This window comes from Ostrea edulis, chromosome 2 (assembly GCF_947568905.1).
Source record: "Ostrea edulis chromosome 2, xbOstEdul1.1, whole genome shotgun sequence".
Taxonomy (NCBI): Eukaryota; Metazoa; Mollusca; class Bivalvia; order Ostreida; family Ostreidae; genus Ostrea; species Ostrea edulis.
Genome location: NC_079165.1, coordinates 65,360,217 through 65,489,408, shown reverse-complemented (window position 1 = coordinate 65,489,408; position 129,192 = coordinate 65,360,217). Strand labels below are relative to the sequence as shown.

The following is a 129,192-nucleotide window of genomic DNA, read 5'->3' as shown; positions in this document are numbered from 1 at the left end:
TTTTTTCACCGACATGTAAACCAAAAACTATATCATTATGTAATTCAAATCTAAACATTGTTTTAGTAATATGTTATTAAGTTGCCATTGATATATATATATATACACACACACACACACACCAATTTATTCAAGAATCATTGTGACTTGCCTGAAAATTATATTTTGTAAAGCTATTTGTAGTATTTATATAGATTTTTCCCAAGCGTTTCATTTGAACCCATCATTAGTAAATGTCACTCGTTTGAGTTAATCTATTAAGCTGAATTATTTGTCTTACAGTAATCAGATTGTATAAATGGGGAAACATAAGAGAGGGAGACAGAAGTACCATAATGCAGCAGTTAAACCCAAAAATGACGAGAAACCGGAGAGCGAGGACACCGGTCTGGAGGTAGGAGAACGATATTTAAACATTGCATCAGACTTGTTTATGATTACTGACATACCAGGGGTGAAATGATACAGCACTTTTACAATTTGATATGAATTGTGATACATTAGTCTCAATTTGATTTTCTATTTGAATTCATGATGTATATTATGTAGAAATTTATCAGTAAAGTTCCAATATTTTAATGCTCTCAATTTGTTTAAGTTTTACAATTTAAGCATTAACACAGAAAAAGATAATGTGTGATCAGATTTGTTATTTTAAAGAAAGATTAAAGAAAACAAAAGCATTTCCGTACAGGAGGTCTTCGTGTTGAGGGGTCATTTTTCAACAATACCCTGCAATTTGTTGACTGTTCCATGTCCATTTGGTAACGTTGATTGAACAATTTGTTGACTGTTCCATGTCCATTTGGTAACATTGATTATTGACTGTTCCATGTCCATTTGGTAACGTTGATTGAACCGACCAATCAGAGAGACTCTACTGAAAGGAAAGCTGCATTATATTTTTTTCAACCAATTCGAAATTGATATGGAATATATCGCAGATCGAAATGAAGACCTTGAATTATGATTCAACTGTATTGTGATTGAAACTCAAAACTTAAAAGAATATTATCATGGTGTAAAAAGGGATTAATGAAACCCAAAACTAAAAGGACAGGTATTGAACACAGATTGTTTATATTTGTTTTGTATTGAAGTTTCAACACATTAAAGGGGCATGGACACAAGTTTTTGATTGATTAAAATTGACAGTGTTTTGTTATAGAAATGAAGATCTTCTTTATATATAAGTGAATTCAAAATATTTTCACCCAGGATACACTTTGTATTTACATAAAACCTGGATTCCAAAATCTTGTTTTGTAGACTTGGTTTTAGTCCAGAGTGTAACAAATACGCATGCACTTCGTAGGGCTGTAAACACACGCTTTTCATTAGGTAGGAAATTATACAAATGTGTGTGGAGGTAAGGATGCCAAGATTTCTAAAAAGTAGGTCAAAAGCATTCAACAAGTTCATAATAAATCAGTTTTAATAGGAAACTGGTACAACAAAAAATGAACTTAAATTTTTTGTTGTAAAAGCTTTTATCACCGAAGCTATCAACCTTGGCATCATGTTGATAATGAAGTCATGTGACATTGTAAACATAAACAGGGCACGTGCATTGTTTTGAAAATGAAAAGTTTAGATGTCTCAAATACATCTTTGCATCAGGTTTTGAAATATAGGTTTGTTGCTATGTTTTACACGTATCAAATACTATCATATTATTGATTAAATATTTAAGTATTTTTTTAAAACCCAAATTCTGTCCATGCCCCTTTAGGTTAACTTACCCTGTAAGTCTAATATTCAACCTAATGTTATCATTTGATGCATTATGATATAAAATGTCTATTCAAGGCCTGGATCGAATTACAGAACACTTGTACTGAGGCTAATGTTACTGCAGATTCACCTTTGTTTTACAACCCTATGATCCATATTAGCAAGAAAGTGTATTTTAATAAATATTTATTTGACAATAATATCAGACACATTAATGATATTATTGAGGAGGACGGTACCTTTTTTAGTTATGAAACTTTTATTGCTACTTATCCAAATGTAAAAATTAACTTCTTGGAATATGCATGCTATAAAAACTTGGATTAAGCAGTGAGGTACAGACACTAACTTTAAAAGATTACCAAATCCTTTTATTAGAAAAAACATCTACAATGTACTGAAGTGTAAAAAGCCAAAGTTTTTTTTATGAATTTTTAAACAAAAACTCTTCAGCGACTGCAGGTACAATAAGATGGAGTCAGCTTTTGGATATTGATAACAGAGAATGGAAAATTTTCAATATACTACCTTTTAAAATAACTAAAAACTGCAAACTCCAATGGTTTCAATACAGAATAAATAACAGAATTTTAGCAACAAATTCGTTTTTATTCAAAATGAAAAAAGTAAACTATAAAATGTGTACGTTTTGTCACAGAGAGGAAGAGACAATAGAACATATACTTTGGGAATGTGATTGTGTTCAAGCATTCCTAGATGAGTTTCAACTTAACATAGAAGATAAAACAAACTTTCATATAGTTTTTACCAAAACATATTTTTTTTTTAGGTACATGTACTTCTGGTAAAAAGTTTTGTATGCAAAATACTCTTATCCTTTGGTTGAAATACTATTTTTATACAGCAAAATGTACTGAGAAATCATTGAACATTCGTTTTGCAATATCCTACTTAAAACTCTTTTATGAAACATAAAAATTCCTATTTTACAAAAATGGTGATGCGAAAAATTTGATACCCAGTGGAACAGATGGAACCTGATCTTTCCTTAACTCTCTCTCTCTTCCCCCCCCCCCCCCTCTCTCTCTCTGTGTCTCTCTCACATATAAAAAACTTGTCTGTATTCCTACATGATCCTTGGTATGCATATATTGAACATGTATTATGATATATACAGATTGTGTACAAAAAAAAAAAAAAATGTCTACTCTGTAATATTTATCCAAAGAGAATGATTAGATCTGGTATGAGACAGGCTGCACAAGTATTGTGAAACTTGTCTAGTCCAGACATACTTAGTAACAGAAAAGGTCTTGGTGATATACAACTGAGAAATAGAGTAGCCTTTCACAATATAAATCAGATTTTGGTGCCAAATGATGAATGCAGTTTACACAACATTTCATATGAACACAACATTTGGGTTAGATGTAAGATACTCATTTTATTACAGCCTAGAAAGTGGTCATAGATGTTTAAGAAATTTTTCAAAATGATTTGAAGGATGTATTTTGTGTTTAGAGCATGGAAACATCTTCCAACGCAGGCACAGCTGTGACGAGTAACGTATTTAAAAACCTGAAGATAAAGAATGAGGATTTGGTGCAGAAACTCCCAAATGACTGGGACACAAAGAGTGCCATTACAAGCACTTCACTCAAGGGGCTGCATCTGAAGAAGAAGGACAGAAAGAAACTCAGACATGAACTGTTAGTGCAAAGTAAGTGAGAGTCCAATGTCAAAATAAGTCTGAATGTTTGAAGATAAAGAGATTTACTTTTCTGTGTTGGTTATGTGCTGTTATCATTTTCGTATTTGTTATTTGCCCTCCTCCAATCATGGTGCTCTTTTTCTAACATTTTTGAATTGTGGACTTTTTATCAAAATATTATAGAATGATAGAAAACATTCAGAAAAATTGCCGTGGAGTTATTGTAAATCATAAAAAAAATAAGATATTTGTATAGTAGTGTATTTTTTCTGGATCTGTGTAAAGATGGTAGCAATACAAATGAAATTTCAAATTCTGGGCCAAGGTTCTGTGCATTTAAATCTTTAGTAAATTTGTTGGAAAATATAAATGAATTACATACTTGTTAGAATCTTCAACTGCTGTTGCCTTCAAGTACAGGTGGGAAGTGAGAAGGTAAGAGTTACTAGAGCAGGGGTACACTACCCTACAGGTGGTGGAACTTGGAGTCCACCCTAGGTTCCGGAGTGAAAATGGCCTCCTTGATACCCCTCTCTGAATTTTGGCAGGAGTAATCTAATCTCAGAAGAGGGCTTACCTAAGTACATGTACCAAATGGATTCCATGTACTATCAATTAAGTCACCATGAATATTGAAACAATGTGGGGAGTCCTTTACTAGATTCAACACAATGCAGTGTACCTTGTTTGTAAACTTTATTTAGGGACATTTTCAATTTCAAATTTTGAACTTTTTTTGGAGATGTTCATTTGAAAAGGTGTATCCAGTATGTGAAATTAACGGTGGACCGATACACAATGTCTGTAGAAAATTTTATCAGAACGTTGATATATATTGATCAGAACGTTGATAGACTGACTTGTCTATAGGAAACCTGACCAAATCATACAAAGTAAAATATATATTATGTTGATTTGTTTCTGCCCACCCTTTTTTGTAATAAAATGTTTCACAATCTAAGGATAAATCATTATACCCCCCGAACGAAGTTCTGGGGGGGGGGGGGGGGGGTATATAGGAATCACTCTGTCTGTCTGTCTGTCCGTCTGTGCAGATTCGTGTCCGGGCCATAACTTCTTTGTTCTTTGATTTAGGCATACCATATTTGACACACAGGTAGATCACCATGAGACGATGTGTCGAGTACCTTCATGACCTCTATATGACCTTGACCCTTGACCTCAAGGTCAAAATTAAAGGTTTTTTACAATGGATTCATGTCCAGGCCATAACTTCTTTGTTCTTTGACATAGGCATACCATATTTGACACATGAGTGTATCACCATGAGACGATGTGTCATGTACTTTCATCACCTCCATATGACCTTGACATCAAGGTTAAAATTAAAGGTTTTTACAATGGATTCGTGTCAGGGCCATGACTTCTTTGTTCTTTGACATAGGCATATCATATTTGACACATAAGTGTATCACCATGAAACAATGTGTCGAATACCTTCATGACCTCTATATGATCTTGAAGTTTGACCTCAAGGTCAGAATTGATTATAGGGTTTTGACATAGTCATACCATAAGACATGGGTGTATCACCATGAGACTATGTGTCATGTACATTCATGACCTCTTTATGACCTTGACCTTTTATCTCAAGGTCAAAATTATAGGTTTATGCCATGGATTTGTGTTCGGACTATATCTTCCATTTTCTTCTACAAAGGCATACCATATTTTTACACTCAGGTAAAAGGTAATTTATACCTATTAACAACACCCTTTGGGAGATTGGGGTAAGCGGGGGTATTCTTAGTGAGCATTGCTCACAGTATATCTTGTTCAAATAAGAGTATTCCATTTTTAAAAAGAGGGGGGTGGGGATGGAACAGAATCAAGTCGATATGCACTTACGCTTTCATCTTCGTATGCCCTTAGTCAGTCTCGCCGATCCAAACCTCATTGTTGTGTTTAGTATCGAGTTGAAAAAATAAATCTTAAGTTTCGTTATGAGTAGCGATCACAATAAATCTTAAGTTTCGTTACGAGTAGCGATCACACTTAATCGCTGCTAATCACAGTTTTTGTAATTGTTAAGGAACTGTGTGGTCATTTCTATATGGATATGTTTATGCTCTCTGTAAGGTTGGTTGATTGTATATTGTTTAACGTCCCGCTTGAGAATCTTTCACTCATGGAGACTTCACCATTGAAGGTGAAGAGGTGCAAAATTAAGGCCTATGCTATCATCAGTGTTTATAGCCTTTAAGCAGGGAAGGATTTTTATCGTGCCACACCTACTGTGACATGTACACCTGGGGCCTTTTGTGGTGTCATCCGAAGGACATTCCATTTAGTCGCCTCTTACAACAAGCAAGGGGTACTGAAGACCTATTCTAACCCGGATCCGAATGAGACCTCTTCTGTAAGGAAATGGGGTACCCATCAAGCGCAAACTTCCCGAAGCTTTAACTGTTCTTTTAGAATGCTGAAAACAGCTGACGAATCAGTGTTCATAATATTTGCAAGGTTTTCCACGGTATATTTTTCATCTTCAGCAATTAGTTTTCATGTGCTAATTTTAGTGTTTTTATTTGGGTCTTTTGGAATTTGGTGTGGTCTGTAGGAAATAAAATGATTGTGGACCAAATGTCTACAGGATTGAAAAGTTAGTTTCGCACACTGTGTATTGTGATGAATACACAATTGTTGTCTACATCATACATTGATCCATCAATAAATATTGACTACTATTCACTTGGTATTTTTTAAAAAAGATAAGTTTGGAAAATTACGTTAAATTTTATGTATACAGAAAAAATAAGAACAAAGTTGGGGGGGGGGGGGGGGGGGGGGGTTACTTTTGTTTGATTCCCCATATCCAGCTGACTGACAACACTTGTACACTTGCAGCCATAGAAAATCCCAACAATCCAAAATTTGAAACTAAAGTATCTATGATAATCATATATGTATTTCAGTAGGTTATCGCTTGTTTCATACACTATCACAGTTCTCCTAAATGATCATTATCACATGTATTGAACATTTCTCAAATTAATGATCAATAAAGAAATGGTACATCTTTCAACAGATTTCTTATTCAAAATTTTTCTGCAGCTACTGAATGAATTTCTTTTTCAAACGATGTCAGGATTTGGCCTAATATGATGTCCAGAGAATGCTTTTGGTTATAAAAAAGTTGTTTTTGATTCATTTAACATGTAGATGATTTCTCTCTTTGTGACAGAGTTAGATGCTGTGGAAGCTGCCAAAATTGCTGCTAAAGAGAAGAAGAGGAAAGAAAAGACCCCGGTGGTGGGGGACATTGGACTGCTGGGGGAGGCACTGCCCACCCTGGACATGCTCCTCAAAAGTGATGAACAGAAGAAAAGGTAATGAAACACCTCATTATTCAACTGACCTTTTGGGCAACAAACTACTGTGAGTGTAAACAGATCTGTACATACTAAGTTACCATTCACAAACTTAGGGTAACTTATGAAATTGCTGAAGCTGCCTGACATGGAAAAGGGAGTCTATTTTCAATAAATGAAATCCACTGTACATGTAAATTTTATTTTTGATTCAAGAAGACACAAAATTTTTTCAATTGTAAACACAATAAATTGGAATTGATATAAATCATTAACCTTTCAGAGAAGGTAATAAAGAAAAACCCCGCAGTATTCCAAAAGAGAGACAGCGACGGCAACAGATGTGAGTAAATGTATTAGATAAAGATGTGGGAAGGGAGACAATTCTTACAAACAATGGGAGATTTACTGGACTATTTCTTTAATGATTAATTAACCTTTTATTAACATGTTTTATGATCTCCAATATTTGCCTACATCAGAGATATGAAAGAATGTGTAGTGTTGTTAGGATGAATGGTCTGTGGTAGGTTGGTGCAGCTGTAGTCAAAGTCTTTCAGAGGAAATTGATTTTAATGTGATATATCAAGTTAATGGCCAGTGCATAGCCATTTTCAGACTTATCTTAAATACAGTTATGCTTCTGATTAGTTGGGAATTTTTTTTTATCATTTCATCTTTTAACAAGAGAGGAGACTTGTAAATTTGGTAAACTAGTAGTGGACCAACAATAGGCCAAGACATACTATTGAACAACTGTATGCAAATTTTTAGGATGCTTGCATATTATATGGACAAACTGTAATAATTGATAATTTTTTCTTACGTAAAAGTCACTATAAGAGATCTTTGGATATATGTTCGTATAGATAGGTCCACTCAAGGCATCATAATTCATACATATTTGCACATGCATAATATTTTACTCTTTGAATTTCTTTTCTTGATCAGAAGATTTTAAAATAATGTTTCTATATATTCCTATCATCCAATCTAAAAGTAACAACCTCCACTGTCCCATGCTGTCCATCAGGGGTCAGAGTTTGAATTTGAATTTTCAGTTTATGAAGAAACTTTTTATGTGGAATTTGACTTTTCTGGTCCAGTGATATAAAGTTACCCATTTTAGCTCACCTGAGCTGAAAGCTCAAGTGAGCTATTCTGAGTACATTTTAGGTGTCTGTCCTTCCGTCTGTTCTTAAACATTTTTGACTTCTTCAGAACCATGGAGCCATTTTCAACTTTATTTGCCATAAAACATCCCTGGGTTTAGGGTATTTAAAATTGTTCAAATGAATGGTCAAACACTTTTCAAAAGGGGGTGATTAAGACAGTTAAAATAATGGTGTTGTCTTTTGAAAACCTTCTGCTCAAGAACTGGCACTGGACCAGAAAAGACAAGACTTGTGTTAAAGCTCCCTTAATGAGTGGAGATTAAAAATAGTTCAAAACATGGCACCCTGTTGTATGGTGGGGCCACAAAAGGGATCAAAATTTATGTGGGATGTATAGGAAATATCTTTAAAATCATCTTCTGAAGAACAGCAGGGCCATGATTATTCATATTGATATACAAACATCCTCAGGTAGTGTAGAAATCATGGCTGGGGAAGGGGGACACATTAGGGGAACAACATTTCTATATGGGAATTTACAGGGGAAAAAGGAAAAATCTTGTTCTTTAGAGCAACAGTGCCATTATTAGTCATAAGAATATCTAAGTTCAAATTATGTCATCAATAAGGGAACAAACATTTACTTGATGATACTGGTATATGGTGAAAAATCAAGCAGGGCCATGATTAGTCATCATCATCAGGTTGTATAGATTCAAAACATGACCCTGGAGGATAGGATGGGGCCACACTAGAGGATCAAATTTCGTACATGGTAATATATGTATGAGGAAATAAAAAAAAAATCTTTATCTGATGACCAACAGGGCCATGATTAGTCATATCAATATGCAAACATCCTCAGGTACTGCAGATTAAAGTTTCTTCAAATCATGATTTGGGGGGGGGGGGGGGGGTTGATGTTAGGATGGTGCATCAGTAGAAGATTTTAAATTTAAAATGTATAATCTTTGAATTTTTCTTTTAGCAAAACGCACTGGCCATTATTAGTCATATTAATATGCAAGCAAAGATCATGGTTTCAAGTTTTGGTTGAGTAATATATATTTAGAACAGAGAGACTCGAGTCATATTTTTAACAATCTGAGAAAAAATCAGTACAACTTATGAGAGGATCAATGTCAAAATCCAGATTAAAAAAAATCTCTGAAAAACGGTAACCGACTTATACCTGCTTCAACTTATATTCGAATACATATGGTAGCTCAAAGGGTACTTTCCTTATGTGTATCTGAATCCAAAATTTAGGTCCTTGGACAATATACCAATGACTAGGGGGAAAAAATTCTTGGCTTGGCCCGGTTTTTTTTTTTTTTTTTTTTTTTTTTTTTTTACATAGAAACATCACATACCTAAAGGTTGATTTTCCTCCTAAATTGCTCTTTGTGCTTGCTCACCAATTGCTCTGTGTTTGTTAACAAATGCGAATTGGATTGAATATACACGTACATGTTATGTATTGTACTGTAAATACATTTATAGAGTATGATTAGTTAGGCTTGGTGACACCTTTAAATTGTTCTTGATTAGGAATGAAATAGAATGGATTGGCCATGTAAAGTGTTATGCAGAAAGAGACTTCTTTATTTTCTTTTTACAAGGTTAAAAGACATGGAGGCATTCCGCCAGGTGTACACCCATCCATCTTATTTGGAGAATCCAAGGGAGACAATTCACCAACATTTGCAAAACAAACTGCAACAGGAAAATGATATAGAGTAATAGCATACACAGGTTTCAGATGAGGAAGTGAAAGTTATGCGTGGGCAGAAATTCTATGCAGGGACATTGGAATCTGATTTATCTTGTTGATTTCTTTCGGACTTTTTTGATAATCAACAAACACTTGTATACATTCTTCAACTGTATTTGTAAGCTTGCTATGTCAATGTCACTATTAGAACTTATAAAGTAAATTCATTTGAAGTTTAGTACATGTAGCATATATCATAAAAATCTTTTAACAGTTGTAGTACATCTATCTCTTAAAGCTCATCACCATTATAAGTTATTACTACAATTTTGTTTCATATATAAGTTGTATAAAAGTATACACTTTCTGAAGTAGTAAAAGTGATCATGTTAAATTTATTGTTGTGTGAAATATTCAACACTTACTTCAAGGAGGATTGTTTTTTATATGACTGAATCATTAAAGATTTTTTACTGTGTAAAGTTCTATTTAGGTCATCTGAGTCTCTCAAGTGATTTGTTTTTAGCTCACCTTAGCTATAAGCTCAAGTGAGCTTTTCTGATAATCTGTTGTCTGTACGTAATCTGTTCGTATATAAACTTTACACATTTTCGACTCCTCTAGAACCATCAATTTTAACCAAACTTTGTACAGAGAATCCTTGGGTAAGGGGGATTTAAAATTGTTTAAATGAAGGGCCATGCCATCTTGCAAAGGGGAGATGATAAAAAAAGTGAGGTCATTTAAAAATCTTCTCTTGAACCACTGGATTAGAAAAGATGAAACTTAATGCAGTACCTTCCTGACGTAGTATGGATTATATATTGTTCAAATCAAATGCTCCAAGGGATAGGATGGGACCACAAAAGGATATCAAAGTTTTACATATGACTATATAAGATAAGATTTTAGAAATGCTTCCTCAAGAACAGTATGGACATGGTTAATCATTGATATGCAAACATCTTCAAGTAATGCAAATATAAATTTCTTCAAATCATGGCTCTAGAAGGTTAGGGGGGGGGGGGGGGGTGCATAATGTGAAATCAAAAGTTTTACATTGGAATATATGAGAGAAGAAACCTGCTTTTCACAGCAGTTCCATGACTGGTCATATTATGTAAGCATCCTCTGGTTGTAAATTAAAGTTTTACATGGTATTAAAATGAAAAAATCTTTAAAAAGCAAAACCATGATTTGTCATTAATATGCAAGCATCCTCAGGTAGTTCAGATTCAAGTTCATTCAAATTGTGGGGGGGGGGGGGGGGGGGTGACACTTGGGGCCCCACAAGGGGAACAAAGTTATGTATATGAAAAAAATCTTATTCCCATGAGCTCCAGGAAAGGGCTATTTGAATCATGTTACAAAATTGAATTTTGAATTTATTATTTAAATTTCGAGAGCCCTCTCCTTTCTTCTGAACACATAGCAAACAAACTGACTGCATAGCATGAGCCCCTGTAAACAGTATTCATTGATTGTATTGGAATCATCCTGTCTGTCTGGTTCACCAGATGTCCTCTCATCCTACATACTGTACTTTGTCTCTGGGTCATGGAGAGATGGCACAAATGTTGATTATGGTAAGATAATGTGTATCATGGTCATTTGTTCAACATCAAGGCCATTAGTAAAAAGATTAGACAATAAATTTTTCCAGGTCATTTTGTAATGGAGAAACATTAGAAGCTTATGATACTTTAACACAAATATGAACTGTGTGTCAAAATGCTAAAGCAAGGTGAGGGTCACTAATAAATTTCTTTTAGAATTTGATAGCAAGGCAACAAATGTTGGTGATAATTTTGTAATGGAGAGATATTTCAAGTTCATGATTTGCACAGAGATTGCTAAAAGCTTAGGCAGTATGTATTAATTGGTCCTGAACCAAGGATGTTTTAGCATGGTGGATGGCCCTAACATAAAAAAAAATGGAAATATCTGTTTGGGGCACACTCTATAATCATGGTTATTAGGATTTCTTATAACCCAACAGTGTGCCATGATCCTGAACCAAGTCATTAACCAAGATAAAGGGTAATAACCCATTTCTGTGTGTCAAAACTTTAAAGTGGAGGGATATTATGGGTTAATAGTAGGCACGAATATTGATTATGACCATAGGTACAGTATTTTATGACCAATGTCAAGTAGCCAAAGTCTAGGTAAACATATTACAAATATTTGTTTCTATTTAATGGAAAGACATTTAAAGCTCATATCTGACAGAGAGTTTGCATGTCATGACCCTGAACTATATGGTGTGGCCAAAATCAAGATTTAAAATCGTTGATAAAAAGTTTGAAATACTTGTCCAGGATATATTATTTTAATTGAGAAACATTTGAAAAAGTGAACATTAATATCACTTTTAATAAAAAAACAAAAAAACCCAGCAAATAAAACAAGAGATGTTTCTAAACCACATATGCCCCCCATGGTGCAAAATTGAAAAGGGTTATACACACATCATTTAATTGATAGTAGTATCATCAATTCAAAATATTGAGCAGACAATATCTTTCTATGTCAAGAGTGGATTGACCTTGTGACCTAAAAATCAATAGGGGTCATCTACTACTTATGCTGTACCAGTGTACCAAGTTTGGTGTCAATCAAGCAAATAATTCTTAAAATTTAGGAGACAATATATTGCTATGTCCAGTTCAATTATTGATCTTTCACCTCAAAATCAATATGGGTCATCTTCTCCTGAAGATGTACCAGTGTACTATGTTTGATGTCTGTCAAGCAAAAGGGTTATCAAGATATTGAGTGGACAGTATATTACTATGTCCAGTTTGACCCTTGACCTAAAAATCAATAGGAGTCATCTTCTCTTGAATATACACCAGTGTACTAAGTTTGATGTCTGTCAAGCAAAAGGGTTATCAAGATATTGAGTGGACAGTATATTAATATGTCCAGTTTGACCTTTGACCTCAAAATCAATAGGAGTCATCTTCTCCTGAATATACACCAGTGTACTAAATTTGATGTCTGTCAAGCAAAGGGTTCTCAATATATTGAACGGACAGTATATTCCAATGTCCAGGTTAACCCTTGACCTTTAAACATGTTACCTCAAAATCAATAGGGATTATCTTCTCCTGAAGATGTACCAGTGTACCAAATTTAATGTCTGTCAAGCAAAGGGTTCTCAAGATATTGAACGGACATTATATTCCTATGTCCAGTTTGACCTTTGACCATGTGACCTCAAAATCAATAGGGGTCATCTTCTCATGAAGACGTATCAGTGTACCAAGTTTGATGTCTGTCAAGCAAAGGGTTCTCAAGATATTAAGCAGACAGTATATTCCTATGTCTAGTTTCACCTTTGACCATATGACCTCAAAATCAATAGGGGTCATCTACTCCTTAGGATGTACCAGTGTGCCAAGTTTGATGTCTGTCAAGCAAAGAGTTCTCAAGATATTGAGCGGACATTATATTCCTATGTCCAGAGTAGCTTGACCTTTGACCTGAAAAACAACAAGGGTCCTCTTCTACTCATGACCAACCCACATATGAAATATCATTATCATCAAGTGAATGGTTCTCAAGATATTGAGCGGACAACATGTGGTCTACCGACCGACCGACAGGTGCAAACCAATATGCCCTCTTCTTTGAAGGGGGGCATAAAAATGGTATGAAGCTGTTAAGTACCGAGTTTGAAAGCATCTTTCATTGCATGTTCTGAAACAGGTACGGGTTTTGATTGTGTGAGTCCCACAGACCTTATCATGGTGTGAATACTCTCTTTAACTTTTTTATCTAACAAAATGCATATTTATTGCCATATTTATCTCAAGATGTTGCTTGCTAATATTGTCTCGCGTTCTTTGTTCAAAATAATGATCTAGTTGTTGTTTGTTCACTTGATATTACCATTATATATACAGTGAATAATGCAAACAAAGATTCACGTGTGATTTGAGTTCTGAAATGGGAATGTGACGGGGTTTCTGTCGAATTAAAACATCTTTTTAGGCTTTTATATAGAAGAAAGTCTACTTGTAGTGAAAAGGTTACCTGTAGGTGTCCAATAAGTTGACAATTGCTGTCCATTATTTTAAAGAATGGACAGATACTGTCCGTTCTTAAAAATAATGGACAGTAATTGTCAACTTATTGGACACCTACAGGTAAACCCAATAACTTATTAGACATCTACAGGTAGGCTAAAAATAAGAGAAAGACAATACATTTGTCAAAGAGATACAAATTTAATTTTAAATTCCCTACAAGTAAGAATCAACACAGATATCGGAAAAATCACTGAAACACTTAAAAATGATATTTCCCTTTAGTAGAATTCTCTGCTTCAACTCGTAAGATTCACAATTTTTTAATTCGATTGGCCATTACTATATCGCATCAAAATTTAAATTTGAAAGACATATTTCCATACCGTATTTGAATTTCGCTGGATTCTGAGGCACATTTCGAAACTTCTTCACGACGCTTTTTTTATGTTTTCTTTATTAGCATATCCTAATTCTGAATTATTATTTTCGCTTTCATCAATAATTTCACTTCACGAGATAGGTGTATTGGGTTCTTTTGGCTGGCGTTAATTATTTCCTCATCCAAATATTCGAACTTTTTCACCCTCCATATCCAGAATATTTGCAATACTTTCACTAAAATCTTTAAATTTTGACTGTGCAATGAAAATGCTCTCCCCATCAGAGGAAGACATGTTGATATGGCTCAGAATTATAGAGTGAGTGAATATAAAACCTGCAGTAGAAGACTACTCACCTAACACTGTCGAATAAGTGAACAAAAGAAACAGATTTCTACGCAAGGCTGGTTATATTGTCAGATTATTTAAAATAGCTTTATTCATAATTATCATTCTCAATGGGTTTACCTGAGACTGTCCATTCTTAGAACAAAGGATGTAATGTTTTAAGTAGGATATAAGCCTCAAACTGTCCATTCCGTGAGAGAAAGAACTAATCTCGACCCTACGGGCCTCAATCAGTTCTTTCTCACACAGAATGGACATTTTTTGGCTTATATCCTTTACTTAAACAACAAAGTCCAGTATTGGGTTCTTGTGTCATGGTGTGTTACATTTTCCTTTGATCTTCGCCATACTTTAATCAAACTTATAGGTTGATCACCTCCAATTTATTGCGAAATATAAGATTCTGAAACATACCAAATGTAATTACAATCATACATTAAAGTGCTTCTTATTTACACAAATCACTTCTTTAAAATAGACAGTACTGTGATATCATAAAAGGTTAAAACACTGATACTATAATTATGATATTTCTATGATGACTATCAGACAGTGCTGAATCACAGGGGCCTCTTGTCCGCTCTGTTCTATATCACACATATGATAGATACATTGATCGCACATGCGTGATGGAGAACAGTGCAGATAAGAGGCCCCTATCGCTGAATCATAAAATATTTATACCTGTCTGCCTGTACTAAATAAAAACATCACATCCTTTAAAGAATCAAATAGGTCATTTATTACATACACAATAAATGACAGTAAATGGAACACAAACTAGGATTCAAATATAAGTAAAAGTTACATACAAGTAAAATGTACAGACAATGTATAATGACAAATTGCCACATCTCAAAATTAGCACCTGAGAACAAAAAATATGTCATCTGACATATTATGACTAGTGACAAATTATGGCATACAAAAAATAGACCCAAACATATGTACAACTTGGAAAAAGTCAGAAAAGGGGGCGTTAAAAGGCCCATATGTACAGTTCGGGGAAAAAAGGAAAAGGGGGCGTTAAAAGGCCCCCGGTATGAAGGAGGTGGGGAGGTTGGTGGTAGACTCAAAATTCCCCTTTGTTTACGAAGTATCAAATACAGAATGCGCACGCGCAGTCTGCAAGTATGCAAATAGGGATGCTGTAAATACCACATAAAAGTTTGAGCCGTGTGCATAAACACAAGGCAACAGATATAAATGATTTATTGACATAAATCATTTTTATACCTGTCTGCCTGTACTAAATAAAAACATCACACCCTTTAGAATAAAATAGGTCATTTATTACATACACAATAAATGACAGTAAAGGGAACTCAAACTAGGATTCAGATATAAGTAAAAGTTACATACAAGTAAAATGTACAGACAATGTATAATGACAAATTGCCACATCTCAAAATTAGCACCTGAGAATAAAAAATGTGTCATCTGACATATTATGACTAGTGACAAATTATGGCATATTTGGCATATAAAAAATAGACCCAAATATATGTACAACTTGGAAAAAGTCAGAAAAAGGGGCGTTAAAAGGCCATGTTAACAAGCCAGACAATAGTTGTAGAAAAGGAATACATGAGACAGAGATATACAAATAGGGCTTGCTTGTTAACGCCCCCATCATCAACACAAACAGAACTCATCAATACAAACAGAACAAAGCTAAACAAGTACATGTGTTCATAAGGAAATTAAGCTAAAAGGCCATCAAACCCTGACTGATGGCAAGTATGTCCTTAACTTATATGCAGAGGTATCGAACCTGATTGGTGACAAGTACATGAAGCATAGTCATCAGCCCCTGACTGATGGCATATGTCATAAGTACATAAACTGTAATGTATTGGTCATCAGCCCCTGACTGATGCCAAGTAGTTTAGTAGAGAAATGGGATACTCAGAGTTCTAAGATGGGAATACGAATTTACTTCTTAAAAGCATTGGATTTCCATCTCCCCATGTACTGTATTTGGAGTTCCGAAAAACCTCGGGCAGCCGCAGTAGTGGCAGCACCAATTCGGAAGCTGTGAGTTTGATAATGATGAAGATTAAGGTTGCAAAATGATGGAGCTAGACGAAGTTGTTCCGTGAAAAAATGACGTGACACAGGGGTACCATCCATGAAAGAGAATAGTGGCTGGGATGGTGAGTCGTGCTAATCCTAATCTCGAGATATTGCAACAGAGACTGATGCGGGCAGATATCAGGATTGGTTTTATTCTAATGAAGTCGTATAGTAGAGGTAGGGGACTTTGCATGTTTGAAATGGGGAATGCTTATTTTTATGTACTGCTCATGTTGTACATCTGAAGTTCTACTTGGGTGAGCATAAAACACATCTCTATATAATGGATATTCAAATATATTAAAATTGAAATATATATACATTTGTGTAGTGTTAATAAACACTATTACACAAATAATCATGAAACAATAACAATAGTCTGTTTTAGTAAACTTTGTAAACTTGCAACCAGTTTTTGCTATCAGTTGGTTGATGGAGTATGGAAGATTAACATTTGTATATCATCCTTGTAAGCTCAGTGGTTAGATCACCTAACCAGTAGTACAAGGGTTCTGGGTTTGATTCCTGACCCTCCTCCTCCCCCCTCCCATTCTCCAATCTCTATGTAATATGGGTATACCATGACACATCACTGTCAGGGCTTATAAGCTGGTACCACTAGTTGGACTCAAAGTTTTACAACTTTATTACAAGATTACAATATGTGAAATCAATAATTTCCCGGGTAGATTCAAATTTCATATCATGTCCCTTAGGGGTAGGGTGGGAGACTGACACAAACAATAGTGACTATGGTATATACATCATGGAAAGTATATAAACTTTGTCAAACGTTGGTTCAACGTCACCATATACTATTTAGTCAGAAGCAAGATGGGTATAATGTCCTGACAGTATAATATCCTGATTGACCTGATTACATATATTTCTAAGCTACGCTGTACATGTACATGTGTGACATTATAAGGTACATGAACCAAACGTTTTTGATTGAATATATTCAGTTAGTAACATTTTCTATAAAAAGTATATGAAAAGATACATGTTAAATTCATCTTAAATATTTTTTTTTATATTTCTGATCATAGAGAAAATGACGGGCATAATGGCTAGATTTGATAAAACATTCAATTTGAAGCATTTTCTCTGGTTCTAAATTTAATTTTTTTTAAATTTCAGTTTTAGTTCACCTGAGTTTACTCAAGTGATCTATTGCAACTGGTCGTCGTCCGTCGACTCATGTGTCAACAACTGAACATTTTTAACTTCTTGATAACTACTATTCCAATTCTTTTCAAATTTGGTATGAAGCAATCTAATTAAAATCAGACGTCTTAGATCCGCGCCATATACTCTGTGTAGCGATCGTGAGCATATCTTAGGATCTGATTTCTGATTCTGATTTCAGGACTCCAAGGGTCAGTACAGAAACTGTCCAGAATTGAATAATTCTAAAAAAAAATCTTCTTCTCAAGAACCGCACACGTCTGTGAAAAAAACCCAAATGCATAGTGATGTAGAGTAGGAAGGCCTCTACCAAAATTGTAAATTTATGATCCCGGGGTAGGGGTTCTGACCCCCGGGTGGGCCAAACTTGGTATATAGTGTGTATGTATAAAACGCTTACACGACATCTTCTTTAGTGTTATTGATACTAAATTGAAACTAAATGGATATTTAGAAAGAGGAAGGTAGTCCTTTACTAAAATTGTAAATTTGATGATCCCAGGGGTAGGGGTTTTGGTATCGGGGTGGGGTCAAAATGGTTATCGTTATTAAATGTGTGAACAATATAGACATTTTTAACTTCTTGATAACTATCATTCCAATTCTTTTCAAATTTGGTATGAAGCATGCATCTTTGGAACAAGGGGGACATAAATTGTAAATTTCAGGATTCCTGCACCCCTTGGGCCTTAGGGGCGGGCCAAAATATGCCTAAAATTGACCAGTTTTCAAAAATCTTCTCTAAAACTGCACATGTTTAAGAACAAGAGGCCCACATGCCTTATCAGTCACCTGAGTACTAGTGAAAAGATTCACTACTCCCAAGGGCTATGAAATCTAGAGAAAATTCCCAGCTCTGAATATCAAAGCTAAATTCTAATGTTCAGCAACAGCATAAAACAATTAGATGTGTTCTTAAAAGAATGCCCTCAAAAGTGCATACATTGCATGATGAAAGGACAGGATTTACATTTATAATGCAGAGAAACTTCTCCAAACCGGTCCCTCAAAAAACCGGTTTTCCCTGAATATCGGCCGATTTTCAAAGTCCCGGCAGAAATCTTAACATTTCCTTACAAAGAAAGTCTTACAAAACCTGCCACCCTTGAAAACCGGACATCGGTCACTTACTAAAGTACATTTGTTAACAAACATGTGTAATTTACCTTTATCATACCGGCCAATTTTTGAAGACAAGAAAATTTTGGCCAGAGGTTGATCAATATCGTCGAGGGCCCGGTTTTCCGAAAGCTGGTTAACTTTAACACAGTGGTTAAGTTTAACGCAGTGTTAACTCCTAACCAAGTGATTAGCTAACACAATGGTTAAATTCTGTTTTTCGAAAGCAATTTAACACATTGGTTAGTTAACACTGTGTTAACCACTTGCTAATCATTTGATTACCCATAATGCACATGTACTTCCTATGTAAACAAAAAGAATGCAGGAGTAAATAAAAGTCTTGTTTGTGGGAGATAGCTGATGAAATGTTCATGTATTGGTTAGTTGCGAAATACATGACAGTGACTGTGAGCCATGCACTTATACTTGTATAAATTCATTTATTAGTCTATTCAATTTGAATAATCATAGAGGTATTAGATATAATGATATATGCTAGGCCGTTAGAAGCCTAGTTGAGAAAAACGGTGCCTATGCAAATTGGTGAGGTGGGAAATTATGGACCGCAGGTGTGAAAAAGTGGCCTCTTTAATTTCTATTGTTTACCTGTGCTGTGGAGGGTGTTAATTGACACTTAGCTAATCCAAGTGACCCTTCCACATTCTGTACAAAATTTAAAAAAACAGCTAGGAACATATTGAATGAATACAGTATCAAACGCCATATTGTTGCACTATTCTATGGATATATATACTATGGATATAAGCGGTAGTTAATAAAGAAAACAAACCCATGCCTGTTAATGATAATTATTAAAAGATAATTTAATTTTCTTGGTTTCCATAGACTTAAAAGTTTTAAGAAATATTCAAATAACAATTGCAAATTTGTTAATGATATAAGCGATGCATGTAAACAGAGTTTTTATAAGTAAGAGGACTTTCAATATGCCTGTGTTTTCTTTATGTATCGGAATCCTGTTATAGATTTTCAGTTTAAGATTGGATGATTTCAGTGAGAATATTTCTTATTAATTACACATATAAAATTACCTGTAGGTACAAGCGGACTAATTTAATATCTGCCGATAATTGATCACAGATCACCAGAAGAAAGGGAACAGTACCCACTTTGTGAATATTGAGATAAAATGTCTCTAAATGGTCAATTCTCGGTTAACCGGCCACCCCTCCAAACCGACCGTTTCTTTCGGTCCGAGAGCCGACCGGTTTAGAGAAGTTTCACTGTATGTGTATTAACATTAAAAGATATGACTAATTTGGACCCTGGGTTGTGAAATTCACCATATTTGTACATCGTTTCTGCTATTCCTAATTATGCATTTAGATTTTATACAGTATCAGCAAACTTAAATAAGTCATTCAAATCATTAAATTATCATTTTGAAACCAAACCCTTATCCCTAGGATCGTGCAATTCACAATATTGGTAAAGGACTACCTACTCCTTCTAAATATTCATTTAGTTTCAATTTAGTATCAATAGCAATAAAGAAAATGTTAATCAAATGTTTTACACATAAACACTATATACTAAATTTGGCCCTGACTGAAAATTGAGTCAGGGTTAGCGATAATAATGACCCCAAAAAAAAAATAATAAAATGAAACCACGTGATATTAGAGATTCAAAGTTTCACATAGGGCTCAATTGAAATATTCTACCAAGAACAAGAGTGGTATATTTTTGAAAATTGATATGCATGCATCGTCGAGTTGTATGGGTTCAAGAATGTTCACATCATGACCGTTGTGTTCGGTGTGTGTGTGTGTGTGTGCAAAGTGAGGGGGATATGAATGAGATTTGATAAATGGTGGAGCTCAAGTAAATGATGTGACCCATTAAATAGAGATTCATTGTGTATATTTATATCCATACTACCTCCAATCCACACTTCATTGATATATTTATACCTACACCCCCAATAATGACATCAAACCACACTTTATTGTGTATATTTGTATCCAAACCCCCAATAATGATATCAAAACACACTTCATTGTGTATATTTATATCTATACCCCCAATAACGATATCAAAACACACTTCATCATGTATATTTATATCTATACCCCCAATAATGACATCAAAACATACTTCATCATGTATATTTATATCTATACCCTCAATAAAGACATCAAACCACACTTCACTGTGTATATTTATATCTATACCCCCCATAATGATATTTATATCTCTACCCCCAATAATGACATCAAAACACACTTCATCATGTATATTTATATCTATACCCCCAATAATGACATCAAAACACACTTCATCGTGTATATTTATATCTATACCCCCAATAATGACATCAAAACATACTTCATCATGTATATTTATATCTATACCCCCAATAATGACAACAAAAACACACTTCATCGTGTATATTTATATCTATACCCTCAATAATGACATAAAAAATACACTTCATCATGTATATTTATATCTTTACCCCCAATAATGATATTTATATCTATAACCCCAATAATGACATCAAAAACACACTTCATCATGTATATTTATATCTATACCCCCAATAATGACATCAAAACACACTTCATCATGTATATTTATATCTATACCCCCAATAATGACAACAAAAACACACTTCATCGTGTATATTTATATCTATACCCCCAATAATGACATCAAAACACACTTCATCGTGTATATTTATATCTATACCCCCTATAAAGACATCAAAACACACTTCATCATGTATATTTATATCTATACCCCCAATAATGACATCAAAACACACTTCATCGTGTATATTTATATCTATACCCCCAATAATGATATCAAACCACACTTCACCGTGTATATTTATACGTTCTTTGATCTTTAACATACATTTACAACCATCTGTTACGTAATGGGAGAACACTATATATGGAATAGGGAAGACAGGTGAAGCATGCCCATGTGACTCGTTGCAGTTTATACTCTCGTGTATATTTTCAAAAATGAAATTTATATCTTAATCTTAACATGAAGATAGTGCAAGAAATATTGACGTGATTTCCGCGGAGAGTGTATGGTCATTTCTCCCATCCCTTATACGACAGGCAGTAGTTGTCAATGTCACAGCTGCGCAACACCATATAGGAACCAATTAATTTATCGCTTTGCCAGCTGTGTAGCACCCTGTAACGGGTATCCGTTTGCCTTTCTTGTAAGGTATTTACTAAGTAATTCGATCATAGTTAATCTTTATCTCACATCATTCAAATTTCACGAAGAGGAGTGAGTTTCCCCATCAATCAAATTGCGTGGGACACGAACGCACCATAACGCATTAATGATATTGCAGCACAGCAAACAATATTTTTTTGTTAACATATACTTGTATTACCCGAGAGTGTGAGAATCTTATACATAATCTATATAGTACATTTGGATATTGCCTGTATATTGATATTTGCAAAATAACATTAAAATGTCACATGTTTATTTCTGTGTATCAAACGTTTTTCTTATTAACTTTAATGGTTAATGTTTTCAAAGAGTAATTTCTACCACAAACGTTGTTGCGAATTCTATATCTAATATATATATATATATATTAAAAAAAACCACCAAAAAACCAAAAAAAAAAAAACCCAAAAAACAAACAAACAAAAAACAAAAAAAGCAAACATATTAGCAATCAAAACAATTCTTTATCGATGTATTTGAGTAAAAAATTTATCCTCATTGCTTAGGACCTACCTATACACAACACAGTCCTGCCCGTACCATGACAACGTCAAACCAAAGATGTAAACAAACATGTAGTGGTAGTTTCTTCTCAAACTCCCGGTCATTCGGAACAGAACGGAAAATATTTGATGAAATAATGTTATGAAGAGGTCAGCATTATTCCTTTATAAATCGAACTTGCTATTGAATTAGATTTTAGTTCTACATCTCGTATAATATACACCAAATCGTAAAGTGAATGAGTCCGCTGTGGATAAAAGGTTCGTCTCATTTGGGTTCCACTTATGTAAAGTGAAGGTTTGTATGTTGAACCTGAAGATATGCAGCGGAAAGAAAACGTATATTAAGATGAAGTTTATGACTCTAGTAAGACAGATTTAACAGACATATGAAATAGCTGAAAGGCTAACACAAAGAGAATTTGTGTTTGAACTGAAATAAAAGGTAACCTCTTTATCAATCTAAATAATAAGTTACCAATGGTTACATGTAGACTAGAAATCAAGCGGTATAGATAAGATAAGATAAATTTTATTCCAATTTTGGGCCCAGAGGGCATAACAGCAAGACAGCTTATAAAGATTGATTCATTGTTTGTATAACGTCCCGTCGAGAATTTTACACTCATAATGAGACGTCACCACCTGTAGGTGAAGTACCACAAATTTAGACCTATGCTTAGTCGTAGCAGTCAGTGTTCTTTATCGTGCCGACGCCTGCCGTGACACGGGACCTCCTTTTTTAAAGTCATATCCAAAAGACCCGTGGTTCTCACTTCTAAATGCCGAGCGTTTGGCGAAGGAGTAATGTTACAACGCACGTTGAAAAAAAAATTCAAATTGCGTTCATATCGACCAAATTAACGCACTTTGCAAAAAACTAATTTTGCACGGCTCTGTCGAATTTCTTGAAGCTTTCAAAAATGATAGATAATTATTTAAACCTTAATATTTGATCATGACGTCACTTCCGGATCTGAGATTCAGACGTTTTGTGGATTTGGGTAATTATAAGGGCCTGGCTCTGCGAGAGCCCTACAATGATTGGACCGTCCGTCCGATTTCATTTGTCTTGAACAATATTCCTTTCCCTTGACCAAGTCTAGCCAAAGCTTTACCCATATATTGTCAAGGGGTAGAGGGTGTGCACTGACCTTGATCCAAGTTCCTGGATTTAAGGTCACTGTTCATGGATAAACCTATCTGTGAAAGATCTTTGTCTGGAGCATATTTTCTCTACCCCTGGCACAGTCGGGCTCAAACTTCACCCATAGAGTACCCATAGGTGGAGGGTGTGCAGTGGCCTTGAACCAATTTTTTAGATCAAGGGTCAAAGGCGAACTAACATCTCTGTGTAAAATCCTTGTCTGGAGCATTTTTCTCTCCCCTTGGCTTTACCAGGCTCAAACTTCACACAGAAACCTTTGCAGAGTACAGAATGGTGACGTCCATATATCAGAACTACCTTGCATGTATTTTGCTAAAAACAGGATCCTTTGAGATGGTCACCATTTCGAATTTGGTCTTTAACGGGACTTTCTAGATGCTAGTGTAGTGAGTATGCGAGCGAATCTAAAATCAATTTTTGATTAAATCGGGGATGGGGGTTCGTCTACATGCAATCAATTTGAATGATTTACAGGTAAAAAATCATGAAGATTGGCATGTATCTTTGGTTTTCCCTTCCCTGTTTCCGACAACAGTAGATCAATTTCTCTCATTTTAAGAAAGAAATCCAACACTTAATCATTCCCTCTCCTAATTAAGATCAAAGTTCCAGAATTTTTGTTTTATATGTATGTTTTCAAAGTGCATAATGCTGATGTACACTCACAACGCACTTTGAATTTTTTTTTTCAAAGTGCGTTGAATTGGTCCCAAATTTGATTCAAGATCCAAAATTTAACGCACTTTGAAAATTTTTTTCAAAGTGAGTATTTTTTTTCAAAGTGCGTTGCCACACTGCTGCGATCACTCAGTCTCTGTTAGTTAAAAAATAAACCAAACACAAGATGTTCAACTTGTTGACTTAATAAGATAACGAACTAGGAAACTGACAAGGTCACAAGGGCCCCGGGGAGGGCTATCAAATGCAAGTGACATCTGTATTTGATACAGTAATGTTTAGGTCTGATATTTCGTTAGAATTATATTGAAAGATACACCCGGGATGAAAAATTGAGATCGAGGCATCATGAAGCAGAGAGCGTATTCATAAAAGGCTGATCCAAAAGTAAATTACCGGTACTTCCGTTAGGCACTCACTCACCCACTCAATCGCACTAGAGTGTAACTAAATCCTATTGCGAGGGACAATGGATGGATAACTGGTACAAAATGTGGTACATGCCATTCCAACAGAATGATAAATTTCACATAGATCTATTGATTGATATCCAGGAAAAGTTGCTTGTGATCACTATGAAATATCCATATCGATGAGAATATTTGTCCAGATATGGTCAATGTGTGCAAAATTTCATAAGCAAATATTACAATACTTACGTAAAAATAAGGACTTTTCTGTCAGCGAGCACGCCATTTCTCGAAATTTTCACCGACAAAAGTTCGGTAACACTAATGAATAGGGCATTTGAAATCTATTTTGTGACTTTGTTCACTGTGACTTTATTTACTAAGGTGTGATGTCCATGGAATACATAATTCAATGCATAAAAATGCTTTGAAAACTTTCATACAAACATTCAATTTAGCTTAATCAATTTATGGTACAGAATTTTAAGATAACAGTGAATTACCGCTTGTGAACAAGTTCCTAAAAGTTTGTAAAAGGATAGGATCTACGATTTTGGTAAAATTCGTATGTGCCAAAAAGATGGTAAAATCAAAGATTATAACTAGAAAATCAAAAAAAGTTCTTCGGAATGTTTACATACACACTGGGTACACTAATGATTAATAATTTCAAATTAATTTTCTGTTGTGTGTATGCCTATCTCATTAATTATGCATCGTGTTTGTTTCCGAAGATTACTTCGGCATGACTTTGCAGTCGAAGAACGTCCGTTTATTCATTCCAGTGGTCGATTTCATTTTCAATATGTATCCTCGATTTGTGATAAGTGGCTTAAACATCCTTTCTATTTTTCTTTCGAGCAGAATCGATCAAAACACTCTTTCGTCCGCGAGTTGAAGTCACTTCGTTTGATATGTTTTTCTTGAATGGCGTCTTTGCGATTGAGCAGTGTAAACGGCCGATCGAGTTCAATTTAGTTCATATGAATACTATCGGAGATAACGTCGATATTTTTTCTACCAGACAAAAATTCTATTTCATTTATTTATTGTTGAAAAAACATAATAATTCCATATCAAAATGTAAATGGATGGGTTCGAAGCATATATTTACTACATTTTGAAAGTATTTACGGCATGTTTCTTGAAAAAATATTTTAATGAAAATCATAGCTCCTATCTGTTTATTCAAAGTAAAGCATATTTGTCCGATTTTTAGTGTTATCTTAGCAACATTAATCATTCTAGTTGTTAAATTTTTGTTTCGCTTTCCGTTCCGCGTAGGAGCTAGGTCCCGTGTCGCGACAGGCGATGGTCCGTTAGAGAACCCATACTACTGCGACATTCGATGGCCCAAGTGCTAAGCATAGGTTTAAAGAACTGCGAACGATAGTATTGTTTCACCGCCTACCTCTTGGTAAATTTTTAAAAGTTATCATTTTCAATGATTTTTTGTGTCAATAAAGATATTTATACAGTATGAATTTTCATAAATGTTGATTTGATTGACAAAACAAAGGGAGGTAACAATAAGGGTTAAAATCACGTAGAATCATTGGAAAACGGAAAATGTTTTTAAAACACCTTCTCCTCCCCCGTGAAACACAAATTCCTTTTTTAAGGTACATGTATTACCAAAAACTTTTGGTATTTCACGGGGAAAACATATGTTTACAGACCTAAACACAGCGAAAATGTTCACTCTGTGATCAATTGCAAATGAGATTAAAGTGTGAGAAATGAAAATTAATCAGTTTTTTACTCAATGATATAAAGTGACATGACAAATTAAATGGTTATTTATTGATATTGAGAAGCATTTTAAAATATATGACGTTTTAATGCCGGGTTTCAAGGAACATATTTTTCTAACCCCTAATCAAAATGAGTTGAAATTAATAACAATTAATTAATTAACACTGGTATTAGAGTTAATAATGAATTACTATTGAACTCTATTTTGCATTGAAATAGTATCATCAGCAAAATTGCAAAGCTTTTTGAAATATACGAGTTTAAAATGTAGGCGGGAATCCAGAGTGACGTGCGTAGTTCTTTACATTTGATGACGTCTCAATATGGGTGCAAAATTCTCGAGGGGGAGTAATGCAAATAAACAATCAGCCACCTTTGCAGTATAAAATTTGTTACTGTAATTTTTTGATTATGTATCTTTACAATTCTGACACACCCTTATCATCCTCATTGTATTTTTAACTCTGGTACATAAAGTAAAAAGGTTATGTTTTTTCTGGTCAAGCACTGTTGTTTGGCCTTACATGTATGTATATTGTCCCTAGTCTATGTATTGTGACAGTGTATACATTTGGTATGTTTGTTTATTCTCATTTATTTGATTTGGATAAATCCTTTAAGGGGTCTATTACTGTGAAGAATCCATGGGACTAACAGACAAATATAATTTTCTGTTGATTTGTAATACATGTTTAATGGGATGAACACACCGTTGACCGCCAAGCCTCGTTACGGAGATTCCACTGAAAGAAACTAGAGTGGCATCATATTTCATACGGGGTTAGGACTGGTTAGCAGTCGTGTCAAATATTAAAACAGACAAGGTCCTTTTTAAAAAGTATAACACCTTTTACTTCAGTATAGCGGGGAAGTTCACTGTTGGATGCAGTTTTCATGTTATCTGATGATTTTATGATGAAAAATATTGACAGGAATCTCGCATTATCTCGTTGTTATTTTATGAACAATCCCCTTCAACATTCAAATTCAACACAATGCTTGAGGTAACACATGTGGAAAAGGGATCGATTCTCCATATTCCGTAGAATGTCGTACTCTATGCATTTATGTACTTATTAATTTACCTGCATCACACATAATAGCTGTAATAAATTTTACTGATGAAATATTTTTCCGTATCCATGGTCCGCAGACGTAAATTGTGGTGTATCTTTTTAATTGTTTTATACCCGTTTCTATGTTTTTACTTTTGGTCCTCAAAAGAAGAAATCCGGACAGTGTATGATATACCGTTATCTACTCCAAGGATACAACGTCAAACAATTCCGCCAGTGTTAAAGAGAAAAGCTTACTTTCATACAGTTCACGACTCTGGGGGACCAGGTAAGATGGTATTATTCTTATTGGTAAACATTTAAAAAAAATCCAGTTTTACTTGTAATAGTACTAGTGGAAACAAATAATCAGAAGCTTCTTTGCAATGTTAGGTTCTTCCTACGCCAAAATGGCTTGACTTCTTTTGAGATGTTCTATCGCAGTTTCCAATTATATTAAACGTCAGTATCATATGCTATACACGTACATGGAAACAGGTCAATTTCTTACGAAAGTAACAAGTTTTCCAAATACTTTAAAACAATTTATGCTTGAAAACTTCTCTTTAAACATCAATGGATGGAATGCCAGACTTATTAATTTTTTTGCAAAGCAAAATGACTTGGGTATTCGCATTTATACCGCGATACTCCCGCAAATGTCCTCCTACCATTTATGCAAAAGTGACGCGTTTTAGGCATTTTCTTAAAGTTTAGAGTTATGGAAAATCGCATGAAATTTCACTTTAATTCCAGTTGAAAACATGTTTTTTTGGTAGTTAGTTGTATACTTAGTCAGATGTGCTTCTTATTGCCTTAGATTTAGTTTGTGGTGCTATTTGTTTTGTAAATATGTGCTCAAAACGCAAATTCTGATATGTCATTAGTATTCGTAGACCGACATTCAAATATTTTTCATAAGATTTTTCTATAAAAAAGAAAAGGAACAAGTTTCAGCATGTTTTAATTTTTGATATGACATCAGTACTTCCTGTAGGCTTTTCCATGCTATGGTATTTCATTAAGTTTAGATGTATTGTCTGCGGTGGGAGCAGTCACTGATAGCGTTTTTAAACAGCTGCTGTGAATGGGAGTTTTAAATCTATTGATGAATAGAGATTGTGTAAATTTGGATATCAAGTATATCAAGAGTAAATTTGAGTTCATTCTTAGTAATGATTTATACAAAAATCATTCTCCAAGCTGTCGTTTAGATAAGGCGCATGTTTTTATCTTGAAAAAAAGAGGAAAACTCTTTAAACACTCTCAGGGGCGTTAACTAACTGGTCAATTAATAAAGATCTATTTCAATTGATATTATAAGGCTAGGGTAATAGAGTTAGAATTAAACTTTTAAAAGATAATTCCTAATACCATTCAAATATCATGTACAATGTACATGTATGTAAATAATGAAGAGATATTTCACTAAAATCATGGCATAATTATTCATAAAATAAGTAATAGTATCGTCGACTGCCCTATTTCGGTGACTGACCAGAATCGTTGTTTCCGGGTGTAGATTGCGTCATCAATTTCGCCGTAGTGTTTGCAAACATATATAGAGTACGTCTTCATTTTCCCCCCGAAAATGAACCACTAGAAGGAGAGTATGCAAACAATCAACACGAGCACCCCAAAAATAAGCCTATTTACTTATTACTTTTTCAAGCAAACCTTCAAATTGATATAAAGTATACCAAGTCTAGAATTCTACACTATGTTATTTTATTCATTGACGTTTAGTTGCACATTCCTCCTGTATATATGTTTTTACAGTTACAAACTTTTGGCAAACTTATATTAACAATGGTCACCGAAATAGGTGACGTCACCGTTTTAGGACCACAAAGTGATATGTTTTTTTATTACGAAAATATTTTCAATTAACGTACCAATGAAATTGGAATGTTTGGATGAAAGTTAAGGAATATAATTACTTTAAAGGTAGGTGTATTGTTTATTTATTTTATCCAAGTGATTAATGAGAAAATCGTGGTTTATCACTAAGGTAACCGAAACAGGTCAGTCGACGATACTTTATCATAGATAAACAAATCTAATAATCTATCGAGATATTGCTTAATTAAGTTTTCATTGAAACCTAAAGAAATTATGCGATCAATGTATTATAAACAACGAAACTTACCAAAACCTCACGATAAATAGGACATGCAATGTACATGCACTTCAGATTACCAAGCAAAGTAACTGGCACTGAGCGGGATGTACGCGGCCCTGACAGTATGTCATGCACGCCTACATCATAAATTGTCTAGCAACATTCTTTTATAATAAAAAAAATGAATTAGGCCTAGCCTATATCATAATAGTTATAGATCACTGGGTTTTATTGGTCAAATACTTTAAGGCTAGGTTAAGTCCGGAGTTAATGGATAGTCATAGACTTAAAGGCTGAGGTTAGGAGGATGGCGCTATGGATAGGGTCATATAGATGTAAGGCTAGAGTTAGAATTCAATGTTTCAGTGTTAAGTTACAGTAACAGATTGCTTGGTAAGTACTAAGGTCAAGGTCAGAATCAAGTGTGTAGGGCAAGGTTAGGATTTGAGTTATAAGCTGGAGTTAAAGCTATACCTTTACAGGACAGGGATAACGTTACAGCTATAGGTTTACAGGACAGGGATAACGTTACAGCTGTAGGTTTACAGGACAGGGATAACGTTACAGCTATAGGTTTACAGGACAGGGATAACGTTACAGCTATAGGTTTACAGGACAGTGATAACGTTACAGCTGTATGTTTACAGGACAGGGATAACGTTACAGTTATAGGTTTACAGGACAAGGATAACGTTACAGCTATAGGTTTACAGGACAGGGATAACGTTACAGATATAGGTTTACAGGACAGGGATAACGTTACAGCTGTATGTTTACAGGACAGGGATAACGTTACAGTTATAGGTTTACAGGACAGGGATAACGTTACAGCTATAGGTTTACAGGACAGGGATATCGTTACAACTATAGGTTTACAGGACAGGGATAGAATTACAGCTATAGGTTTACAGGACAGGGATAACGTTACAGCTGTAGGTTTACAGGACAGGGATAACGTTACAGTTATAGGTTTACAGGATAGGGATAACGTTACAGCTATAGGTTTACAGGACAGTGATAACGTTACAGCTATAGGTTTACAGGACAGGGATAACGTTACAGCTATAGGTTTACAGGACAGGGATAATGTTACAGCTATAGGTTTACAGGACAGGGATAACGTTACAGCTATAGGTTTACTGGATAGGGATAACGTTACAGCTATAGGTTTACAGGTCAGGGATAACGTTACAGCTATAGGTTTACAGGACAGGGATAACGTTACAGCTATTGGACAGGGTCCAAGTCTATCGTTACAGTTTAGAGTTGGATGCTAGCATTGTGAGGGTTAGAGTATTTAAAATGTTTCACAGTTACTGTTAGAGTTAAATGTTATCGTAATTAGGGTCAATGTTAAATGCGATCATAAAAAGATTTAATTATAATCTGCCAATTAATTATAAAGTTTCCCAAACGATGTATGGGCTGTATAAAAGTGGTTTTAGTACTAATGTTTCTCCCACATACATAACCCCCTAGCACATGCCAACAAGAAACAATAAAATTAAGTACATGTCAACTGTTGTTCAAGGTCACTAGAGTCACTTGACTTTGTTACTAGTTTGAGGATCACAACACCCTTCACATCTGAAGACCCATGTCTGTATCGACCCCGGTTCCAAAGTAATACGAGTTTTTATGATCAAAGTGAAAGGAATAATTTGCCCTTGATACTAGTTTGCATCCTTTTATCATTTCTTTAGTTACCATGTCTCTATCAATCCATGTTCTTAAGTTATACCAGTTTTTATGTTCAAGGCCAGAGGTCAAGGCCATTGGAGTCTTGATACTAATTCGTAGATCTCATCATCATTATATTAATTCGTATGTCATTTCTAAAGATCCAATTTCTACATCAAACAACAGATCTAGTTCTGAAGTACAGTGTAATACCAAGTTTCATGTTAACAGGTTAGAGGTCAAAGACACTGGAGTCACTTGACCTTGATACTAGTTTGTGGGTCCTATCATCCTTTTATCGTTTCTGAAGATCCCATGTCGCTATCAGTCCCGGTTCTAATGTTACACCAGTTTTATGTTCATAATCAGAGGTCAAGGTCATTGGAGTCCCTTGTTTGTAGGCCGTCATTTTCTTCTCATATTAGACCCTGCCAGGACGCTATCTATCGGAATTGTCAAGTTATATAAGTTGACCCCCCCCCCCCTGTTCATGTTAGATCCCACACCCATTTGCTCCCTCAAATGCAAGGTGAAGATAACGAACAGTGATCAATCTCATAACTCCTACAAGCAATACAAAATAGATAGTTGGGCAAACACGGACCCCTGGACACGCCAGAGGTGGGATCAGGTGCCTAGGAGGAGTAAGCATCCCCTGTTGACCGGTCACACCCGCCGTGAGCCTCATATCCTGATCAGGTAAACGGAGTTATCCGCAGTCAAAATCAGTGTGCCAAGAACGGCTTAACAATCGGTATGAAACACGTCAGACAGCATTTGACCCAATGCGAGGTTGTATTGACGAACTAGATCGTTATAACGACCATAGAATTTGCGAAATGCTGACTTCAATCGAGACTGTTGAAATCCCTGTACCATCAACTTGTTTGTCAGTAGCTTGCCTCGATTTAAAAACTGACTATACCCAAATGTAAGCCCCCCCCCCCCCCTCTCAGTCTGAAAACAAAAGCATTTCTGCACAACTAGATACATTTTCCTATCATATTCTTGAGTAACTAATACTTTTATCAATGGGTTACGGAGAACGGTTACGGACATTTTTAGGCGCGAGGAAGAACAAGAAACGGAAGAATAAGAACCGAGCAAAAACAATAAGTCTCCAAACTCGTTAGGGTCAAAGTTAAATGCTGTAATAATTAGGCTCAAAGTTAGATGCTTGGGTTACAGCTAGAACTAAATCGTTTTGCTAAATTTGACATTGATGTTATTGGCTAAAGTTAGGGTTAGAGTTAAATGTAGAATTATGGTCAGAGTTATAGGCTAGAACCAGTGTTATAGGCTAGAATTACGGTTAGTTACAGACCAGGGTTAGGAACAGGATTATAAACAGGATTAATGTTAAGAGTTATAGACAGGCTTATACTCTAGAGGATGAGTTATAGACATGAGTTATAGTTAGTGATGGGCAATCGGAAAAAAATATCGATGATCGGATTAATCGGATGCACTTTTTCGATTGATTAATCGAAAAATAATCGAATTTTATTCATTTAAAATTTATGGCAGAAATATATTAAATTTACTTTATTTTTTACCTTAAATATCAAGTTAATTAGAATAAAATCATAAGATTGATCGATTGTATCTTGTTTAACGTCTCTCTCGAGAATTTTTCACTATGGTCTCCATAGTGAAAAATTCATAATCATTTGAAATTTGAAGTTAATAATCCCATACTTTCGATTTTGTTTTCCCGGAATAGGGATAGATCTCTCGACTGTTGTTGTTGTTCCTATGGGTTAGAATAGAGCCTCATTACCCCTTGCTTGTTGTAAGAAGCAAAATCTGAGGCCCCGGGCCGTGTCACAGCAGGTGTGGCACGGTAAAGATCCCTCCCTGCTCAAAGACTGTAAGCGCTGAGCATAGGCCTAAATTTCCCAGCCCTTCACCGGCAATGGTGACGTCTCCGTATGAGTGAAAGATCCTCAAGAGGGACGTTGAAACAATATTCAATTTTATCGGATGATTCAGCTTCGTCAGCCATTTTTAATTTTAGTGAAGTCGCGGCAGGAATATTCGTATTATAAAAAAAATACCGACGTCGGTGATTTTCGATTTTGAAAATGACGTGCGATTATTCACATCGTTTCAGTTATAGCGACCGACAATCGAAAGTCGGCGACAATCGGTACATCACTAGTTATAGTTACAGACAGGCTTATACTCTAGAGAATGAGTTATAGACACTAGTTATAGTTACAGACAGGCTTATACTCTAGAGAATGAGTTATAGACATTAGTTATAGTTACAGACAGGCGTATACTCTAGAGAATGAGTTATAGACACTAGTTATAGTTACATACAGGCTTATACTCTAGAGAATGAGTTATAGACACTAGTTATAGTTACAGACAGGCTTATACTCTAGAGAATGAGTTATAGACACTAGTTATAGTTACAGACAGGCGTATACTCTAGAGAATGATTTATAGACATTAGTTATAGTTACAGACAGGCGTATACTCTAGAGAATGAGTTATAGACACTAGTTATAGTTACAGACAGGCGTATACTCTACTGAGAGAATGAGTTATAGACACTAGTTATAGTTACAGACAGGCGTATACTCTAGAGAATGAGTTATAGACACTAGTTATAGTTACAGACAGGCTTATACTCTAGAGAATGAGTTATAGACACTAGTTATAGTTACAGACAGGCTTATACTCTACTGAGAGAATGAGTTATAGACACTAGTTATAGTTACAGACAGGCGTATACTCTAGAGAATGAGTTATAGACACTAGTTATAGTTACAGACAGGCTTATACTCTAGAGAATGAGTTATAGACACTAGTTATAGTTACAGACAGGCTTATACTCTAGAGAATGAGTTATAGACTAGAGTAAGAAGCTTCAGTTAGAGTCATAAACTAGATTTAGAGTTATAGGCTATAATAAGAGTTATAGACTAGGGTCAGAGTTATAGGCTATAATAAGAGTTATAGACTAGGGTTAGAGGTAGAGTTATAGGCTATGATAAGAGTTATAGACTAGGGTTAGAGGTAGAGTTATAGGCTATAATAAGAGTTATAGACTAGGGTTAGAGGTAGAGTTATAGGCTATGATAAGAGTTATAGACTAGGGTTAGAGGTAGAGTTATAGGCTATAATAAGAGTTATAGACTAGGGTTAGAGGTAGAGTTATAGGCTATGATAAGAGTTATAGACTAGGGTTAGAGGTAGAGTTATAGGCTATGATAAGAGTTATAGACTAGGGTTAGAGGTAGAGTTATAGGCTATAATAAGAGTTATAGACTAGGGTTAGAGGTAGAGTTATAGGCTATGATAAGAGTTATAGACTAGGGTAAGATTTATAGGCTATCGTTAAGAGTTATAGACTAAGGTTAGAGGAAGAGATATAGGCTAGAGTTGGAGTTATAGACTAGGGTTACAGTTATATGCTAGAAGTAGAGTTATAAACTAGGGTTACGGTTATAGACGAAAGTTAGTTACAGGCAGTAGTTGAATTAGATTCATAGTATAGTGTTAAAAGTTAGGTCCCATTAAACAGGATACAATCAATCACTTGCTCATTAGTGTATTTGCTGTGTACTATACAAAATTGATTATCAGGACAGTTTATTTGTAGGGTTAAAGTTACGTGTATATTAGTACAATGTGTTTGTATACATTCTATAAGTACTCATTTGAGGCCGTCCTTCATCATTCATACTCCCTTACTAACATCACGTGTCTACACGCTGCAAGTGTATCATCCCCACACAAGTTATTCAATATTAACAGGTTGCTGTTACGAACGATTGAAAGGTTTGTAAAATACAACGTTGACACGCCTTCTTTCGACTCTATTGTAGGATTTGCCATTATAAAACTCGTGCGAACTCAAAAGTTAAAACTTTTCGGTGTTTTCCTTACTTTGACTAACATTACCAAATTCTATTTTCATCGTTATAGGACAAAACGGGACTGGTGTCTCAGTCAAAGAAAGCGACCTCAAAGGAGAGGACCTCATACGTTACAAAAAAGGATATGAACTATATCTATACAACGCATTCGTCAGCGACATCATTCCTCTTCACCGGAACTTCCCACCACAGATACTAGAGAAGGGGTACTGAGTAGTAGTCGAAGAAATATAAAATATCAGAATGAAAAAATAAAATAAAAATACAATGGCAACCTTCGCACTAAGTTTGGTTTAAAGCTCTCACATCGAAAGTAGTAGTAAGCGGGGTTAATCATTCTTCTCACATAAGAAAAATAAATAAATAAACAAAATGAATAAATAAATAAAAAACTAACAAATAATATTGTTGGTATTCTTATCAACTGCCATACTTTTATTCAATTGCAATTTCGCAAGGTATATTTAGACTGATGACTTTATTACATGTACATGTGTCTTATACATGTATGAATTTACTATTAGTGCATATAGTTAAGAAAATAAATTTCATTTTGGAAAATCCACGAGGGTACATGCATGTATGAACTACGGCGCTACACGACGGCGTGAAAGGTATGCCAGCGTGAAGCGCTGCAGTTTGTATCCTCGTGTATTTTCAAAAATGAAATTCTTTTTTTATGTTTTACATTCTACTTTCATTTCTATAGGAATTCCAAGACATTGAAATAGACGTACTATATTTATCAAGATTCATACGCGCATTGTTTACAAATGCAGCACGTTAATGAGGAAATAACTATCATTACAATTGTAAAGATGCTAAAGGCAAAAAACATTAGAAATGTACATATTATGTTATATTTGCAGGTGTTATGACATTGAATACGATGTCAATTTACCAGAAGTTAGTGTAATAATTCCATTCAGAAACGAGGCTTTTTCTACATTACTGAGAACAGTGCACAGTGTTCTTGACAAATCAAATTCTGACTTTCTTCGGGAAATAGTGCTGGTGGACGATGGATCAGATCTTGGTAAAATTGAAAAATGAATTAATCAACCAATCATAACTTAAACCGTTGAATGAATGAACCAATAAATTCTAAACAATGTACAGTTCATAATGCGCTACAAGAAATTATTTATCATTTTAACTTACACCGCAATCCTTTACCAAATTAGATACCATGTGGTTGTTTTGCAGAGGATTTAAAAACTAAACTCGGCCTATACCTATCTCATCTTCCAAAAGTGAACCTTGTTCGACTACCAGAAAGTAAGGGACTTATGACGTCACGACAGACAGGGATAAATCATGCTAAATCTGACGTCATCATTGTTATGGATTCTCACATAGAGGTATCGCCAGGTAAATTACATTTGATGAGACATGGTGTACTTAACTGATCGGTAATTCAAGGAATTTTAAATGATTTTTTAAAAAATGCTGGAATTGAAAGTGGCCTCATTTATCGCACATTTGAAATATTGTAGGATGGTTGGAACCATTGTTACAGAGAATTAAGGATGATCCTAAAGTCATGGTTTTTCCAAAAATGGGTGGGATCAACAGTGATAATTTCGAAATTGCAATGAGCAAACTGGAAGATCCGGTGTACTTGGTCACGTTTGATTTCTTCATGGCGGAGAACCACGTACCAACTAAATCAGAATACCTGAACAGCCGCCCACACAGGCTTGCCCCAATAAAGTACTAGCTGATGTATATGGAATATATCTTATGCCTTAATGATTTTTAAGTTACCGTATACAGGGAAATATTCCCCTCCGTTTTATTTTCGTCCCTTTCGTTGTCACTGGGCCAATTTAAGATTGGGCGAAACTGGTTTCTCATATCTCTCTTATAACACAACTATGTCTGGGCGAATTAAAACGGGGGGTGGGGGTGGGGTGGGGGTGGGGGGGGGGGCTGTCTGCAAGTGTACTTGTAGAAAGGCGATAATAAACCTGGGCGAATATTTATAGTTGTAGGAAATAATTGCAGTTTTTCATATTCCAATACGGTAATTGATTACAAGTATTTTTGTCGGTGTTCGTTATCGAGCTGTTGTGCTCTTTAACGTAAATTTCATAAGTATGCCACTATGATTAACCATTGTAATACGCACCACTGAATTGTAGATACATGTATAAGAAAAAGGGAAACAAAATCAGCTTTATCTTTTATAGAGCACCTGGCATCCAAGGTATGGCTTTTGGAATCAACAAGGCGTTCTTTCAAAGTCTTGGAGGATTTGACCTTGGGATGAAGGTTTGGGGAGCTGAGCAATATGAACTGTCCATCAAGGTCAATTACATACTACAGTTATGGTCTTACTCTGTGTATAGAATAGATTTTGTATCAACAAATTACAGAAAAACTTTGTTTCAACATTGAGAGCATTCGAACTGAAATTTGCCATTCAAACTTACAACTTTCTCTAACATTGGGAAAATGTCTTCTGATATCAAAATTATAGCTGCAGCATAAATATCCTATCTTTATTTCAATCATCATTTAAGTGACATATCAGGCATGAGTCTCATTTGCCGAGAAAACATTTTTGGTTGGTGCATCGGGCCTCACAGTTTTGACTATTCCAGTAGGTGTGGCAGTGTGGAGGATCGATAGAGATGGTGCCATGCTCCAATGCCGCGCACCTGTACAGAAATGTAGCCTGGATAAATGATCTCAACAAAGAAAAACCTAATAACAACGACAGAGTCATCGATGTCTGGATGGACGACTATGCCAAAATCTTCAAAGAAATGTCTGGGAATAAAACGGCAAGTAAAACGGTCCAATCGTTACAGCAAATACTAATTAATACATAAGTGTATGTTGATTTCAACTGCAAGTTTCCAGCTTTGTAAGCATTATACAGTGCAAAACATTATAAATTTTCATTTGATAAATGCAATCTTTGAATTGGCGACAGAATTTCATCTCCATTATTAATTCTGTCAAAGATTATGCCCGACGATGTGCTAAATATGAAAAAGAAGCAGTTGACGTTTTGTCAGAGTGAATAAAAAGTTTAAGAGGAATATTAGAATCTTGTAATAGATACATGTATATCAAAACAAAAATGCGTACCACCCATCCTTCTGTTAAGTGAACCAAAAGTGATGAAAGAATTAGATAGGTTACACGAGAAATATGTTTGGTTCCAACTGACAAAGCTTGTAACAACATTGTCTTTGTGATATTCATTATTACAACGGTATTTCAAACGATTGTGACTTTAATTCCACATCTGGTATGGGATGAATGAATTTAAGTTAACGTACCTATAATTGATGTCAAAACTTCACTTTACAGCGAGAGATACATTGTAAGATTCTGTAAACCCCTACATTTACTCCCAACGAAAATATTCACTGCTGTGAAGGAGAAACTTCAGATGTATGGATCCTGGATCGATCCGGAACAGACATATTGTACCACAGCATATGCGAGAAGTGGTGCAATTAGAATGTGGATTCTCAAAAATTCCAAAGAACATGTTGTAAATTTGAATACATTAAACTTTCCTTAAATCAACAGCGTCAAAACGTACGACTTTACACCACTGTTCCCCACGATGAATAAAGTCTACGCTTTTTAACGTCAGAGAAAACTGCTTTTTCAATAAAATGGAACATGAAAATATTTATACCTTTTAATCAGTCATCTCAAAACTTACTCTGTTAAACGCCATTCTGATTCTATGCAAAAGTACTCTGAAGTTAATATGGGATGCTTACTCCTCCTAGGCACCTGATCCCACCTCTGGTGTGTCCAGGGGTCCGTGTTTGCCCAACTATCTATTTTGTATTGCTTGTAGGAGTTATGAGATTGATCACTGTTCGTTATCTTCACCTTGCATTGAAAAGAAGCTGAAGTTTCTCATTGACAATATCTACGTGGTCTTTAGTAATCAGGTCTTTGAACAGTTTGTTGTAATTCCGATAGACATGAATTGTGCTCCTTTATTAGTTGACGTACTTTTTAAAGTCTTATGAGGCATAATTTATTCAAAAGCTTCTACAAGAAAAGAAATATATATTGTATCTTTGAATGCCACATTCAAAGATACACTCTACATAGTTTTATTTATCAACAATATTAACTCTCATTCAATATTTCCCAGTGAACTCAAAATAAAAAACACCACAGCCTTCCATATATGCTTCAGATTTGGATATTTTATTGAACATATATGTTAACGGCAAACTAACAACTCAACTTTATGAATTCAGCTTCTCCATTGTCAACTTCCCCATTTTTATGTAACAATATTCCATTATCACGTGCATATGGTGTTTGTTTTGCAACTTATTCGACACGCGAGAGCATGGTGTACATATGATCAAATTTTAAACTAAAGCAAGTTACTGATCAATAAGTTGATGTTACAGTGGATTCACAGCAATCATTTGCAGTGATTTTATTTGCAAGTACAACCTGGTTTTAGGTGGAATGCTGTCTGGCGTGTTTCATACCAATTCTAAGCCGCCATTTACATACTGATTTGGACTACAGATTACTCCGTTTACCTGATATCGGTCTCACGGCGGATATGGTCGTTCAACAGGGAATGTTTACTCATTTTAAGCACCTGATGCCTCCTCTGGTGTTTCTAGGGGTCCGCATTAATCTCGACTGAGAGTTGGCTCAGCTTGACGCCTTCACCGAAGCTTGGAACAATCCTTCATAATTCATGTCTGGAAATTCACATTCAACTTCGGCCGGTTCTATAAATTAACGCGCACTTAGGTGACAAGGTCGTTCGCTTCAGATAGATTTGACTAAGTCCCTATCACTATTAATGAAGCATTACTTTACCGTCTAGTATGAAAATCTTAAATCATAAACAGTCACTAAATTTTTCGTTCAAATGAAGACTCCCATGACGTAATTGTTTATCTCCTAATATTAAAGAGTTCCTATGGTCTGTTTTCTATATCAGTGATAAATAGTAGGTATGGGTAGTTACTATAATACACTAAGAAATACTCCATACTTTCAATTTTGTTTTCTTTATCGAATTTATGAGATTGATCACTATTCGTTAATTTCACCTTCATGTATAACATCCAATCATTTATTTTGAACAGAAATTGCAAAGTGGAAATATTACAGAGCGCTTAATGGTCAGGAAGAGAAATAACTGCAAATCATTTCAATACTTCTTGGACAAAATACGACAATACGTTCATTATTATGTTCCCGAAAACCTAAAAGCCAAAGGAAGGGTAAATATTTCTCTTTTGATTTGTGACTTTTTTTTTTACCGTGAAGTACGCAATAAAGAGCGTCTATTCATGAGAAAACCGTTATTTTTCTAGATAGAAAATCCAGCGTCCAATCTCTGTGTTGACGGTAGAACAAATGCATTGTTTTCCAACGAGCTCATCATCGCCTATCCTTGTCACCTTAGGGGAGGTCCGCAGGTAATTACAGTCACTTCACACGAGTTTTATAGGCGATTACATGGTGTACACAGGTAATTACAGTCACTTTACAGGAGTTTTACAGGCGATTACATGGTGTCTGCAGGTAATTAGTCACTTTACAGGAGTTTTACAGGCGATTACATGGTGTCCACAGGTAATTACAGTCACTTTCAGGAGTCTTATAGGCGATTATATGGTGTCTGCAGGTAATTACCGTCACTTTACAGGAGTTTTACAGGCGATTACATGGTGTCTGCAGGTAATTAGTCACTTTACAGGAGTTTTACAGGCGATTACATGGTGTCCACAGGTAATTACAGTCACTTTACAGGAGTTTTACAGGCGATTACATGGTGTCTGCAGGTATTTACAGTCACTTTACAGGAGTTTTACAGGCGATTACATGGTGTCCACAGGTAATTACAGTCACTTTACAGGAGTTTTACAGGCGATTACATGGTGTCTGCAGGTATTTACAGTCACTTTACAGGAGTTTTACAGGCGATTACATGGTGTCCACAGGTAATTACAGTCACTTTACAGGAGTTTTACAGGCGATTACATGGTGTCTGCAGGTAATTAGTCACTTTACAGGAGTTTTACAGGCGATTACATGGTGTCCACAGGTAATTACAGTCACTTTCAGGAGTCTTATAGGCGATTATATGGTGTCTGCAGGTAACTAGTCACTTTACAGGAGTTTTATAGGCGATTACATGGTGTCTGCAGGTAATTAGTTACTTTACAGGAGTTTTACAGGTGATTACATGGTGTTCACAGATAATTACAAGAGGCATGCAATTAATTATAGAAGACAAGCAGGTAATTACGGCAGGTCGACATGTAATGACAGAAGGTCTGCTTGTAATTGTTAATTGATTGATGTTTTCCGCCATACTCAAATTTTTTTCAGTTATCTGGTGGCGCCCAGTTTTTATCGGTGGAAGAGCTAGAGAACCCAGATACAAATTACCTGGGAAGAGACCACCGACCTTCCGAAAGTAAACTGGGAAACTTTCTCACTTACCGGCGCGAGCGGGATTCGAACCCGCGCTGACAGAGGTGAGGTCTGCTTGTAATTACGAGGAATTTACACGTAATTGCAGGCAGAACCCCAAGTAATTACATAGGACCACAAGTAATTACTTGAGGCAGGTGCATCTTAAACACCTTAATTGCTATGGAAAGTGTTAATTTCAAGGGTTTATGAATTTATTAAAGGAATGTCATTAAGTGGGTGTATATGCATAGGGGTGCTTACTTATCCTAGGCACCTGATCCCACCTCTGGTGTGTCCATGAGAGCGTGTTTACCCTACTCTTCATGTATTATTTATAGGAATTATGAAACTGACCACTGTTCGTTATCTTCACTTTTTATGCAAGAAATACATTTCTGCTATCTTGACGTTAAATTTTTTTTTGTGATAAAAGGGTTTTAATTGCTTACAACATTTTTTTTAGTACTGGGAAATATCTGAAAATGATGAAATACGACACGGAATGATTTGCTGTTCTAAAAAGGACCACAATATTGCCGCACAATCTTGCAATGCCAACAACAACCACAAATGGTTGTATGAACTCGTATGTACATGTAATGATACTATGTTTAATAAATATACTGTTAATGATTATAGTACCTCGGTGCGGACTTTAAACTAAATATCTTAAAGAAAAATCGGTTTGAGGTCCAGACTCGAAGGCTAATTTTAGTTCTGTTATCTGCTCTGTAGTATTGATACGAATGGTTTTCAGTGTTTACATTGCTTTCCAAAGAAAATGTTACCTTTTGCAAATAAAGACCTGCTCTCAGTAATTTTAATGTCGAACAGAAAATAACAACGTGGACTATAGTGACGTATCTACCAACCAGAAATCGTTATTCTTCCTCTAGAACGTTCTGCTTTTTTTCAGTCCGGGGAGCTGATACACAAGGAAAGCGGTCTGTGTCTCACGGTCGTGGCTAGTGAACAACCCTTAATTCTGGCAAAATGTGAACATTTACCAACACAACAGTGGAACATGCACAGGACTTGAAAGTGCAGTCAATGTACATTGAATATCTTGCCACTTGAGTACGTAAAGGTACATGTATATTGCGGATGTAATTTATTAGTACGTCAGGAGTCGTTGTGGGTGCATTTAGTGAAACTGCGAAGCTGCAACACTTAAATCTATTTTTCAGTGAACAAGGTTTTTTTGGAAACCTATCAGACTACAGTTTGCTACATTGTAGTATTGAACACATGTATATGGATAAATCATGTTCTGTCAACGCTTAACGAAATAAAATGATTATCTTGAGTTTTATTTATGTCTCGGGTGAAAATCTTGCTTATTTCAGCTTGATTTATAACCTCCATAATCTTTATTCTCTTATAACTATGCTTACATAATCTGAAAAACTCGAAGTACAACTACAATATCAATTGTCACAAACACATTTGAGTGCTACGAAGATGTTAATTTCTGCAGCATATGCTACAATGATTTTCTTTCCTTTTCAAAAATACGAGAGATACCAACGATGCTGGAAATCAACATTAATCATAAAATACGAAATAATCCTGACAATCAACAGCAGTAGCCATCTTGGAATATTTTGAATTGTTTAATGTAACGACGCCTGATTGGGTTATTAGGTCCATAGGTGTTCAGAAGAGATCGCTTTAAAGGTTTTACCGTTCAGAAGAAACGATGCTAACCCAACCCCCCATCCCCATGTGTGCCAAAGTTTGTGACAGAAAGCGCATTTGTTCGGGATATGTGCATGGAATGTATACGACAGACGCCATTCAGCCATAAGCTACAACTGAGGTGAAAGGCTTTTGTTTGCTTGCTTGCATTGCGTTCATTATATATTTTTTCACTCATACTGAGACGTCACCAACTGTAGGTGAAGTACCACAAATTTTGACCCATGCTTAGCGCTCAGGGTTGTCCTTTGACTTCGCAACACCCGCCGAAACACGAGACCTCCGTTTTAAAGTTCATATCCGAAAGACTCGTGATTCTCATTTCTAAATGTCGTAAGCGTTCGGCGAAGGAGCAATAACTACCCATGATCTATGCGGCCATGACATGAGCAGGACTCGAACTCATGACGTTCCGGTTACGAAGCGAACGCTCTTAGTAGACCGGTCTAAGGTGAAAGGAAATCAGTGACCAGCTTCATTATCGCAATTCACTTATGAATTAGAACGCTTTGGCCGATATAGTATTGCGTTGTGTGACCACACAATTTAATCTGTTTGTAATACAATTGCGAAATGCAACAGAAACTCTCAACAGTCCATATGTATAAGTCCGCCCAAATTCCCTTATACGGGAGTAGTCGGCATTTGAAAACATGACGGCCAGATGGAAACAAACTTCAAAGGAAGAAAGAGGAAAAGTTGTATTCTTGTGTTGTTGTCTCATAAATTTGATATCAAATAAATCCTAACATATTTTCCTATTATACTTGTGTCCAAACATACCTTCACGTATTTATTAAAGCCCCATACGACCCAAAAACTCACAGCTTTTGATGATTTCTTTCGTTGACGTTGCCATGTTAGTTAGCCAGTCAATTCGAATCCCGGCCCGGTTCATTTCCATACTTGCACAATGACGTCTAGATATGAACTATTCCCCAAAAATATTTTAAATAATATATCATCCCAGTTCCATTAAATGATAATTATTCAAATAGCTAAACTCGCGGCTTTCATCCGTCTGGGCCGGTCTCCATCTCTGCCACACGAGTGGTAATTTAAGGACCATAATGGGCTTATGTAGCATTTTCGTCAATCAAGAGCTTATTTTACCTTTACAAAAATTTTATTTTTAGATTTCTATTAATTATTCGTGTTGATAATAAATGAAGAGCGAATACATAACTTACAACCAATTTTATGAATACATGTACATTACGTAGATACCAATACACATTTAGCAACAGAGTTCGAATTGACCGGCTACCTAACATGGCTACGTCAACAAACGAAATCATTTGAAGTTGCGAGTTTTAGGGTCGTGTGTGGCTTTAATGAATATTTGAAGTTATGTTTGGACACAAGTATAGTAGTTAATTTTTTTTTTAATATTGAATTTATGAGACAGCAGCCTCAACCGTGCGCAGCTTTTTGTTTCCCGTAAATCGAAGGTTTTTATAAGAGGTGGATCTGTATCACAATATTTTTTCAGAGAGCTACAGTTTTTCTAGTCTGTCCATCTTATCTGATCACCTGAATCCGCTCGAGAAAGTGGGCCGGCTGTAATCGACAACTCTTGTTGTATTACATCAAACATGTCATTCAAACTGTTCAATCGTCTCATTCAATTGTGTCGTCACACAACGCAATACTATATCGGGTAAAGTGTTCTAATTCAAAGGTGAATTGCGATAAAACTAATTAAATGTCACGATTTCAGAAACTGATGTTTTGTTGCTTCATCAATAAAAATGGATGAATGAATTAAAGTTCAACAATCCCTGTCAGTACTAATAAGCGAGGTGAATTAAAGTCAGACAAATATCAGTCGATAAGACCTGGTGTTCTAGTGTGAAATTTATGTAGATGACATTAAACACACATTCTCGCAGCGTGTGGTCTAATTTGATTCATCTTTATTTACAACTAAATCTAAAATCATTAATACCCTCCTTGGTTAAATTTCTTATCACGGTGAAGCATCTGTCTGATTCTTTATTCGAGTTCTAAGATACTTATCATAAATGTGCAACAGAAGGCCCATATGCAATATCATTTCGTCAGAGTAATGCGTTCTTCATTTAAATTACATGTATAATAAATATTGCATGTAAATCTTCAGTGGTGGATCCAGTGCTGGGCGCACGCCCCCTTACAAATATGATAATTCTTTAAAAACACACACACACACACACACACACACACACACACACACACACACAGTGACACACACACACACACAATTTGATATATTAGTACGACTTGTCGGAACTCAGTAGTTTGAGGGGCTTCGCTTCCTGGGCCTCCACCAGTGCTTCGACCTGTACCCACTGGGGCGCTCAAGACACCCAGCCTTTTATTGCCATCGTTCTGGAATTCCTGGATCCGCCACTGATCTTACTGGTGATGTAGATACAATATAAAGAAACATTTACGTATTGATATTTATCCAATAAAATCCCGTGTGAAGTGTCGCCTCATCCTTTCCAAGAATATCATAGTTTACTCTACATCAGATTACTTGCTAATCAGTTTGACAAACTGTACCCTTGAGACACCAGAGAAGTTTTTTTAAGACTTCCTACATATCTATGTGTATAACTTTTAACTCCTACAGAGGGCCCCGCTAGCCTCAGTGTGTGATTTGAACTAATATGAATCTGTACTCTGTGACTATACCCGCATATCAATTTCAAACATTGTAGTCTTTTGATTCACCAGAAGGTTTTATTGATCCCAATGAGAAGCTTGAACAACTTGCTGTGGCACCATCATGACCATGGTTTAAAACTTATTGCATATATACTACATGAGGATGTTTGAGTATAGATTACATATATTTACTCTTGTAGTTCTTGAGAAGGTGATTTTTGCTACCTGTTTATGATTGATTGATTGAATTTTGTTTAACGTCCCTCTCGAGAATATTTCACTCATATGGAGACATCACCACTGTCGGTGAAGGGCTGCAAAATTTAGGCCTATGGTTGGCGCATACGGCATTTGAGCAGGGAGGGTCTTTATCGTGCCACACCTGCTGTGACACGGGACCTCGATGTTTGCAGTCTCATCCGAAAGACCACCACATTAAGTCGCCTCTTGCAACAAGCAAGGGGTACAGAGGACCTATTCTAACCTGGATCCCCACGGGACCCTACATATTTATAAACTCCCATTGTGACCATGATTTGAACAAACTTAAACATTATACATGTACAGTTAAAACTGCCATAGTGACCCACTGTATTAAGCGACTCACTGTCGTATGTGACCATAAAAAGTCCCCCCCCCCCCCCCCCCCAAGACGTTACTCTATATATTGTACCTATATTAAACGACCACCTGTCTGACGCAACCAACGACCATGATTTTTACAACCTTTTCGTGTATTTTCACGTTTTACCTTTATTTAACGACTGTACATTTTTCGATTACAACGCGATTACTACTTTCGATTTTGATTGAGCCGACTATTCTGGGAATTATCGCCCCTATACACTTTCGTTTTCAAACGCACGACTATTCTGGGAATTATCGCCCCTAACACTTTCGTTTTATAACGCATAGTTTGGCGGTGATTTTGTTTAGTAAGTCCTCTGAATTAATTATTATACCCAATCTGTCAACATGCCGGGTCGTGTGTGGTTAATTAATAAAACCCAAGTTGTTGTTTATTTAACAAAATCAAGGATCAGGGAATCATGGCCGGTGTATTTGAAGGTGTGAATTTCGACAAACTTAAAAGAAGTGCAGGGTACGCTAGATCGGAAATGAAAATTTACCACTTGTTATACCATTATGTGAAAAATTTGCCCGATTGCGATATAAATCAGGTAAATATTGTGCTTAGGACTGAAATTTTAAACGGAGTATTCGCAGTTTTCCTGCATAAGATAGATACTCGAGGTTTCCAGAATAATGACTGGAACTAGCGGCTCACTTCGACATGTCCCGAGTATTTGACACGTCCAAGTTCAAGAAAGTTGCCTGCATTAGCTCAAAACTTTAAAGATTTGCTGTGCATGTACAATGGATATTGTGATTTATTTAATGTTTCTCAAATTGAATAACATATTTCCAGCATGTATTGTACAAAAGGAGACACAACACTTCATCATTTGCTTTCTTACCACAAGCACTGCATTTTTTAGTTACACTGTACAAGTAGGCTATACATAAATACTCTTTACAACAAAGTGTTTTAGAAAATTTACATGCAGTTCATAAATGAGATTTAAATCTCATGTAAATACAATGTATGTAATATGAAATGCATGTTTATCATTCTTAAACAGATTAAATGTAATTTTGATGGATAATAAATTATGATACAACACATTGTATTCTAGATTTTTAACTACAGTGTATTATTAATTTTATTTTATAACCATTTAAACCGTACTTGATATTCTTAATGATAAATTCCAAATACATGTAGTCATTTTCTCAAATTATTTGCGAAATTTGATCAATTAACTGCGGAAAATAGGCAACCTGTATTAAGAGACCACCTGTCCTGTGACCTTTCTTCCAGTCTCCGTTGGACGGTCTCTTTATACAGGTTTGACTGTATGTGATGAATTGCCAGTGTGTAGTTCTTCAAAAAGTAGTTTATGTTCTAATTAATGTGTATATCTTTAAGTCACTTTAGTGGAACCACATTAGCTAAAGGGTCCATCATCTCTTCATCATTTAAGAAAGCTTTCACGAACGTATTAATTTTGCTTTATAGTATAGTTTTTAAGAACATTTTTAAGCACCCCTTCATTTTTTCTTAACAATTCCTCTTACATGGGACATGACCCTCAATTTGACTATGAAACTTAATGTTTTGTACCAAAGGATGCTTGTACCAAGATTTAGTTGAAACTGGTTTTGTTGTTTTTGAGAAAATGAAATAAGAAAAAGTGTACCAGCATATACATGTACATACAGACGGACAGACGCTGGAATAAACCTCACTTGAACCTTGGATTCAGGTGAGCTAAAAAAAATAACCAACCATGAATCCTGTCATAGCATGCACGTAGGTGTTGATCTATCCCATATTCGTCCGTCTTTCAGTGTATCTGTTCAGACAATAACGGAGTGACATCTTGATATCAGAGCACGGTACTGTAAAATATTATTGATGTGGATCAATCACAAAACAGACGAAATAAAGGAAAACGTTGTACTGGTGAATTAATCGGACACTGCTGTTACTGGACATTATGTCCATCAAAAACTTCTAGAAGAACCCTTCGGACTGGCTGGTATTATTTATACTTCCTACTCAATAACGCTTATGGATCCAATGACAATAGCAATAGTTTATTCGCAATAAATGTTCAGATTACAATGTAGAAAATATGTTGGGAATTGCAGGCATCCCATTTATAAGACATAGGCCTGCATGTGTGTGATGTAAACAGACCGAACTGATAAAACTGAATTCTTAAAATGTGTCTAAACTGCGGATAAATGTCTATGATCCTCCCAGTAAGATATTGATATATTCCTAGCCTTTTTCTCTCCATGAATTGTTTTACGAGTGTTTTTACATGTACAAACTTCTAACGATAGAAATTTTTATTGGCACAAAACACAATTATGATAACTGACAGAGGCCCATTGTATAAACCGTAGAGTTGAGAGTAAAATTAAAATATCTTTTTCAACTCCATTAAAAGGAATTTATTGTCAAAAAATAGTAAAATTTATTATTCTGGAGAGAGGATCAGCTCCAAATTAAATTCATGATACACAATCCGCATTTTTCAAGTAACAAAATGTTTTCTTTGGAAGATGAAGGTCGCCATTTAACAAATCAAAGAACGACATTTTACTATATTCATATTTTTCTGTATTTCCACCTCCAAAATATAAATACTTTCAAACATGTAAAATATAGATATTGTTGACTTTAAATAAGTTATTTAAATGAAACAGTAGAAAATCACATGACCTTATCTTGTCTCTATATTTGGTAATGATTTCCAGATTTGAACGATAATGAAATAGTCCAAGAACAAACTCTAAACGCATAAAGTAAACGTCTAGTTATTATATTTGGTAATACCCTTCCCCTAAGAAAGCCATATTTTACAAAAATTTCAACTTTGCCACGAAGTACATGTAAGTCGCGGAGTACATTGGAATGTATACATTCATAGGCGGACAGACGGCACTAACCCCGGATGTAATTAGATTGAACCAAAATGAGTCTGCATAGCTGCAAATGACAAACAATGTTTTTCAACAGAAATTAAACAAAATAGCCAGATTTAAAACCCAACACCTATTTATTCTAAAAATGAAATATTGATGATTTTTTTCAAACTTATTGCACCCCCCCCCCCTCATATCGGCCTGATGTTGTCCCGTAAGGATCCGGGTTAGAATAGGTCCTCAGTACCCCTTGATTGTCATAAGAGGCGACTAAATGGGGCGGTCTTCGGATGAGACCGCAAAACCCAAGGCCCCGTGTCACAGCAAGTGTGGCACGATAAAGATACCCCCTTGCTTAAAGGCTATAAGTGCCGAGTATAGACCTAAATTTTTCAGTCCTTCACGGCAATGAAGAAATTATATGAGTGAAAAATTCTCGAGTGGGACGTTAAACAACATCAATCAATCAATCGGCCTGATGTTTAAAATTCACTACCTGTGTTACTCGTGCTAATTGTTTACACGATGTGATTAGCATAGCACGAAATTTCCCAGACGCTAAAAAGCAATGAAAAATGTGGTAAAAAAAACCCCAAAACCCCCCCAAAAAAAACAAAAAACCAGCCATACCATCGTGTAGCAACTCTGTTGTCGATTGCAAATGCAGTTACAACTGAAAAAAAAAATTAGAAAGTTAAACAATGCCACGTTTGGGCAATGATTTTCTGAAATCAAGCACTCGGTATGGTGCAAGAAGGCGTCAGAAAGTGGGTCGTAGAGCTCTAGACGTTTTAAATTCACCTTACACGATAAACCGATTGATACGACGTCATCGCTAAACAGGGTTCATAAATGATAACCCAAGACCCGACTAACCATTTGTGACACCACAATGCCAACAGCAGTGGCGTAGCTAGGTATAAAAAGTGTAAGCAGAGCCCACCCCCCGAAGCTGAGTATATTTTTCAATTACTGTGGCAAGACTTTTTCACTCTGGTAAGTTTTCTTTTTTTTAGATGCCTCCATAATTACATTGTAATTGTACAGACAAGCTCTATAAGGTATAGGATCACAGCCAGCTTTGATTGTTTTTTTTTTGGTCTATTCTGTTGTTTTTCTTTTTTCAATTGTCAATATAAAATCCAATATCTAGGAACAAAGATTTTTAAAGAAATTAACAAACCACACATTGACACACATACACCAACGGACACCAAAAGAAGCAAGAATAAAATGCACCGCCACGGCACATAATACACCCGTCAGATGTTTATTCATTATAAACACATAAAAGTACATGACACAAAATCATGTCAACCTTAATTCGTTTAAAGATTACACCTACATGTATATCTTTGCTTTTAGGTCTAAGGTAAAATCAAGATTATTCCTTGTAATGTGTCTATTGCACATTGTAATTGACTTGTCAATATATCCATTGAATTGTTCAAATAACTACAGAATATTCCAAAACATATTTTCATTTTATTACATATATTTAGATAATTTATTTCACATGGTATGGATTATTTATTTTGGATTGTGCAAAGATTATACTCATTAATTAATCTTTAACTGGACAGATGTAATTCAACTCTTATCAAAATGATTTTTGAATCTCCAACTGAACTCTGAAACACCATGGCTTACTCCCAATGAGCTAATGTAATCTTAATTGGACAGTCATTAAACTGCTTTAAATACCGCCAGCTTAGATTATCATTTCCATGAGACAATTCCTCCATCTGTTCTGTGACATGCTTGTTAAGTATTTGCAAATTTTGTAGTACAATACTGCATATATTTATATCATTAATATTAAAAACAAAAGAAGTATTCATATTAATTATTATGTAGCTACATTTTATGGAGAAAAAAATGTGTATTTCCTGATGTAATGATTATTGAACAGGGTTAATGCATTACTCTCTAACATATGTAGGAATTACCTCCCTTAAAACATTGTTATAATTATATACTTACCATTTTAAAAGTTTTAATGACCTGCTTTTAAGCTACAGTTTACATTTCTATACAGATGCACAAATAGACAATGTTTCTTGATTCTAGGACTCATATCTACATGAGCCCCAAAACCGGGTTTAGCCATATATGGCCATATCATCTTCATTATAGGTCACAGTGACCTTGAATTAGGGCATGGCACACCTTCTTCCTACGACGTATAAATGACCGAGTTTGATGATACTAGACCAAATAATTGTCCAGTTACGAGTAGGACAGGATTTTGCCATATTTGGCCATATCGTCTTAATCAAAGGTCATTGTGACCTGATTTTAAAGTGCGACCCACCCTCTACCCAAGATGTATCGACTGAAAAAGTTTAATGATTCTAGGTCTCATATTGTACTAGTATTTACATAATGTAAGTTACGAGCCGGATATGAAGCAGGATAGACAGGCAGACGGGCGGACACGGTCGCCATACCATAATACGTCCCTTCTAAAGAAGGGCGTATAAAAATATCCACACACACAAAATGCAGTTACGTCACAGAACAGGCATTCATACGGCACTTGTAGAATAGGTATACAGCTGCCGCGACGACGGCGACGCAATTGCAATTTACCATGGAACAGTTTCTTGAATAATGAAACGTCATGTGAATCTTTCAAACTTTATAATTCAAACGTTACAGAATGCAGTTTTAAAAATCAACGCTAAAATTGGACTAATGTTTTGTTTTCTGACGAATCAAGATTCACCGTCAGTAATGCGGACGACAAAATACGAGTTTACTGACATGTGCATGAACACTAAGTGGACAAATGTGTGCTTGAACGTCATGTTTTGGGGCAAGATTAACACAATTATTTCCTGCCAATTGGTCCTTTTGCACAGAAATTTAACTGCTTAGCAGTATATAGCCGACGTTCTGCAGCCTGTGTTGACACCATTAATACAGCAGCACAGACAGGCAACATATTAATTATTCAGCACACTCACAGCGAGATTGACACATAATTTTCTTCAAAGAAATGGCATCAATGTCCTTTATTGGCCCGCCATATCCTCAGACCTTAATCCGATTGAACATGTTTGGGACGAGCTTGGTAGACGTGTGCGCAACTGCCAGCCTAAGAATCCATAAGAACTGGGAAGTGGGTTGTTGGAAGAGTGGGAGAATATTCCTCAAAGGACCATTTGTTAGTCAAAGGAATGTCGCCTACGCGCCGATATGAACGCTAATGGTGGACATAACCGGTGTCAGTGATTGAATGATTGTATCTTGTTTATCGACTCTCTCGAGAATTTTTCCTTTTTATGGAGACGTCAGCGGTCTTGGTGACGTCTCCATAAAAAGGAAAAATTCTCGAGAGAGTCGTTAAACAAGATACAATCATTCAATCACTGACACCGGTTATGTCCACCATTGAGCAGTGAGGGTTCTTTAGCGTGCTACATCAACTGTGACACGGGACATCTTTTTTTAAGGTCATCTATGAGGACCCGTGACATTCACACCTGATGCCTAGCGTTTGGCGATGGAACTGTCACTACCTGCTTTAACGACTTAGGTCTGTTGTGGCCGGGATTCGAACCCTGGCCTTCTGCATGCGTGGCGAACGCTCGCGAGGGCGCGCTGAATACAATTATAGCCCTCTAGTACACCGCGGCGGTAAATATAGTACACCGCGGCGGTAAATATAGTACACCGCGGCGGTAAATACATACTCGTATATTGACATCACAAGCACTGGTCAAAGAAATATCCAGGTAATCGTTTTGGTCAATTTTATCCCTGTGAATCGTCAACATATTGCTGAATGAATCCAGCACTATTAGTTCAAGCACTTCCTTAACTATGTCAGTAGCAGGAATGAGACAGCCAGTTCCAATATCATATTGTCACTGCACTTTTACATTCCCTTCCTCTTCATAACTGATGTGGTGATCTTTGGAATCGTCAGAACGCTTGCTTCATTCTTCCTTCTATCAGTTTTCTGTGATGGAAGTGTAGCTACTACAATCACATGTTTCATTATTTGAATTTAAAAAAAGTCATTGCATTTTATATGATAAATGATAGGATTAATTCTATGATAAAAATTTGTCAAACTATTCTGTTGATATACGGGCTAGATAAGCTTCAGTACTAATTTGAAAACGTTAAAGAGACACTACAGCTCATTTTCCACATTTTAATAAAGTGTTTGTTAAACCATGTATTGATAAAATGATAAATTTCATATCGATACTGACAATTTTGAACAATTGGGATGCATCAATTTACTCTCAACTGCGCTTTGAAGATCGTTCGGAATTCAAAGGTTTCTTCATGCTGACTCGGACTTTTGAATGCTTATTTACATCACGTGGTTTTGAATGACAGCAAAGGTGTTATGTAGGAAATTATTTAAATTCCCCTTCAAGAGGGTCCACACTCACCTTTCAAGTATAAGATTATTCCCTGCTCCTTATAATAAGTAATTACAAATCATTATTTCAACAGAAACATTCCATGTTCCCATTGACCGTTGTTTTTACAACTTACACGTGTCGGGTTCAGATTAAAATAGCACTTACTTTTAAACGTGGTGTCTTCGCAGCTAGTCTCAATGGCAGATTTAGGGGGCCAGGATCCCCCTCCCTTTTTACCCCACAGATTGTGAATGAAAATCCAAATTTTGCACCAGAATGGCCGATTACTTTGGCTAATCTTTGACTTTCACACCCCTCTTCGGAAATCCTAGATCCGCCACTGAGTTACATGTGTTTCTCCGAGCTCTTTGTTTTCCAACGGTCATACTGATCCCAAGGTAAATTTTACTTCACGTATGAGTTTTATCTCATACTATTTTTACCTCTTTTCTCACAGAATCTTTCAAAATTCTAGATCTATCAACTACACTTTCTCTCTCTGGACGACATGCTGCACTGTTTACTGTCTATGCGCATGCGTCTGAAGACTGAAAGGAGGAGACTCGATAGTTTGTGTATAGGCCATCAAAAAGTATTAATTTTTACGTTAAAACGATAATTTTTAACTTTAGATAAGTGTTATTTTCGTAAAGTTCATACTTTCAACAATGCAACAAAAATTGAGAAAGCGCTGGGAAAATTGTCATTTCATGATTTTTGCGCAAAATGAGCTGTAGTGTCTCTTTAAAATTGAAATTCCTGCCATCTATAGAGGCTGCCATGATGTGGAAATCTGTTCCGGTTTTGATGATATTCTAAGATCATGAAAGATGTGCATGTGGTAGATTTTACGAATAAATAGGTTGATGCCTTCCTGTCAAGCGAATATATCCACTGTACACTTTCTAGTTTTATCAAACACCTCAACACATTCCGAAGATCGGGGTAAGTTTGGCACTACCGCGTGTCTATGACCAAATATCAGGGCAACGCTGTTTTTATCGTCACTTTTATATGACCAATAATTACGTATTATGCATATATACTGTCAGTGAATAAAACCAATCTTATTGAAAAATATCGACGAAAAATTAATGTTGTGCACGGGGTATATGTTCCACGTTGTGCTCGGGGTGTATGCTACCTAAATTCTTTGACGTATAAGTGCGGAATATCATTCAATATTTAAGTATACTGATTGTGGTAGTACTTCTATTTGTTGTTTTATATGTACCGTAAGCAAAATACTTTACTGAATGAAACTCTGAAAGTAATACTTCCGTTACATATACAATCCATTTACACGCGGTATGTCTGTATACTATTATGTACTGAACCAATGAGTGCCCAAAAGCTTTTGTTTCACGTTATTAACTCAATCAGCACATAACACATACGGAATGGCCATACACACTCTAGAGGTCATCTTAGTCCTCATCATGGCTTTGCACATCACACCTATCTATTTTGTATTGCTTATAGGAGTTATGAGATTGATCACTGTTCCTTATCTTCACCTTTCACCAAGCTTGTGTTCTTTGTTTAGCCATATTAGGGTGAGGGCACTGAATACAGCATAGGTGGAAGTGGATTCAAAGACAATGATTAACAAAAACGGCACTTGTCGCCACACGATGATACGTCTCAAACGTGACCCAAATATGAGAAAAACTTAAAATATGTTGAGAAACATTTAACATTTGCAGTATAAATCAAAATTTATCATTATATGCATGAAAGTGTACTTGTTTACGAGAAAACCAGTATAATTATCAAAGGGTGAGAAGAATTTCAAGAAAGTAGTATACGTATTTGAATAAACCAATCACAAAAGTGTTATGTGATATCCAGTAATAAATGGGTTTGCATGCACAGAAATTCATGCCGTCTCAAATGCATGTAGTTTCCATAGTAACAACGCGAAAAATAAATCCTTGTTACACATTTTACTCGACTCTTTATCATGAACATTTCATGAGTTTTAGCCGAATCTGTATTTTTATCTCACTTTCCAAATTTTTAGCAAAAAGCTTGATGCTTGCTGATTTTGATCATCAGTTCATTTCAGAAAATAACCCATGTTTGCGCCTGATACATAATATGTACCCATTCACTGTAATGATACATACAGTCACGGGACATGATTATTAGCCACGTTAAAAATGGTCGCCACAAAACGCAAGTTCACTTGGTGAAGTTTAAAAGCTGATTGGTAAGCTTTACAGTGACGTTTCTTATATAAATCAAAACAGGGATATACTCCTTCGACATTATATCCTTCACGCAATCTTTGTGAATAGCGCTCGCGAACAGTTTTCAACTGTTCTCAAATATTTTCAGGGCACCTTGGACCATTCTTTGTTCTTCTGTGCAAAGTTTCTCTCGAGGATCATTTCTCTGTACCCAATTCAGTATTTGATGCATCATCAATGTAAGGTTGATTAATTTATTGATTGTACATGTATATTGTTTAACGTCCCTCTGGAGAATATTTCACTCAAGTGGAGACGTCACTATTGCCGGTAAAGGGCTGCAAAATGTAGGCCTATGCTCGGCGCTTGCGGCCTTCGAGCAGGGGGGGGGATCTTTATCGTGCCGCACCTGCTGTGACACGGGACCTCGGTTATTGCGGTCTCATCCGAAGGATTGCCCCAATTAGTCGCCCCTTATGACAAGCAAGGGGTACTGAGGACCTATTCTAACCCGGATCCCCACGGGACTCATCAATGTAAGGCAATGCCGGTTTCAGCATGTTTCAGCATGTCTCTGGTGACAACAGTGCTGTTTACGGGATAATATGAGAGCGTTAATAACTGTTAGGGGTTTATAGAAATGCAAGAAAGCCTCTTTCGATTTTTCTGCAAAATTCTCTTTTCACGAACATATTTCCTTGCAATCTTGTGCCACTTGGCCTTTAGTGGGTCAAACACACCCTTGTCCAAAGGCTACATGAGGTGTGTGGGATTGGAAACAATTGTATATAGTTCTATGTCCACAGAGTTAGCCTTCATGAAGACATCGTGATCAAGATGGCTACTATCGAACAGGAGGACAACAGGACGTTTGTTCTCTGCACGTTTGTTGAAGTGATCCATGAATTCTGCAAATGTAGCTCTATCCATCCAACCTTTAGGCGTGGAAGCGACCTGGGATCCCTCAATAGACCCGTTCAGAGGATTATATCCTTTTGGTTCAGGTTCAGGATATACAAAGTATGGTGACATCATTTGACCTGCTGCATGTCCACAAAACATAACAGTTAGGCGTTGCTTTCCACAAGAAATAGGAGGAACGTTTCCACATGTAAGTCCCTACGAGCTGGACCAAACACTATTGATTGCCCCCCCCCCCCTCCCCTCCCCATGATAAATCCTGCCTCATCTGCATTCGAGATCTTCATTGGTTTTCTTATATATAAGGCCTTTGCATTGGAGGAATTCTCTAAACTTTGTGTACCACGGATCAAGCTTTTCTTTCGTAAGTTGCGATCTCTTCATCTCTAAAGAAGTTTCTACTCTGGGGCTAATGATACTGGCATTTCGCTTCATAAAAGTGTAGTACCATTTTTATCAGGTCTATTTCCTTCGAATGAAGTCTGTCGCTTTTCTTTTTAACAACTGACTGCACAGATGTTTAGCCTCATACCCCCCTATGTGACATTTCAGATAACCAATTTGCCATAGCTACTTCCTCGATCTGCTTCAGTAGATACTTCACCTGCACTAATTCTTCTTTGTAAGGTGGAATATGATACATTATGCTCCTCTGCTGCCTGCCGTAGTGATTTTTTGCTTGCACTTACTTTGTATAAAGCTTTCACTTACTTCGTATAAAGCAACGTCTCCATGTGAGTGAAAGATTTTCGAGAGTGACTTTAAACATTATACAATCAATCAATCGTATAAAGTTCTCCTAACTCTCTCCCTGGTTTGTTTTTTTGGTTTCGTTTTTTTTTTTTTTTTTTTTTTTTGGTGTCGTGCGTTTTCCATGATAATTTTATTTTGTATTTTCTTTGCTGATTGCAGGATAGGTGAATCACAAGCTAATTCATGTTTTGCATTAGACTTCTTTGGATCCATTTCTAAACACAAATAGAAATAGTTAAAAGTTTATATTAGATAATTTAGAAGTGGGCATTTCCCACCTGAATTAATTCTGACTTACAGCATTGTCCCCTGCTAACGTATGCACCATATTTTAACTTAGAGCAGTAAAAGATATTTTTAACATGTGTTACAAGTTTTGTCTTAGTTACGGGTAGTCCACTCTTTATATTCATTATGCGTATGGTCACTGCATTAATATAATACTCGATTTTGTATTTGTCACACGTTATGCCAATATATGCTCTTATTTGGAATATATCTGTCAATTTGAAAAGGAATCAATTCAAGATGAAAAGCAATATTCACAAGGTAAATATTCCAGCAAGGTTAGATAGGATTTTTAAATGGTGAGTTTTGACATTTTCCCTGTGTCCTGATATGTTTACACATGTGCGTCTCTCTACGAGTGAACCGGAATTGGGAACATTACTAAAGGTTGTTGTTTTAGCCAGTGTACTGTTATTTGAACAACGATCAATCTGAAAATTTCCAGAATCGAAAATGAATACTTGTGAAATATTTTGCACCAAACAATACTTGAATCTCTTATATCAGTCTGGCTGCAGCGATCAAAACAAAATACGGTAGTCAAAATCACGCGAAACGCTTGTATCAAACTTCGTTAGTTGTCCTTTGTTATACTATGTTTTATTATAGATTCTACTTTGAAATCCATTCATTCCTGATACAAGATCAGTAATAAATAACACAACACATAAATTGGACTAGCAACAACACGTAGCAGCTTTATTATACATGTAGTATAATACCATACATAAAAAATAATAAAATTTCCAAAACTTTAGACATGTTACCAGCTGTACGTGTCGTCCTAAGGTAGCAGGGGACAGTTTCGCACTATAGGCCCGGTCATCTTTTTCAAAAAATGGAATTACCCCGTATTTGAAGTGATATTACATGTGTAAAAATGTATACAATAATTTTAAGATTCATGTCAAATGTAGCTGAGTGCTTAGTAAAAATGTTGATATACAACATGCAGGTGTCACCATGATTCCTAGCATATAGATGGGTGCAAATACGAAACTAAGACACGTGGTCAGTTGCTGAAGAAATTCCGGTGAAAACATGCAGGGTCTAGCAAAAGGTCTGTAGCTGTGAGGGAAGGTGGATGGCCCCATATGAGAGGTAGATTTTTGAGAAGGGCAGATAGGGTTCTTGATTGTGCACAGTGTCTAAATCCCCATGTTTGGTACTGTGATGGTGTGGGGGTGGTGCGGATTAGCCCAAATGAGGGAAAATCAAAGCAAAAAAGGGGAACCTACTCATTGCATGTTTTGTGCACCAGCACCAGTATTTATAGATTACATGTAATTTAGGGTCATAATTTATTAACTACACTAATATGAAATACAAGTATTGACATAAAAGGGAAATGTGATTTTTCATTAGTCTGTCATAATCTGACTTTGGTGTATACCCCCTATCCACATGTTTCAAAACCAAAGAAACTGTCCCCTGCCACCTAAACTGCTTTAACCACGTACTCTATTGAAACCGGTTCTATACGCATGACTGAACATACCTAAAAAGGTATTCGAAATGAAAACTTTCAAATTCCGGAATAATCCATTCATTATTATTACCAAGTAGAAATTGATTTCTGTCCAATTCGTTCCTCAAACGAAAGAAATCACATTTCTACTTTGAAATCCATTCATTCCTGATACAAGATTTTTTGAAAAACTTAATCTATCTGATAGCGGGTCTTTCACATAACCGTCCCTTGCGGATTCTGAACGCCATCGACCGTGTCTCTTAAATAGCCTATCTGGAATCCCCCGCACAACAGAAGCTGTAGCTCCCCCCGAACGCAGGCTGTGAAGTCCGTAGTGTTTGATATTATTCACAAGTCCCGTGAAAGCCTCTATGAAGATCTCACGTACACGAGTATAAGAGAGGGGTTTACCACAATCACGCATCTTAAAGCCATGCTCAGTTTTCTTAACGCCACAAAATACATAGCCCTGAGAATCGTCTTGGATTCCTGCCAAACTAAAGTATAATTCAAGATTACGAACTGGACATAAATCGGAAAACACTCTCGCAATCAGTACTCTGGTTCCGTCTCTATATACATCCGTCTTACTAGATTCAATAAATATTTCAACATGATCACTGAACAAGAGTAGATATGGGTAACCCCATATCCAAGATATTCGACTTTTAATTTACTTGAATTTTCACTATGCTCAGCTGATCTCTAAGAAAAGACTGCACTTGTTATGAAAATGGTGTATAGTCCTTCATGTCCGTAGCAAATACCGTCACCAGTCTTTTGTCACTAGCAAACAGTGCACACACCGGTGCTTGCAAGACATATGAAAAAATGGATAGATGGCACAAATACGGTACAAAGATATTTATGCTTTTTTGTCGAATGATAAAGAAGGAAATCAAGGAAGTTGGGGATTAGCAAATTTATTAAAATGCAGCAGAAAAATATAGCTTTAAAAATACTACATGAGAATGCGTATACCTATTAATACAACTTATTGAGGCACATACTTTGTGCAGGCTTAATTTTTGCTAAAAATGATCATTTTTATCCCAAAATTTCCCTAACCAGTCTTATTTCATCATTCTTCCCAAATTTTTCCTTTTATATCTGTATGGAAATTCAAAGCAAAGACATGAACAAATTGAAATCTCTTGGAATAAATACAATTGTACTCTAATTTTTACCATGTAACAAATTAATGTGAACTTTAGAATGGCAAAAATCTTTACTACGCAAGAATCCTGAAAATGACACTAGACACACATATGGTACGTTGATTATACAAACTATTACGATCAAATAACTTGCAATACATTTTTCGTAAGAGTTCAACCGTAATCGGTTCTTTCTTTGAAATAGGTTTGGATAATATACGTTTCACTCCTTCTAAAATGTTCCTCACAAAATGATTATCTGTCGGGGCGGGCACCCCGCAATATCATGTGCCCACTTTATTCCATAAAATGCTTCAATAATAGAAGATGGAGAATTAGCTTGCTGTGATAAACACGCCAGGTAAATTGAAACATGTAAAACGTTAGACGGAAAAATGTCGTGATCCCCAATTCCTTGGATTTTTGCCCATTTTTTGAACTCTAGGAAACTAGCACAATATTACTTTGTCGTAGAATCCGCTCGTGAAGTTTGAAGAATACCAGGAAGTAAAGACACTTTGTCCTGTAACTTTTTCGGCAAATGTATAAAATCTTTTCCAAAACTCTGAAAAAACAAATGTAATAAAAACTAGTAATCCTAATTGTTCGCGAACAATTAGAGGTCTTTCCACCTTTTCAGACATTCAAACAATGTCTCTGAATACAAAAAAAGTGTACTTTATATGCTTTAGACGGTATAAAAATTGCTTATTTTCAAAGTTTCTAGATTACCTTGACCTTTGACCTTGACGTAATTTTCAAGGTCAAAGGTCAGGGATGTCACTTCAGTTGGTCCTGTCTTCCTACGACAAATACTTTAGGAGTTGTAAATTTCTACGCGAAATCAAAAACTTTCAAGGGCATTAATTCCCGTTAGGGATCAACGAATCATCAAAAACAGGAAGTCATCTTTTACAATTGATCAGGCAATAAGTTTAGTGAACATTTCGTGTTCATCCCATTTACGGTTTCCATACTGTAGTGATAACAATGGTTTTTACGCAAGTCGCTGTAAATCGAACAAAGGTCAAAGTTCAGAGTCGTAATGCAATGCATTGACTTAAGTTGGTTCTTGACTTATTGTGCATATTATACCTAATCTGTACTTTATATGCTTTAGACGGTGTGAAAATTGCTTATTTTCAAAGTTTCTAGATGACCTTGACCTTTGACCTTGACCTGATTTTCAAGGTCAAAGGTCAAGTATTGCATTCCAGTTGGTTCCGTCTTTCTACGACTTATATTTTAGGAGTTTTGAATTTTTCCGTAAAAATCGTAAACTTTCAGGGCCATTAACTCCCTTTAGGGATCACCGAAAACTTAAAAGTAAACACTACAACGCTTCAGCTTGATCGACTTAAGAATTTAGTGAAAGTTTCATGCTCTTATCATTTACGGTTTTCGAGGTGAACCGATAACAAGGGTTTTTTGCGTAAAGTCCCATAAGTTCGTTAGGGGTCAAAGATCAAATACGCAGGGGGAGATCTGAGCATGTTTCGAGATGTCAAATATGATGGTCTAAATTGTTTTTCGATAAGTCTTAAAACGTCAAGAGCTTCTCGCGGCGGAAAGAAAAGAAGACAAATAATAATAATAACTAGTGATCCTAATTGTTCGCGAACAATTAGAGGGCTTCCCACCTTCTAGCGGTTTTTCAGTAGTGTTGAAATGCTAAAAGCCCCCCCCCCCTACCCCACCCCACCCCACCCTCACCAAAAAAAAAAAAAAAAAAAAAAAATGGATTTGGCTTGAAAAGAAATTCAAATTTGCCGCCTTGAGTGTTGTAGTGTTGGAGATTAAGGCCTTGGTTTCGCACGATAGTACCGGTCAAATATTTGAAAAAAAAGGGTGCGAGTGTTGCATAGCCGGCACATATCAGGTAAAAGTGTAATGGGACTTGTGCAGGTGTTTGGGGTGACTTTAGACCTGTTAGATGTGATATTTGGAGGTGCAAAGAAACCGGATGTGCCATTTTCCTAGATTGTAGTAACTGCTGGTGCATGCTGGGAGTCTATACAAGCCTCATGTTGTCAGATGTTGTGAAGATGCACTGGATTTGACCGTGTGTGTTGTGGATTGTGGAATTGAATATACAGTTTGTAATGGCTCATCCTATGTGTTCTAATTCACGGAGACAATGTCTTTCAGTCATTTCACCCAAGAAGGCATGCATATACGGATTGATAGGCTTTGACAACAAACAACCAAAATGGCGGCCGGTGAATTAGAAAGTGTCTGAGTGCATGTAGGATATCTGAACGGAGAATAGGAGTACTGCATCCCATCTGATCCTGCAGGTAAGTGTTTATTTGTTTACAATGACAGTCGGGATGGAATGTCAATGAGTTCAACTGTCAAGTAAAGTTGCATCATCATTATAAAAAAAAACAACTTAGTCTTTATGTTGATGCAGGCAGACAATTGAATCTGGCCTATGTCTTTTCATGAATGTAAATGGAATTCATGTTTGATTGACAAGACAGTCAAGAAATGGAAGAAGTGGGTGTAGGTCAGATGTGTAGGTGTAGGTCAGATTAGCTAGAATCCTGTAATTGTTGCATGGCATGAGACCGGTCAAAATAGTGTATTGAAACAGCTGATCACAATCAGATCACTTGAAGGGTGGGGGATTTCTTCCTTGGGGACGACAGGCGTGATGGGTGGGTTGGCCTTACTCGTGGAGACTGGCCCCTGGATGCGTGACCTTGACCTTTGACCTTGACCCACTTTCAAGGTCAAACCTCAAAAATCCTGTTGTTGGGCATGAAACCGGTCAAAATAGTGTATTATAAACAGCTGATGACAGACAGATCACTTGAAGGGTGGGGGGTTTCTTCCTTGGGGACGACAGGCGTGATGGGTGGGTTGGCCTTACTCGTGGAGACTGGCCCCTGATTGCGTGACCTTGACCTTTGACCTTGACCCACTTTCAAGGTCAAACCTCAAAAACACATGGGGAGAAAGTGTGACTTTGACCTTGACCTCATTTTGAAGGTCAGAGAGGTCACGGGGCTTCGTTTAAGTGGTCCCGCATCCCTATCTACATCCGTGAAGAAGTTGTGGGCTCGAACGACGACGTCGGAGACTTTCGGGGGCGAGAACCGTGCTTCGGGGTTCTCGGTTTCCCTCGGTCAACTTTTCTGTGCGAGAGCGTTTCATCTGGAATTCGTCGGCGAAGGTCTCGCCTCTCCACGACTTGCGGTCTAGTGAGAGTAGCGATAACGGGGTTTTCGACGTTTAGTCGCCGCCATTCGCAGAGTGGTCAAAGTTCAGAGTTGACATTCGTGATGCCGAGACCGGTCCAAAATTCCTTGCTGACCCATGTGATATTTCGATGCTATCTGAAGCGTGAAAGAGCGTATAAAAAGTGCCATTTTCTGGCCATTCTGGATGACCTTGACCTTTGGCCTTGACCTACTTTTTCAAGGTCAAGGTCACCCAACCCGTCCCAGTGGGTTCCGTCTCTCTACGACGAAGACTTTAGGAGTCGTCAATTTGTAGGGGACAAATCGCAAAACATGAGGGGGCATTAACTCCCTTTAGGGGACACCGAATCCCTTCATTTGAAATTCTTCGCTTCTACTAATTACCCTCTGTGTTTTAGAAAAGGTTTCATCCTCCTATCATTTACGGTTACAAAGTAGAAGTGCTAACAATGATTTCTGCGAAAGGTCCAATAACTCCGTAAGGGGTCAAAGTTCAATTACGCAGGGTGAACTGTATTCGTTTCTCAAGAAGTACTATATGATGGACTATAAAGTTTTTCGATAAGTCTTAAGACGAAGATTTTTTTTGACGGCAGGAAAATAATAATAATAATAATAAACAGAACAATAACAATAGGACTTTCCACTGAAAGGTGGAAAGCCCTAATAATAATAATAAAAAACAGAACAATAACAAAAGGTCTTTCCACAGAAAGGTGGAAAGACCTAACAATCCAATAAATATCTCAAAACTATTCTTATTTCTTTGCTACTCGTATTAGCATACTATACGCAAAAAATTGTCAATAACTTTGCCATAAAATGAAGAACTTTACATTTTCACACCCAAAAAAAGGGTTATGCAAATAGCATATGTATAAACATCAAACCACAAAAATTATCATCTATTACCAGAAAAATAGTTTCAAAACTATATGCCAAACGGCAAAAGGCACTAAAATGTGCACAAAATCAAATCCATATTAACCTAAATCAAATCTGTGCGAAATAGCAATGCGCACCAAAAAGTGCAAATATCAAGTTTATATCAAATGACATGAGAAAATATTGAAAAAGAAATTCAAATATGCAAAATACATTCCATATAAAAACTTCATTCTTTACATAGAGCTATCTCTAAAGTCAAGCAAAATTGCAAGCATTCTAAACTTTTAGATTTTCTTTACCAAAAAAGCAGATTTTAATTACCAGCTGTGTAAAATTCTTTCCCAACAGGGAGATCTCTCCAATCCACAGTATGTGCTTCAAAACTTTCTGAAATCAAAATAGGCCAAAAAGCCGAAGATTCCCACAAAGGAACTACAAGAGTGCCAAACCCTCTACATTTGAATAAATATACTAATACTCGAGGAATCAAATAAATCGGTGGAACTATCCATGCATTCCATCCATTCCAGTTCAAAGTGAAAGCATCTACTGCAAAGGAAAAAGGATTCCAAAATCTGGAACAAAATATTTCAACTTTTGCATTATAATCACAAGCAAATAAATATATGTCATAAGGACCCCATTCATTAGAAATTTCATCAAATAAGTTTTGAGATATCCCCCAATCATCAAAATCAACAATACGACTAAGATAATCTGCTTGATCATCCATCTCTCGAGGAATCCATTCTATCTCTAAACGGATATTATTTTCAAGACAAATATGAAATATTTTCATTGCAACCTGTTGTAAATTTCTTTTCATGCTCCCTTTTCTAACAATACATACAACATTTGTATTATCTGTAAACCATTTTATACTCTCTCCTGCCAAGAAAGGCAATAAGGAGCATAAGACCCTTTCTACAGCCACTAATTCTCTCCATGTAGAACTCTGCATTCTCTCACTTTCTTCCCATACCCCATGCGAAACAGAATTTCCTGTCTGTACACAATACCCACCATATCCCGTGTCACTAGCATCCGTGTATACCACTCGATTGGAGCCTGAAATACACTTCATTTTTCTACAATTGATTTTATCCAGAGTGTGTTTCCAAAATGAAATCTGACCAATACTATCTTTCGACAAGAATATCATACTATTCCAAGATGTAACCGAAGCTGTATCGATGCTAAGACATCTCGTCATAAGTTGAGAAACACTGCCGATAACTACAGACATAGAAATAATCTGACCAACAAGACTAGCTACCCGTCTTACCTTTATAGGTAAATTTCTTTCAAGAAAATAATCAATTTTCTTAATGGTATCTGCAACTTTATTAAGTCTACGAGATGGGACATGAATAGTACCCTGTTCACAATTCAAATGGATGCCTAGAAATTCTAAACTTTGACAAGGTATCCACATAGACTTTTCATCCTTTGGAATGAAGCCTGATAGAATAATATCAGAATAAACTTGTCTGGACATTTCACACGTTTGATCATACTCACCGTGACAACCAAAACCATCATCTCGTCTTACCTTCGCTGCGCCATTTTTTGATTAAAGGTCTTGTTAGCTTTGTGAAAATATATCGAGAAGTAGTAAGGCCAAAAGACAAAACATTGAACTGAAAATAACGAGTATGGCCATCAAACTCCCAAATATTTCCGATGATCTGGGAAAATATCTATATGATGATATGCACTAGTGATATCAAACTTAAAACACCATTTGTTCTTTTCTACGTATAATAAAGCGGTTCTAATATCGTCATACTTGACTGATTGTTTCCAAATATGTTTATTTACTTCTCTCAAATCTAAAATGAGTCTTCTCTTGCCACTAGAATTAACTGAAACAGAAAGAGGATTAGTAACGTAAGGCACTTCATACTCCTCAGAAACCAATCCACTATCCAGCAAGTCTGTAATTGCGCTCCGTACAAACTCATCCTCCTGTAAAGCAGATTTATTGTTACAAGAAAATCTACCCTGTGGTAAAGAATAAAAAGGAATTTTGTAACCAGAATCAATTGTATTAATGATAAACTTGCATGCATCAATATTTTTCCAGAACTGAATATTTGCTTTTAAGCGACCTCTAACACAGACTTTGCCATTTTCGGTGTATTCATAACAATCACCAATTGTGCAATGTCAAAATAGATATTTTCTGCAAGATACTCATCTTTTACAAGATTAGATTCTCTTTCCATCTTATTTGCCGAGCTTGAGTTCTGGACACTCTTTTCTTTTATGGTCGGGCTTCCCACAGTGGAAACAGCTGATGGGAAATCTCGGGCCCGACATACCGATGAATCCAAAGTGAAAGGGCGTTGGTCCACGAAAAGGCTGCCTAGGAAATGTGAACGGAGCACAGCTCCCAACATCATTAGAAAAGTTATTTTTGGAATTCTTTCCTTTTTGTCTTTCCTTTTTCTCTTTAAGGGCCTTATTTTCAGCCTTATTGATACGTTTTTCGTCATCTGAATCGTCAGCAAGCGGGTTGGCAACATAATTTTTAATAGTGTTCCAACCACAAAAGGAAGCGTCTGCCATTTTGACCAATTTGTTGCGTTTTTGACAAAGTTCATTAGCCTCGCCAGTAAGTTCTTTGCAATACTCAAACTTCTCATTATTCAGCGCCCACAAAGCTTGAGTTAAAGTATCCGAAACCTTCTCATTGTGTTCAAACTGATCCTTATTACCCGAATCCTTCCAAACAATACCTTTATCAATTTATGCATAATACCGTTATCTGCACCGCATATCTTGAATATACAGTTTATTCAAGATATGCGGTGCGATATGCGCTGCACCGCATATCTTGAATATGCATAATACCGTTATCTGCACCGCATATCTTTTTCATAATTTAGGCGTGTTACCAGCTGTACGTGTCGTCCTAAACTGATTTAACCACGTACTCTATTGAAACCGGTTCTGTACGCATGACTGAACATACCTAAAAAGGTATTCGAAATGAAAACTTTCAAATTCCGGAATAATCCATTCATTATTATTACCAAGTAGAAATTGATTTCTGTCTAATTCGTTCCTCAAACGAAAGAAATCACATTTATAATATACAGACACAGTTTGTGGATTGGGGTGCTTTGCATTGACCTTAATAGTTAATCTAGATATGTGAAGTATGTATACTGTGTGCTTGTTTTTGTTTTGTTGGTATTGTTGTTGTTACTCTGGGTGGAAGTGGATATTTTACTTATACTGAAATAATTTTGTCCTATAGCACCATCTCTTGCTACCTTTTGTATCACATCATACCTAACAAAACAACATATTGTATTACATGTGCATTTTCATATCAGCAGAGTCTGTAATCAACATGAGGAGTATTGAGTATGTCCATTGCATGTATGAACATTATATTTGTGTACATAACATTATATTTGTGTACATAACATTACATTATATTTGTGTACATAACATTACATCATATTTGTGTACTAGAACTCAGTCCTGTATTGTATTGTGATTTGAATCTTATATGTTGAATGTTTTGCCCATTTGGGCCTTAATTTAGAATAAATAAATCATATGGGGACCATTCTTCGTAAGCAATGGGACTTTGATTTTAGCAATGTTATATGAAATGCACACCAGTGACCCGTAACTGGAGATGACCCGTAACTGGTGACTACACTGTACTATTCAAATGTTTTCACAGTCTTGCGCATTGAATTGCACCTGTCCTCTTCCTTGTGACGTGAAATGTTTTAACTATAACAGATGACAATCGTGTATTATAGAAATGGGTAGCTTAGTGGTAGCTCTCAAAGAAATACAAAGAAGTCTTATATGGGCGATTCTCTCATTTCATTTACAAACTGGCAAAATATTGTTTCATGTTATTTTTTTTTATTTTTCTTAATTACAGGTAAACTTCGATATCTCGAACTTGTTAGGACCGAAGAAAAACTTCGAGATATCCGAGGGTTCGAGAAATCGAAATTAATGAATTTGACACCAATACTGTGCCAAAGCAAATACGTTGCATGTTTTATTTGACAGGTAAATAAACACACCTTTTAAAAGCGGTAAAAGTTTTAGTTTCAAGTTTGGGATTCTTTTTAATAGAGGGCGAAGCCCTCTCACGCGGAGCTCTCCCTATAGGTAACACGTATATACATTTTAAAAAGGAAAATATAGAAAACTAATGAAAAATTAAATTATACCTATGGAACTTGAAAATTTTGGTCTCAATGGCGTCGATTCGAATACTAGCGCGTGGACATGTATTTCTCCGTTTTGAATCTCGTGTACCCAAGTTCACGTCGTTCTGCGATGTTACATAAAATCTGTAAAAGCATGTAAATCTTATTTTCTTAATCATATATAATCACTCCTCGATTAACGCTTTATTGTACAATATTTCCTATGTGTATTTGCTAAACACCGACGCTGAATATGACGTCACAATGAACTGTTTACATCAGTTGCATGGCGTTTCCCGCGTTCAATGAATAGGCGAATCGAAAATGTCTAAAGTTAGAATATTTTGATTGAGCTCTGTCCTCGCACGTTCGGTGCTAATATTTCGGGATATTTTTGTCCTGTTATGGATCTAGATACTAATGCCAATATTTTTTGCTTCGCCCTCAAACACGGTCACGCCGTAAGACATATTACGTTTGCATTTGCATGTATATTTTTTGGCACGCTGTTTTTGGCTATATTTAGCTCCAAAACTTCATAGTTATTTCGGATTTCAAACATTTCGGTTGAGCATCACTGAAGAGACATTATTTGTCGAAATGCGCATCTGGTGCATCAAAATTGGTACCGTATAAGTTTTACATTGTATATCTATTACTTTATTTGATACTGCAACACTTACATTTTACGAATTTCGGTCGTTTATCATATCGATAATCAGTTTTCACGTTCGGTTCAGCATTTCTGATACCCGGATTTGTGTTACGCTTTGTAAATGACAAACCGATCACTGTAATAATGAAGAAGACGGAAACGGGAAATATCGCTGTATTGGATTTTGTGTCTTTTTCGACTTCTGTTATAGCCTGGAACTTTGTTTCCATTGTAGAAACTTTAAGATTCCTTTTTATACCACTGCCAGATAATCCAACTATCCCCCGGGTTGGATACCGGGTCCTTCGTTACATGTAGATTGCTTGTCAGATACTGAAGATTTTGAATTTTGGTGCTGATGTTTATACTAAAAAAAATAAGGTCTTTTATTGTTTAATTCTTGATTTCTATATCACTCTTATGTGTTTAGAGTTTACTTTGACTTGTAATAGCATGTGTAAACGTGTATTATGTAGCGTGCAACCGTGGTTTCTCAATTTAGACTGAGCTACTTGCTCAAAATATTGATTAGCGATGTGGGTCCTCTCGGCTTTATTCCGAGATATTGAACAGTGATTGGCAGTAAAATGATTTGAGACAATGATCAGTTCCAATGATTAGCTATTTTACAAAGAACAATGAAATCACGCACAATTATAGCAAAATTTGATCAACTCAAAATTACTCACTTCAATTACTCAATATTGCTCAATGTTTGTCTTTGCTCAATTTGACTCAGTCTGTATTAATGAGAATAATGTAGCGGAAGTAAGGGTAAATGTGAGCAATGTCTCATTCCTATGTAAAGTATTTAATAAAGTTATATTATTACTGACTTTGTATAGGAAAGACTTATTCAGCCACGTCTATACCTTACCGTTGTTAAGCTTTCTCTTTTAAGCGATGTTCTTCTTGGTCCAGATCAGTGTAGACTGACTTTGTTTCGCAGTATTTATACCCTACAGCTTCAAGCTGATTGGATAGTGACTGAGCATTATGATTGGCTAAAATCTAGCTATTTGATTGGTCAATGTATCGGTAACTTTCAATCCACTTCCGGATTCACAACTTTAGCTCGACTAAAGGAATATATAGGAATACATTTATCACATAGAGATAATACCAAATTCGTTTCATTACCCACGCCTCAATAAAAATATGCGTCCTCGCATAACTCAACATTGGACAGGTTTTTCAAATGATTTTAATATGAGCATTTCAAGAAAAGTTACAAGAAAGATATAAAAATTAAACTCGTTTCACTGCTGTTTGCACATTTGCAGATGACCCCTGTATTTCTTGGACTCGTCCTTTACTCACAGCACTTTTGAACTTCTTACATTCCCTTTTTATATGACCCTTACCACCACAATTATAGCAAGTGACATTTTTCCTCCAGTTCTGACGATCAGTTTTATCTTTATTGTGAGAGCTATTCCTAACCTCAAATGACTTAATCTTTTCTTCCATTTTCTTCATGGACTGACGTAACTCATCTAAAATGGAATGAATGGCTTCGGTTTCTTTCGTTGGTGCTTTATCAGCGGTATTTACGTTTTGCATGTATCCTCTAGACTCTTGCAGCTTCCCTTCTGCCTTGAAATATGCTTCAAGTTCAACAGCATGTCTAACGGCATCGTTGAGATTAACAGGCCTTGCCTGCTTAATACGAAGACGCATTTCGGAGCTGACAAGAGCATCAATAAATTGATCTTTTGCCAGTGTTTCTCGCACGTCAGCAGGGACAGTAGGGTAAGCGAGATTTGTGAGTCGTCTTATATGTTGTCCGAGTTCTGGTAATGACTCAGATGCTTTCTGTTGTCTCTCCCTTAGTTGCATTCTATAAAGCTCCATTTGATCAGGAGGAGCAAAGCGGTCATTGAGAGCGCGTGTGAGCTCACTGTAATTGAGCTGCTCATTTTCGCTCAAATTACCTAGGATTCCTTGCGCCAGCCCTCGTAAGGACACTGAAAGATATAGCCCTTTCTCCTCCTCACTCCATTGTCCAAGTTTAGCACACGCCTCAAAATGAGATCTGAAATCAAGCCATGGTGTAGTACCATCGTAAGTAGCCGGTTTCACATTCATACGCCTAGGTTCCTCAGATTTTATTGGCGATCTAGTTGGTTCGTCAATTTGAGCCCGAGCTCGTTGCTGCTCATTTTTACTTGCACGTATTTTATGTCTGGTTGTTACATTGACATCATCTAGAGGTCGATGCAACGTGGACGTGTTTTCGAACTGCTCAACTTTTGGTAGGTATTTACTCATGTCGTATTTTGTATCATCCGACTGGAATTTTACCGATTGTCGTTTACCTTTGTGCTCAAGTGTGCTCAGATTTTGTCTTGTATCTGATTTCATTGTAGTGATACCAGAATAACTTGCAGACAATCCCGTGCTCTGATACTTGGGTACTCGTGGTGTTGAGTGATCTAACGGACTGTCGGCCTCGTATTGAGCTAACTTAGCCTCAATTTCTCTTATAGTAGCATTGAGCTCACTGAGATTCATTGTTCAATATGATCCCACCGCTGCCACCAAAAAGATATGTAGCGTGCAACCGTGGTTTCTCAATTTAGACTGAGCTACTTGCTCAAAATATTGATTAGCGATGTGGGTCCTCTCGGCTTTATTCCGAGATATTGAACAGTGATTGGCAGTAAAATGATTTGAGACAATGATCAGTTCCAATGATTAGCTATTTTACAAAGAACAATGAAATCACGCACAATTATAGCAAAATTTGATCAACTCAAAATTACTCACTTCAATTACTCAATATTGCTCAATGTTTGTCTTTGCTCAATTTGACTCAGTCTGTATTAATGAGAATAATGTAGCGGAAGTAAGGGTAAATGTGAGCAATGTCTCATTCCTATGTAAAGTATTTAATAAAGTTATATTATTACTGACTTTGTATAGGAAAGACTTATTCAGCCACGTCTATACCTTACCGTTGTTAAGCTTTCTCTTTTAAGCGATGTTCTTCTTGGTCCAGATCAGTGTAGACTGACTTTGTTTCGCAGTATTTATACCCTACAGCTTCAAGCTGATTGGATAGTGACTGAGCATTATGATTGGCTAAAATCTAGCTATTTGATTGGTCAATGTATCGGTAACTTTCAATCCACTTCCGGATTCACAACTTTAGCTCGACTAAAGGAATATATAGGAATACATTTATCACATAGAGATAATACCAAATTCGTTTCATTACCCACGCCTCAATAAAAATATGCGTCCTCGCATAACTCAACATTGGACAGGTTTTTCAAATGATTTTAATATGAGCATTTCAAGAAAAGTTACAAGAAAGATATAAAAATTAAACTCGTTTCACTGCTGTTTGCACATTTGCAGATGACCCCTGTATTTCTTGGACTCGTCCTTTACTCACAGCACTTTTGAACTTCTTACATTCCCTTTTTATATGACCCTTACCACCACAATTATAGCAAGTGACATTTTTCCTCCAGTTCTGACGATCAGTTTTATCTTTATTGTGAGAGCTATTCCTAACCTCAAATGACTTAATCTTTTCTTCCATTTTCTTCATGGACTGACGTAACTCATCTAAAATGGAATGAATGGCTTCGGTTTCTTTCGTTGGTGCTTTATCAGCGGTATTTACGTTTTGCATGTATCCTCTAGACTCTTGCAGCTTCCCTTCTGCCTTGAAATATGCTTCAAGTTCAACAGCATGTCTAACGGCATCGTTGAGATTAACAGGCCTTGCCTGCTTAATACGAAGACGCATTTCGGAGCTGACAAGAGCATCAATAAATTGATCTTTTGCCAGTGTTTCTCGCACGTCAGCAGGGACAGTAGGGTAAGCGAGATTTGTGAGTCGTCTTATATGTTGTCCGAGTTCTGGTAATGACTCAGATGCTTTCTGTTGTCTCTCCCTTAGTTGCATTCTATAAAGCTCCATTTGATCAGGAGGAGCAAAGCGGTCATTGAGAGCGCGTGTGAGCTCACTGTAATTGAGCTGCTCATTTTCGCTCAAATTACCTAGGATTCCTTGCGCCAGCCCTCGTAAGGACACTGAAAGATATAGCCCTTTCTCCTCCTCACTCCATTGTCCAAGTTTAGCACACGCCTCAAAATGAGATCTGAAATCAAGCCATGGTGTAGTACCATCGTAAGTAGCCGGTTTCACATTCATACGCCTAGGTTCCTCAGATTTTATTGGCGATCTAGTTGGTTCGTCAATTTGAGCCCGAGCTCGTTGCTGCTCATTTTTACTTGCACGTATTTTATGTCTGGTTGTTACATTGACATCATCTAGAGGTCGATGCAACGTGGACGTGTTTTCGAACTGCTCAACTTTTGGTAGGTATTTACTCATGTCGTATTTTGTATCATCCGACTGGAATTTTACCGATTGTCGTTTACCTTTGTGCTCAAGTGTGCTCAGATTTTGTCTTGTATCTGATTTCATTGTAGTGATACCAGAATAACTTGCAGACAATCCCGTGCTCTGATACTTGGGTACTCGTGGTGTTGAGTGATCTAACGGACTGTCGGCCTCGTATTGAGCTAACTTAGCCTCAATTTCTCTTATAGTAGCATTGAGCTCACTGAGATTCATTGTTCAATATGATCCCACCGCTGCCACCAAAAAGATATGTAGCGTGCAACCGTGGTTTCTCAATTTAGACTGAGCTACTTGCTCAAAATATTGATTAGCGATGTGGGTCCTCTCGGCTTTATTCCGAGATATTGAACAGTGATTGGCAGTAAAATGATTTGAGACAATGATCAGTTCCAATGATTAGCTATTTTACAAAGAACAATGAAATCACGCACAATTATAGCAAAATTTGATCAACTCAAAATTACTCACTTCAATTACTCAATATTGCTCAATGTTTGTCTTTGCTCAATTTGACTCAGTCTGTATTAATGAGAATAATGTAGCGGAAGTAAGGGTAAATGTGAGCAATGTCTCATTCCTATGTAAAGTATTTAATAAAGTTATATTATTACTGACTTTGTATAGGAAAGACTTATTCAGCCACGTCTATACCTTACCGTTGTTAAGCTTTCTCTTTTAAGCGATGTTCTTCTTGGTCCAGATCAGTGTAGACTGACTTTGTTTCGCAGTATTTATACCCTACAGCTTCAAGCTGATTGGATAGTGACTGAGCATTATGATTGGCTAAAATCTAGCTATTTGATTGGTCAATGTATCGGTAACTTTCAATCCACTTCCGGATTCACAACTTTAGCTCGACTAAAGGAATATATAGGAATACATTTATCACATAGAGATAATACCAAATTCGTTTCAATTACGACACAATCAAATTCCTATATCAGGTTTCGTCCCCAAGTTGCTTGTTGAATTATCGTGTCATCTTACGTATAAGTGTGCATTTCATGATCACTTCCAAACACCCAATCTGCATAATTAAATAAAGCCCCCAAATCAACAGCTTGGGGTTAATAACACTGAATAAGGCGTGATTATCGGCAATGGTTTCATGAAGCCCGTGCTAGAACTAACAGAAACGTACAACAAAATTAGCATAACGGGATGATTGTGTACTTCAGGTGTGAAGTCAATGAAGCGAGGAACTCCTTAGACTTCGAGATAACGCATGTGTTGTAGCACTTGGGACAGTAAATCTACTTCGAGATAAGCCAGGTATTCGAGATTTCCCTGTTCTGTGAACTGAATTGAATTTTATTTCTCATCGGTTCTGTCACGAGTGCGCGGAGGACCGCCCATCTCTTTGATAATGTGAATTTTACGAGGATGCTAGAAGATGACCGACTTGTCACATATTTCAAAAGCTTCTCATTTTACCTTTATTGAACCATACATTCAATACAATGGTAGATTGCCATCGTCGGACGATGCATGTGTATATAAAATTTAATACGCTTTACCCGTAAAACAGCAAATCTAAAGTTGGGTCTTTAAAACATTTGTACAAATACATGTATAGAATTAAATTCCTGAAAAATAATTCATGTAGCCACCAATATGTGATTGATACTGACAGGAAGTCCAAAACACCATTAAATCTTCTAATCAACTTCTTGTTTATTGACATGTGGTTCGAATGACGCTGGAAAATATGCCGTCAACTTCTGTCGCGATTTTTATTTAACACGTCATAATAACGATGTCAATAAGCCTGGTTTTGTCAGAGAGCGGTCCATATATATGACGTCATGATATGCAATATATGACGTCATGAATGTGACTGTGGCAGACTCTTGGACCAAAATATTCTAAGGTAAAGTTTACTACTAATTCAAATGATACATCTTTTGTTTTCATGTTACGAATTAAGCTACAGGCGAACTTGTCATTTAATGTCAGAGACTATCTAATATATCCACTCATAGTCCGACGTTTTCCTGGCTTTTTTTATGATTTTGATATTTACCGTGCCAGAATTTTTTTTTAACCCCCCCCCCAACTTTATGCTTTTTGTCGTTATATTTCACTCAGTTATCACAAACACAAGAAAAAGATTATTATCTTAATCTTTTTTTTTTTAATTCTCTGATTCAGAACATATTTTTTTTTTATTATTGTGCCCTACTCACAATATTGGTGCATTTTAGAATTTAAAGTGAATGAATGCAATGATCCAGGACTTACAATATGTGTGTAATTTATCTGAAATTACGGTACGAAGTTGTGGAAGACTTCAACGTCTATGATTCGACGTATTAGGTTTTCGTACAGTGAAGGGCGGTAGATTTCATTGACTATACAGTAGTGAGACATAAATGAGTTGCCAAAATGGCTGACGTTGTAAATTCTCACATGCGTCCTGCGTATTACAGAATGAGATACAAGATACATTCGTTGTTATCCTGAATAAAAAGTGTTCCTGGTATTTTTGTAGTTATTCTCTACTTTCATTTCATTGAGGATTGAATTATCCCCCTTTGATAAACAAATATCGTCTGCATAACAAAATGGCACCGCACGGCAAGGAATTGACAAAAGAGCAGAAAAATATCATTGTACAAATGTCAAATGATGGATTTTCGAGCTATAAATTGAGGAAATAACGGGGATAAACAGCAGAACAGTTCAGAAATTTCTGAAGCGTGTGAAAGAAAGGGGCAACATAGAAAACTTACCTGATGACAGAATCCTCTTTCGTAGCATAAAAAAAAAAAAACCGGCGTCAGACTCTAAAAGATGTTACAAACAGATTCAATGCAAGGACAGGATGCAATTTGTCAACCAGAACTGCGAGTAGACGATTATTCGAAGACGGCTATAAACGGTGTGTAGTTTCCAAGAAAACAACAATTTCACCCGTGAATCGGGAGAAAAGGACTAGATTTTGTCAGCAAAAATTACACTGAGCAGTTGATAACCACGGGTCTTCCATCATTTCCAGTGAATGATGAAACTAAAATTGAACTTGGTCGGGATAGTAAAATTTATGTTTGGAGGAAATCAGATGAAAGATTACGCCCCGAATGTTTAGGACTACGCAGTGACAGAGAGACGCAATGTCGAGCTTAGACCATGGGGCTAGTAAAGGTAATGGGACACTCCCCCCCCCCCCCCCCCCCCGCAAGGATTTTTGCAAACAAGTATTTTTTGAAAGTACATAGTCCCTTGATTATAAATCAGGCTGTTTGACATTTCTACATGGGGGCGTTTACGAGTTTTGGGGCAAAAATCATGAAATTTGTAAAAATGATAGCCGAAAACTGGAAAAACTCTTCAGATCTGATATAGATGTCATTGACATTTTGTGAACGTAGATATCCCTTTGATTATATATCAAGTTGTTTAACATAAATATGTGGGAGTATTTACGAGATTTGGGGCTAAAACAGGATTTTTTCTTCTTAAAAAATCGCTGAAAAATGGAAAACTTCTTCAGATCCCATATAGATACATGTAATATGGACGTTTGAAAACAAGTATTTTCTGGAAGTATAGATCTATAACCCTTTAACTATAAATAAGATTGTTTATATGGAGACCTTTTCCAGTTTTGGGGCAAAAACCTAAAATTTGTAAAAATAATAGCCGAAAACTGGAGAAACTCTTCAGATCCGATATAGATGTCATTGACATTTGCAAAGAAGTATTTTGTGAACATGTGTAACCCCTTGATTGTATATCAAGTTGTTTGACATAACTATGGGGGCATGTACAAGGTTTGGGGCTAAAATATGATTTTTCTTTAAAAAATAGCTGAAAATTGGATAACTTCTTCAGATCCTATATAGATAATATGGATCTTTGAAAACAATTATTTTCTGAAAGTATATAACCCTTTCATTGTAAATCAGATTGTTTGACATTAATGCATGGATACCTTTTCAAGTTTTGGGGCAAAAACATGAAATTTGTCATTTAAGTATTGTCAAGAAATGGAAATTTTTTGAGAATCTCACAAACACAATATGGACATTTGCATACATGTATTTTGCTTTAAAGAACGTAGCGAGGTGTATTTATGAATTACTGAAATATTTGTAAGAGATATGCTTGCTGGCAGTATTAATCACAGAATCTGTAATCGCATTGCAAATAGCAGTGTCAAGCTCCAGCGTCTGTGAGTAAATTCTACAGTGACCTAACATGTCTAATAGTGTAATTAACTCAGTACTTCTTGTCAGATGGTGAATAGTCATTTCAAACGTGGGGTGCTTAGTAAATCTATCCATTTGCCATTCATAGCTGAGGCACGTGTCCTGAGAGCACGATTTGACAAACCTTTTTGATCTTGAAAAAAAAGATGGTTTGTCTGATACGACTTGAGAGAGAAATGCAAAAACCATTAGATCTATATACATGTACTGTACAGCAGGAAATTAATTCGCGGAGTTAATTTTCGCTATATTCGCCGAAACAAAATTTCCGCGAATTTAACATTCAGTGAATTAATCTTTCATATTGATACGCAATCGGGTTCAGGATATTATTAAACCAAACGCGATTTGTTGCTAAATGAAAAAAATCGCGATTTTTTACGACCGCGATATTATCCTGCTATACAGTATTCAGAAATGATGGAGAGGTGGCCGTGGCAGGTTATTGGTAATTTTCTGGCAGTCAAAAATATGCCTTTTGATTATCATAGCAGATTCTTTGACTTGTCGTTTGGCTGAAAGGGCTAACGCAAATGCAGACTCAATTGCTTGTTCAGTAGCAACACTTGCAGAATACATAAGCTCGCCTTTTGGAGTTATCCTAAATTCGAATTTGCTAACAAATTTTCTTTCTGTTTTTGATTTCAGGTTTCAAGCTTTGTAATCACTGTTAGGTGAGTCGGGATAAATGACAAGTATCTTTCTCTGAGCATTGTCATCCTCTCAACCACGTAATTCTACACGATATTCATCTCAATATATACGGATAAAGTCAAATTCCTTTCCCAAATGCTCAAGAATTATATCATCTTTAGTTTCTGACTTTTGGTCATTGGACCTAGTGTAGATTTTTCTACAGGTTAGATAAAACATCGCCCCTTCAGCAACCAAACCAATATATCGAACTTTACTTATTGTTGTCCCGTGGGGATCCGTGCTAGAAATGGGGTGGTCCTTCGGATTAGACCGTAAAAACCGAGGTCCCATGTCACACCAGGTATGACATAATAAAAATCCCTACCTGCAAAAAGGCTGTAAGCGCCGAGCATAGGCCTAGATTTTGCAGCCCTTCACCAGTAATAGTATCGTCTCAATATGAGAAAAAAATCTAGAGCGGGACGGACGTAAAACAATATACAATCAACCAACCAACTTTTTATTTGGTGATTGTCACTTTTATTCTTTGCAGGTTTGTAATGACTTCTTCTACTGTTTTGTCACACTTTACCAGTTTGTGTTTTTCCCTTGTACTTGACTTTCTTTATTACAGAACAGACACTTATGGGAGGGGAAAAGTGCCGATAGTGAGCAACGTCTCTTATCGTTCACTAGACTAGGCGCAACTTCCTCAATGCTCAAGTTTTACTTCTAGTAACTAATATTGATAAATTATTGATAACACCAGCAACAGAGGCCATGTAAGGCCCTATTTAAAGCTTCTTGCTATTTATCAATCTATTTTTTCTGTGTGACATCTTTAAAAGTTATCTGAAAATTGAAAAGTAGTTCAATTTTACGTATGAATCTAAATAATTTATAGTAATGTAAATTTCAACACGAAAATCATTGCCCATATTTTCATGTTTTCTCACGATATATTTAATGTATGGAAGCCCACTAATGTATATAATCAATAAAAAGAAAGCACCTGGGTTACTTTTGAGTGTACATGCAAAAATGGGGGAACCCCTGATAAATAATGGCTCAACTATCGAGAATCGGACATATTATTAGTATCTAGAAATAAACCGTTTATCATCCTGTTTATGTATTGTTGTGAATTACGTGGTATAAATATAATAAAGAGTGCCCATTTAGTGCAGTAACTACATAAGTCGCTCACCATAGGCTGAGTTGTACAGATCTCCGAGATGATGGTCTCTAAAGGTCTGGTCTGGTCTGTGACTTGAATACAACTAACTTGACAGCTGATCAGTACCGGGAATATCGAGCCCGATCTTAATAACATCGAATATTACTACATTCCTCTCCGTTTTATTTAAAAGGAGTGTGGATTATAAAACCGCCCAATACTGTTCCACTGATTAAAATTATTTATTAAACACCTTATTTATATTTGCATAACTGTAAACAATCAGAAAATCCGACTGTAAACAGCATCGCCTACAGGTGTTTATATGATTAAAAGATACATACACATAGATACAAAACCACTGTAATAAAAATACATCAACATAAGCTTAAGATAATGTATTTTGTTTGATTTTCAATCGGAAGTCCATTACCCACATCTGATAAATGACCTACATCATCAATACCAATTAGCACCTATGTAAAAGACTTGTATTTCCCCCTGAAAACTTTAAGAAAGTTCTAGTGGACTGGGAGGATTTTCAATGTTTGACCTAATAATAATATCAGGTATAAAATTCTCTACCATGTTAAAAGTGTATTAGGATAATGGTAACTATATACTAAATTGAAGTATAAAATGTGTAAATATCTACATACAATAAAATGTCAAAATATGCAAACAACCTATATGTTTTAGTGATGTCTATATTCAACACTACAGGCTACACGCATAAATCGCATTAAACATATACTGCTACCATGTGTCAGGCAGCCTAAAATGAAGATTATCTTAAAATATTTGTTTTTTACTATTATTATTTTTAATTGAGTGTTGAACCTTTCTATGTACACACATGCAGACCTCAGGTTCAAAATGACACTCTTTAAAATTCCTATATTACATGTAAAATATTAGGACTATGCACATATTCTGTCAAAATCTGTCAACTGTATGTATCTGGCCTAAATTTATATACATGTATTTGCTAGATTACTATTTCCCAAAATCAAACAAATACTGTGGGGTTTTGATACTTTGAACCTAGTGTGTAGTTGTGGCCTTGGTGTATTAGAATCAGCTGAAGAATGGCCTACTTCTTCAGCTATTGAAAGTTTAAAGATTGTTCGGGTGACCTGTGAAATGTTACTGATGATGACCTTGATCTGTAACAATTTCTTGCATAGTGTCCCATTTTCCCACACCGATAACACTCGCTCTCAGATTCAGATGGTGATGGAGATCTGTATGTCTGTTGCTCCTTTTCCGGGGATCTAATCCCTGCCCGTCTTTTTTGGTCATGTAAACTTTTAATGATTTCCTTGATAAGTTTTGCGTGTTCTTGTTGTTCTTCTTCCAGTTTTGTTATCCTAACTTCCAGGGTAGTTGTTTGGTTTGGTGGTGTTCTGTGAGTCATCCGAATGTTTGGTTCCTCTGGTGGTGACTGGGGTGGCTTATTAAAGGAAACTCTTTTGATTTCTTTTTTCACTCCACCAATAAGCTTTTGGTTTGTGATGGCACTTTTCATATGTTGCATGGCCTCATCTAATGTATTTGGATCTTTGTCTAAAGTTACTAATGCGGCACGTTTTTCATTGCAACCTCTAAGGAATGCATCTATAGTGACAGTGCTCATAAAATACTCAGGCATACCCTCATAGCCTTCTGTAGCCAGATCTTCAATTCTTTCTGCAAATTCTTCGATGGTCTCATCTGGATGCTGTTTTATTTCCTGTAGCTGTCTTCTTATAATATGAGACTGATCTCTCTTGTCGAATCTTTCTTTCATTTGTTGGCATAGTTGGTTAAAATTACTTTGAACTGTGTCAGAGCGGGAGCTAAAGAATTTCAAAGCTTTGTCCCTTAAACATTCTATTAATTTGTCAAATTTTTCAGATTCTGGCCAACTATATTTTTTAGCAATATGATTGAACTGTATGAAATATGGTCTCCACTCAGTCTTGCCATCGTATGTTGAGAGTTTTGGAGGGGCTGGGCTATGTTTATCTGTAAGCGATTGATTTCTGTTCGCATTTGTATAGATGTTGTGTGAACCAATTCTGTCAATGCTTGAAGAGAATTTTCTATGCTCTAATTGACTAAATTCTTTCTCTCGTTTGTCTAAATCTCTTTCTCTATCAGTGAACTCTTTCACCTTTCTTTCAAGGTCTTACTCTCTAGCTTCCAATTCTCTTATTTTCTTTCTAAATTTCGCCTCATGTTCTTGTCTCTCTCTCTCGTCTAACATTCTGAATTTTTCTTTCTCATCTATAAATTTCTGAAGTATCTCATTTTCTCTCTCTTGCATTTTAATATCCATTTGCTCTTTTAATATTGCTGATCTTTCTAAATGCTTTCTGAATACTGCACATTCTCCTTCTAATTCTTCAATAATATCATCTCTTTTTTGTATCTCTCTCTCCAGTTCACTTATAATTTCATCTCTTTTTCTCATCTCTTCTTGGTGTTCCTCAGACATCTGATCTTTCTCACTACCTAGGGCTTTCTCTATGAATGTTTCATTCACTTGATGTTGTGTGTCAACAGAAGTAGATTCAATGTTTGTTTGTTGTGTACCTACTTCTTGTTGGAACCTTGAATCTATCTTAATAATGCCCTGATCTAATAAAGGGTCCCAAAGTGTGATTGGAATGTTCTGAATAATTTTCAGATCTTCCAATACTAGTTTTCCCTTAATTTTGCGCTGAGCAATGATTGCCTTAGCTCTTCTTTCCCCAACTCCAGTAATTGATAACAGATCTTCAAATGATGCTTTATTTATATCAATGGGAGAACTAGTGGGGATAGCCATGATTTTATTTACTACCTAAATAAAAAGCATACTCAAAGAAAATTATGGGGGTAGTCCTGATTTTGATTTTTTACCCTCTTAGCCTACACAAAAATGTGGGGACTATTTCCTAACAAACGTATGTATTGATTAAGTCATCAGACACTCCGACGATGAAATCAAGTGTATGCTTGCTAAAAATATGTTCATATAGGCTATAAACAATTACAAAAAATACACAAAGAAAGTACAAAAAATACACACAAAAAATGCAAAATACCACGTAATTGTATTAAATAATTCCCAGTGTATGGTTTACACCAAGAATAAGATATCCCAGTGTAACGTTTTACACCAAGACAAGGAACTTCTCAATAAAGAAATTCAAATTTGGCGCCAAAGTAAACGATTGGCGTGATTTTATAAAACCGACTTCTGACACCAATGTTGTGAATTACGTGGTATAAATATAATAAAGAGTGCCCAGTTAGTGCAGTAACTACATAAGTCGCTCACCATAGGCTGAGTTGTACAGATCTCCGAGATGATGGTCTCTAAAGGTCTGGTCTGGTCTGTGACTTGAATACAACTAACTTGACAGCTGATCAGTACCGGGAATGTCGAGCCCGATCTTAATAACATCGAATATTACTACAGTATAATGAACATGCTAATTAATAGGTACATATTGTTTGGGGAATACCTGTATAATTTCAAGATATGAATGAAATTTATCTATTAAAATTGCATTTTGCAGACATTTAAAAATATGCACCACTTTCGACATTACGCTGTCTTCTATGTTTTATACATATTTCTCACCATGCCCCCTCTAGGAAGCCCCTAGCCCATTGTTTGTGTTTATATTGTGTTGTCTTTAATGCGGTATGGAACACGGTAACGGCCATGTTGAATTTGCAAAAATTTTATAAATTGAAATAGCCATATCTTGAAAACGCCCCAACATAAATTTGTCAAACAACCTTCCTTTACCTTTATTTTATACACACTTTCAAACAATCATAGTGTAGAAAAATCCCTAGAGGGGGGAGGGGGAGGGGGAGGTAATGTGTTACTGGCCCATGGTCTATATGTTTTGGGGTTGTGTATTTTCCTATGGTGTTGGAACTTTAAAAGCTGTGAATGGTAACATGAACAGTGATAAATATATTGAAGTTCTTGATGAATGTCTCTCGCCAGTTGTTGCGCGACACTTTACAATTAAATCGCCGCTGGATCTTTCAAGAGGACAATGCTCCTTGCCACGTATCTTTGCGCTCTAATCAGTGGAAGCAGGGCAATGATATCAGTACACTTCCATGGCCTCCACAGAGTTAAGACATTAACATGACTGAAAATGTCTGGAAAGTGTTAAAACTTCGGGTACAGAGCCGGTCAAATGAGATCCGAAATGCCAATGACCTGGAGAGAGTTGCCCGTGATATTTGGAGTGGCCTCCCTTTACATTATATTCGGAGTCTTTATAACACTCTACCAAGGAGAATTCCCTGTGTGCTACGTACCCGAGGTCATATTACAAAGTACTAACTCCATTTGGTAAGCGAATTTCAAGTTCTGTTATTGATTCAAAACAGGCGCTTAGAATATTCCAGGTGTTATTTCAGTTGACGTGACAGTCGGCCATTTTGCGAACTCATTTAAGGTATCACACCGGTAATTATTTTCACTATATATTACTATAGAGGGGAAAAATCATTAAAAATCAGTTTGCAAAATTGATGCCGAGTTACGCTGTCGGAAATGTTCTATGTTACCTGTCTTGTCTTCCGACACCGGAAAAACAACACCATACGCGGCATTTTCGAAAAAAAAATAATTTCGCAAACAACACTACCCTCAAATCCACGTGTTTTCACATGTGTGTAAACAGCCGGAGTGCACCTCAGGAAGTAGCCTCAGCTACCAACACCAAATAGTTCCTTTATATACACTTTGGTATTTCTATAAATTACACAAAATTTCCTTATCAGGGGTGCAAAAAATAAGAGAAAAGAACAAGAGGAAATGAGAAAAATCGCACAAGAAAAAAAAATGCCTTTACATATATGGAACTACATATATGTACATGTACAACACTACCGGTGTGATACCTGTACATTGTATCTCGTACGTGATGCATCAACATGAGGAGAAAGAAGAAATTAAAATCATGCAGAAAATCTGCCTGTTTGTTTTGAATTTCTATACAAGTAAAACAATTTTATAATAATTTCTTTATAAAATTTCCCCAGAGATAAACGTTATCAATTATATCAAATATAATTCAACCGGACAGAAATTTAAAATTTTACTCCAATAAAAGAGAGGAATTTCTCAAGGAGAACTCGTATCCAGATTTTTATTATAAAATTGTTTTACTCGTATCCAGAAAATGATGAGTAGGACTTTATCAGAACTCGTAGCCGAATCCTACTTCTCTAGAAAAACTTGTACCCAAAATTCTGGGTACGAGTTCTCTGAGTACGAGTTCTCCTGGGTACGATGTATTGACTATAAATAGGAAATTACGTGTCACTTTTGCGATTGTTATAGATTACCTTTGCGAGGCATAATGAAAGCTGTCAAGTGCGACTATAATTTGGCAGTTTTCTAGGATCTTGGATAACAACTTCTTACATCTAGAACTGTAAGTATTTTTATTTTTAGATTGACGTGTAAAGGTATTGTAATGGCCCTCAATCATGCACAGACGTCTAACGCGGTCAATAACAAACAACCAAATTGTTTTCAATATTTGTCTGTTTACGTTTGTACATTTTGTATGGTTGTTGTTGTTAAAAAAAAACATGATTGTGCAATATTCATAATGTATTCTGCATGTACACACACCTATGTTTCATTCATAAATTCTTTCTTCCGTACTAACATTGTTCTATTTTTAGAATAGGTATTTCCACTGTCAAACGTATATGAGTGTTATGGAAACTGTAGCGCACAACAGGAGTGTGATAAAGAGGGCAAAGGCTGGGGATTTACTGGAATTTCCTCGCGGTTTTTACTCACACTGGGCCGTCTATATAGGTACATATAGTCATATACACCTGCAGTAGCTGTTCCTGAAATTTCAGAACGGGTGAGGGTTGTCTTCACTCCCCCCACCCCCCTTCCACCCCGTGAGTCACCCTGGACTTCTACTAGGGACTAAGCCCCTGTAAAGTTCTAACAAACTATATATTTTAGTGGTATTAGACATATTTCCATAAAAGAAATGGATCATAATTTGGCATGCGTGAGCTGGACCGTCATTGGTCTGTATATACAGATCTGTGTAATGTGGGTACAATCTTTAGAAGTCACAATGAAATAGCTCATTAGTATGCTTAGAATTTGCAATGTTTTGACACAGTGCTTAATAAAATACATGCAATTGCTTATTTAATTGTTAGGAAAAATAGTCCTCCTGTAAATCACTTGTTATTTACGAGACTTTATATTCACGAGATGATGGCATTGTATTTTTTCGCGAATCGTCGAAATGTTACTATGTAAAGTCTATAAGAGGTACATTTCATTTCTTGTAATACTAGCAATTGTGAAAACTACTCAGTAATTGTCACCGGGTGTTTCTTTGAAGAGATATAAAATCCGAGTCGTTCGGTTTGGACTCTACATGTCAACACCTACCTCTCTGGTGTGATTTTTTTTCACTATTAAGTGTGTTTTTACTGAGTAGTGTATTTACATTCCTAAATCAGTTTTTGTACCCCCCCCCCCCCCCCGAACGAAGTTCAGGGGGGTATATAGGAATCACTCTGTCCGTCCGTCCGTCCGTCTGTGCAGATTCGTGTCCGGGCCATAACTTCTTTGTTCTTTGACTTAGGCATACCATATTTGGCACACAGGTGGATCACCATGAGACGATGTGTCGAGTACCTTCATGACCTCTATATGACCTTGACCCTTGACCTCAAGGTCAAAATTAAAGGTTTTTTTATTTACAATGGATTTGTGTCCGGGCCATAACTTCTTTGTTCTTTGACATATGCATACCATATTTGACACATGAGTGTATCACCATGAGACGATGTGTCATGTACCGTCATGACCTCCATATGACCTTGACCCCAAGGTCAAAATTAAAGGTTTTTACAATGGATTCTTGTTAGGGCCATGACTTCTTTGTTCTTTGACATATGCATACCATATTTGACACATGAGTGTATCACCATGATACGATGTGTCATGTAAATTCATAACCTCCATATAACCTTGACCTCAAGGTCAAAATTAAAGGTTTTTACAATGGATACGTGTCGGGGCCATGACTTCTTTGTTCTTTGACATAGGCATACCATATTTGAGACATGAGTGTATCACCATGAGATGATGTGTCGGGTACCTTCATTACCTCTATATGACCTTGAACTTTGACCTCAAGGTCAAAATCGATTATAGGGTTTTGACATAGTCATACCATAAGACATGGGTGTATCACCATGAGACTACAGTGTATGTGTCATGTACATTCATGACCTCTTTATGACCTTGACGTTTGATCTCAAGGTCAAAATTATAGGTTTATGCCATGGATTTGTGTTCGGACTATATCTTCCATTTTCTTCTACAAAGGCATACCATATTTTTACACTCAGGAAAGAGGTAATTTATACCTATTAACAACACCCTTTGGGATATTGGGGTAGTAAGCGGGGGGGGGGGGGGGGGGGGGGGGTATTCTTAGTGAGCATTGCTTTCAGTACCTCTGGTTAGTTCTGCGTCTTGTTACGTTTATATACTATTGTACTATGCTTAAATTTTGCCTACTTAAGTACTATGAAAACGATCCTTTTATCATAAATATGTATAACTGTATATATGTAAAGTATTATCCACGATGATTTCATTTTTGTTTTGATAGGATCTCCTTTAATTGCGCATAAGTAAAACTCTCGCGAAAAAAAACGTGTCCTGATTTACTGTACATGCCCAGTACTGCAAACAAATTTCATTTTAGAAAAGGGCCGTTAAAATAATTTACTTGTGCTCTTTGTGACTTTTGCAATAATTCATTACTCACGTTTACAATGACCTTCACGGACAGGGAACGAGGAGGTGGTGCACTTAGCTGGTACCGAGAACGATGGCATCAATGGAAACTTTAACAGCGGTCATGTCTTCACCATTTGTGGGAAAAGTTTTAACAAAGCACAGGTCAAAAAGGAGGATATATGGAATGTGATTTGTGGTTCCAAGATCAAAATAAACAACGATAAGGACAAAAAATGCGAGTGAGTACAGATTAGTTATGTAGAATATATATAATGTATAATATATGTATATATTATGTTCATAATATCAGTGCCAGAAATTGCATGTCATCAAAATGTTAGAAGAAAATTTATTATTGGACGAAAAAAAACAAACAAACCAAACAAACCAAAAACCGCATTATATTTAGGATGTTTAAAGGTACATAAAGATATCAATGGTACGGTATTCTATGAATGAAATAAAACATAAAGAAATATGTATGCCAAAAGAAAAAAAAGGACTATGTCTGTGGAGATATAAATGAAAATAATATGAAAGTACAACCTGTATTTTTGGTCATTGAGGTAGTAATGTTGCCTAAAGTAAAAATATTGCTCTTTTCGCATATTTTTCACACCTAGTCCCCGTCCTGCACATGAAATCGTGGAAGAAGCCTTGATGAAGTTAGGAGAAATAGGCTACAACGTGCTCTGGGAGAATTGTGAACACTTTGCTGCCTACTGCAGATATGGAGTGGCCTGGTCTAAACAGGTATTACGTTCTTGAATTTCAAAAATGGCACTTTTTGTTGCCTTTTATGGCAAATGTTTAATTGTGAAATGCATGTTTTTGCTGCAATCCACAGATGCGTTATACTGTATCACTAGCGAGACTATTAAATCTACATGTATTGACAGTTCACAATGGAATGTGGACAGACCGCCATTTCTGTGGCTGTACTTATGTAGAGGTTTTAAAGTATTATACTTCATTTTACAGGCCAACAATTTCCTGACGGCCGCAGTGGGGGTTGGAACTGTGGTGATGGTGGGAGCTCTACTGAAAGAGATGTTTTGGGGGAATGGAGAGAAAAAACAGGAAACTTAACTACAGAGTGCAATTAGTAGACAATACATTGCATTGTATGAGATCTTCCGCCATCTTTTACTTTCTTTTTTCTTTTTGCCATGCATTGTTAGGCAAATTTTACAAATACAAAGCTGAGCATGTGAGTCATTAATACCTTGTGGAAATATTACTGTCTTAATATGTTTTTAGAATGTTTCCCTGCTTTTAATAATAACATCAAATTGCAACACCGTGTGATTTACTGCTGTGGCACTAGTGCTGTTTACTTTTTTGATTTGATGTATACTTTAAACATATCTTCAATATATCAATAAATCCATGTATATCTGAAATATCATATTTATTCTTTTATCCACACTATATACAAAATGTATTGAATATTTTACCCTTGGGTATTTTGGGTGTTGTTGCTGTTTTTGGGAGTTGAACTATGTTCAATCTCCCTGGGTCATCACGCACTTTTCTGCGCAGTAATTTGTATTGATTTGTATAGTGGTCGTCAGCGGGGGTTCTGTGTCAGCTGATTTACTCCTAGGTAAATCAACATAAACTTTTATAAACATCCGCCATTAAATAATCCATGTAACTTTTCTGAATTAATCTAATTTTGATAATTGACATGTAAATAAATGCAATGATATTGTATTCAAATTAATTTGAATACAAGATTTCGATCAAATTGATACTGATAGACATAGAAAAATAAAAGATAAGGTTGAAAATTGTCGTTTGTAGCGCAGCGTCACCTATAAACATTGATAGGGAAACGAACGACAACTGCACACAAGCCTTATTGACACCGTGGCGCGAAATATCGAATATGGTGCGAAACCTCAGAAAATTTACAAGAAATAACTCTACAACATTGTGTATGTATAGATATTTGGTTTTTTGTTTTAATGTGATATAAAAAATGCTTGATGTTACATGTAGATTGAATTAAAACACGTCATTCCCAGTCAACAACTTTCGATTGGGATCGGAATACGAAATACAATTTCTTATATCCGGTGGCAAAGTGAAACTGCTTCATGCTTCAAGTTATTGAATTACGTAGTAATTGCACTATACACATTAGAGAACTGTTCCTTTTAATAAAGAAAATCACAAAATAGATACAAAATGAGTGTACCTTATTCATTACTGTTACCGAGCTTTCGTCGACTATAATCTCGAAATGGCGTGTTTCGCTGCGCTTGATGACGGTAAGGTCCACATTTTCTACGTGAGTAGTGTGATATTTGTTTATGAATTTTTTGCACATACATGTTATGTCTCGGCTAGGAATAATGGAAACTTTCTCACCTATGTATGTAAAGACATATTAATCTCTATTTTTAAAAATGTAGAACACTTTTATCAAATGACAATGTTTGAAAACGCTTAGAGCCCCGATGTCAGAATTTCCTTTTCCAAGACATCAATATGTCAAATTCATTATCCTTTTTTAATAGTATGTAACATATTTTGTACCAGTTATCCATTTTGAATCCCTATTACAATGGGATTTTGCTGCACTCTGTAATGTTTGAGTGGATGTCATGAGTGTGTCAAACAGAAATTTTAAGAGCATGGGATAAGGTGCTGCCATGTATTACTTCACTATCAAAGTTTAACCCAGTTGCCACAATGTTGAATTTATGCTGCAAAAAGGATTAGAAATTGCTCTGGTCAAAACACATTGTTTATTTGTCTACAGATGAAAGAGACATGAGGATTCTCCCTCACAAACTGAAGAAAAAAAATAGTTATGGATCTTGTACATGTATAGTTTATTAATCACTATAGATTTCCAGCATCACAAGTCTGATTCCACTATATGCTTTCCATACTGTCAGGTTCATTCACCCCCTGTTTGAGCCACAGTATAATATCCCAAATACCTTGGCAATAAATAACATTATTTGACTAGTGTTTCATTTTTAGCGGAGTTGCGATGAAGTCGAACTCGGCTTATGATCTGATGAAGTGCCTTTGGGCGGGCAGGCGGGCACGCATCAACATTTCATTTCCGCACCATAGCTCTTGAGCAAATTATAGGATCTCATTCAAAATTAGATGGATTGTCACCCTCAGTAAGATGAGGAAGCCTATCGATTCTGGGGTCACTAGGTCAAAGGTCAAGGTCACTGGCTATAAATAGACTGAAATTTGGAGAAAATTTTGTTTTCCGCACCATAGCTCTTGAACGAATTATAGGAACTCAATCAAACTTAGATCGATTAAGTAAGACAAGAAGCCTATTGATTCCGGGGTCACAAGGTCAAAGTCACAGTGGCTATAAATAGACTGAAATTTGGAGAAAATTTTGTTTTCTGCACTATAATTTTTTAACAAATTATAGGATCTCAATTAAACTTAGATGGATTATCGCCCTTGATGAGACAAAGAAGCCTATTGATTTTGGTCAAGGGTTAAAGGTCAAGGTTACAAAGGATTTAAGTCGGCTGAAATTTATGTACGCAAAATTTTGCTCCCTGCTTGATAATTCTTGAAAACTTTTCTGTCGGTTCCCTCTATGCCCATTCCTTGCGCAACTCGGCTTGTGCATTTCCGATGCCCGACAATTTTTAATTTTTTTGCATTTCATTTATTTTGAGTTATTATACAATTATTTACCATTCCATTGATCCTCTACAGGACTGTAGTATACTCAGGTGATAGTTTAGCATATTGGACTACCTTTTCAAGTAATGAATCCTTAGAATTAGCTATAACTAGGATTAAACTTGAATGTATATATACAGGGGGAAAACTTCTTCATAACTGCAAGGCATTGATAACCATATTGATTTGAACGTTTGGGCCATAATATGTGGTCACATTTTTCATGAGAATATAAAGGGGTGAAATTCTAGAAAACAACAACACGACTTCAGTTACTCGAGGAGCGTTGTGACCCATGGGCCTTCCATTATCCATGTTTGCTGTTGTAACGCTTTGAAAAACAACAGCAGTTGATTTGTATCTAAAATCATGATAATATTCAGTCATTTATCCCCCTACCCTTCCAGTACTATCTTTTCTAACTGAATTTCCACAATGTTCAACTCCCACGAGTACTTTAAGTACTTTGATTTAATATATGCTTTAAATTATTTATTCTTATTCAAACATAGCTTTACATTGAATCTCCTGGATCCAGTTTGTCGTCTTCATAGCTTTTACATTTTATAATTAGATTATATGTCTACATTTTGTGTTGCCATGTTATTTCACCTGTTTCACTTGCTGAATGATATAATTACATGTGTATGAATTCATGTCTGATTGAAATAAACCGGCGAAATCTACAATAATTGCTTTTCTTTTGCTTTGAACAATAATGATAAATGTGATTTCAGATACTAGAAATATGAGAAATCCATTAAGTATTATGTATGTTGAGCGGTAGAAAGGGGGATATTTTCTGGGTTATACACTGTACTTACACAGAATATATACTGGACAAAAACTCCTTGCTAATCAAGAAATACTACTGCATGGTGAATTTGTAATCATGAAAGGACAGTGATCAATTTCATAACTGCTGTAAGGAATACAAAATAAAAAAAGTTGGGAAAATAATGATCTGCGGATATACCAGAGATGGGATCAGGTGCCTATATATAACAAGGAGTAAGCATCCCCTGTCAACCGGTAACACCCGCCATGAGCTGTTTATCTTCATCAGGTAAACAAAGTAATCTGTAGTCAAAATCAGTGTGTAAAAAACGGCATAACAATCGGTATGAAACACGTCCGACAACATTCTACCCAATGATAGGTTGTATTGGCAAAGTAGATTGTTACAACGACCATAGAATGTGTGAAATTCTGACTTTCAACGGGACTGTTGAAACCCCAGTAATATCAACTTGTTTGTCAGTATCCCATCTTGGTTTATAAAGTTATCATACGCAGAACAAGCTCTTACGTATCGGAACAGTTGAGAGACATAAACACCATATGCAGGTGATAATGCAATATTGCTACATAAATATTGAAAGTTAACGATGGAGAAGGTGAAGTCATCCCGTTTGTCATAAAGTTGAGTTGTTGGTTTGCCATTAACATGTATGTTCAATTAAATGTCTAAGTACAAAGCAGATGTGGAAGACTGTGTTGTCTTTTATTTCGAGTTTACTGGGATATATCGATTCGACATATTGATGAAAATGATGATTGCTAATAGATAAAAACGTCGTCGATATATCAGAATGTCGAGTTGAAAGCCACAGCAAGAGCTTTTTAGCTCACCTGAGCTAAAAGCTCGAGTGCGCTTTTCTGATCACCCGTATTCCGGCGTCCGTCCGTCTGTCTGTCTGTCCGTCCATCCGTCCGTCCGTCTGTAAACTTTTAACATTTTTGACTTCTTCTCAAAAACCACTGGGCCAATTTCAACCTATGTTGGCACAAAGCATCCTTAGGTAAAGAATTCTAAATTGTTAAAATAAAGTGCCAGGCCACCTTCCAAGGGGAGATAATCAAGAAAAGGTAAAAACAGAGTAGGGTCATTAAAAATTCTTCTCAAGAGCCACTGGGCCAGAAAAGATGAAATTAATAGATAAGATTTATTAGATAGTGCAGATTCTAAATTGTTAAAATCATGGCCCCGGGGGTTGGATGGGGCCACAATAGGGGATCAAAGTTTTACATACAAATATATAGGAAAAATCTTTAAAAATCTTCTTCTCAAGAACCACTGAGACAGAAAAGCTGAGATTTATATGAAAGCTTCCTGATATAGTGCAGATTCTGAATTGTTAAAATCCTGGCCCCCGGGGTTCGGATGGGGCCACAATAGGGGATCAAAGTTTTACATACAAATATATCGGAAAAATCTTTAAAAATCTTCTTCTCAAGAACCACTGAGCCAGAAAAGCTGACATTTACATGAGATTTATATGAAAGCTTCCTAATATACTTGCAGATTCTAAATTGTTAAAATTCTGGCCCCCTAGGGTCGGATGGGGCCACAATAGGGGATAAAAGTTTTCTTCTCAAGAACCACTGAGCCAGAAAAGCTGACATTTACATGGAAGCTTTCTGATATAGTGCAGATTCAGGTTTGTTAAAAAGATAGCCCCCGGGGATCGGATGGGGCCACAATAGGGGATCAAAGTTTTACATACAAATATATAGAGAAAATCTTTAAATATCTTCTTCTCAAGAACCACTGAGCCAGAAAAGCTAATATTTATATGAAAGCTTTCTGACATAATGCAGATTCAAGTTTGTTAAAATCCTGGGCCCGGGGGTCGGATAGGGCCATAATGGGGGGATCAAAGTTTTAAATACAAATATATAGGGACAATCTTTAAATATCTTCTTCCCAAGAACCACTGAGCTAGAAAAGCTGATATTTACATGAAAGGTTCATAACATAGTGCAGGGTTAAGTTTGTTCAAATCATGCCCCCCCTCCCCCTGGGGTAGGATGGGGCCACAATAGGGGATCAAAGTTTTACATACAAATATAGAGGGACAATCTTTAAAAATCTTCTTTTCAAGAACCACTGAGCGAGAAAAGCTTATATTTACATGAAAGCTTTCTGAGATAGTGCAGATTCAAGTTTGTTCAAATCATGGCCCCTGGGGGTAGGATGGGGACACAAGGGGGGAATCAAAGTTTTACATACAAATATATAGGAAGAATCTTTAAAAATCTTCTTCTCAAGAACCATTGGGCCAAAGAAGTTCACATTTACATGAAAGCTTTCTGACATAGTGTAGATTCAAGTTTGCAAAAACCATGGCCTCCAGGGGTAGGTTGGGGCCGTAATAGGGACTACGGTTTTACATGCAAATATATATAGAAAGTCTTCAGATATTGACTAAGATGACTCAGGTGAGTGATGTGGCCCATGGGCTTCTTGTTTCTTCTCATGTAGTAGCTTTTGAATAAATTCTGCTTTGAACATAAAAATATATGGAGATGGTGTATTTAGCCTGTTGTCCAATAATTTTCTGTATTGTGCGAGATGTTTATAAACCGCCGTGAAGTATCATCATTACATTATTAGTGATATGGATTCTTGGCAGGGTATATGGACATTCCCCGTCCAAGTTTATATTTTCCCGAGCCGTTAGACTACTTTAACAGGGAATGTAAGTCCATATACCTACCAAGAATCCATATAACGAGATGTCCTACTGCAGAGCGATCAATGTAGAAATCGGCGGACAAATCGCTTCATGTTTCTTTGTTTACAAGCACGCAGACGATAAACGTCGTTATTACCTCACGAGCGGAGCTATTTCTATTTAAAGTAAATGAATGTATTTTGAAAATGCTAAAACTAAAAAATAAGGTGGATTTAAAAACAAAATTTTTATTTTTACGAAGCAGTCGAGTTTACAGATCTGTATCCCATCTATTCTTGACAGGTCACATGACCTCGTAATCCCGGCTGGTCGTCCAATCACTCTGCAGGAGGACACAGTTTGATAATATATTTATGTGATGGATTTCCCCCACTGAGTATTATATGCGGAAATATTCATTTTCATGATTTCTTTTCTTCTTTTGTGACTTCAGTATCCATGTTAAAATTTAGATTACTCGAAGTAATACCTGTACATTTGCTATTCATACACAAATCAATCTGTTGTTACGGACAACATACTATTAAAGTTTCCACAACTTACAAGATGTGAAATAGAGATAACTACATATACTAGTATTCTGGACGTGAGTTTAGTGTAGGCAATAAACATATCGAGAGACCTTGGATAAATGAGTTCTCTTGCTTTCTTGAAAATGAATACTGTGGTTTTAAAAACAGATCATCCAAATCTTCATTACACATAAATCATTTATAATTTATATATTTTGGCATTAATCTGGATTTATAACAAAAGTTGAAAGTAAATTTTGTTATAACTTGATAAATTATCTGCATTAGAATATGTCATATGAAGATATACTAAATTCAATTAAAGGGGCATGGACACGATTTTGGTGTAAACAGTTATTTACCATTATTACATGTAGTGTATTGCTATGTTTTAAATGTTAAAGTAAGGGACGTAACTGTTTCTGTTATCTATCATCCAGTAAAGTTATTAAGAATTATCGTTCTTTGTACATCCGGGATTTAGCGTAGTATAGGAGTTAGTTGCCATTTGTGAACATTGCAATTATAATATTTAATTCATGTAAAACAGCAACAAACCTAAATTTTAAAAAAAAACTGACGCAAAGATGCATTTGAGACATCTACTTAACTTTTGATTTTCGTACAATGTCACATGATTGAACTGTAACGGCTTTGGGGGGACCCACATATGTCAAAATGTTGAATGCTTTAGGCGTATACTTTTTTTTTTTTTTTTTTTTTAGAAATCTTGGTGTTCTCATCTCCGCACGAGGTTTCCTGGCTACGACAAGCGTGATGACGGAGTCGGATTTTCTGTAAATAAGAAGTGTATCCTGTGTAAAAGTGTTTTTAATCCACTTATTTTTAAAAGATCTTAAATTTATTTCTAAAACAAAAAACTGTCAATTTCAATCAATCAAAAATTATGACCATGTCTCTTTAATAGCTGTATTCTTCGACAAACATTCAGACATTAGAATGAGAAATGAAGATAATGGTATAAAACTGAAATACGTCTAAAATCTATTATGAAGATGGTAGCATTAATGGTGTGACTGTTCTGCAAATATTTCCATTATCCTGTGTGGATTTCCGTTGGGATTCGGGTTAGAGTAGGCCCTCAGTACCCCTTACTTGTCATTAGAGGCGACTAAATGGGGCGGTCCATCGGATGAGACAGCAAAACCCGAGGCCCCGTGTCACACCAGGCAGGAGAGTAGCTTCGTTAGGCTCGAGTAGGCACGTGCCTACACATTTGTTTTCCTTTTCAAAACACATTTTTGTCCATAAATATATGCAAAAAATAATATGTCCATATATATTTCTAGTTTTTAAAATCGGATATAAAATCATTATTCCGTTGGGCCTTTTCTTTTTATAATGTATTCTACATAATATGAATAGATTAATGGTTGTCTATTTTTTAAAAATAAACTTCTGGTGATCACAATGACCTACTCGACATAGCAGTTTAAAAATCTTTCAAAAGTTGTGCAATATTTAATGCTCAGTGTAGTGCAATTTTTATGCATTAGTCCCAATATTTCAAAAATTTCTCGGGAGTCACCCCCAGCGGGAAAGGACCCCCCCCCCCCTTCGGTGCTTCACGTCTTTGTCAAACCTTCATTTTTCGGGCCTACACATTGAAATAGTCCTAGCTACGCCCCTGCCAGGTATGGTGCGATAAAGACCCCTCTCTGCTCAAAGGCCGTAAGAGCCGAGGATAGGCCTAAATTTTACAGCCCTTTATCCGCAATGGTGACGTCGCCATATGAGTGAAAGATTCTCGAGATGGACGTTAAACAATATTCAACCAATCCTGTGTGGAACTCCAGTATAATATGCAATTTATGAGTTGCCCAGTAGTTCTTTCCCTTTGTGGAACTCTTACGCACAATGAGACGCAAAACATACTATTGTCCACACGCGGTGGGAACAAATGCTTATCGCTGCCTTCATTTATTGCTTAAAGGCCAATTATCAGACACCATGCAACCACACAAACTGCAGAGACACACAATATTTATAAATGTTTAGTATTCAATAATAAAATAGCTCAAACAAAAATCTATTATCACCATCTTTCTTTGATTAAAATATCACTCGTGCAGAAGAGGAATTAAAAAATAATTTCATATTTAATTTAATGGCCTAATTCAAACAAATACTATTCTTGATATGGTCAGTTTAAAGTATACCCAACGGCTAATATAAAATTTTTTACACTTGCATTACTTTTATCCTTATTTACATAGCTAGTCTATAATACATGCATACATCTTGTACCCACCGAAGCGTTCAATAGAACACTGAACGTACCTCCATCACAGAAGAGCTGATATCTCAGAAGTTGCGTATTGAATCCCATCTTGGGGCCCCTGCATTCTGGTAGAATTGACTAATGCGATTGTGATGTATCGTATGTCCTGTTTCATTACATGTGTTGATCGAAACTGCAATTGAGATGCTTAATTTAGATAGCATATTTCCTGAATAATGTTACGGGTTTTTTCAGTTAAAACATCGTAAACCATTTTGATCATCAACCATATCTACATGTAGTCCCTTCGATGACATGGCAGCAAAGACGTACGACTCGCACAACAGAAGCATATTAAGGAGAGCACGTGCCGGGGACTTACTAGAATTCAACCGTGGATGGTACTCCCATTGGGGGGTGTATATAGGTAAAAATTAAGCTTAATGTTAGAAAGAAACATTATCTAAGTTTTGTGTCGGCCTCTTATACCTAAAATAAATAAGCTTTACGAACGTTTTCCGTGTATTTATTACGCACTTATTCTCGACCACTGAGATTTCTATTGCGTTTACTTTAAAACTTTGGTATTGTATATGTATACCAATGTTTTAAAACACCATAACGAAAAGAAAAAAACGCGACGTCATTTTTTCCCTTCTTGCATACCTGCAAAGAAAGATGACATGATTACCAACCACTGGTTATTTGTCATTTTTGATTGGCTGTAATATTTTAACGACAATCAATATTGCTGTAATAGTTTGAAATATTGTTCTCTATAGTTCACACTTTTAATAGCATTATATTACTTAAGGGCCTTTTTGCTCGGAACGGCTCAGTTACACGCATACATGTACATACATCACACAAAGATGTATATATTCATATATAAAACAATAAACTTGCTTGTCTTTGGGATAAATTATGAACAGGAATTGGTAGTCTCTATTTTCTTCCCCATTTTTCGAAACATGTCAAACATTTTACACTTAACTTAAAAATATGCGATACGTTTTCTTGAGAAACATTTTTATCTAATGTAGTTATAGGTTATGATTTGAATTTTCTTCCAAAAGACATTTCATGTTAGTGATTATATTTGTATAGTAACTTTTGAAAACCTTAGCGAAAAGAGTGACCTGATATGTAGAAAATACTTAAGATGGTATTCAAAAGTGAAATGTAGATAAAATCATCTTAATTGAATTATAGCTCATGGTCATATTTTCCGATTTAAAATGAAAAAAAGGTTTTAATTCTTGTTAGGAAACGAGCAGGTGGTGCACTTAGGTGGTGTCGACAATGATGGACTCAATGGTACCATAAAATCCAATCACGTGTTTACTATCAGTGGAAAAACATTCAACAAAGCTGTAGTAAGGAAAGATAACTTCTGGAAAGTGGTATTGGATTCTAAGGTGGATATCAATAACGGCAAAGACAAAAAATGCAGGTAAAATTTATATTCGAGAAATTCGTCTACTCGCTACAACGAACCCTCTTCCATTCAACATTCGACAGGGGATGTTCACTCCTCCCAGGCACCTTATCCCACCTCTGGTATGTCCAAGGGTCCGTGTTTGTCCAACTCTTTATTTTGTATTGTTTGTGGGAGTTGAGATTAATCACTGTACGTTATCTTCACCTTTCATTCAACAGACGATTCATCATCTTGAGGCGAATATATATGTACTAGCTTAAGAATGATTAGAATAATGATCAAAATTCTGAAATCAGAAAAACTATAAATTATTTCAAGATTAGACATCACATCATGCAATTTATCATTCAAAGACCTCGAGCAGCGCATGAAGTTGTGAAGGAGGCACTTAGTAAGCTGGGCGAAATTGGTTACAACGTGCTGTGGAAGAACTGTGAACATTTTGCTGCTTTCTGTAGATACGGAGTTAACTGGTCTGAACAGGTACACTTTTGTTGTAAAATACATTGCTGACCACCCAATCTTTAATACGATCACGCAGATTAAATTCATTTTAACTACAGGCAGACAAAGCCCTCATGGGAATGGCGGTGGCAGGTGCTACTGTGGTCGTGGGAGGAATACTCAGAGAGGTATTTAAAGGGAAGAAAGAGAAGAACAAGACGTATTGATATTCCACTACTGACATTTTAACGAAATCATCACAATCTTGATATGTAAAATAATGATATATATATATATATATTTCTGCAATAACTGTGTCTAATTTGGGTGACTATTTTGTTCATTTCCTCGATTTAGTACGCTGCACTTTGTTAAATGTAAGTGTACACGACAAATATAAATTCATTTTAACAGATGTTTTCCCTACTAAACCACAATGTCTACAATGGTCCTTTATAGTATGATATAACATTTGATAACATTTGAATATACCTAACTTTGTGATAACTGCATTGGTACATGGAGGTAAGATTTGGAGAGTGCTATGGTGTGATATTCGTTCATTGTATTGTGACGTTATTCTTCAGACTGATTTCTCATATCTTTGGAAAAACAATTAAACACAATAGATGATGTTGATACATGTATATACATGTTTGATCTTGAGCAATATAAATTTATTATAAACATCTTTTGATTCTGAAATTTCTGGTTTTAGAGACTTTGCTCGGATTCAATGTGAAACTTCAAATATTAAGAATATTTTTGAAACCATTAAAACACTGCAAGCACAATATGAGTAACAAATGTGCGTACCTCGGTGTGGCAATAACTTTTTTTTTCAGGTATCGTAATATACATGTGTATGGAACTGGCTATCGATAAGCTGCTATAAAAATAATTTTGTTTGTCATGCACTGTCAAGAAGAATTTTCCTTATTACCCAAAACCAACTTTAAAACTTGATAAATAATTGTGCTCACTTCCTTGATTATACGAACCAAACGAAATCAAATGATTACATTGGCAAAACTTCGATTAGATATGCTGACGATTACTTGAGTGGTCAAATATCACTCAATCATACCGATCATCGACTAAATATTTAATAGTCGATTAACTGGTAAAACAAATTTGTACATTAAACGAAACACTCCTGTCTAAGTTAACTTTGTAGTGTAGACTTCGGTATATGCGGAAAAAGTTCGATCGATGTCTAGATGAGCTTATTGATCGCATTGTAGTGTTTTGTAATATCAATGTAACATGTGCATATTATTTTTATTACCTATTACTTTTACTGCATAATAAAAATTATATATGCGCACTTGTTATTCATAAATATAATTATATCAAAAGATAAATAATCTGTGTCCTGCGTGTTTTAGAAAAGATAACACCTGTTGCTTAAATAATGACAGTCCAAAGGCCAATTCATATTTATCTGTGTCTGAATACCTGTTGGCTACTCAGTGAAATTATTGAATACCTGTTTGCTATTCAAATAAATTAGGGATGTTGTAATTTTATAGTTTGATTGATTGTATCTTGTATCGTCCCTCTCGAGAATATTTCACTCATATGGAGACGTTTATAGTTTGAGAAGATGAATAAAGTGTTAGAATTTCAAAAAGAGGTGCACCCCACCCACCCCGCTGGAAATATCAGTAAAACCAGAGTGCTGTTTAGTATATAATGAGCTATCGTGTTAGACACAGTAAGAACATTAGACTATCGCCCTACTGAAACCTTCAAGTATTAAATCTGAGTACAATTAACATCTCTAACTTAAACAAATGAATACCTGTAAACTACACGACGAGCTCTCATTAGAAATTACATGTAAACTAGAAATTAAAGACACCACAGAGTCATCCACTTCTGTTTTATACTTAGATATTTTATTGAAAGTAAATACTTAAGGCAAACTAACTACTCAATTTTATGACAAACGGGATGATTTCAGCTTCTCCATCGTCAACTTCCCATATTTGTGTAGCAATATTCCATTATCACCTGCATATGGTGTTTATATCTCTCAACTGGTTCGATACACAAGAGCTTGTTCTGCGTATGATCAGTTTTTAAATCGGGGCAGGCTACTGCCAAACAAGTTGATGGTGCAAGGGTTCTGTCTGATGTGTTTCATACCGATTGTTAGGCTGTTAATGGCACACTGATTTTGACTACGGATAACTCCGTTTACCTGATCAAGATGTAAGGCTCACGGCGGGTGCGACCGGTCGACAGGTGATGCTTACTCCTCCTAGGCACCTGATCCCATCTTTGGTGTGTCCAGGGGTCCATGTTTGCCTAACTCTCTATTTTGCATTGCTTTTAGGAGTTATGAAAATTGATCACTCTTCGTTATCTTCACCTTTCATGTACTAACAGACCAGGTTTCTAGACCAAAAACTGAGAATAGACTTATATCAAACTTTTAATTAGTTATATCTGTTGATTTGTCTACCACAGACTTTGAAAAAACCCTGCTGGTTTATAAAAAAAATGCAAACACATGCTGAAAAGTTTATTTGTTTATGTAAATTATTTTAAAAGTTAGTAAGATTCGACTTAAGTCTATCATCGGTTTATGTAAGATTCAAAAGTTAGACTTAAGTGTATTATCAGTTGATGTAATATTCTAAACTTAGACTTAAGTCTATTATCAGTTTATGGCCTTGGTTCCAGATAACAGCCACTTTCCGACTTTTTACGGTATGCTGCGGAGGATACTAAAACTCAATTTGAGTAATTTGTACCCTGAATTCTTTTTATTATGGCAGGGAAAGTCAGAACCATTGCTACATTAAAGCATAAAAGAGATATGCTCACTGTATGCATACATTCTTCTGTTAATAAATAGCAATTCTTTTGAATAAAAAATACATCAAATGCAAATGTCAATCAGAAATATCGAGTGTATTCCTTGTCCTTTTAAAATTCTTGACTTTTCTTGTCTGGTTAAATTTTTTAATCAAAACATTATGCTAGCGATCTGTAAATGAAAGGTGAAGATAACGAACAGTGATCAATCTAATAACTCCTATAAGCAATACAAAATAGAGTGTTGGGCAAAAACGGACCCCTGAAAAAGCAATTGTTGAACACATATTTCGACAGAAATTCAGAGGAGCTGAGAGAATTGACGAAGGATAGATGGATCAAGATAACGGTAAGTTCTAGGTCAGGGTTTTGGATGGGATCGAATAACTGCATGTTCATCGTTTAATAGGACCCGTGGTTGTAGCCATGTAGGACAGATTTAAACGTGCAGGTAGGTTGCTTATTTTACCTCCAGGGTGTGTAAGAGAAAATAAATAGGAATTGACAACAATATCCTGTTTAGTTTGGCGTCTCAGAGCCACAGAGGGATCGACGTTGTGGTGAGCGATATGCTGATGCTTGCGTAACAGAACGACAGTGTCGGGTAGGGTCTGTTATGGTATGGGCAGGATTATCTCAAGGTGTGAAAACACCTCATGGTTATCCATGACAATCTTACAGCAGCAACATACCGGCATCAGGTCTTGAGAACACACATCCTTCTTATCCATCAATGTAACCTTACGTTGCAGCGGGATAACGTGAGGTCCCATGTTGCTAGGGTTTGTCGTGACTTTCTGGCTCAAAAACAACTTCCAGTTCTTGATTGGCGATTATACAGTCCAGATTTGTCCCCAATCGTGCATTTGCGGGACGAATTGGACAGGAGAGTTTGGAAGCGCGTCAACGTCCCATAAAACGTTGTTCAACTCACATAAGCCCTTATTCATGAGTGAAATAATATTCCTCAAAGGACAATAAACACCTAGATGTGGTCAATGTTAAGGATAATAAGAGCAGCGACTAAAGCCAGGATGGACACACACCACTGCTTTGGATAGGAAACGGCGTAGGGTACCTTTGTTTTAACGCTATCCTGCCCCGTCTGTGATAAGACAACAAAAATCATCAAAATGTATTCAGTAATGATGAAATAATCGAGAAACCAAAACAATGAACTAATCATCAATGAATCATGTAAAATAATAACAATCGAAAATAAACCTGCGTTTCTTTTTTCCACTAGTATTTTTACTTATAAAATTATAGCTGTTGAGCCAAACAGATATGCTGGAGTTCCTCATTGACAATATCTACGTAGTCTTTGGTGATCAGGTCTCCAACAGTCTGTTGGAATTCCCAATGGGCAGAAATTGTGCTCCATTATTAGCTGACCTGTTTTTGTATTCTAAGATGCAGAATTTATTCAAAAGCTTTTATATGAGAGAAAAAATCGTGTTGTAGCTTTCAACTCGACATTTAGATATACATGTATCGACGATGTTTCATCTACTCGTTTTCATTCACATGTTGATTCGATATATCCCAGTGAACTCGGGACAAAATACACCACAGATTCATCCATGTCTGCTTCATATTTGGATATTTTATTAAACATAGATGTCAACGGCAAACTAACAACACACCTTTATGACAAACCATATTATAATTTTAGCTTCTCCATATTTGTGTACAATATTCCATTATCACCTGTATATGGTGTTTTTGTCTGTCAACTGATTCAATATACGAAAGCACGATCTATGTATGATCAATTTCTAAATGAGCCGGGCTACTGACGAATAAATCTATGTCAGAGGGATGTTTAATATTCTTAAAGTCAGCATTTCGCAAATTCTGTGGTCGTCATGATGATCTTGTTTGCAAATGCATGCTATCATTGGATCGTCTGAAGTGTTTCGTACAAATTGTTAGTCCGTTCTTTACATACTGATTTTGACTACAGATTACTCCGTTTACCTGATCAAGATATATGGCTAACGGGTGTGACCGGTCAAAATGGAATGCTTACTCCTCCTAGGCATCTGATTCCATCGCTGGTATGTCCAGGGGTCTGTGTTTGCCTATCTCTTAATTTTGTATCTTTCATAGGATTTATGAGATTGATCTTGTTCATATTTGACAATTTTCTTAACAGTATCAGTGGATACGATATGAAATATTAATTTCTCTTAAATATTCGAATCTTTAACTGCAAAATCAATTTCATATGTAGCTATAATTACTTTTCTAGTTTTAGACTGCGCTCAATGGACACATTTTCATGAAGTGAGATATAAACGTGAGATATAAACATTTTAAGCAAAATATTCTTCTAGACATGAACTATAAGATGGCTAAATGAATGCAATATTTGAAAATGAAGGAAAAACTAAAACATAACTGATTAATTTTAAAAGTTGTTCCTTACATAATTCATAACAAAACAAATAAAAACCGTGTTTCTGGACGTTTTTGACGCAGGGTTACTCGTTGCGTAGGAGCGAAAGTAGATGATGTATTCAGATGATGACCAAGCCGTCAATCAAACACCTTCTACAGGTATAAAACGCACTGCATTCGCCATATTAGTTATTTTCAGTGTGTCAGCCATGTTACTGAGCGAGTTTTTCATATTTATCTGTGCAATAATTTCTTGTACTACAGGTACGTAGACTTACGTAATATTTCCCCTCAGTTCCGTGTTTATTACTTAACGAATATATTTGATATTTCTAAAGTGTAATACAAGAATAGTCAGGGTGATAAGTTCTCGGAGATTATTCAAGGATTGCCCACACCTGTTGTTTTGTGTAATTTATATTGTTATTTTCAGTAGACCGCAACAAGTGATAAGTTCACTAAGAACTACATGATGTATGCATGTACATAACGTTCAATACATTTTATTTATGCATTTAATTTTATCTAAATTGACCGCCTATCCTTAAAGAAACAAACTCATATTATTTCAAAAAATGTAATGACAACGCCAATGAGTAAGGATAATTTCAAAATGACAAGGAACAATTTTCCATTATTTTTAAGTGGTTTTTTCCAAAACGAGGAAACAAAAGTATCAGATGGTACGAAGTTAAGTTTCAAAACTTTCATTTAGTAATTCATGTGAGCAGAACGTGATAATTAACGGAAATTCACACTTCAAATTAAGAGCAATGTAGACGACATAAGGTCATATGTTTAACTTTAGCAAGGGCGTTAAATAATGACAAACTGTCAACAAGGTATTATATGTGCAGTATCACTTTATGTCATTGTTTACATGTAATTAAGTAGGATTTATTATAAAACTATACACATATATTTGTAGAATAAGAAGATAGGGAGTTAATTGTACATGTACAAGCTACAAACAGTCTATAATATATTTTTAATGCGATGCATTTTATATCTATTACATTGTTTTTGAATATTGTTATTCAGTAACTTGAAACTTTAATCGTAGATTGAAATCTTCCATTCATATTCTGTTTACTTCATTAAAATTGATGTACATTCTATAATTATATAGTACATGTAATTCTGAAAATGATTGAAATGTAGTATAAAACCCCGTAACATGCAGAAGAATTAGTGAATTTGTAGCAAAATGATATCGATAGAAAATTTGCAAAGGCTATTGTAATGGACACAATAGTAAAACACATCCACAAAAGTGACGTTTGACAATAATGCACTTTTTATGTTTTTTCAGGAGCTAATCAAGTCATATCTGCAGATAAAACAGGTTTGTAATTTCACTTACCATTATTTGGATAAAGCTAGAGTAATTAAAGCTGAACACCATTCAGCAAGAAGGCTGAAATGATGAATAAATGATATTTCTTGTTTTAGTAGAATGTCCGCCAAAGCCACACTGTTCCAATTCCGGATCACCAAATTGTCGGGCGACTCTAGTGTATGAAACGGTTGGGGGTAACATATGTGCAGTCAAATGTGAAACTACGTGTGACAGTAGATGTCCTTCATTACCACAATGTCCAGAACCCAGGGACGGATGCTTACCTATATACAAGTATTCTCATATCCGGTCTGACAAGGTGTGTCCCACACGATGCGAACTGAAATGTGAGTGTCCGATTCCACCCACCTGCCCACCCGCTCCCTCCCAAGACTGTCTTACAATAAAAAGAAACCAAATCATCAACAACATGGAATGTCCGTGGGGCTGCATTCACCAGTGTTGTAAAAAGGACGTCAAATGCCCCAAACCGGACCCCACTAACGCTTACTGCGTGTCTACCTATACACAGTACAAGACGATTAATGGCAAGAAATGTCCGGTCAGCTGTTTCTGTGTACCTGACGTTTCCGTGGCAACACTTAAAAGGCGGTGAACATGTGATGTTAATGTAGATTACTTTGGATATCTGCTATATAGGTTCACAAACGTACTGTTTGAATTACAAAATGATCTTGCGAATTTTCTCCTTTGTGTTCGGAAATAAGACTGAGCGATTTATTTTGTATTGCTTGTGTATGTGTCCTCTGTTAGTTTCAGTGCTATTTATTATTGAATTTATTAATATTGGGAATTAAAATAATTATTATTCAAACGTTATCTTTTTCCTTTATTCAGACATTTTTATCACTAATGGTCCTCGTCAATCTCGCTGTACAAACTGCATATTTAATCATACATATTTAATCATGCCTTATCCAGTGGGGATCCGGGCTAGAATAAGTCCTCAGTACTCCTTGTTTGTCATGAGGGGCGACTAAATGGGGCGGTTCTTCGGATGAGACTGCAAAAAACCGAGGCCCTGTGTCACAGCATGTGTGCTCCTTTGTTAGCTGACCTGTTCTTATATTCCTATGAAGCAGAATTTTTTCAAAAATTTCTACATGAGAAGAAAAAATCTCTTACTGTGGCCTTCAATTCAATATTTAGACATATCGAGGACGTATTATCTATTAACAATAATAATTTTCATTCATATGTCGATTCGATATATTCCAGTGAACTCGAAATAAAAGACACCACATAGTCGTCCACTTCTGCTTCATACTTAGATATTTTATTGAAAGTAAATGTTAACGGCAAACTAACAGCTTCTCCATCATCAATTTCCCATATCAATGTAGCAATATTTCATTATCACCTACATATGGTGTTTACATCTCTCAACTGATTCGATACGCAAGAGCATGTTCTGCGTATGGTCAGTTTTTAAATCGAAGCAGGCTACTGACAAACAAGTTGATGGTGTAGGGTTTCCAACAGTCTCATTTAAAACCGGCATTTTGCAAATTCTATGGTCCTTATAACGATTTAGTTTGCCAATACAACCTGTCATTGGGTCAAATGCTGTCTGACGTGTTTCATACTGATTGTTAGGCCGTTCTTGGCACACTGATTTTGACTGCGGATAACTCCGTTTACCTAATCAAGATATAGGGCCTCACAGCGGGTGTGACCGGTCGACAGGGGATGATTACTCCTCCGAGGCACCTGATTCCACCTCTGGTATATCCAGGGGTCCGTGTTTGCCCAACGCTCTATTTTGTATTGCTTATAGGAGTTATTAGATTGATCACTGTTCGTTAATATCTTCACCTTTCATGTAAAAGGAAAAAATTACCTTCATTTCTGTTATTTCGACTTTGATCAATATTTGGGTAAGAAGTAGTTACATGTATAACTTCAATTAGAGGCTGATATTAACCAATGATGTAGAGGTGATGAACCCCATTATTCATAGATATCACATTTGTGATAACTAGTATATCAGCATTGTATCTGATAAAACATCGCACAATCACTTTGGTACCGTACGGAAATGGCACGGGGACAAGACGAAGTGCACACCAGGAATGTGATCAGCAGAGCACAGGAGGGGGATTTACTGGAATTTCCCCGTGGGTTGTACTCTCACTGGGCTGTGTATATAGGTATGATACATGTATATCCAGGAAAATGTTCAGAAAAATTTCGTCTCGGTTTACATTTTTGATGTTTTAGTTTTACGTTTATTTATTTGTGTTTTTATTCACTGTTCAGAGAAAGTTTTCACTCAAAATATACAATCAACAGATATCCAAATCTATAATGACTATCAAATATAATTCGCCAGTTGATAATCCTGACTACATGGGAGGAGGATTTATTATACAGGAGGTCTCCTCACTCAAGGACCCCCAATCAAAAATACTGCAGTTTACTATGGCAAACTGTTTGATACTTGATTGCTCCCTTTATCTGATCAAGATACAGGACTCACGGCGGGTATGACCGGTCGACAGAGGGACGTTTACTCCTTCTAGGCACCTAATATGACCTCTGGTATTTTCAGGTGTTTGCCCTACTCTTAATCTTGTATTCTTAATAGGAATTATGAGATTGATCAGTGTTCCTTCTTTAACTTTTCTTTTATCTTTTATAGGGAAACCTTTAGATACCAATGATGCTATACTCATCATAATTAAAATTTATATAGCGCCCTATATAAAAACATTTATTCTAAGGCGATTTCCATCATCGCACGCCAAGTGTCAGATTCGCTTACTCTTACATGTATGATACTTGGATTGTGAAGATGACGATCTTTCCAGTACAAGTAAAATAAATATACACCATTAATTTGAATTACCACGCTTAAAAAGAAATTCATTTACGACGGGGAAAATTTTCATCCATCGACTTACTGGAGTAAAAAATCATTGCGTTTTGATAATTAAGGTAGAGTCAATATTGTGACAAAATAAACATTGATAACTTTATCTACTGTAATAAAAACTTAGATTAACTACTATATTTAAAAAAATCATAACTTTGATGTTTTGATTGCCCTTGATAAAATAGAATTGATACTATCGTAAATTACTTGTATTAGATTTGATATGGAAATACCTGAGAATAAAATCATTGCCATCTTGATTAGCCTAATTTTACTCGCATATTTGATAAATTTAAGTAGGATCACAACTTTAAATAATAATTAGAATGAACAGCTTTTATTGATTTACTTTACAAAACAATCGGCACTACAATTATCTACAATATTAAAAAATACTTTCTACCAAAAACTTAGACATTTACAATTATAAAAGCTTCCATACTCTGAGTTACTATTTTAAAACTTGGATACTTTGATTTACTATAATACTAAAGTTAAGTATATGTATGATTTTTCATTTCTTCAGTGTCACTTTCTTTAGCTTAACTTATACATTTACTTGAGGTAAAATGAAAAAACCTTACGACTTACGACAAACTTTACGTACTGGAATTTTTCCAGTTTATTTTAAAATAATTCACTCCAAATGCAAAATACATGTATTATTTTAAGAAAATGTTCAACATTAAGTCTCAGAAAAGTTTAAATTCATTTATCTAAAGTAATAACTGTGTAATACAATTTAAGACTTGCGATTTTGTCGTAAGTTGTTTGAATACATCTAGCGACCGCGGCAGCTCAGTGGTAGAGTGTGTCAAACCTATGATGTAAACATAGGCAATGATTGCTCCTTCACCAAAAGCTCGGCATTTAGAAGTAAGAATCACGGGTCTTTTGGACGTGACCATAAAAAACACAATTGTAAACTATTTTAAGGGATTCGTCAGCTTTAACAAACACTGTATGAAGATAGTATGTCAGCTTTTGTTTGTACATAATTTGATATTTGTTTACATATGTGTGTATTGTTTCAGTTAAGCACTGCAGCCCCAAACTGAAAACGAAAAGTGATAGCTTTACAGGTCCCTTACCTAAAGATGATAAGGGAAAAGTGATAGCTCTACAGGTCCCTTACCTAAAGATGATAGTTCTACAGGTCCTTTACCTAAAGATGATAGCTCTACAGGCCCCTTACCTAAAGATGATAGCTCTACAGGTCCCTTACCTAAAGATGATAGCTCTACAGGTCCCTTACCTAAAGATGATAGCTCTACAGGTCCCTTACCTAAAGATGATAGCTCTACAGGTCCCTTACCTATAGACGATAGCTCTATAGGTCCCTTACTTAAATATGATAGGAGAATTGCATTGACTGCAATTCCTGTTGCCCTACTTGTAGCTTTTGGACGGCCTAGGCTATGACTGTCAATTGATCAATTGTCTTACCAGAGTTCGCACCTGAACCCCTTTCGGAGATTCCGCCATTTTTTATTGTTTAGTTGAAGACCTAGGTGTTTTACCGTCAGATTGTTACTCATTATGTAGCATACAATGTAGAAATGATGAAGAAACAGAACAAAACTATTACAGACTTTGCACAATGTTGAATGTAGATAATACTTACATAAATACACCGGTCCACAAAAACAAACATCCACATATTCTACGCGTGTGCATATTGTATCTATGAAACGATGTCCAAACCTTTCAGCTGTTGAAATATCAATATTGTTTGAAGAGGTGGCGAAAAGAAAAGGGATTTGTTTTCAAAACAAAACTGCAGTTCCAATGCTATGTGAAACTTGTACGGTATTAATTTTGATGCACCAGATGCGCATTTCGACATATAATGTCTCTTCAGTGATGCTCAACCGAAATGTTTGAAATCCGAAATAACAATGCAGTTTTAGAGCTATGAAGTCACTTCTAGAGTCAATGCAGTAAATTCAACAGATTACGTTCGGTCGGGGGAATAACTGAAGAAAAGGTGGGCCTGCCTGAGAAGCGAAAGTAGGAAAAAGTTGTCTGAATATTCAAAACGAATACTGAGTTCATCACAAAGATCACATGTCGCGGTATACGGAGCTTATCAATGATGTCCGCATCCTCCATATAGTCTAATAGATTGTTTCTGTCCCTGAAACCACGTTCCCTCCGGATAAGCTACCTACCTCTTAGCAAAACATAGTTCTGTATAGACTTAAGACAAGTATTTGGATGTCTTAAGATTTCTAACAATCTTAAGATTATCTTAAGATATGACAGTTTTGTGAAACAGCTATGATGGATCTTATGACAAATTTTGGTCTTAAGACAGATCTTAGTCGAAAGATACTTTTGTCAATCTGGCCCTAGTTTCAGAAAACTTTCTTTAGATGTGTCTTAAAATAGTCTTAAGTTCTAACTTGCGAATTTCCTAATATCAACAACTGTAATCTCTTTCCCATGATATATCTTAAATACATGTATATCAAAACGGGTAATCAATGTTTTCAAATTTTGCATTTACAGTTTGGATACCGGTAGTGAATTAATGACTTGTGTAAATTAATCATCTAAAAATAATAATTGATAGAAAACCTTAAAACCTTATTAGATACAAACTACACGTAATTAAGTTTGATATTGGTACATAGTTTCACAGTTTTAGAGAGAGAGGGGGCTGTCACCTGTTTCAGCCCGATATTGCAACTACAAATTCAACACATTTCCATTAACTGCATGTATAGTTCCACCACTTTGACGGTCTGTCATGTTTCAATTATTTTATTGTTCAACTCACTATACATGTACAATGCAACGAATAAATCAAGCCACAACCCATGCTGTGCTCGAAATCTAAACATGTCGCAGTCAAAAAGAAATCCTAATTTCTCAACAATTTTGCAAAAATCTACCATCGTAGCATTTATCTCTGTATCTCCTTAAAGTATCTTGTTGTAGTTAAGGCTCATGTTTGAAAGTAAAGAAGAAATGTCTCTATCTAATCTGGAAACATTAATGCCTTAAAGATCAACAGTCACCAACGGGAAATTCTCAGTGGCATAAAACCTGAGGGCAGCCATGGCTTGCCACGATGTTGGCAATTATTGGGACCTACGAGGGGGTCTTTTCAAATCGTTGTCCATCATTTGGCATAAGTCGATGAACAAATGACGTGGTATTCTAAATTTTGAAACAATCCCCATGTCTTTCATATAATCTAAAGGATTGTTTCTATCTCTTAACTGCCTTTCTCGTCTAAGTTGACGACTACACAACAAAATAAAGGCCGCCGCCATATTTAGTTTGAACTTAAAACACCTAGTTACTTGTCGTAAAGTTACGAAAGAACATGTGAAAATCCTAAGATACGACACTTTTTTGTGAAAAGGATAAGGAGCTAGGGAACTTAGAAAAAGGTTATGGCTTATGTTAGATCTTTGTCATAAGTTAGCTTTGTGAAACTGGCTTTATTGAGGCTTTTTTTTTTTTTTTTAGTAAACCGTCTTATCTAGATACATGTTCGAGTAGAAAGAATTTAATTGATACCGACATATTCTTAAATAAAACATTTTACGAGTTTTCGCTAAATCATTACTCACGTGTACAATGGCAGGGAAGGAGGAAGTGGTGCACTTAACTGGTAATGGGAACGGTAACGACATTGGTAACAGCGGCCAAGTCTTCACCATTTGTGGTAAGACTTTCAAGAAGGCAGAAGTAAAAAAGGAAAGTATTTGGAACGTGGTTTCTGATTCCCTTGTCAGAATTAACAACAGCAAGGACCGCCATATCCGGTAAGTATATCATATTCTAATTTGATAATGGATATAGATATATGAAGTGGGGGCAAATGCTTATTGTAGATATACACAGCTTGACTTTTAATACTAAAATTCTTGACGATATTTCTCGGATTTTGATTGTTCAGGTTATTTTAATGTAATGTCATCTTATTCACTGATATATTAAAAATATTTGAATTTGATATTAAAATACTACTAAATCTGAATTTCGAAACAACGTATTCACTTTACATAATTTATCATTTAAAGACCTCGACCAGCGCATGCAATTGTGAGGGAGGCACTGAGTAAGCAGGGTGAGGTTGGGTACAACGTATTATGGAAGAACTGTGAACATTTTACCTCTCTCTGTAGATACGGCGTAATCAGGTCTGATCAGGTATACTTGATTTTTTAAGACGTTTTCACTGATATTGAGAGTCCAGCTGTAGTCTAAGTGCTATAAATGTTGACTTATCCATGACGCTTAGGGTCGTAGCAATGAGTGTTCTTATCGTGCCAACATCTACCGCAACACGGGACTAGGGCCAAGTAGTATCACATAAAGACCAATTAAATGATCTCTACATACCATAAATTGTAATGACAATTGTTTGGCAAATTGTGCTCTTTGTTTTGCTTTTGAGATTTTTTTTTAATATATCACTATATAAACTAACTCCCTACTATGGTCCCAACTTAGCCCTAGGTCTGAACAAACTTGAATTTACATTGCCTTTATAATCAACTGAAGCGATGATGAAACAGGATGCTTGTATATATCAAGAATTACGAAGTTAATTCGAATATTTGATATCTGCGTAGAAACCTGTGAATGTACTTGAACAAATCTGATTATCATACTAGCATATCGATATATCTTACTATACCAAATCAATCATTGTTTTTATCATACTTGAATACGTGCATTTCATCATAAATATTAAGTAATATCTTTAGGATATGCACCTGATTCTCAAATGTTTTCTCAAAACGTTCTCACATTATTATAGTGTAAAACGAACTTTGCGACAGGTCTCATAATATGTTAACATTTGTTTAGTTTAGGGGACATGGTCCTTCACTTCAATAGACATAAATTTCTTTACCCCAGGATACTCGGTACTAATGTTGGTTGAAATGACTCAGTGGAACTGGAGAGGAAGTTAAAAATATGAAACATTAACGACGATGCAAACATAAATGACGAAGGAAAAAATTTGATCAGAAAGACTCACTAAAGCATATGGCCCAAATGAGCACAAGTATCCAAACTTTTAATCCAAGCTCCCCAATGTAGATATTGCATAGTATTTACCGACAGAATCTTTCTTTGAAACGGAAAAAAACCCGTTGAACAAACGTATTAGAGTCCCTTTTCATATCCTATTGAATAACAGGCCGACAAAGCCTTGCTGGGAACTATAATAGCAGTCCCTGCTATTATTATCGGGGCAATTGGAGGACTGACATCTGGATCATTAGCACGGAAGAAAGAGAAGACTTGAAGTTAAACACTATGATTTGAGCCTTTATAAGTTCAGGAGTTGTGAGGTTATTTTGTGTATGTTAAAAGACTCTACCACTTATCCTACATATTATTTTATCTATTTTATGTTAAGTTATATCATATTTGACTCATTGTACATGTTGGTTGGTTATGCTTTGCGAGGATCTATTGATATGTCAACATGGTTTAATCTCGCATTGTTACAAATACAGAAAGTGTGTGAAATGTATCCTAGAAGTGATATATCGCCCAATAACAGCATATAATATGACTAAGGTATTGTCAAGTACATGATAAAAGTTTGATTAACTCTCCAATCATTTGAAACACAAGATATAAAACATGAGCTTGAGCCATACTCTTCAACGTTTGCCTTTTGTGTCCATTCTGTGAAATATTGAACTAAAACCTGTCCAGTTTGAAAAGTGTCCTTTCTTAATCGAGATTTCTCCTTCAGTTTCAAACATTTGAACGGTTTTAAATAACAGACTGGTAAAGAAGAACGCATTTTGTTCCAAGAAGGGACAGGCAGGTAACACTCCAAGTTCAAACATATTTATAAATACTGGTATTGACATTTGTGTACATTACCTGACGTATTGGTTGTTTTTTATTCTTTTGTAACGTCCCTTCAAGAAGCTTTCACTCATATTGAGACGTCACCAGTTGTAGGTGAAATGTCACATATTTAGACTTATGTTTAGCGCTCAGGGTCGTAGCAGATGGGGATCTTTAATGCTGCGACACGGAATCTACGTTTTTAAGGTCATAGCATATGGTGTGTATATATCTCAACTGATTCTATACGCAAGAGTTTGTTCTGCATAGGCTACTGACAAACAAGTTCATCGTTCAGTGACTAAATGTTGAAGTCTCATTTAAAGTAAGATTTTTGCAAATTCTATATTCATTATAACGATCCAGTTTGCCAATACAACCTATCAATGTGTCAAATGCTGTCTGATATGTTTCATACTGATTGTTAGGCCGTTCTTGGGACACTGATTTTGACTACGGATAACTCCGTTTACCTGACCAAGATATAGGGCTCACGGCGGGTATGGCCGGTCGGCAGGGAATGTTTACTCCTCCTAGACACCTGATCTCACCTCTGGTATATGCAGGGGTCCGTGTTTGCTCAACTATCTATTTTGTATTGCTTATAGGAGTTATGAGATTGATCACTGTTCGTTATCTTCACCTTTATAGGAGTTATGAGATTGATCACTGTTCGTTATCTTCACCTTTATAGGAGTTATGAGATTGATCACTGTTTGTTATCTTCATTATTCATCAGAAAGACCCGTGAGTATCACTTCTAATTTTAAGGGTTTGGCGAAGGACTAATTGCTACAGTATGATTACGTCATTGTAGGTTTGATACGGCACGATCAAGGCTCGAACGCATGATCTCCCAGTCCTACCACTGAGCTACCGCGACCTGACATATTGGACTGACTGAAACGTTTCCAATAAAATTTATACAATCCTACGAAGAAATTATACATTGTCATGATGGCTAACTTCGTTTCAAAAATTGAATGTAAATATAAATATTAACAATACATAGATATACCTTTTAAATCTAATCGCCTAGCTGGGTAGCTCAGCTAGTAGGTTTACGTGTTGACTGCTGGATTGTAGTTCGTGCGTTCGAGCCTAGCAGGGATTTTAATTTTGTTTTCAGATTAGTTTCTACTAAAACTCTATTTAATGTACATATCCTCCACTTACCATCCATTCAAATTTCTCTGGTGTGTTGTTCCTCCTTAAGGTAAAACTCTCATATTTTCCAGACATATAGAACAGATTTAGGTATCTGAATAAACAGTTACAGACGAGAAAGAGAAGATGGTAATCGACAAGGTTTTGTGGTCTAAGAATGGAGAGAGATATAAAAGGTGAAATTTGTGCACATTTATATGTTCTAGTAAGTTTTCTTTTCTTTGCTTTTGCTACCTCCCTTTGAGACCTTTTCTCTCATATTGAGACGTCACCAGCTGTAGGTGAAGTACCACAAAATTAGACCCATACTTGGCACTGTAAATGTTTTTCAACTTGTCAACGCGACACCGGGCCTCTGTTTTAAGGTCTTATACGAACGACTCTCACTACTAAATGCCGAGCGTTGGTGAAGGACCATTCACTATCTATTTTGGAATCATAGGTCTTAGGTTTGAGCTGGGTTTGAATTCACGAAGGAAACACTGTAACTACTATACCTAGCTATGGAAGACCTCCAAGTAGAAATCCAAGTTAGCCACATAGCTGTTTAATTGACATCTAAACTGAAGGTTAATACACAAGTATTCAGTCACTAACACAGCTGAAGTACCTCCATAGAATTCAATACAGACTTTAAATTTAGAAGTCATCGAAAACTATCAAGCAAAATTCTATGAAAACATATTGGATTTTTCCAGGATATAAAAACCCCATATGTGTTTTATATGCAAGCGTTTTACATTGTAATTGCATAATAATTTATATTTTGCGATTATCATTATTCGTTGTACTAAGATAGAATTCAACTTAGATCGGGATCGAATTCCAAATAATGAAAATCCAGTGGTGGTCAATTACTCAGCTGAAGTTTTTCTTGTTCTCCTACAATGGTTCAAGCAAGGAGAACAAGCTTCGGAAAAGACATTGAACTTTACTATAAAGATGTAACCTTTGTTTAATGAAAAAGTTGTGAATATAAATGTACACTGTTCTCTTTATGTTGTTAGAAAATCTATAAAGATGTCCTCTTTCAAAATATAGTGCAATGGGACCGAATTGACCGTTGATGAACAAAAATCCTTACCTTCAGAGTCTTAGATAATGAACTGGCTCGTCAAAAGAGATCGATGATGGCACGTAACTAAGATGGAACATAAGGGATTTTAGCTTACATTGTAGATATCATGCCAATAAAAGTAGTATATATGCACGAAATGAATGAATCATTCATACAACACTAAACTGTAAAAATAAGATTAGCTATGGTGTCTATGTGACAGACTCATATTATACATTGTACATGTATATTGTCTGATATGATGGGTATATGTGTAATATAAAGAATCAGTTCATTTTTTACACACATGAATAAAATGCTTATGCAAGGTAATGTAATTTAAATATGCAGTCAATGTGTAATGGCCTGGGGTACACAATTATATTTTGGCCAAATGTCCCTTGTGTCTTTTAGTTTCATTGGTGTTTTAGTTTGTCTTATGTCATTGGACTAGTCTTGGGGATTTTCCCTCCAAGAGTTCTGTTCTTTGTGGTCAGTCTTTATTCAATTTTTGAAGGAGAGAGTTAATTTCAGTAGATCTGACATATTTTGACAATTAGACATAGACCGACATTTTTTGTCTTGAATGGTAAGTTAACAATTTATTACTAATGCTAAACTATTTTATAATTCCTTTACTAAATGTTAAATATGTAATTTTGCATAAAATTCCTTTTGTTACCACATTCCTGGAATAAATGACCAGTGCGAGCGAGAATTATATAATGTAAATATCTGTTATAGTAATGTATATGATTTGTCTCACTGTGATATTATTTTAAAGCAAAAGTATGTTTTATGACTTACAAAATATTGTAGATATCATAATTAATTTATAGATCAGACCAGTTTGGTGTCATCTGTAAATATTGTTCACTCAAGCCTATTCTCATAGAATGGTATGCTCACCATGGTTTTTATTTAATTCAATAATCAATAATGTTAATACATATCATAATGATAATTATTGTAAAGTTTTATGATGAAGTTAAAGTATATAGGACTTGGGAGCTTTATTATGCGATATATACAGGTATAGAGTTATCTCCCTTGATATAGATCACCCATGTAATGCTATAATCGTATATTAGTTGTATATCAGTATTTATGTGAAATTTATAGTATTCATGTTTTATATAGCATATTACTTAAAATTGGTAAACATTGTTGTTATAGGGTTTCGTCAATGGACAATTCATGTATTGGTAACTCCTGAATAAACGTCTTGTCGAGAACCCAAACAGGTGTTCCTGTTATTACTTGAAGGGATCGAGAAACCTGTATATTCAGATCTTGTTTTTGCTTGATAGCTAGACGCCTGATCCCTCCTCTGGTACGTCCATAGGTCCTTGTTTGCCCTACTCCTAATTTTGTATTCCTCTGGTAGGCTGTATGAGATTGATCACTGTTCGTTATCTTCACGTTTTCATACTGACTCAATAGTTCCTCTTGGAGAATTTGGTAAACCTAATGTGTTAGAAAATTCACTTGAGGTAAAGATATATCTACTATCATTCCAGTAACAGTGTGCCACTTTGTTTGATCGAGCGTGCAATTTTCACTCACAGATTGGCCGTGTGGTTTCAATAAAAATCAGTGTGGATGACCACGCTATGTCATTCTTTCAATGTTATCGGTCAATGAGAACAAAAGTCAAACCTGTTCCGTTGAAATATATGAAGAGCCTCGCCCAAACATTTACATGCTCGCTCAAGTGAAGTGGCATGTTGTTTTTGAAACGATAGTACCTGGAACTATACATTCTTTTGACAAGACAATGATAACGATATCAATGAAAATACACAGCAATTCTAATAACAATGTTAACATATTTACCTATGTATGTTTATAATTATATTAACAATAGAAACAATGTGTCCACAATTTTGCCCAAAAATGTAAGAAAACAATTCTGGTAATTCACAGCTTGTTTTGGCTGTACATTCCATGAAAGGTGAAGATGACAAACAGTGATCAATCTCATAACTCCTATAAGCAATACAAAATAGAGAGTTAGGCAAACACGGAGCCCTGGACACACCAGGGATGGGATCAGCTGCCTTGGAGGAGTAAGCCTTCCGGAATAATATGAAACATATGAAACAGATGCATCTGGTGCAACAAAATTGGTACCGTATAAGTTTTACATAGATAAAACACGCCGTTATCGCAGTTATCTCTCTCACTGAATAATCAGTACTATCATATTTTTCATTACCACAAGCTTTATATATGTGCATGTATATTGTAACCGTTATAGTTTTGTACATGTGCTTTGAAAAGTTACAGACTAAAACTCGTGCAGAGAATAATTTACTGTGTTTTGTCGATAAAAGGCCTACATACTTTAGAAATGGTAAACTCAGGTATTGCAACATTGGCTGTGGTTTGTAATCTGGCCCTTGTGCATGCAAGATAGCCATTTTTATGATTAAATTGTACAGAAAGAACATTTCGATGTTTTAAAACAAACTAGTCATACATGTATGTATCGCTCATATAACTTTTTCCATGCGATTACATAAAGGGCAGATAACTCTGTTTAATGCATAAAATACATATAAAATGCATTGGTTTTTTCTGCAATGTGTAAGCGGCTCTAGTGTATAAAAATATTAGGATTTTCGTGATATACACCTACGATGCTACATAATATTAAAACAATGGTTTTAGGACAAAATCGATTATTTTCTATATTACATTGTTCTTACTTGGACTGTCGCTGAACATCGTCGGATACCCACGGGTGATTTCGTCTTTTACTCATCACCCGTGGGGAAACTCACCGAAAAATCATCGTATATTATTGATATGCACGGGTCATTTGATTGGCTGCTGCACAGAGTCGCGATGGTAAATCAACGATTCAAAGTTTATGTTACGTATGTATGTTCGGCAATGACAAAAACCTTTCCGTAGTTAACACACCGATTGCAAATAAATTCACTCACCGGTGCATTCCGCAGTTTGAGAAAAGTACTCCCACATAAGTTTGACTGGTATTTGATGTAAGTGACCTGTACGAATTGTCTTTAATCGTTTTAAAACAAAATCTGCATGTTTTAAAGGGCGTCAAGATATTAGCATAAATAGCAAACTAATAAACATATTTTTAAAATTGAAGAGTTCCAACTTTCTGATTGGTTGTCTAAAATCAACAAATTAGCATATTTTACGACGATATTTCGGCAAGTTTGCCCACGGGTGATGAGTAAAAAACGAGATCACCCGTGGGTATCTAACGATGGTCGCTGAATAGCTTTATATAATCTGAACTAAAACGTATTTATATATTGATAAACCCTCTATGGCACAAAAAGTAAATATCCGCAATTAGACTAGTTTGTGATGCTTTGTCAACATATGGGTTGGACATTTTGAAAGATTTTCTGTACACTACTATAACAAAGATTTTTATCACTGTGGTATCTCAATCCAGCCAATTGTCACGATTTTTTGCTCGTGTTAGTGCAATACCTATATCTAGAATTATGTCTTAGGATAGATCAGTAGACCAAGGTTTAGGGCAGGTTGATAAAATACTTTATCATTTATACATGATGAAGGCGAAGATATACTACTGGTTTATTAAATGCTAACAAAATGTAACATAATTAGAAAAATAGGAATGCTCAGATGTAATATGTGGTATTTTCTTTGATTATTTCTTCAAGAAACCATAGGTGCAAAATTTAAAAAAAAATCATTAGAAATATAGGTTTGTTTTGGCTTTTTGATTTTCAAGTAGTGTATGTAAAGTCGAATTAAAAGTGTCATTTTTTTAAGGGACCAACAAAGCAGTACTCTAATCATAAAATTGATATATGTGTGAAAAGGGTAAATATAGTGAACAATGATCAATATAATAAATTCTGTATAAATAATACAAAATCGAAAACGGGGCAAACACAGTTCCCAAACAACACCAGAGGTGGGATCAAGTGCCTAGGGCGCGTAAACATCTCATGTTGACCGATCACACCTGCCACGAGCCCCTACTTTAATCAAGTAATCCAGGTAATCTATAGACAAAATCATTATGTAAAGAACAGCTTAACAATTGGTACGAAACATCAGACAACACATTCGACCTTACGACATACTATATATGCAAACAAAATCATTTTAACGACCATAGGATTTGCGAACGAATGACTTTAAAAAGGAATTTTGAAACCCCTGTAACATCAACTTATTTGTCAGTAACCTGTCCCGATTTAGAAATTGATCATATGCAGAACATTCTCTAGCATGTGGAATCAATTAGGATATATAAACACCATATACAGGTGATAACGAACATTTTCGTACAATTGGATGAAAGGCGAAGATAACGAACAGTGATCAATCTCATAACTCCTATAAGCAATACAAAATAGATAGTTGGGCAAAAACGGACCCCTGGACACACCAGAGGTGGGATCAGGTGCCTAGGAGGAGTAAGCATCCCCTGTCAATGGATAGATTAAATCATCATATCAATGAAAGTGAGCATTATCAATCGGTAAAGAAATCATGTATAAGCTTTGAATAAATTTCGCCTCATGTGAAAAATCGTATGATTTGATTGCAAGCTGTTGATTTTGCAAAAGTTTTTATTTTTAGATTTCATAAATTCTTTACAAAAGTTCTTTGAAATGACGGAGAATCCACATGAAAGGTGAAGATAACGAACAATGATCAATCTCATAATTCCCACAGGCAATACAAAATAGATAACTGGACAGACACGGACTCCTAGCATCCTCTGCCGACCGGTCACATCCGCCGTGAGCCCTATATCTTGATCAGGTAGACGTTATCCGTAGTCAAAATCAATGTGCCAAGAACGGTCTAACAATCGGTATGAAACACGTCAGACAGTATTTGACTCAATGATATGTTGTATTGGCATACTAGATGGTTATAATAACCATAAAATTTGCGAAATGCTGACTTAAAACGAGACTGTTGAAACCCCTGCACCATCAACTTGTTTGTCAGTAGCTTGCCTCGATTTAAAAACAAGCTCTTGCGTATCGAATCAGTTGAAAAATAGAAACACCATATTCAGGTGATAATGGAATAATGCTACATAAATATGAGGAGTTGACGATGGAGAAGCTGAAATCATTCCGTTTGTCATACAGTTGAGTTGTCAGTTTGCCGTTAATATCTATTTTCAATAAAATATCTAAGTATGAAGCAAAAGTGGATGCATTTGATTTGCACTACTTCTCGAATGGAAAAAAAGGTGTAAACGAAGACAATAAACACAGTTCGTCTTATGTTTCTCCTTCACAACAGTCAATGTTGGCATGAAGAATATAGATAGGGGCTTGTAGGAACATTTATGGCAACTTGCAATTTGTCTTTGTTCGTAAAAAAAAAAATACGAAGTTTGGAATCGAGAATACGGTAACTCAGATTCATTTATTTTATTTTGTTTCAGAAATGGAAAACCGTAGGTGTGCTGAATCACCTGTTTCACATATACATATTTTACTAATATAATCATTTTATGCATCATATCAGTGTATGCTTTTCATATTTTCAAATACTCCCCTCCCATTTCCTTATTGTAATAAAATTGTTATGAATTGATATGACGTCATTAGTTTCTACCTATCAGGATGATAATGTCATCAGTTGTATAATTCTTTTACAATTCTTCATACCAAAATTTGGAATAGGCAGCGATGGTTAAAGGCGGATTGAATATCTTGCATTTTTTGTAGTGTCAGCTTTAAAGCATATATTTAAAACTAGTGTCGCCTTCAGCCTTGGCAAACTTAGCTGGACTTACAAATTATCAGTACAATGAGTTGTGGTAGACATAAATTGCACCAATCAAAAGTCGGTCAACATATGATCACATTAGAGAATGAAAACAATCACAATAATTATGTCACCAAACTTTGTTCTTGAACATTTTTATAGAATTTTCAAGTTTACCACATTGTCTAACATTACCGATCATGTGTATCATAACATCTGGCCTTACAATGTACAAGAGAGAATCCACCATACTGTTTCTCATTAGTTAAAAATTAGCGTGATCTACGATCTAATTGTCAGCGTTCCGTAGTAACCATGAAACTCTAACTGAATTACCAGGGATGAAGATGACAGTAGTTGATTAATACCCTTGACTAGCGAAGATAAAACTGATGAATTACATGTATATGATATGATGAATATAGAGGACTCACGGTGTTTGTGACCCGTCAACAGGGAATGCTTACTCCTCATTTACACCTGATCCCACATCTGTTCTCGATTTGGTATGAAACCAATCACTGGTCGTTATTTTCACCTTTTTCATGTTAGACAATAACTTTATTGTTACTCAGATTTATAAAGGTAATGTGGTATCATTGCCATTACTCGGAGTTCCTTCTCTTTTTCAGTTTTTAATAATTTGTATGATGTGTAATAAAGATGAATGTAAAGCGATTTAAACATTATCACTTAGAAATTTATTCAAAAGTTTGTTATATAAGAATTAAAATAATGTGGACATTTCTAGTAAACAAAATTCCTTCTGAATCATAACTACATCAGATATACATTTACTTAATTACCTACACTGTTTTTTTTCTCTCTAATTCGTATTTAAGAAAATAGGAAGATACCGTTTTCTCTGGTCCGTGCTAGTCAAAAAATTATAACAAAACAACAACAATACAAATATTTCTTTTTCCTGATTTATTTCCGAAACACGAATACTGGGCACATGCATTAGTGTATCATCCATGGTGCGTGTTGAGATGATGGATAAGCTGTAAAAAAAAAAAATAGCAATGCCTTTAATACATGTATATACTGTAAATAATACTGTAATAATTTACAATTCTGAATGATTACAAAAAGAAACCAAGAAAAATAAACTTGTAATCGCTGTAATATATTGCTTATTTCAGGGAATTTCTTTTTTGCAAAATTACCTGTGTGTAATATTGGTCAAATTCATGTCTTGTTACTATACCGTCATCTACAAATGAAACGAAGTTTTAAAACTAAGATTTATATTTTTTTAAGATCTGAAAAATTTTCGATTCGCCGACATTTTATTGATCATTATTGTTCATATTAAGATTAAGGTGTCTTTTTTGTTTTTGAAAGCTATCCAAGATGTCTTTGTCTTAAGCTGGACGACTGAAAGTGTTAATGAAGAAAAATGGCAACTTTTTAAAAAAGAGACAGAAAATAAAGGTAAGATAATAATTTGCTATTTACGGTTGTGGTTCATTTTCTGGAATGCGGTGTCGACAAATTCGGTCTTATCGAGAAATCCGTCGTGATTCGCATCAAAATGACCAAAGAGAGGATCCTTAAAAAGGAAATCTAGCCCTACATGGGCCTCAAACTCAGCTTTTGTTAAGAATCCATCAGCTGCATGTAAAATAAAATACAAACTCTGTGAAACGTAAGAACGAGAAGGTACTGCATTTAAAGCAACAAAGATACCGTAACCATTGCGTTAAGACTTCTGTCTAAAATCTTAAAACTTTGAATCCATGTATGTGTATATGGAATGGACTGAAATTAATATGATCAAAACTTCTCCATTTGATGATTATTTTAAGATATAACATCATTCAGATACTTTTTATCACGGATTTATTAACTTTTTAGTGAATTTATCAATGATTAATTTGAAACTACACGAGCCTCTCATAAAACCAAAAGATTTATAGAAAAACGATCCATGTTCCCTAGTGCGCTTTTTGTCTCTGATGACTTATTGAAAGCAAGAACAGCCAAATTAATCGAAATTTTCACTTAGATTAAGGTAGGAAATATGTCAAAATCGTACCGTTTACGTCCCTCTGATCAAATATTTTGGCGAGTTCGTCGTATTCCAGCTGCCCATCGGTTGGATTCACATCCAAGGTCCCAAAGCCGCTGTCCACAAGCTGCTGAATTTCATGTGTGTTCAAATTGTGGTGGTGTTGTCTGATATAACAAAACCCAAGTAAAACAATTGATTATTCATAAATGTGTCCATGAACAAATAAGCAATTTAGGGTAACTGAGATTTTGAAACATGTATTATAAATACATTTATAAAATCGGTCCCGTAATCAAATTTCACATTGCTGATTTGTTTGATTGCTTGGTTGTTTTACATGCAGGTCCCGTCGCGACCATACAAGAAAATACAGTAGACCACGTGATCAAATCCCATAACGCCCTCCAACCGGAACTGACAAAAATCGGTCGCAAAATACAGTTCCTACCATATATTGCGTGTAAAGCATTGGATTTGAAATTGCGTATGAAGGAACACAGAATTTATGTCAAAGTGAAATTTTAACAAATACATTAAGTTTGTAAAGACCTGCACAAGTCCCGCATGCTCAGGAGCGTACATTGTTAGGGGAATTCTAGTCCATAAGATGGAATTGTGAGGACTTGTGCAAAATATCACAGGCTTCTACTTGGCCGTAAAACGTGGGTCAAAGAATATACATGTATCGCTTATAGTGTCAGAATGTTTACAGTCACACACCTTTTAAAAATAGAATCAATGGAATCAATAAAAATGTGAATACTTTTAAAATGAAATAAAAATCTATATGAAAGTCAAAATATGACGAAATGAAATATCATTTTTGTTTTTGAAATTAAGAGAATGAATTGTCTTTCGTATAAAAATTTAATTTAGACATTGCATTCACTTACCCACAAGCCACTGCAACCAGACAGGAAACAAGGATCAGTTGCATCGTGTTCTGCTCGTAAAAATGAAATAAGTTAATCATTAAAGTTTTTTCAAAACCTGCTCTCACACTTATTTTAAGATAACACTGCACTTCAAATTGCTTACATGTTCAATAGAATCAAAACCGACTTTTAACAGCGGGACTGGCGCTTGGTTTCGAAGTGTTGCAGTTTTATATGACCAAGAAAAAGGGGTCAATGTCGCAATGGTTCAGCACGATGATAAGATTTATATAGACATACACGAACGTTTTATCTGTTACAGATTGAAAATTCGCAATTTTCTCAATGTCACACTGTTACAAAATGATATTTGTCTACAATATAAACAAATTAAATATATGAAAATCAGAAGTCATTAAAGAAAGGTAACTAAGAACTCTTGAAACGACAAAAATTGTTAACTAGTGCAGGAAATGAGGGGAAAACAATATAAGCATGCACATCCTTCCAAGATCTCAATCACTAAACCATTAATTATCAAATAAGGTAAAAACGCTATATGTTAAGGATGAGATAGTTTGGCTGATTGTTTACAACTTCCAAGATGCCTGCTAAATAATCAGAAAGTACATAATTCTGATAATGTTTATTCTTGATATTGTGTTATTGGCCTCGGTGAATTAAGCCTACCCAGGAGCTGCGCGTCATTATAAAACATAAAGCAAGATGTGACGACTCGTAATTAGGATAATTGTGCAAAGGTTTGGACTTCCAAATGAACATGTCAAACATATCAGTTTGTGGAATGGATATACGGAAATGCACTGACATCACAAAAAATATTTCAAACGCATTGTATTAGAAATACACAAGGTCCGCATTAGTTATAAACAAGGTATGGCACAAGTTCATAGTAGTTATTGATACATTAAACTGTCCAAGAGCCAATTTAATTTCATTCCAGAATATCTGCACTCTTACAATACAGTTGGAATTGCACTGCAACCACCACCAATGGTCACCGCAAACCAGTGGTAAAGAAGTAATGAAAGGTGAAGATAACGAAGTGATCAATCTCGTAACTCCTACAAGCAATACAAAATAGAGCGTTGGGCGAACACTGACCCCTGGATATATCAGAGGTAGGATCACGTGCCTAGGAGGAGTAAGCATCACCTGTTGACCGGTCGCACCCGCCGTGAACCCTATATCTTAATCAATAAACGGAGTTATCCGTAATCAAAATCAATGTGCCAAGAACGGCCTAACGATCGGTATGAAACAAGCCAGACAGCATTTGACCCAATGATAGGATGTATTGTCAAAGTAGATCATTATAACGATCATAGAATTTGCGAAATGCTGACTTTAAACGAGACTGTTGAAACCCCTTCACCATCAACTTATTTGTCAGTAACCTGCCTCAATTTAAAAACTGAGCATACTGAGAACAAGCTCTTGCGTATCGAATCTGTTGCGAGATATAAACACCATATTCAGGTGATAATACAATATTGCTACACAAATATGGGAACTTTGTCATAAAGTTGAGTTGTTCGGTTGAAGTTAACATCTATTTCCAATAACATATCTAAGTATGAAGCAAATCTGGACGACTCTGTGATGTTTCTTTTAATTTCGAGTTCACAGGGACATATCAAATTGACATATGAATGAAAATTATTATTGCTAATTGATAATATGACGTCCATATATCTAAATGTCGAATTGAAGGTCACATCAAGAGATTGTTTCTTCTCACGTAGAAGTTTCTGAATAAATTCGGCTTTATAAGAATATAAAAAGAGATCAGCTAACACAGGAGCACAAATCGTGCCCATGGGAATTCCAACAGACTGTTGGAAGCCCTGATGACCAAAAATCACAACAATATTGTGAAAGGTAAAGTGATAAATCTCTTAACTCCTGTAAGCAATACAACATAGAGAGTTGGGTAAACACGGACCCTTGGACACACCAGAGGTGGGATCACGTGCTTAGGAGGAGTATGCATCCCCTGTCGACCGGTCACACCCGCCGTGAGCCCTATATCTTGATCAGGTAAACGTAGTAATCCGTTGTCAAAGTCAGTGTGCCAAGAATGGCTTAACGATCGGTATGAAACACGTCGGACAGCATTTGATCCAATGAGGAACTCCAGCATATATTTTATTTCAACTTCAGAATACTGGCGTGTGGAATTAGAGTCGTGGTTAACAAAGCAGTACTTTGGATGACTGATCACTTCGTTTACCTGATCAAAATATAGGGCTCGCGGCGGGTGTGACCGATCTACTGGGGATGCTTACACCTTTTAGGGACCTGATCGCACCTCTGGTATATACAGGGGTCCGTGTTTGCCCAACTCTCTATTTTGTATTCCTTAAAAAGGAATTGAGATTAATCACTGTTCGTTATCTTCATCTTTCATTAAGCTGGGAAACCACTATCATTAAAATCAATGAAATGTTGAATAGCAACGTAAAGGTTTTTAGCTCACCTGGGCTAAAATCCCAAGTGAGCTTTTCTGATCACCTGTATTCCGGCGTCCGTCCGTCTGTCCGTCCGTCTGTCTGTCTGTCCGTCTGTAAACTTTTAACATTTTTTTCTTCTCAAAAACCACTGGGCCAATTTCAACCAAAGTTGGTACAAAGCATCCTTAGGTAAAGGGAATTCTAAATTGTAAAAATAAAGGGCCAGGCCACCTTCCAGGGGAGATAATCAAGAAAAGGTAAAAATAGAGTAGGGTCATTAAAAAATCTTCTTCTCAAGAACCACTGGGTCAGAAAAGATGAAATTTATAGATAAGCTTTATTAGGTAGTGCAAATTCTAAATTGTTAAAATTATGGCCCCTGGGGGTCGGATGGGGCCACAAGGTGGGGTCAAAGTTTTACGTACAAATATATAGGAAATTTTTTTAAAAATTTTCTTCTCAAGAACCACTGAGCCAGAAAGATGAGATTTATATGAAAGCTTCCTGATATAGTACAGATTCTAAATTGTTAAAATCCTGGCCCCGGGGGGTCAGATGAGGCCACAAGGGGGGATCAAAGTTTTACATACAAATATATAGGAAAAATCTTTAAAAATCTTCTTCTCAAGAACCACTGAGCCAGAAAAGCTGATATTTACATGAAAGCTTTCTGACATAGTGCAGATTCAAGTTTGTTCAAATCATGGCCCCTGGGGTTAGGATGGGGCCACAAGGGGGGATCAAAGTTTTACATACAAATATATAGGAAAAACGGGAAGTCCCCTGGAATATATTCAATTTGTGCTGAAGTACTTAAAGTAAATGTAGAGTTTACAGCAACTATTACACACCAACTGTTTAATAAGATCTGGAACAATGAAAACATTCCGGAGGACTGGACAAAAGGCATCATCATAAAACTGCCCAAAAAAAGGAGACCTAACA

General features: G+C 35.9%; 7 protein-coding genes across 17 annotated transcripts in view; 6 read left to right on the top strand and 1 right to left on the bottom strand.

The window, feature by feature from the left end:
• The window catches only part of LOC130052332 (uncharacterized), a 15,288-nt gene extending 5,239 nt beyond the window's left edge, over window positions 1-10,049 (top strand). For all 5 annotated transcript variants that reach the window (XM_056156840.1, XM_056156839.1, XM_056156843.1 and 2 more), the window contains exons 2-6: window positions 283-394; window positions 3,217-3,415; window positions 6,612-6,756; window positions 7,022-7,081; window positions 9,476-10,049. In XM_056156840.1, the coding sequence (XP_056012815.1) occupies window positions 299-394; window positions 3,217-3,415; window positions 6,612-6,756; window positions 7,022-7,081; window positions 9,476-9,596 (621 nt within the window). In that variant the 5' untranslated portion in view covers window positions 283-298 and the 3' untranslated portion in view covers window positions 9,597-10,049. The remainder of the gene's footprint in view (window positions 1-282; window positions 395-3,216; window positions 3,416-6,611; window positions 6,757-7,021; window positions 7,082-9,475) is intronic.
• Window positions 10,050-16,427: 6,378 nt separating this feature from the next.
• On the top strand, window positions 16,428-42,951 carry LOC130052331 (polypeptide N-acetylgalactosaminyltransferase 5-like). Of its 2 annotated transcripts, XM_056156837.1 has the most exons (12): window positions 16,428-16,585; window positions 27,682-27,801; window positions 35,254-35,410; window positions 36,074-36,240; window positions 36,411-36,575; window positions 36,701-36,917; window positions 37,397-37,514; window positions 37,814-37,993; window positions 40,307-40,444; window positions 40,538-40,642; window positions 42,109-42,231; window positions 42,562-42,951. In XM_056156837.1, exons 1-12 carry the CDS (start codon window positions 16,486-16,488, stop codon window positions 42,682-42,684), a joined length of 1,713 nt encoding a protein of 570 aa, XP_056012812.1. In that variant the 5' UTR covers window positions 16,428-16,485; the 3' UTR covers window positions 42,685-42,951. The 2 variants fall into 2 exon arrangements, with proteins under 2 accessions (XP_056012812.1, XP_056012813.1); XM_056156838.1 differs by lacking the exon at window positions 16,428-16,585 and having other exon boundaries at window positions 27,329-27,801.
• Window positions 42,952-50,472: 7,521 nt separating this feature from the next.
• On the top strand, window positions 50,473-89,208 carry LOC130052330 (phospholipase A and acyltransferase 3-like). Of its 4 annotated transcripts, none has more exons than XM_056156835.1 (6): window positions 50,473-50,489; window positions 85,349-85,442; window positions 85,699-85,837; window positions 87,858-88,044; window positions 88,429-88,558; window positions 88,787-89,208. In XM_056156835.1, exons 3-6 carry the CDS (start codon window positions 85,726-85,728, stop codon window positions 88,892-88,894), a joined length of 537 nt encoding a protein of 178 aa, XP_056012810.1. In that variant the 5' UTR covers window positions 50,473-50,489; window positions 85,349-85,442; window positions 85,699-85,725; the 3' UTR covers window positions 88,895-89,208. The 4 variants fall into 4 exon arrangements, with proteins under 4 accessions (XP_056012810.1, XP_056012808.1, XP_056012811.1 ...); XM_056156833.1 differs by lacking the exon at window positions 50,473-50,489 and adding an exon at window positions 75,834-75,850; XM_056156836.1 differs by lacking the exon at window positions 50,473-50,489 and adding an exon at window positions 75,836-75,850 and having other exon boundaries at window positions 85,704-85,837.
• Window positions 89,209-97,782: 8,574 nt separating this feature from the next.
• LOC130052329 (phospholipase A and acyltransferase 2-like) lies at window positions 97,783-100,924 on the top strand. Its single transcript, XM_056156832.1, has 4 exons — window positions 97,783-98,143; window positions 98,983-99,169; window positions 99,511-99,640; window positions 99,721-100,924. Exons 1-4 carry the CDS (start codon window positions 98,032-98,034, stop codon window positions 99,826-99,828), a joined length of 537 nt encoding a protein of 178 aa, XP_056012807.1. The 5' UTR covers window positions 97,783-98,031; the 3' UTR covers window positions 99,829-100,924.
• A 4,004-nt stretch (window positions 100,925-104,928) lies between these two features.
• Window positions 104,929-107,004, top strand: LOC130052328 (uncharacterized). Of its 2 annotated transcripts, none has more exons than XM_056156831.1 (3): window positions 104,929-105,094; window positions 106,143-106,175; window positions 106,286-107,004. In XM_056156831.1, the coding sequence occupies exons 1-3, from the start codon at window positions 104,941-104,943 to the stop codon at window positions 106,783-106,785; spliced, it is 687 nt and encodes a 228-aa protein (XP_056012806.1). In that variant the 5' UTR covers window positions 104,929-104,940; the 3' UTR covers window positions 106,786-107,004. The 2 variants fall into 2 exon arrangements, with proteins under 2 accessions (XP_056012806.1, XP_056012805.1); XM_056156830.1 differs by having other exon boundaries at window positions 106,283-107,004.
• Window positions 107,005-108,228: 1,224 nt separating this feature from the next.
• On the top strand, window positions 108,229-118,365 carry LOC130052327 (phospholipase A and acyltransferase 3-like). Of its 2 annotated transcripts, XR_008800639.1 has the most exons (5): window positions 108,229-108,340; window positions 112,664-112,844; window positions 113,103-113,232; window positions 114,233-116,243; window positions 117,109-118,365. XR_008800639.1 is itself a non-coding variant. In XM_056156829.1 (4 exons), the coding sequence occupies exons 1-4, from the start codon at window positions 108,229-108,231 to the stop codon at window positions 114,338-114,340; spliced, it is 531 nt and encodes a 176-aa protein (XP_056012804.1). In that variant the 3' UTR covers window positions 114,341-118,365. The 2 variants fall into 2 exon arrangements, 1 of the variants encoding a protein (XP_056012804.1); XM_056156829.1 differs by having other exon boundaries at window positions 114,233-118,365.
• Window positions 118,366-123,796: 5,431 nt separating this feature from the next.
• LOC130052326 (uncharacterized) lies at window positions 123,797-126,029 on the bottom strand. Its single transcript, XM_056156828.1, has 6 exons — window positions 125,937-126,029; window positions 125,792-125,841; window positions 124,923-125,062; window positions 124,343-124,498; window positions 124,051-124,097; window positions 123,797-123,885 (listed from the first exon to the last, which is right to left on the bottom strand). The coding sequence occupies exons 2-6, from the start codon at window positions 125,833-125,835 to the stop codon at window positions 123,853-123,855; spliced, it is 420 nt and encodes a 139-aa protein (XP_056012803.1). The 5' UTR covers window positions 125,836-125,841; window positions 125,937-126,029; the 3' UTR covers window positions 123,797-123,852.
• Between the last annotated feature and the right edge of the window lie 3,163 nt (window positions 126,030-129,192).

Coding starts and splice junctions, on each gene's coding strand:
- LOC130052331 (XM_056156838.1), top strand. CDS start 27,579: ATGAAATATTTTTCCGTATCCATGGTCCGCAGACGTAAATTGTGGTGT. Junction 36,241..36,410: donor GGACGATGGATCAGATCTTG/GTAAAATTGAAA, acceptor GTTGTTTTGCAG/AGGATTTAAAAACTAAACTC. Junction 36,918..37,396: donor CACAGGCTTGCCCCAATAAA/GTACTAGCTGAT, acceptor TATCTTTTATAG/AGCACCTGGCATCCAAGGTA.
- LOC130052330 (XM_056156835.1), top strand. CDS start 85,726: ATGAGTGTTATGGAAACTGTAGCGCACAACAGGAGTGTGATAAAGAGG. Junction 85,838..87,857: donor ACACTGGGCCGTCTATATAG/GTACATATAGTC, acceptor CTTCACGGACAG/GGAACGAGGAGGTGGTGCAC. Junction 88,045..88,428: donor GATAAGGACAAAAAATGCGA/GTGAGTACAGAT, acceptor TTTCACACCTAG/TCCCCGTCCTGCACATGAAA.
- LOC130052329 (XM_056156832.1), top strand. CDS start 98,032: ATGGCAGCAAAGACGTACGACTCGCACAACAGAAGCATATTAAGGAGA. Junction 99,170..99,510: donor GGCAAAGACAAAAAATGCAG/GTAAAATTTATA, acceptor TATCATTCAAAG/ACCTCGAGCAGCGCATGAAG. Junction 99,641..99,720: donor GAGTTAACTGGTCTGAACAG/GTACACTTTTGT, acceptor TTTTAACTACAG/GCAGACAAAGCCCTCATGGG.
- LOC130052328 (XM_056156830.1), top strand. CDS start 104,941: ATGATGTATTCAGATGATGACCAAGCCGTCAATCAAACACCTTCTACA. Junction 105,095..106,142: donor AATAATTTCTTGTACTACAG/GTACGTAGACTT, acceptor ATGTTTTTTCAG/GAGCTAATCAAGTCATATCT. Junction 106,176..106,282: donor CATATCTGCAGATAAAACAG/GTTTGTAATTTC, acceptor TTCTTGTTTTAG/TAGAATGTCCGCCAAAGCCA.
- LOC130052327 (XM_056156829.1), top strand. CDS start 108,229: ATGGCACGGGGACAAGACGAAGTGCACACCAGGAATGTGATCAGCAGA. Junction 112,845..113,102: donor AGCAAGGACCGCCATATCCG/GTAAGTATATCA, acceptor TATCATTTAAAG/ACCTCGACCAGCGCATGCAA. Junction 113,233..114,232: donor GCGTAATCAGGTCTGATCAG/GTATACTTGATT, acceptor ATTGAATAACAG/GCCGACAAAGCCTTGCTGGG.
- LOC130052326 (XM_056156828.1), bottom strand. CDS start 125,835: ATGCAACTGATCCTTGTTTCCTGTCTGGTTGCAGTGGCTTGTGG. Junction 124,098..124,342: donor CCAGAAAATGAACCACAACC/GTAAATAGCAAA, acceptor TTTCATTTGTAG/ATGACGGTATAGTAACAAGA. Junction 123,886..124,050: donor TTGACCAATATTACACACAG/GTAATTTTGCAA, acceptor TTTTTTTTACAG/CTTATCCATCATCTCAACAC.